The 142618-nt window shown below is 42.7% G+C and overlaps 1 protein-coding gene across 4 annotated transcripts; it reads left to right on the top strand.

Annotated features, from left to right (window-relative positions):
• Window positions 1-3720: 3720 nt before the first annotated feature.
• ZNF704 (zinc finger protein 704) lies at window positions 3721-96158 on the top strand. 4 transcript variants are annotated; one of them, XR_007375646.1, is made up of 10 exons: window positions 3721-3976; window positions 20699-20946; window positions 63877-63980; window positions 68309-68541; window positions 71371-71471; window positions 73310-73571; window positions 76510-76614; window positions 79850-79944; window positions 81655-83024; window positions 89321-94835. XR_007375646.1 is itself a non-coding variant. In XM_048938596.1 (9 exons), exons 1-9 carry the CDS (start codon window positions 3728-3730, stop codon window positions 81764-81766), a joined length of 1509 nt encoding a protein of 502 aa, XP_048794553.1. In that variant the 5' UTR covers window positions 3721-3727; the 3' UTR covers window positions 81767-96158. The 4 variants fall into 4 exon arrangements, 3 of the variants coding, with proteins under 3 accessions (XP_048794553.1, XP_048794554.1, XP_048794555.1); XM_048938596.1 differs by having other exon boundaries at window positions 81655-96158; XM_048938597.1 differs by lacking the exon at window positions 3721-3976 and adding an exon at window positions 4069-4153 and having other exon boundaries at window positions 81655-96158.
• Window positions 96159-142618: the final 46460 nt, after the last annotated feature.

Raw genomic sequence — 142618 nt, forward strand, 5'->3', positions numbered from 1 at the left:
GCAGAAGCTGAATAAAGCAAAATGTCAAATATTTTAGTAAATAATTATATAAGAAGAATACTTAGGTAAAAGGTGGACTCTATAATATGTACGTTAAAGGTATATATAAGAAAACTCCACCAGACTTTGATCAGTATAGATTACTTGTGTCGGTGCCAGGGAAAATCAGAATTTTCCTGTGGCTAGTGCATAGGGCTGCCCACTGGATTTACTGGAAGAAATTAAATGACTATTATTCAGTACAGCCTGAAAGCTGATGCTTGTAATTGACTTCTGCAGATAATTCTAGAATAACTTCTGGAGGAAAGATACCTGTTGATGGAACTGTTTTTCATGGCTTTCTGTGGTGAGATACTCACTACTTCCTTTGGAAATGTGAACCGATTGCTAAGATTTGACGCACAGAAGCATCCAAAACATTTCTTCTTCTGTTTTGGAAAGCTGTATACATGAAGAGAGTGTCAATGTGCACATTAACTTTTAATAAGCTAGGAAATCATTGACATGTAAACAGTTACTGCTACGGCCAGAGCCTGCAGTTCTGTCAGAGGCATATTATGCTGTAGTCCAGTCAGCAGATTACTGTTTAGTTAAGTGTTACCATATTATCCTGTGTATCACAAGGATTTTACTAGGTGGCAGGATGTGGCTATGGGCCAGAATTGTTCAGCAGTTCATCTCAAGTGCTAAGACTGAGTCTGAAGGGAAAAAATGTAATGGGCAATAGCGGATTATGGTTTGTGTTTGCCTCTTTCCTGTCTGTGAACGTAGCAGGGTAAAGATATTGCAGAGTCCCGTATCTAGGGCTCGCTGTCCTTTGAAAAACTTTCTTCAGAAGTTAACTCCTGTGGGAAGTGCTGAAAGGGCAATTCAGGTTCAGCTTCAGTTCTATTCATGCTGCAAGTCAGACAGACTGGAAGAAATTGAACATTTCAGTCATTTCTATCGTTTGTATCAAGTACTGTAAGAGAAGTTATTCTTACTACCGCTCCAACCTGGCCCGCCTGGGAAGTGCTAGAAGTCTTTTAACCGATCTGTTACAGAGTTGTCAACACTGGCTTCTTGTCTCATGTGCTAACCCAGCAGGAGTAAAAAGCATTAGCAGCTCAGCTGACTGATCAAAAGTCAGTGTTCTTTGAGCCCCTTCTTGGGATTGCCCTGCCTGTCTGCCCAGTGAACTCTGGACTTCCTTTTCCCTCCTAATCCCTAAAGTATTTTGCCTCCTCTTCCCCCACGGGGATTTGGTGACACTCTTCCCCTTTACCCTGCCAGTGTTTCCAGGGTTTGTCTGCATTCCTGCTGTGCCTTGAGAGAACTGCAGGACCATCGCCTATGGAGTCCTGAGAGGAGGAGGTGGTGTGCTGGACGATGGAGCAACCTCTGCACAAGGAGAAACACCACATCTGGCAGGCAGGCAGGCAGGCCTGGTCTTTGCTGTGCATCCCTAAGGACTTTTCTCTCTTCTGCCACTATGCTCCCAAAACAGAACCTGGTTAGTAACTGTAAAAACAACTGTTGCAGAACAAACAACTGAAAGGCTGATTGTTGGTTAACAATCCTTTGTGCTCATGCACTGAAACATCTCAGCGAGAGGCATCAGGTCAGCCGTGCCTTGGAAGTAAGCTGACCAGAGGTCTGAGTGCAAAGTGCACATACAGGCTGACTGTGAGGTTTCACTGAAGTTAACAGAGATGTTTGTGCAAGCCTAGCTATATAATCACCGCTTTTTACATGAGATTCTATGGGCTCTGTGCTATTAATTGGGGTGTTCCTGCTAGCACATGTCATCCAATTTTGAGATAATGCATTTGGTTTATCTATCATCTCTTATTTTTTATTCTGCTTTTGCTACAATTAAAAGATACAGACCTTGGAAAAACTCAGTGAAGTCTTTCAGGATCCACCCTAGTACATACCAGGTAGGAACAAGACCTTCAGTAACACAGTAATAGTTTAGATAACTGAATAGGCCACTGCAGAAGATCACAATTAGATTGTGGTGCTATTCAAATGATTTGAGGATCTTTGAAATACTTTGAATACTGTGAGGTGATGGAATGATTCTGTCTCTAGAGACCTATGCCTTTGAGGCGCAAGCATGAAGGCACTGAGAGTGCCATTTAAAATCATGGTGGAATCTACAATTTAAGGCAAACCTTAAGTGTTATTTTCATCGTATCTTCAACACAGAAATAAAGCTCTGAAGTGTTGGCCCTGTTTGTTTTTTTTTTTCTCCACAATTCTGTCCTTCCATCGTTACCCTCATAAAACCAGGGCAGACCCTCTCAACAGGTGCCACGTCTGCTGTGACAGCTGCAGCCACACGTGAAGCTTCAGGAGGACGAATTGCCACTGGGGCTGGTGGCAGCACACCACAGCTGTGTGCTGTTCTGCAGCAAGGTCGGCTGAGCCGGCACTGCGCAGCCAATAAGGTTGGAAAGCCCAGAAGTGTGGGAAAGCCCACGCTTTGCAACCTGTGGGGAAATGCTATGGGAGAACCAGGTACAGTAGGATTTGCCAGTGAATCTGTTACAGATCTTGTCCAGAAATATGTTGTCTCTGAAAACCTGGGAAAGAGGCTGTTTTGTGAAGCCAGGTGGAGAAAATTGAAACAACTTCCCTAGTTAGACAGGAAAAGCATTTTCATTATTTCTGTAAGAATGGTAACTGTATTATCTATAATTTCCTGCCTGCACTGTGTGTCGTATTCCAAAGTGAATAAAAATTATTGTGTTAATTTGTCACTGTCAAAAGTAGTCGTGGAGGCTGGGTTCCATGCTGGTACATTATTTGTGCATGTGGCACGTGAATGTTTCTGTACAGCAAAATGCATGTGGGGACGGGTACTAAACACAGCAAATGGAATTACTGTAATTTGCTTGTAAATGGGAGAGAATATGTATATGTAGATATATGTGGCTCAGAAATAGCAAGCAAATAAGACTCAAAACTTAGTCCAAGAAGAAATGGTGAGGAAAAGGATGAAACAATTCTAATCATAATTTAATAGGGTACGTCAGTAAGTGGTAGAGAAGCCTGTAGGAAACGTCAGTAGTTACTGCAATGTCACGAAACTCTCCGTTTTGAAACATTTCTTTCTAAAGTCTCTTTCGTGTCCCAAGGTTCAGTTCCTGCATTTCAGACGCGCGCGGGGAGAGGTGCGCTCCCGTCACCGCCGCCCAGGCCCGAGCCGCCCCAGCTCCGTCCCACACACCGAGGGCTGCCGCTCCCCCCAGCTGCGGGCGGTGCCGGGGCCGGGCCGGGCCGCAGCAGGTGGGCGGCGGGCGGCTGCGGCGCTACGCACGGGAACCCGCCCGCGGCTCCGGGCAGCGCGGCCCCGCGGACGGCGGGAATCCAGTCCGGGTTTTGGTGCCGGGGACCGGCGGCGGCGAGGAAGGGCCGGCGGGAGCGGAGCCCGCACCGCGCCCGACAGCCGGGCCGGCCGGGCAGGGCAGGGCAGGGCGGCGGGCGGGAGCAGGTGGGCGAGCTGCGGGGCGGCCGCGCCGGCTCCGGGCCCGCCTCGCCGCGCCCCGGGCCCCCATGGCCGCGGCGCGCCCGCCGCACACACCCACCGCCGCCCCCCGGTGAGCGCCGCCGCCGCCGCCGCCCCTTCGGCTCTGCGCTGCCGCTGCGCGCCCGCGGCGGGGCCGCCGCCCGCAGCCTGCGCTGAGCGGGCCGGGCCGGGCGGGGCACGATGCAGGCGCGGCGCCTGGCCAAGCGCTCCAGCATGGGCAGCCGGCGGCTGAGCGCGGGGCCGGCGGCCGCGCAGGCGGACGGGGCTCGGCTCCCCAAGCCCGAGAGCGCCTGGAGGCCGCCCCGGCGGGAGGGCTCGGCCGCCGCGGTGGAGGAGGAGGACGAAGACGAGGACGTGGTGGTGGAGGTGGAAGAAGAGGAGGAGGAGGAGGAAGGCGGCTTGGGGAGCCCACCACCGGCGCTGAGCGCCCACGGCAAGGGCCCCCTCCGGGCGAGCCTCAAGGTGCGTCCGGGCGGGCCGGGCCGGAGCGCGCGCTCCCCGCTGCCGGCGGGCGGGAGGGCGGTGGGAGGCGGCGGCGGCCGTGGGGCGGGCAGGGCCCGTGCCCCGGGGCGGGATGCGGCGGGAGCGGCCCCTCCGCCCGCGTCCGGCGCTCAACAAGTCCCGCACAAAGCGGCAGCGGTGCGTGGGCTCCCGGAGCGGGGCCGGAAGGGCGACGGGGTGCGGGCGTCCCTGGGAGGGAACGCGGCGGGAGGGCGGCGGCGGAGGGGGCTGAGCCCGGCCGTGTGCTGTGCTGCTCCCGGCGGAGGGTTGCCGCCGCGCGTGTGGGCTGCCCGGTGTGCGGCGCTGGGGGTCGGGGCCGGCTGGGACTTCGGGAGGGGGATAACGAAAAGTTAGGCGGGCCGGAGGGCAGCGCAGGCCCCATTCACAGCCGGTCCCGGTGTACGCGGTCGGGCTGTATGGGGAGCGCCCTGCTGAACGCCCTCACGCTGGGATCCCGCGGGCTTTGGTTCAGGTATTTTGTTAGGAGTGCTTTGCTGTTGGGGGGGTTTTCTCTTGAGATAACGCAGGTAGAACAGTTAGGTCCATGTGCAGGTCTGTAGAGGATTCACGTGGTAGGAATACAGGGAGGATCACAAATAATTGTGCTTGAGAGTTGAAGCTGTATCCATCTGAATTTTTGTTTTTTTTAAATTCTCTATAGAGTGTCTTACTTAGCAGAAGGGGAGGAGCGACAGAGTGGCTGTGCTGTATTATCCTGTGGTCTCCCCTATACCCCCAGGAGAAGCACAGCTAAGGAGAGAAGCGGCTGCCACACGGTCCTAGCAGGATTGGTACAGCCAGACACAGTGACTGCCCGGGTTCCATGAGCCAGTGCCACACAGTGATGGGTGTGATCCCGGCCTCTGGGCTGCTCAGTGCTGCGGAGCCCTCAGGGCTTCACTTGGTAGCCAGGCATGATGGCACGCATGCGGCGTGCTGCTGCTTACCAGGGCTCTTGGCTGCCATGGCACTGAGTGCTGGAGAGTGTTTGGGGAGGGCAGCTTGGGCTGGCTGCATGCATGGTTCCCTTTGCCAGTCCACAGCACACTGTTAGTATCTGTCTATCAGTATACATTAAGGCAGCTGATATTTGTCTCGCTTAATTCAGTCTGTATGTTCGTACAAGAGCGTTATACTTGTGTGTATTTACCTCCCTGGAAAGTTAATCCGCTTCATAGATGAGATTGCTGCTGTTGGTATACACAACAAACTCTGAGGTCCTTGGCAGTGCTGTGTGGCTCCCTAAGTTAGGTGTGCACTCACGGCTTTGGAAGAGTATTTCTACCTCTCCTGACCCACTTCATTTCTTCTTTCAGCACTTACACTTCTAAGTACTGTAAACTAAGAAAAATACAATAACAGGTAAAGAAATTAAGTTGTCTTTATTTCCACGCATTTCTTTAGGGGTTGATAGGATAGGCGTGCATAAAACTCAGGGTCTTGCAAGTAAGTTTGGAGTGACAGATTAAAACTGGGAGAAGCAGACCAGAAGTGAATGCAGGGAACTGATCATGGGACTGTGAGAGGGTAATGGCCTGGCACGACACACCCACAGTTAGACAGAGTTGGGTCCCTGGCAAATGGAGAGCTGGCATAGGGTGAGGGGTATCTGCCTCCTGAGTTGGCCTTCGGAGGTCAGCTTCTAAAGACTGATCTTGGATTTCTGCTGTCCTGGAAAGAGACAATAAATGAGAGAGAGGGAATAAGGGGAGGGAGAGATTGCTTCTTTATGTCAGCGTAGCCACAAGGGGAAGAGGCTGGGCACTGGAGAGGGCTCCCTTTTTTCTCCTTTCCTGTTTCCCTGCTGCTCCAGCATGATGCTGGGAGAGGTGTGAGCATGCTTTACCAGGCCAGCAGTGGCTGGCAGGAGGACAGCCCAGGAAACCTTCTGAGCCTGTAGGGCCGTGTCAAAATTGCCAAGATTGCTGATCCTGCCAGAACCAATTCATTCATGTGGGTCAGAAAACAAGCAAGACAAAGGTGCCGTCTGCACCAGCTCATCTTGTATGTGAAACTCTATGTAATCCACGTTTTGTGCCTTGGCTGCATCTAGATCTCCAGCCTTTTGAGATTAGATGAGAAAGAAAAGTCTTCTAACTTTGGAAGAAGTTAGTTGCCCCTTATTTACATGCTTTGTTTTATTTCATTGAATTCTCTCACCTTCTTTTCTCTACCATCTTTCTAAAGCCAGGTGTGAATTTATTGTCATCCTTTAAATCAAACATCCACATTTACTCTTTAAACAGATTATAGGCTCACCTCAGGCAGAACAAACCTACTTGTTGCTTGATTAGTCGAGTGCTATTTAATTTAGCTTTCCTGTGTGCATGCCGACGTATTTGAACTGGCAATTTACAAAAAGCAATTTGTCATTAGTGACTTCACTTTCTGGTGGAGAGGTCTCAAAAGCACTTTGGGGGCTTGCATGCTAACCTAAGAATGAACAGTTTTCTCTGTGACTAGTATTGGTAGTAACAATTGCTTCTGTAGAAATATCTGTGTAATACAGAACTCACATCGTGGCCTGGGAGCAGGCTCCTGCTATGCTGGGCTGCACAGGGCAAGCACAGTGCTGATCTGTTTGCTGCTGTGGGGTTGAAGAGAGAAAAAAATGGGTACTGATAGGCTGTGGAGGATAAGCAAATTAAGACAATACAGATTTATTAACACCAGCAGCTCCATTGTGTCTTTCTAAGTATAGACTTTGACTGAAAGCCTGGCTGGTGACTGGGTGGAAACTGCCCAGGTAGACTTGGCTTTTTCCTCTTTATTACAAATAGAAAAGCTTGTGTGTAGTATGGATTAGTGGAGGGATGAGAGTGGTGCAATTGTAAGGTGGTATTCTTTCTCCTCAATCTCCCATAATGAAGAATGAACGGGAGCAATTTGCTGGGAATTTTTGGTGTGGTTTGTTTTTTTGTTGTTTCTTGGACACTGACCAAGGGTAATCGCTTTGCCCTTAGAAGGAATTGTGTGAGCAAAGTGTAACTATGTGTGATGAATGAGGTGTGCTGGAGCCACTGGCAGCTCTAATCCATGTTTGTGGGACCATTCTCAGCCCCCAGTGAGGTTGGTTGGAGTGACCATGAGTTGCTGTCAGGGACACAGCGTTTACTGCTGGTGGATGTGTGCTGCTTGCTCTTTGTGTCTGCAAACTCAATACTGAAAAAGTGCTTTTTGTGATGTGGTCCTTAGTATGTGTAATGCATCCCATGAGAAGTATGGCCGCATAGACTTATGCCCTACCAGAGGGCCCTGGATGGACTGGATCAATGGGCCGGGATAAACTGTATGAGTTTCAGTATGGCCTAGAAGGTGGTCAAGAAGGCCAATGGCGTCCTGGCTTGTATCAGGAATGGTGTGGTGAGCAGGACTAGGGAAGTAATCCTGTGCCTATACTCACCTCTGGTGAGGCCTTACCTAGAGTACTGTGTTCAGTTTGGGGCACCTCAATATAGAAAGGACATTGAGGTGCTGGAGCAGATCCAAAGAAGGGCAACAAGGCTTGTGAAGGGCTTGGAGAACATGCCCTACGAGGAGAGAGTGAAGGAACTGGGGCTGTTTAGTCTGGGAAGAAGGAGACTGATGGGAAACCTTATTGCTCTCTTCCAATACCTGAAAGGTGCTTACAGCGAGAGGGGGTTGGTCTGTTCTCACTGGTGTCAGGTGGCAGGATGAGGGGAAATGGCCTGAAGTTGCTCCAGGGTAAGTTTAGGTTGGATATCAGGAAACACTTCTTTACAGAAGGGGTTGTTAAGCATTGGAATAGGCTCCCCTGGGAGGGGGCTGATCACCATCCCTGGATGTGTTTAAAAACCGTTTGGATGTGGTGCTCAGGGACATGATTTAGCAGAGGGTTGTTAGTGTTAGGGTAGTATGGTTAGGTTGCGGTCGGACTTGATCTTGAAGGTCTTTTCCAACCTGAGCAATTCTATGATTCTACCAGTTTCTGCACTGCTCAGCCCTCTGTAAGCATTGCTGTGGGTCGAGCATGGATGGTGTTTGTCACTTTTTTTCTGCAGTAAGAAAGTGCCCACTAGTTTTCTCTTCATTAACCTTGAGTATACATAATACTTTCAAGTGATTTATTGAATGACTTAACTAAAAATAGCAAGCAGCTTGACTATTCCTTGAGGTCAGCCAGAAGGAGACTGAGGACTAAAAGAGAAACTGTTATTAGCGTTTGTATTTATTTGTAAAGACTGAACAGGAAATAGAAAGTGAATAAAAAGAGTGTGAATAAAGAGTGTGTGTTGCGTTCTGTGGTGCTCAGCTTAGAGTTCCTGGTCTGGTGGTGACATCTAACTGCAGAGCGTTGCAGAGCAGAGCATATAAGCATTGAGCGGTGCCAGTGCTGATGAACAATCTGCAATTTGATCACTTTCACCTTTTGGGCACCTTGCCAGACTTTCTAGTCTGAAGTGGTGGCTGTGGTGACGTTTTCCTCATTGTATGAGAAAGTACATGTGTGGGTGGTATTTGTTGTTTGACAACAAAACTAACGAAGACAGGAAACTGAACAACTTCTGTTGCTCGAACTTGGGATAAAAATACACATCTTTTCATTGCTGTTTTTGCCAAAGATAAGAGTCAAACTTCCCTAAAACCCTGACTCCGATGAAGCTGATGGAAAAACCCCGCTAGTTTAAACAGACTTGGAATTGGAGCCCAATTACATAACCACGGGCGTGCATCCATTAGTCTCTCAAAACCTTTCTCCATCAGTCCCACTGATCTTTACGTACGGCTTCAATCTACCTGAGGCACTTACCATCACTGGACACGGAGTCGGAGCAGGTAAAACGCCTCAGTGATTGGATACTGAAGTGTGAAATTACACAGCTCATCGTTTTACCATCTTGAATGTATTTTTTAACGGAGTGGATAAAAGCTTAGTTGTACTTTAGATAGGCAGTGCAATTATGACAAGCAGTCATGAGATGGGCTGGTTACTTAGGAAATTTTCTGCTTCAGCAGATCAAGTGGTAAACGCCTGCATTATACTGACAGAAAGAACGTTGTATGGAAACCTTCAGTGAACTGGGCTTTTTGAATTTGGTGAGCTAAACATTTGAGCCAACTTGATCCTTTATACATACATGCCTACGCCTTTGAAATGGCCTGAACAGTCTTTGAATTGAAAATGTTTTTGAAAACCTATTTTATAACAAGTCTCTTCTTTATGTAATTGTGTCTAATGTAAGTGCTACCTACGGAAAGAAACAGAACCAACTGTTTTACAGCCCACTGTGGTGCAGTTGTTGCTCTGACAATCCAGGTGAGCAGTGGTGCCTCGCTAGCTCATGGTTCGCTGCTGCACAGGGCTCATCTGGCACGGAGCTGGAGGGGAAAAGTAGAACAGTAAATAATGGTGAAACTGAGGCTGCTAGGGATTTGCTTATGGATGTGTGGCCAGGTGTTGTAGACATCTGTCCTTCTTTTCTCAGGGCATGAGAGAAGTGGCTTCTTCTGCCCATTTTCTTCCCAATGCTTCCTTTGGGATGGGGCTCTGGGTTTTACCTACAGCTTGCCATGTCAAGCTGACCTGTTTCATCAGTACGAAAAAGGGTAAAGAATCCCTATTCCTTCTGGCCTTCCTTCTTCCAGCTCCCTGTGATGCACTGGACTCATTATAGAACTTGTTGCATGCTGCAGTGGGCTGCCGGAACTTGCCTGAACTGCTTGCCTAAAGCTGGCAACCAGTACAGCATCCTGATAGTGCGAGGGAAGAGGTGATAATGTCCCAGCTAGTATATGAAGGAGGAAAAAGAAAGGGAGGGAAGGAAGCAAGCCTTCCTCCTTTGGGGAACAGCATCAGTTTGGCTGGTTGATCTTTGCACAGAACTTCGGGATTCATTCTTCATGTTCTTAGTGAAGGCTCTTCTCCTATGAGGCATGTTCAGTCCATCCAGTTTGCCAGAGGATTTGTGTCTAGAGACACTGAGGAAGCAGAGGTCACTGCATGTTTTCACTTGTGTTATTCCTTTGCCTGCAGGGGTACAGAGATGAAACTCTGATACCACTTTGCTGTGTAGTCAGACCCAAAAATAAGCTTCTCTGCTGGCACCCCTCCTACTCTGAACAGGAAAACTGTTAATGTTTTTGTCTGGAGCCAAACATAGCTCTGGGAGAACATCTGAACTGGTGGCAACACTCCTTATGTGCTCATCTCCTCTGGAGGGCTGTGCTGTCCACGTCCTGACTTGAAACAAGTTAGGGAAAACAAGAATGTGTGTATAATGTAAATGTGTCCTCCAGGCTGTAAGCTCTGGGGATCAGCTCTGACCCTTGAAGCTTTTATCCTCAGTGTCTGATTTCATTCAGAAATTGGATACATCTGTGAACTACCATTGTCTGATTTCACCAAAACATCATCATTTAAAAAAAAGGCAGAGGTCCTTATTTTCCACTGTGATGCTTAGGCAAATGGATTACATTTTTGCACCCTTTTAAGAGATCTGTAATCTCAAGTCTCTTATTTCTGCTGGCTGCTCCCAAACTCGGGCAGTCGATTTTGGCCTTGGAAACCTCACACCTCTTTGTATCTGATCTGCAAGAGATCTTGAAAGTAAAGCTGATTTCTTTTTTCATTAGAGACACTGCTATACATCTTGGTCCACACAAAGAGCTTTCAGATGCAGACAGATCAGATGAGTGCTCTTACTTAGGAGCCAGTGAGGCGACATTTCCAACATCTTACTGTTGCATGTAGGAAGTTCTCTGTTGCCTCTCAGATGCCTGGATTTTGGGAGTTCTATTTGCTTAACCCTGAATGAGATTATAGGAGAAGTGGTGATGGTGTTTCTCCATCCTGCTTGCAATCACTGCCATTCTTACTGATATCAAACCAGGAGAAAATGGAAAGAAACAGACCTTCTTGTACATCTTCAGTAGTGTTCTTCAAGTTGTTGAAATCAAGAAGATAAAACATTAACATAGATTATTAATATGTCTTTCACTTACACTTACAAAATTTGTTGAGTGCAGAGCAGGTGGATATTTCTGCCCGTAACAGAGTCCATACACAAGGCTGTATTAAAGTAACCTAGAGCTGTAGTGTGCAGCGTCTTAATGTAAACAGAATCAAAATGAGGGTCAGCAAAGACAGCAGATACTTTTTCATTAGCTTCTGCTACCTTCCTTATATCTCCTACAGCAGAAGAAAATGGTAATTTCAGGGAAGATACATGTTCATAGGAAGACTGTAGAAAATACCCTGATGTGAGATTTCAAAGCTTCAGCCACTGCAGTATCAACACCTGATGTGATGGCAATCAATAATTGCAGCTCATGATTACAGTTAGCAATATAACAGAAGTAACAGCCAAAATTGCCTGTAGTTTAATGAATTTACCTGCTGCCTTGTGTTATCACACTTGTTTTTAACTGTTTTTTCAGGCTTTCCCAGAGCTGGGCAGACAGGCATGGGTGTGCTCTGCTCTCCTCCTTTTCTGCTCGGCTGCCCTCCCCTGTCCTCTTCCTGAAGCTCATAGTGTCTCGCAGGGACCTCCGACTTGCAGGGCCAGGCACGTATGCCACCTCGAGAAACGTGATAATTGTCTTAGTTAATTTTAAACCCTCCGTTTGGGAAACCAATAATTGGAAAAGCAATTATGGCTTCCCATTTTGGGCCAACCTGCTCCTTCTTAATTCGTGTCTGGTGGAAACCTGAGCGGTCAATGGTGGGCGTGTTTTGCAGAGTGTATCGTGAAGTAGCAGGGTTGCTGAATGAGAAGTGAACCTGTTTTGCAAATACAGTCCTCTGCTTTCCTCCTGCTTGAGGCCTTCCCTTTGTTCCTGTGATCAAGGAGGAAAAGGCTCCAATATCTCTGAATAATTTTTGTTTAGAACTGGATGTGGTGTATGGGAAGGGCCGTGGTTGTTTTCCATAGTATCTCCTATAATCTTATTGACATCCCTCTCTCCAAGTTTAATAGCACACTTCCTGCATCAGTTATTGCAGGATTTCAGATGTCACAAATTGATGCCTGTTCTGCATGGGACAGAACGGGTGCCTGGGTGAGTGCTAGATTTTAAATATGGTATGTGCTTGTAAGTGTGTACAAGTACATGTCTAAGCCCACGTGCAAGTGAAAATTTCTGGCATTCATCTGGATGTTTGCTGATGGACGAACATCTCAGATTGGGTTCTACACTTGCAGATGAATTAGGTTTAGCTAGATAACGTGTGTGTGTCTACTGTAACAGTGAAGTGATGGAAACTTCTTGGTGACTCCGGTTCTTGCTGCCTAGCACCATACTGTGCATCTGTACAGCAAATATTCAGATTCTATTTTTAATGTTTAGAAAATAAGTACTTTGGACACTTTCTATATTCAGACAAATGATGAAGATATGGACTTTGTTCTAGCTAGGTTGAAAACAAATACTACGATCACATTGATATATTGGAGAGAACAGGTACAGTGACCTTAAGATGCTACATCTTAGGTGTTAGAGAGCAGTGGTTTACAAATGCTTGGAGTGATTAGATTAACACGGTTTGTGTATAATGAGCAACCGCTGGTGAAGCAAGTAATTAAATGCAAAGTATGCTCCAAAATGTAATGATACATTGAAATTCAGGGCAGATTATTTCCAAGCATCATTACAAGAATGTCTTATCTCTTTGTATTCCTGTATGAATAGAGGTTTCTGGCTAAATGAAAATTCAGTCCGCACAACGTGTTCTTTCCTTGTGGTGAGAACGCAGTCTCAGAATGGCAAAAATGAGATCCTTCTTACATAAAGAATGCTGCTAAAATAACTCAAACAGCAAATACTGATGAAGTAGTAAGAATAAACTAAAACCTTTGTCCTCACAGGGATTCAATTTAAATATTTTTTGCTTGTATAATGTTATCTTGGTAATAAGTTCAGTGTTTCTCATTGCTGCTATTCTGTTTGCTGCCAACTCTGCTCCTGATTTCTTTCTTGTTCAGAAAAATGGATAGGCTTATTGTTGTCCCTAGAACATAGCCTGCTGCTCAGGCTGTGCTTGAAAATAGTCTTGCAGGTATTGATCTCTTATTTTAGATGAACGTGTATCATGTCAAATGTATTCATTTCATTGTTACTAATTGGCATGCATTTACACCTTCCATGTTAGGCTGAAATATATTGATTCCTTCTTTCTCTCCTCTGTTGAGCTGTGTATTTGTTCAGTTGTGAGTCAAAAATGGTAGAGCCTTGTATTAAAAAAAATCCTGTGACTTTGTTTTTTTCACCAGATGGCAGCTTTAGTGGCGGTCCATAACACGTAGCAAGGTTGTGTCTATTTCAGAATGTGGAAGAGGTGGCCACAAAGCTGGAATAGAAAAATAGCTTGTGAAATGCAACAGAGCTATGTGGCAGGTTGGTGGGCACTAAACCAACTTGTGGCTATCAGTGCTTTTCCTAGGAATCAGGAGAGGGCTTTCTGGTAGAATGACACCAACTGGTCTCATAGGCAATGAGATGGCGTTCCAAAATCCTCATCTTGAACCGTGCTTTCTTTAGAAGCTGTACAGTGTTACTGTTGTATGTAAACCAAGGATCTCAACATTAAGTTGAAATCATTTATGTGTTGACAATACAAACTTATCCAGAATTGGAGCAGTGAGCATTGATGTGTGGTGTTGATGTGATTGGTGGCTTTTTTTAAAAGAACTTCTCACCCATCTTTTCTGGAAAGCAGCCAGGGTGGCTTGCAAGGGATCTTTGTTTTGGAATGAAGTGGCACTGGGGCCAAGTCTGACTATGGTGGCCTGTAGCTGAAATACTGCAAGTGCAACTTTGAGCTGAGGGAGAAAAGGAAGTTTGTATGAAAATGATAATAGTGTCGAGAATCTTAAGTTATAGTGATGCTGATTTTTTTTGTATTTGAGCAGCTATTTTCCCAAAGCACATTTCCACTCGCTTTTTTTTTTATCCAGAGGTATCCTCATAAAATATTTCAAAATGTTTTTTTAGAGGCAATTTTATTTTGTTGTAATATGAACGATCTCATCTGTAGGGAAAAAAGTAAGTAAACACAAAGTGGCACAAATTGGCAATAGTGCGTGGCTATTTTATTTGCCCCAGCCTCTAGGATGCAAACTTTGCACAGAGGGATCTTGCTCAGGCGTCTTGGTCCTTGGGGAGTCCCGGCAGACCCAAGAGGACAAGTTGGTGTTAGCAGTTGTCTCCCAGAAGAGGAGAATGGCAGAAGGTCGGGCAAATGCAGTCACCTTCCACTGGCACAGATCAGTGCAGCTTCACTGTGGGTTGAATGCTGTGCCATTGGGATGAGCAATGCTGCGTGCTGAGCAGCTACTTTCTTTTTGTTCCGTCTCACTCAGTGATGCCCACCTTGTTGGCAGATTAGCCCCTGGTTTGTTTGTAGAATTGGCAGCAAAGTATGTGCCTTACGTGACTTGGCCATTCTGATTGTTTTTCTGTTGCTGTCAGCCTGTGCAGACCCTTGAGAGGCTATTAAAAATAAGATCTGTGCTCCTGGTATGCCCACCTGAATCAACAGGTATGGCACAAGAAAACAGGATCTGCAAGGACACGTGTGAGAGTCAGTTACAACCTTTACAGGGCCATTTCTGTACATTTGAGTCACATGCAGGTAAACTGTGATATTCTTGGGATACTAATACTTGTCAGCTTATAGAACAGACATCAAGGCCAGTCTGAATGGGGCTGTGAACAACCTGGTCAGAGGGAGGTGTCCCTATAGCAGGGAGTTGGAACTGGGTGATCTTAAAGGTCCCTTCCAACCCAGACCGTTCTATGATTCTATGGTCTTAATGCCTTTTAAATGTTAGTGACTTATTTGAAAATAACTATCTTCAGTTTTTGATCAGCAATACACCAGAAGCGAAGGAAGGTGCTAAAAAGCCCCTTGAGATTGTGCTCAGGATGTGAATTTGTAGTCTGTCAGATTTAAGGCTGTCAGTTTGATTCTAAGTATACCTCTTCTTATTCCTGTGCTTGCAGATCCCTTGGCTAGGTGGTTCAATACTCGAGCTGTTTGATCAACACATTTATTGCTATTCAGGGAAAAATCCGAGATCAAATTGAACTGAAATTGGAAAAGACTGAAGTTTGACTGCATTGTGGTCATCGTATCAGGGATATGGCTTTGGGCAGATTAATAATGGTCTGCAGATATGTTAAGGTATAAACTATTGAAAAAATTGTAATCTGCACGTCCCTTATAGTGAATAGAGAAAAAGTTATCTAAAACTCCTCAAAAATAGGACTGATATGGAGTGTGCTTGAATTTGGGCAGGACTTCCATTGCAGTGCATCAACTTGATCAAGGCACGTGAAATTCAGGACTGGCAACTCGGTGGTGACAAGGTACTACCAAACATAGGCTTCCATAGGCAGGCCAAGGTGACTTTTGAAAAAATAAAAAATGTAATGTGCTGATGGAAACACTAAAAATATTAACAGTGTGGTAATCATTTAAATGTAGGATTAAATTACTTGAGTTAAAGAATAATTTAGAAGAAATATAAGCTTGAAATAAGAACTTTAACCAAAATATGTGTCATGGTCTTGGCAACTTCAAAGCAGAAAGTAAAACTTTTTCTGCTTTTGGTTTAGGAAACGTTCTGGCTAGAAACCAAAGCAAAAAGTTCCTTTCAGTTTTCGTAAGATTACCAAACTCTGGCTGAAGCAGCACCTGCCTCTGGTTTGCCTGAGCATAGCTAGAGTACAGCGCCATTGCAGACCTTGGAGAAGGGGAATACTTCAGATTAATCAAGGGCAGAGACTTTGTAACCCTGTCATTGTCTCTGAAGAAGTTCCTGGAAATGTTCCTGCTGTTAGATGTTGAAAACTTGGAAGGAGTGTGTGAGAGGGCCAGCACTTCTTGAAAAGGAACAGAAAGAGTAGAATCGGGTTAGGGCCAACTGGGTGCAAGTACCAGATCTGAGCTCCAGGAAGGAGGACAGGTGACATTCAACTGTCATTTCGAAGTGTATCAAAAGTCTCATGTGCCCATAGTGGTAGGAGGGAAATTGTCAAAGGGAGGTGACAGTAACTGCCGATAGAAAACAAGGGTAGATTAAAATTTGCAGATCTTTTATAACTTGTATTTCTGTAACTGAACTTCCAAGCAATGTCAGTTGCCTGAGGGCAGGTTGCAAAGCACTTGGCTCAAAGCAAGCTGAAGGTTACGGATGGCTTGAAGGGAAAAATATGCAAAGAGTTGCATAGAAAAGCAATGACTGTAACATAAAGTGGTTTGAACGTGTGGTAATTAATTGTGTATGGAAAAAATTATGGAGGTATTTATCAGCAGTTGATACTGGAGGCAGTAAGGTGGCAAGTATTGAGGTATGTTGGCAAGAAAAAGCAAACCATTAGCTGGCACCATAATCATGTAGTTTAACCACTTCCTAGCTAATGAGAGAGAAATGCTAAGTATCAGAAGTATTATCTGTGAGACTGCCTGCTTGCATTAGACATTCCACTAAGTTTTTGCTGCAATGTATTGTAGCTTTACAGAACTGCCAAAAGCCTTGAAATGGTTAAAAGGCTTCTGGATTCATGGGGAAAAAAAGTTTCTGATAAGATAGAGCAGATAACTTATCTGGAAAAATACGTTAGAAATTGGTAATGCTATCTCACAGCTATGAATGATCATGAATTAGAACATGAAAAGTGGGGAGCCCCAATGGTTTATCAATGGATTTACCAAACAGTGAGAAACTTGATCAGTCAAATTACTGTGGCACATGATGCTCTCACAGTAACTTGCTCATATATATGGCTAGGTTGCCATAAAAAGGTCATGTACTCTTCCACAAAGGGCAGAAGTTTCAAGTGGAGCTGGCTCTTGTAGACGTGGATGAATTAAAGGAAAAAAAGCTGTCTGCAGAGCAGAGGAGAGTTACCAGACAGTAGCCACTGAATTCAAGTCCAGACTTGTTATCATCACCTGTTTTTAAAGAAGGAAAGATACCTTATTAGAAATCACGAGGGGGAAGTTTAGAAAGATGCTTTTTTTTTTTTTTTTTCCCAATTATCTGTTGAAAGCAGAAAGAATAAGCACTAGATGTGGTCTTCTGCCATTTCTGGCTATTTAACCAGTGGACCTGATCTGTTCATCTGCTGGTGGACCTTCTGCAACCTTCTGAACATTTGAATCTGTGGTCATTTTTCACTTTCACACACTTGGATGGATCTCGCTATTAATGATGACGTATTGAAATATGAAAAGCCAACCATTATTTGAATGTATTTGAGCTGAATATGAATATCATATCGTATCATAGAATAGCCTGAATTGAGAAGGACCACAATGATCATCTAGTTTCAACCCTCCTGCTATATGCGTAACAGTTTGGTATGTATGACAGTAAAAGTGATTCTGTTGTTAATGTTTTTGACTCTATTTGTCTAACCGTTAATTTAGTCATGTCTGCAACCTTTTGTGATCACTATGACTAAATTTAATGATGTGTGACAATATATTTGTTGAAAATGAATAAAATGTCATAGTCCCATTGAGAACAAATTATTTTCTTCTTTGGTAAAATGATGCATATTGTGTAGAAAAAAAACAACAACAAAAAACTAAAAACAAAGCAAAATAATCCTGTTGGATAGAGTGAATAGAGAAACTGAATGCCTTCTTTGCTTCAGTCTTCACTACCAAGGCCAGCCCACAGGAATCCCTGACTCAGGAGACCAGAGAGAAAGTCTGGAGAAAAGAAGGCTTTTCCTTGTTTGAGGAGGACTGGGTTAGATTGGTTTTGGCAAACGTAGCACCCACAAGTCAATGGACCCTTCTGGGATGCACCCACAAGTGCTGAGGGAGCTGCTGAACATCACTGCTTGGCCATTCCTGATAATCTTTGAAAAGTCATGGCGATCAGGAGGGATGATTGAGAAAGTAAGCAGATGTCACCTCAGTCTTCAAAAGGGCATGGAGGGCCTGGGAAACTGCAGGCCATTCAACCTCATCTCCATCCCTTGAAAAGTAGTGGAGCAACTCATCCTGGAGGCCATCTCTCAGCATGTGGAAGACAAGAAGGTTGCTAGAAGTAGTCAGCATGGATTCACGAAAGGGAAATCATGCTTAACCAACTGGATTAGCTTCTATGGGATGACTGGCTGAATGGATGAGGGGAGAGCAGTGGGTGTTGTCTGCCTGGACTTCAACAAGACTTTTAACACTGCTTCCCATCATATCATCAAACTCACTAAGTGGGAGCTGGATAAATGGACTGTGAAGTGGATTGAGAACTGACAGTGCCGTGTCTTAGAGGTTTGTGATAAGGGGCACGGTCTGTTTGGAGGTGTGCAGCTAGCAGTGTCAGTACTGAGTCCAGTATTGTTTAACTTGTGTATCTCTGACTTGGATGAAAGGATACAGGGCCCTTCTCAGGAAATTGGCTTATGATATAAAACCAGGAGGGGTAGCTGATATCCTGGAGTGCTCCACAGCCATTTGGGAGGGTGCTGTCAGGCTGGAGAGATGGGCAGAGAAGAACCTCTTGAAATTCAACGAAGGTCCTGCACCTGTGGAAGAATAATCTTAATGCAGTGGTACAAGCTGGGGGCTGACCTATGGGGAAGTAGCTTAGCAGAGAAGGACCAGGGGATCCTGGTGAAGTACAAGTTGAACGTGAGCCAGCATTGTGCACTATTGGCCAAGAAGGCCAACAGTGTCCTGAGTTGCCTTAGGAAGTGCACTGCCAGCAGGTAGAAGGTGATGATTCTTCCCTTCTCATCAGCCCTAATGAGGCATCACCTGGAGTAGTGTCCAGTCCTGGGCTTTCCAATGCAGAAGAGACTTCGAGTTCCTGGAGCATGTCCAGGGAAGGGCTACTAAAATGCTGGAGGGACATCTCACATGAGGAGAGCTGGACCTGTTCAGCCTGGAGGAGAGAGGACATGGGGGATCTCCACAATGTGTATAAGTATCTGAAGGGAGGTGTCAGGATAGGATCAAACTCTTCTCTGTGGTGCCCAAATGATACAGGACAAGAGGCAATGAGCACAAACTGAAACAGGAATTTCCATCTGAATTCAAGTAAAACCTTCATTTCTTTGAGGGTGACTGAGCATTGGGGTAGATTACTCAGATGAATTGAGGGGTCTCCTCCCCTGGAGATATTCAAAAGCTGCCTGGACACAATCCTGGGTAATGTGCTCTAGTGCCTTGCTTGAGCCAGAAGGTTGATCCAGTGACCTCCAGAGCTCACTTCCAACTTCAGCCATTCTGTGGTTCAAACTGGAATTGGAGAGTAGAGAAAGGAGGAGTCTGCCTTTGCCTTGGAAGATGATAAAACAGCAGAATTCAAATTTTTATACACGCCTTCATTTGGCTTTGCATAATCTCTAGGCTGGATATTGGAACCTAGGTGATCTCAGTCATTTTTTGTATTCAGTGCATCGCTTATTTCAGGTCGATCTCCATGAAAACAGAAGGTTACTCAGTATCTGAAAATCTTCAGACCCTCAGAAAAGACGTTTCTGTAAATCTAAGAACTTTTCCAAAAATACTCATTAGATCATAATTAGATATATATTGTTTATATGTCTTCTTTTAATTCTGTGATCACATGCTGATTGTTTTGTCTTCCAGGCAGATTTTCTTGGTAATGTGTCATCTGTTCGTGTGTGAAGTGTAAAATGACTAATTCTTTGTACTATTTACATTCACAAAGTAACAATTTCAGCTTTGTATTTGAAGCAAGTGCCAAAAGTCCTTCCATGGAAACACAAGAATGAGACACATTAAATCATTGGTCCCAAATATGACATATACTTTGCGTCATAACAAAACAAAATTACCTTGGCAAGACTCTTCCTTGTGAACTGTAAATAGGTTGCACCTTTTTATACCTGCCAAGATCTGAAAGCTATAAATAGATTTGTGGGGAGGAGATACATATATATTTTTATACGTAGGTATTAATTACATATACGTTTATTAATTTTTTGAACAGTGACAAGAAGGAGTAAGGTGGCAGAGTTTACATAGGAAAGGATTCCTGCTTATCTGTGCTGTTGGTATCTGATGGTAATGCATCCTGGATTTCACCACTGTAATATCCATAGTAATAGTAACAGGTGTCTAAAAATCCACTTTGCAAGTCTTGAAGACTTCTGGACACCATGCATGTGCTTTGGAAGTACATCTATACCAGCCAGGTTGTTCTGTCTTCTGGTGGCCATTTGGCTTCAGGGGAGGGGACTGCCACCCAGGTCTAGCCCTGGAACTTCTGGCAAGCTAGTGGTTGAAACTCCTGATGCTAAAAGCACGTAAATGGCTTCAGAAGCTCCTTTATTTCTTGGTTGCCTTTTAGAAAGACATCTGTGTAAATTCTGACATTTAATGGGATTGTAGGATGAGAGCAGTCAGAATTTCTTTTGAATAGTTACACAGCACAAATGTGTGCGCATTAAATATAAGTTGTGCATACTGTGGCTTACGGTGTTTCAAGTCCAATACCTTTTTTATTTAACATTAAGACTTTACTGGATTGCTTTGCCAAATGGCCAATAATTGCTTATTTTCCCGGGCTGTCTTTAACACTATGGAGAAATTAATAGCAGTTCCAGAATTTATGAATAGCAAAGAAATAGTATCCTCTGATTCAAAGAGCTAATTAAAATGTCTGTGGATATTGGGTCCTCACCACCACTTTTTAGAAAAATAAGAGAAAAAATCAATAACTACTCTTAATTTTGCAGGCAACCAGCATCAAGCGTGAAATGACCTTCCCTGCATTTCAACAGGAGGATGTAAAAACTGACATCAGTCAAAAACTGCCAGACCAACAGTTTCTCCTGTTCACCACGAAGGAGGAAGATCTAAAAACAGCAGAGACCAAAAAAACAAGCAGAGTTCATGAATATGAAAAGGAAAACACTCGTTCTGTTTGTCTTCTGGAACAGAAGCGCAAGGTTGTTTCTTCAAACATTGATGTGCCTCCAGCAAGGTAAGGGAAGTTAGTTTTGGTTTGGTTTTGTTGTTGATTGTTGGGGTTTTTTATGCTTTTCATGTGTATTTTTTTCTTCCCGGTGGGATATTGAAGGCAGCTTTGCCAAGCGTACTGTGAACTGTTAAAACTGGTATTTATGTTTAAGCAGCCCAAAGTTGATCTTGACTGTTCTACTTGAGAGATCTGCTGGAAAGTAGCAAACAGTAGAAGGAGCTGAGACTGCCAGAAATGTAGGACTTGCAGTGATTTTGCTATTATCACGTGCTGCAACTGAGATAAGCCCAGAAGAGGATGTACCTTAACAGGGGGAGATTGTTGACCCATCTTCAGCTTTGCCTGATAAATAATCTTCTAAATGTGACATAGGATCATACCTACAGCTACCTATTACTCACAGGAATGTGCAGTGACTTATTCTAGAAATTGAATTTGTAGTATCATATTTTCCTCCATCTGCTTACGTGGGGTTAAGCTGAGTCATGATGTGGTCTATGAAATGAATTAACAGAAAAAAAGTGGTGAGGAAAAGCCAGTGCAGGAAAATCAAATCTGTATGAATTGGGAATTTAGGGATTTTGTTGTTGCTTTTTTAATTCTTATTCCTTGGATTTCGTGTGGATACACATATATTATTGTGACTGCAGCGCTACACTTCTAATTATAAAATACTTACAGGGAAATATTTTGAGAAAAAATATTTGTTCTTTTATGTTTGTTATGCATTATCTATATAGCAGCAAGAAATTCAAGATTTATTTATATATATATATATATTTTTTTTCTGACATTTAGGTGGAATAATAGCAAGAGAAAAAGAAACAAAGAATTTTGTACTAGCCAGCAATTAAAGAGAAGGGGATAGAGAAACAACGTGTAGAACTTTGAACTTTTTGGGAAGGAATTCTCTTCTTGGAGAAAAGGAATGACTCCTCTAGGCAAGGGCTAGAAAAAGAAAAATATCCAGTAACTCTGAACAGATTCTCTTGAAACAGTGGTGAAAAACTGATACCAAATTGGGTGTTCTGTCTTGCAAGATAACAAGTGCATGAGAGTTTTTCCTGTTTGTGATTATATGTTGGCATCGGTTTATCTGCAAATACATTTTTTTAATATTCCTAGTAAATACACTTGCATATGATATACAGTGAAGTTTATTTTCTAGAATGTCACTTACTAAGTAGTCAAACTGTACGTTTTGTTGGTTTTTTGATTGCTTTCTAAAAACGAACGTAAAGCTGCATGTTTTGTCATGTCACCCAGAAGAGAAATCATCTTACTCTTCTGGCTCTCATGGATGACAATTGTGAAAACCACAAAGTTCACAACCACTTCAACAGAACTGTCAAAGGAACATGCTAGTCACATTTACTAGGCACATATCTAGTAAACAGCTATGCCTTAAATAGGACGCTTATTTTTTTTCACTCATAATCAGCCCTGTAATAATGACTGAGTGCCCACATATCTCAGAACAAACGTAATGATCAGAAGATTCAGGTCGAAAGGCACCATAGGAAGTGACCTGGTGCAGTGCCCTGCTCAAAGCATATGTTAGCACATCCATTTTAAAATTTGCGAAATAAAGGTTCGGGCTTTAGGAGATTTTTATTTGACTTGATTGAGATAATCCATCTCAAAGAGTCAAGCTCCTCTTTCCTGTAACTTTGAGATCGTCTTTCTTCTGAGGGATGAACATTTCTTCCCCAACAATGTGGAAAAGAGAATGAATAAGCATCTTTAATACCCCCTTAAAACTAATTATGGCACTAGTTGTGAGCACAGGATACTAGGATGATAAGAAGCATATTTGTTTGCAAAAGTGTCCTGTAAAATTGTTCATCGTTCCTGTATTTTGTTGTACGCACATCTGATCTTATGTACTTGAGAGAATTTTTTGCATGTTTTTGTATGTGCAAGTGAAGCTGCTGTATTAGGAGACTTAAGGAAGAAAGCAGGCAACAAATCTAGAATCTAAAGTCAGTAGTGATAAGTATCTTGGTCACTCCTGCTGCACGTTTGATTTTCCATTGGAATGGGAGATGGCTTTTTGTCCTGTTTGTCAACAACAAACAGGCAGTGTGCAAAAACCTTTGTTTGGAGATCTTACTAAATACTTGTTGTTGTAATGAGGGGAATGCCCAATCCTACTTTGGTAGGGACTGTTGAATCTGTAAAAGTCATGTTGTCTGGGGTACAAAAGAATGTAAGGCCAGGCATTTGACATTCTCCTAGCTCTTTACAATAATACGATGTTTACAAAAGTGTGGGAGAAGTCAGGAGGTGAATATAATCTTCAGTTTCATGTGGCTGTATACACCATCTTGAGAACACTTAACACTAGCTAAAACTTAGCTAGTGTTTTGAAGTGCTATGAAAATGCAGTTCGCTCTCTATTCTGTTCTAAAATCTTGATGGAGCTGAGGAGATTATCAGCTTTGCTGATAATGCCAAATTGAAGAGGAAGGTTGAACTTTACTAAAACCTGAGCAATATCAAAGTGGTTTAGAGACAAGTTTATCCAACTGCAAAATCTTCATTAGCAGGAACGTGTGAGTATCTTCATAAGAGCTGTGGAACAGTGTCTGCAAGAGGATTGGTAACATGGAAAGGTATCCTTCACTTTGACCACTTAATGAAACAAAGTCCATCCCATCTCATCTGTTCTTAAGGATACTAGAGAATGTGAATGAAAATCGTTGTGAGGCTCTGTATCCAAATATCCAAAAGCTCAAAAAATATTGCTGTGATAAATGCTGCTTCTCAGACTCGGCTGCAGTAGTGCTGCAGTGCTCTGATTATTGCTAACAGACAACAATCTTAGAAGCGTGTGAAAATATTTTATCGTGGTCTCTGGCATTTCAGGTGCTTCATTTTAAGGTGAGCTGAAATTACTGTAGATGGAAATACAGAGGGGAGACATTTGGGTCGCTATGTATGGAAAATGGGAATCCAGTGAAGAATGTGGACAGTAGAATTTTGGTTTTTGAGGACAGGTAGATCCATAATATTTAGCAGCCCAGCAGTAATGCAGTTTTCTGGAGGATGGAAGGTGTGGGTTCAGGCTCTTCTGTTGTGTTTGGAGCAGTGCCATGGACTCATCCAGGGAGGTGTCCTGAACATCGCATTCCTGGCATACTCAAAGTGCTGCATGGGGCAGATCTTTAAAGTAATAGTGTCAGGCTAAATTTACCAATATTTTATTACATACTGGAAAATTTTAATACTGAAATGCACATTAGCTTTTAAAGATGATTGTTTACATTTTCTGTTTCATCTTGCATTATACACGCAGACCTTTCTGCCTCTTTCTTCTGCTCTACTGGAAGTTTCTGCTAGATTAAAGTAGAAGATTTTAAAAAATAAAAGCTATTTTTTAAAATTTTGGAATACAAAAATGAGGTATGAACTTAAAAGCATGAAGTCTTTCCTTTTTCAGATCTCTTCATTCTGTCGTTGTACACAAATACTACACAAGGTGTATAGCACTAATTTTTCAAACTCAGATGAGTCCAGTAAAACTGTTAGCTTAGCAAATTAGCTGTTTAATATAAAGCAAGGAACTCAAATTTCCTTATCACTTTTCAAAGTTTAAATTTATCAGCAGTTTTAGTGCTTAGAGTACTGGTCTTGGAGAAGGCGGTCTGACAACTCCACTACAAACTGCAGTTATCTCCGGAGAATTGAGATTTTATCTACAGAGCAGAGGGAAATACAGTTTTGTTGACCTGCAGTTCAACTACAAGCGATCAAACATAGAACAGATCCCTGGGATCTGAGTAGTGAAAGGTCATTTTGTAATAAGAGTGGTGCCACACAGGGAATAATAGCGTTGCATTGTAGGCAGAAGGAAGCCCAGCTCTGCTGGTGTTCTGAGCAGCTGTATCTGCAGAGGTCAGCTGCAATCAAAGATGATGTCCCCAGCAGGCAGCAGTGTAGAAGTTAGCAGAGCCTTTTCACTCATTTGTATTTTCATCAGTTATGCACCAGAATCCACACTTAATCCCAAAGCAAGTCTGCAAGAAAGAGAAGCAGCCTGGACCGGTGGCAGCACAGCTGGGAGGAGTTGGGGCCTGGGCAGTGACTGCTGCTCAGTTCTGTAGAGGCTGCATGTGCTGCAGGGATTGACTAGAAGGTGAGCAGCACACAGCAAGGGGTAAAGTTTCCTACTTTCACGTGAAACATAAGGGTAAACATGTAGAAGTGGTGGTGGGGTTAAAACTCCATTTAAACAGATGTGATTTGACCAGCTGCATCTGGAAGCCCTTCATAACATCTCTGCATTTCCTGCAAAGGTAACATCAAAGCTTTTGACACTGTCTCCCGCGGTATTCTTCTGCAGAAGCTTGGCTTGGACAGGTACACTCTTGGCTGGGTAAGAAACTGGCTGGAAGGCTGGGCCCAGAGAGTGTGGTGAATGGAGTTAAATCCAGCTGGTGACCTGTCACGAGTGGTGTACCTCAGGGGTCGGTGCTGGGGCCTGTCCTCTTCAATATCTTTATTGATGACCTGGATGAGGGCATTGAGTGCACCCTCAGTAAGTTTGCAGATGACACCACGTTGGCTGGAAGTGTCGGTCTGCTGAGGGGTAGCGAGGCCCTACAGAGGGATCTGGACAGGCTGGAGAGCTGGGCTGAAACCAGTGGGATGAGGTTCAACAAGGCCAAATGCTGGGTCCTGCACTTTAGCCAGCAACAGCAGGCTTGGGGCAGAGTGGCTGGAAGACTGTGTAGAGGAAATGGACCTGGGGGGAATGGTTGATGCTCGGCTGAACGTGAGCCAGCAGTGTGCCCAGGTGGCCAAGAAGGCCAGTGGCATCCTGGTTTGTATCAGAAACAGTGTTGCCAGCAGGAGCAGGGCAGTGATTGTCCCCAAGTACTCAGCTCTGATGAGGCTGCACCTCCAGTACTGTGTCCAGTTTTGGGCCCCTCACTGCAAGAAAGACATTGGGGCCCTGGAGCGGGTTCAAAGAAGGGCGGCAAAGCTGGTGAGGGGTCTGGAACACAGGCCATATGAGGAGAGGCTGAAGGAGCTGGGAATATTCAGTCTGGAGAAGAGGAGGCTCAGGGGAGGCCTTACTGCTCTCTATAATTACCTGTAGTGAGCTGGGGGTCGGCCTCTTCTCTCGTGTAACTGGAGATAGAGCTGGAGGGAATGGCTTCAAAGTGTGCCAGGGGAGATTCAGGCTGGACATTAGGAATTACTACTTCTCTGAAAGAGTAAGGCACTGGAATGGGCTGCCCAGGGAGGTGGTGTAGTCACTGAGCCTGGAGGTGTTCAAAGAACGTTTGGACATTGTGTTGAGGGACATGGTTTAGTGAGAACTGTTGGTGATGGTTGGACTGGATGATCTTGTAGGTCTTTTCCAACCTTGGTGATTCTGTGATTCTGTCTTTTCTGGTGTGATGGAAGGGAGCAACTTGAAATGTCCAAAAGGGGTAGAGAATCAAGGAAGGAAATGAACAGGCATCACTCCTACCCTTCTGGAGGGTGGCAGTGTTTTAATAATTTTGTTAACTTCTTACTAAATGATCTCAAAAATATTATGAAATATGTATTATCCACTTGCCATATCCTTCACCCAATCCCTCCAGTACCATATCTCCTCTGAAATAAAAAAGGGAAGAAACCCGAATTTTCCAACTGCTGAATTTTCTCTACATTGTTTGTGCTCTTAATGGAAAAGCCAGAGCTAAACCTCAGTTGCGTAAGTACTTACGATAGTGAGAAAATAGCTATTGTGCAATAAAAACCTCTAGTTCCTTGGCCTTTCTTGTTCACTGTTAAGTAGTGCCATTTACAGTGACAATCATATGTGCTGGATCTTCCTATCTTGTGTTTCTTTTTTTTTTTTTTTTTTTTTAAGAGAGAGTTGCACTGTTGTTACAAAATAAATTTTTATTCATGTAGCTATACATTATCTGCTAATTAGTTCATAATTTATTGGAAAAATATGTGATAGAATTGAAATAAAGTAAATGAAATGTCTTTAGAATTTCTTTCCCTCATTGCCATTTTATGCACTTCTAAGAGAGGCATGGAAAACTACAGGAAAATAAATGGTAGCCGTGTTTTCTAGCCATCATTGTAAGGAAACAGCTTAGGCAGTGCTGTGTTTTTGTCCCAGATTGATTTTCTTGCCTGGTATCTCCAGGAACGTAGCTTTGGGCAACCTTCTGGTCAGGGGGTTTGCTGTTGATCCCTGCGGCCTGCTGGGCATGGCTGGTGATGCAGCATGCATTTCAGTGGGAACATCTGCATGTTTTCCTAGCCAAACCTCTCCAGGAGCCTGACTTTTGAGATCAAAAGCAGTATCTGCATAACTCTGATATCCTCAGGAGGAGGACTTTGTGATGTACTTGCAGGAGGAAGAGACCAGTGATCACATTGTGTGCTGTTTTGTTTGCCCAGAGATGTTTATTCAGATGCAGTCTTCACACTCTGTTTTAGAAAAGCCCAGCTTCACTGAGGAAGAGCTCCTTTTTTATTTGCTACGTAATGTTGGCAGAACAGATTGATCATGCAATTTCAGAGGGAGTCAACTATTTGTTGGCTGATGGTGCTTTTCAGGCAAATGGCTGAAAACAGAAGGCCAAGAAACCAGGCTGTGCTGCAAATTTATTGTAAGTTTCTGCAAACTTCCTTCCAGCTCAAAATCGCTTCATTTAGACATTTTTTGATTTTTTTTTCCAACCACCCTTTGGACTGAATGTTCTCATCTCTTTAAGTTCTATTTTCTGTGCATTCATCGTAGTTGGAAACTTTGAAACCCATTGTTTTTCATGTAATGAAAATTACACCCGAAGTAATTCCCATGTTTCAGAGCTTCTGTAATAATGTTGGTAGTTGGCAATACCATGTGTTTAAAATCAGCTTCTCCAAATATCCGCACCAGCTAATTATTGAAGTATTAAATTGTTGCTTTGTTTTGCTAGGCTTCTTTAGTTAAATCTGTGTGCAGCTTGATTGGATTTCACCCAAGCAGTCATTAGAGCTTGATTATGTTTAATATTGATGGTGTACTGCTTGTCATGGTCTGCTGCAAAAAAGATGTGCCTTCTAGGATCCCATTGTTAAGGGGGAAAAGATGTTTAGACAAAAAGCAGTCATGTTCTTCATGTGCTTCTTGCTGCTGCTTTCCAGTACTAGATTTTCTTTACCTTACTGTAGCACTGTATATGTATATTAAACTCTAGGGGCCTTTGAAAATGCACGTGTAACAGAATGTAGCAGAAGTTGAATTGAAAAATATAGATTAAATTGCAAGTAAAAACTCTGTAAGTGCTTACTACAGTTACAACAGAGCCAAACCGTAACTCCCAAAGTTACCTTACTCATTTAACTGAGATCTTCCAGATCCCTTGCCTCGGTGTTCATTGCCATGATAGATGAACCAGCTGCTTGTGATGCTGAAACAGTAAAGGGGAAAATGTCCATAGATGTATTTGTGACTGCATTTGAGCTGTGGAAATCTGACCTATCATGTGATGAGGCGTGTCAGGTCTCAGTGACGCTGAGGAGCAGAGGACATGATCAGGAGGACTATCCCATTCAAAGGGTGGCTGAACCTGGGGCGGCTGAGCTTGTTACCAATACTGTTGACAAACTCACGTGTCAAAATTCATAAGTCCTCGCTGCCATATGTCAGGGAGGATGGTTTGCTGAAAAAATTACTTACATGTATCATCCATTGCTGAAGAAGAGTTTGCTCTGTGTACATAATGTATCTATACTTTTCCCTTCCATTGGATATTTTTGTCAGTCCTGTTTTGTTGTGTTGTATTGCATGTATATCCATCCAACAGCTCCAGGATCTCCTGTACATGGCTTTATGACTATAATGATAATGGTTTCAGCTGGTAATGAAACTGGTTATGTGACTAGAGCAATTGACCTTCATGACCAATCTTAGATATATGCTAGCTAGCCTTTCTAGCAGAATTTATTCCTGCTAAAGTGTGAGTTTTAGAGGAGATTAAATTACTCTGAGATTTGTTTTTTTTCAGTAATGTCTAAATCACAGTGAATATTAATCTCATGAATAAATCAGACTGCTTTTTCTGTTCTTTACTAAAGATCTTCTGCATTGGGTAGTGAATTTTACACAACTTGGTATAATGCCAGGTATGTATATTTGTGGTATCTCAGCCTGTTTTGCTGTACTTGATCCTGTGAGAGCAGAATGTTATTTGCTACTGATCAAACAAGCAAGAAAGTGAAATAAAGCTACTTCTCAAGAATACATTCCTTTCTGCTTGGTGGGTTTTTCTGTAGCAACAAGTCATCCCATAGACTTCTTCGTTGTTCCTCTGTCTCTAAAATGTAATTGGTGCACCTTTTCTTCTGAAGGATGCAACAGTACTCTCATTAGGAGAGGAATTTAGCCATTTGGGATTTTGGCCAGTGTTATTATCCCTTTTATTTTGGTAAAAACTAAACACAGGTTGAATTGTTTGTGCAGTTAGTGATGGTCATGTTAAGCTTTCCCGCTGCCTGTTATTGGAGTTGGTATTATTTTAGGTGATCACTGTTTTCATAAGGAGACCAAAAAGATTTTGCTTGTGTCCTGATACATATATCCACACACGTTTACTATATGTGTATGTATATGCATATGTGTATTTCAGTCTCTCTAGAAAATTCTATTTTCAAAGAAATGAATAGTTGTCTCCATCCGTAGAAATGTCTTTAAAACCTTATTTCACTGGTATTCAAGACAAAGGGCTGAATTATTTCATCTGTGCGACCAAAAGTTGCCAATGGACAGTGATCTCATTATCAAGCAGATTTCAATGAATTCTTCTAATGTGACACATAGGAAAAATGTGTCCTTAATCTACAACGAGCACTGGGCACTGGTTCTTGAGGAGCTGCATTCAGCAGTCATTGCTGCTCTATCTGCTAGCTACCACTGTGAATGGACATCTTGTTCTCAGCTCTTCAGTTCCCTTAAAAAATGGAGTATAATTTCAAAACACTCTTAAACAGCAGGCAATATTCAGTAAGGGTAATTTCTTTGTGGTTTGTGTTAGCTGTGGAGCAAAAAAAATTCCTGTTGAAATGCCATCTGTGCTGAGAAAAAGAAAAAAGTCAATGGATATGTGGTTTTTAACTTGTCTATCTGTGAGACGTGCAAGAATGGGTTCCCGTGCATGTGGTTGTGTAGAAGCATATTTGTAGCTGCAATTTTATTTAAAAGCTATAAAGTTAAGGTATTCTGGCTTACATACAATGTTCAGTACTGTGTCATTCAGGAAGGACGTGGAGTTGCCTTTCTGAGAGAAGTTCTAACACTGATAATTATTTTTCAAATATTTTTAGAAAGTTTCTGTTCTGCTGGAGGAGTTCCTCCAGCCTCATCTCCATGATAACATTAATTTTACACATTAAAAAAATTAGGTAAAAAATGTGACCTTTCTATACTTACAGTAATGTGCTTTCATTATGTACAAGGCTTTTTTGGTACTTTGCTCATATTCCTGTGATTACTACTCTATTGTAAAGCTTATTTCACCCTACTGATTTTATTCTGTACATAAAGAGTATCTTTGGTTTGCATAGATGAAAGGTTATTTTTAAGGTGACTTTCATTAATTTCTGTGCCAAATATTTTTCTGATTCCTTTCATATAGAGATTTTATATGCATCTGGTACTTGTTTTACCTGCTACTAGTAGAGTTTTTGTGATAACAGGAGTGTGAAAGGCTGGAGCACTTAACCTAAGTACTGATATTTCAACATGATTAGGATATGTATGTATGTATATATGTATGTCCCCAATGGGGAGAGGCTGAGAGTTGGGGTTCTTAAGCCTGGAGAAGAGAGAAGGTACCCAAGGTACCTTATAGAGTTTACAGTATCTGAAGGGGTCCTACAGGAAAGCTTGGGAGGTACTTTTTATAAGGGCGTGTAGCAATAGGATGAGGGGAAATGGTTTTAAACTGGAGGAGGGTGGATTAGACTAGATATTAGGAATAAATTCTTTACTGTCAGGGTGGTGAGACCCTGGAACAGGCTGCTCGGTGAGGTTGTGGATGCTTCCTGCATGCAAGCATTCAAAGCCAGGCTGGACGGGGCTTTAAGCAACCTGGTCTGGAGGGAGGTGTCTCTGTCTATAGCAGGGGGTTGGAACTAGGTGATCTTAAAGGTCCCTTCCAACCCAAACCATTCTATGACTCGATGATTTTATTTGAAACAGAACCGCATCTTTCTGTGGTTTTAGCAGTCTGCTGAATATAAACTGAATACATCCAACTCATCCCTTTTACTCCTTGATAGTTTTGGAAAAATGTGAGAACAGTAGTGTTGTTAGATACACAAGATTCTGCATGAAGTACTTGTTATTTTGGTTAGTTGCTAGTCTTTCCAAGCAGTGTATTTGGCCTAGTGGTTGACCATGCACAGAATATAAATTGCAGGCATTCTGCACCATACTGTTGGTTCCATATGGAAAGCGCAGTGAATGCATACGTCTTGCAAGCTTGCAAGTCAGTGTCTTCGGTATTTTTAGCACATACCAGATGACCGTTCTACAGTTTTCCTGTGACAGTAAGAACTAGTTGCTGTTCCTCAAGTGCACAAGATAAGCTCATTAAGTAGTAAGTTCCATGATTTTGCAGCTGCCTTTCTTTTAAGTTCCGCTGTAGAAACTCTTGATGCTATGCTAAGCCTGCCACATCTATCAAGATGCTTTAGACCTGTTCAGTGAACAACGCAGGTACTATCTTTGGTAAGACAGCAGGAAGCTTTGGGTGAAACACAAGCTTATGTTTTGACTGATCCCAGTGAAAAGTACGTCCTATAGTCCTTTGCTGTTCGACCATGCAGTGGAAGTGGGTGAAATGAGTTGAGACATCTTGTTCAAAACATTCCCAAGCAAATGTATGTTTACACTTTCCATAGAACTGATGTTTAGAAAAACAACTCATTTTGGGATAAAACATTCACTGTTGGTGGCTGTGTGTGAAATTGTTTGTTTGATAATCACATCTTCAAAACAGCTCCCTAAGGAGCTGAAGTAAGAAGTATAGAATAACATTGCCAGAAAACAGTAGCAGTGTTTCTTTTTTTATTTACACATCATCATATGCTGGATGTCTGGCAGTTGCACTTGCTTCTATCAAGGAGCATAGCAGACATTCAGTTGTAGTTGGGCTCCTGACCTTTGTTATCCACCAGCAGCAGAGGTAGCGTCATTGTGGTTAGCTGAGCTGTTTCCAATATGATTTTATCTGGAACATTCAGAAAGAGCCATTTCCTTGAGCACTGGTAAACATCCAGCTGGTGGTGGTGGCCTGCTCGTAGTTCAAACCTCTGTCTCTTACACACCTCCTCTTCAGGGGCATTGGACTTGCTGTGTTTCTGCAGTGCTTTAGTGGGTCCGAGCAGCAGTCGTTTACTGTTTGTAGTGAAATAAAACCTGTGTTCAGGCGATGCTTTCCCATTAAAACAAAAGCACCTTGATTGCTTTTTAGACTTAATTTTGTATACAAAGGACATTCTTGTTGCCTGCTCAAAAATTTATGTTCCTTGCTTTGTCTGCCTGTTTTTTCTTCCTAATTTCATAGCATCATAAAATCACAGAGTGTCCTCAGTTGAAGGGACTAGCAAGGGTTATTGAGTCCATCTCTGGGCTCTATACAGGACTACTCAAAATCCCGACCCTATGTCTGAGAGCAATGTCCAAACGCTCCCTGAACTCCGGCACTCAGGCCGTGCCCACTGCCCTGTGCAGCCCGTTCCATGCCCACTGCCCCCCGGTGCAGACCCTGTCCCTGACCCCCACCCTCCCTCCCCTGACGCAGCTCCATGCCGTTCCCTCGGGCCCTGTCGCTGTCACACAGAGCAGAGCTCAGCGCTGCCCCTCCGCTCCCTGTGAGGAGCTGCAGCCGCCATCAGGCCTCCCCTCAGCTCCTCTGCTCTGCGCTGAGCGCACACAGGGACCTCAGCTGCTCCTCATACGCCTTTCCCTCTTGACTCGTCACCATCTTTGTAGTCGTCCTTTGGACAGTCTCTAATACTTCTATATCTTTATATTTTGGTACCCAAACCTGGACCCAGTGCAGGTGAGACCACACCAGTGCAGAGTAGTTTTGTTGTCTAGTGCTTTCAATAATAACAACAATGGTAAAAATCTAACCTATCCAACCCTTTAAGACATGGTATAAAAGCCTTGTGGTTACGCTTACTTGTGTTTTGTGGTTTGTATTTTGTGATGCTGTTAACAGAAATTGTAAGTATAACAAAGGAAGATATATTACTATCTCTTGCCAGTCCCTGGTGCAAATATATGCAGTATTTTTTTTCATTTTATTGTGTTTTAATCTGAGTAAGAAGATTGGAGAGGAAATCGATGTTGTATATTTAATACTGATCTTACAAAAATAAACCAGTTATGTAGTATACTTTTATCATTAACAGTAAAGCAGTACAGAAACAAGCTTTCAATTATGTTTCAAATTAAGACATAATGTGTGGCATTAATAAACATGGCTTGTATTGATCTTACAGATAGAAGATTTGAATTACATTATGCAGCAAATATTGTTAGTAATCCAAGTTGGTTTTTTTTTTTTTTCCTTGTTTCATTTTTTTGGCAACCTGTTGTGCAGACATCCAAACTGTTCTCAGTATTAATTAAGTTAGCTTGTCACTGTTATGGCAGAGGATCCGGAGAGGCAGCTTATGTACATTGCAGAGCTGCATTGACAAGTCAGGGAAGGATGTACCTGCTTTGATACATCCTGAAGAGGCAGCGGTTGTCCTGTTTGGTGTGGTGGTACTGCCCTGCACTGCTGGGGCTTCTTGCTATGTGAGAGGGAGTTGTGGTCATTTCTAGTCTCAGTGTGTCTATGGCATTCCCCTGTGGTGGAAGGGGCTGCTCAGGAGCAGCTGGGGAAGTACTGACTCCACTGGCTCTGCTGATGTGATTTGTTAGCATCCTTTGGTGCCACATGTGCTTTTTGAACCTCTGTTGGCTTTAGCGGTACTTGTATCGTGTGGTCCTAGGAGTATGCTTTTCTAATGTATTTGATATCAAGTAAACAAGAAATACAGAGAACAAAATCTTTAGTCAGACATCAAAACTGAAACCAATTCTTTCTTCAGTCCATCCTTACGTCAAGTTGCAAATATTGAGCTATTATGTTTCTGTTTCTTAAATTAAAGCTTGTCCAAGCTAAATCTGTCTCTTGATATCATGCTGACTTACTAAGTGTCTGGCCTAGAACTGCCCTCCTACTTTCAAAACCGCGTGTTGACTCACTGCCTTACAGCTTCCCACGTACCCATCTATCGCTACATGCTATGTTCCTCCCACTTGTTCTCCCCTTCCTGCCCCTGTTGTGGGTTTGCCTCTGCTCCAACCATCCTGTAAAAAACAAGTGAAGCTCCAAACCTCAGTTGCACTTCTAAAACCTTCCTTTCAGCTCCAGTGAGGAATATACATTTTTCTTCCTCTCTGTCTCTAGCATTGTTGAAAAGATGCAGTTCCAAATATTCTGAGATTACTCTCTGTATGCTTTTATGATATGTTACATAAGCAATGCTTAGGATAAATTATATTGTGCTGAACTAAGGAGAATTGCATTGTTAAAAGCTCTTAGTCTTATGTGATGCACTGAGTGTGCATGTGTGCATGGAAAATATCCAGATAACCTTTCTTGCCCTAATGCACTGGAAAGGAAGGCTGCAAAAAACTGTGAGATCGTGGAGGGAAAGAAGTAGCTGGGAGAAAAAGCAAGCCTGGCTAACTAAATATCTGCAACTAGTAATTATTTTTTGCTGCTATTTCTTTGAAATTGCCAGTATTTGTTATATAAACTGATTATGTTCAATCTTTGTTTCTGGAGGGAAAATTCACTTTTTTTAAGGTAGTGAGCAACAGATCTGGTGAACTAGGTTTTCTTAGCTCTATAACAGCATTTCATCATGCTGACGAAAACATGATGTTTTCATCAATGTACATGTGTCAGTGATCCATGTACATGCTAGCATATGTTTTTGTGAAATGCTTACTCACCAACAGGGTAGTTAAAACTTGGTGAGTAATGCTTGTGGTGAGACCCAGAACAAAGTAAGCACTGAGAGACAGATTGTTCCTGAGCTCTTTAAGTACTGCAGCATAAATAAAATATTTGTCTTCAAAGTCTGTGTTTCCAGTTCAAACTAATTAAATAAAGAAGAAAAGGTAAAGGAAAAAAAGAAGCCAACCACAAGCCAAAAAGCAAGTGAAGGGTAGAAAACAAAAAGCTTGGAGAGCAACCGTTAATAATAGCTGGCAAATTACCTCTGTTCTGAAGACGGTTTTGTCAATATGTATTGCTAATTTTAACAGTTTTTTCCTGTTTTTACTATACCTGAGCCCAAACCATGCATGGTTATCTCTAGACCATTATGAGAGTCCAAGTGCAGGAGGTCAGAGACCCTGTTTTGCTGGTTCTGCACAAATATAATAGAGTAAGTGGATACCTGATATGGCAATTGTATTTCAGAAAAGAGTAAGAAGAATTGGGAGGCAGAATGTGTCTTGATGGGAAAACAGGATGTACTGCCTTTACCTTATGGCCTTGCCTTGTTTACAGAATTGCTGTAGTTTTAATTTAAAAATATTTGAACAGATTTTAACAACCTTAAACTCATACCATGTTCTGTTTAAAAAATATGTTCAATACTTCTCCAAACTCTATCTTTCGGGAGATGCATGACTGCCTGTTTTCTTTCTGGTGTGTTGCCAGATTTCCAGTATCATCATCTGTGCCAAATAATTGCTCACTTATTATAGAAGAAGCTTAAATATTGTCTCAGAGATATGCTTAGGAGATACCAGTATGATAGATATTGGCATACTCTGATGTATAGCTCTGGAACAACAAAATCAAAGCAGGAAACTCCTCCACAGGTCATGTATGTGTTCCCTGGCCCGCTAAGAATTAATAAAGCTGAAAATAAAGGGCGATACCAGGAGTACGCCTTCTAACATGGACATCCCATCTCATGGGGACATGAATTCTGGCTTTCTGTCTGGGGCAAGGGGTGGGTGGAGGTCCCCCCGAGGAGCTGGCTGATGGGGTTCAGTGAGGAAGGGCCAAACCCCAGTTAGCAGATACTTGTGGTGGCACAGCCTGTGAGAACGTCACGAGCAGAAACTTGGGATGCCTGTGGCTTTGGTGTTATGTGTGAGGAATTTGAGGATCATGCCCTTTAAGCGTCAACTTGTGGCTTTATTTATTTGCTTTCTCTGTCTCTGCTCTCCGGTTTCAATATAGAAGGTAAAATAGTCCTCCCTGGTGAAGAAGATCACACAAACTCCACGGTTGGTCATGTTGAGTAACTCCATGTTATAAGAGTATATGATAAATAGGTGACACTGCTGGCATTGCCAAATGGGAATAGAAGTAATAGGTTCTGAAAACTGAATCCAGCATTTGTTTTCTGGGAAAGAGAGCGTAATATTTTCCACATTAGCACATTGTATGGGCTCAGGGTTGGACCTAACCCAATCTGTTGTAGTTCATGTGTGGCTGGGAGCCCAGAAATGCCAGCTCTGTTCACGAAGGATGGCACTAAAGCTAGTTTAGATAGAGAAGGCGCACCCGTTGTTCACTTGTAAAAGCCAAAGTCTCATCGGCACTGCCAGCTCCGCAATTTAAACTGAGCTGTCTCTTTTTGATAATGTGTTTATGTTGAGTGGTTGTGTTGTGTTGAGTTTAGAGGGAGGCAAGCCTCTTTTAGTTTTCACTCCGCTAATTTCTGTCTGTAACCAGAGATTGCTATCAGTGCTTAATGCGCTTCAGCTGCTTCTCCTGCCTCTGCCTCCTTCCCTGCATGCTCCCCAACACGCGCGGTCTCTGCGTGGCATGGTACTGTCAGAGCCCAGCAGGCACACTGAGGGTGCTCACTGCTCTGAACTCTGTGTTACAGAAGGTAGAAGGGAGATGCACAGCTTCATGCTCAAAAGGAAGAGGAAGTGTGGGACTGTTGGCAGCTGTCCATGCGTGCAGCTTTGCAGCTTTGAAACCTTGGTGGCTGCTCGCTGTTGCACTGGGGAGGTTTTGACAAACTCCAGATTGCAAAGTAGTGGTGATGAAGCATTAATTTTTTATAAGTAAATGACACATGTACATATATATACGTGTAAAGAATGTGAATTTGAAATGACTGAGGTTTGCATGCGTCTCAGAGGTTCTCTTTCCTTATCCCAAATGTACTTTGTTTTCTTTGGGAGTAATGTTCAGGTTAAATCTCTGTAAAAATGGAACAGTGTTTCCGCCTGAATATTTTGAGTACGTTGTTCAGCTGAAACTTCCGGCATCCAGAAGCTAGACACTTAAAGAATGGCCATTTTGCTGACCATATTTGATAAGAAATGTTTCCTGCATGCTTTCCCTTGTCCATGTGTGTGCGCTGTCATGAACTTAGGCGCTGCAGTGCTTGTGGTTTTTGTGCCAGGTGATTCAAATGAGAACCTTTTGCTTAACAACTGAACTTCTTTAGGCATTCCCAGGAGAAGAACAGGAAAAAATGAAGTATTACTCAGGTATTGATAGCTTCAAAAGTTCTCATGTCCACTGTGTCCAAGATAGCAACTCTCCTTTTAATATAAAACAGTAATGCTTAATGCAGTGTTTATATTCAGTGCTGCGTAGGTACTAACACATTTTAAAATAAGAGAGAACACTAAGCAAACCTGCTTTAAAGATGTGTAGAAAGGGATATAACAGGAGGAAGTAGCTGCATAGCATGGCAGGGACTCTCTGAAGGTTAGAAGTAGACTTTATAGCCCTCTCTCCCAGCAGCCAGTCTCATTTATTTTATACCCCTTTTATGGTTTCTTGTCTGTCAAAATCCCTCTTCAAAATTGATGTGAAAAATAGGGAAAAACCTCCAAAGAAACCAAAGCAAAATACATCCTATTCCATTTTGAAACATATTCCTTTCTTATCAAAAATGTTTCATTGCTGCCTTGTATTTCTAACGGATAAAGTAAGTTCTTGGCTTCTCTTACATGTTAAAATGTTTTTCATGTGCTCATACTTGGATTCTAACGATAGTAGAAGTAGGTGTTTTTAAAATGTCTTTTTTTTTTCTGTTGTTCCCCAACAGTAGGTGGTTAAGTTAAACCATCCAGGCTTTGTCTTTTGAATGTGTTGAGCCCAGAGTTGCACTTGTTTGGGACATTTCAAAGCAAGGCCCATGCGTGTCATGAGCCTGACAAGCTGGGAATTGCCCACTTTCTGGAGGTCCTGGGGTAAGTGAGCTGGCTAGATAGACACAAGGGTGATGTTAGCATTGGAAGTAAATTGTGACAGTCAGTCCTGGCACAAACAACAGCTTTAGGTTATTGCTGTTTTCTGATCAATCCTTGTTCAAGTAATGATGAGGTGCTAAAAATGTTAAGTTTTAATTGTAGTCTGAGGTTGAAGAACTGAGATTTGCATTTATATTTTTTTCAATCTTGTTTAAAGGAGATTTTGCAGGTTGATCTTCAAACAAAATGCTGTGTTTCACTGCAGAAAAGATGTAAAAGAAAAAAGAATAATCAGTCATTCTTTGTTGTAGCTTACTTACAAAGAGCTCAGTGTCTCTGATACCAACCCTTACTTTATCTACCCAAGTATAATCTCACTTTCCCAATATACAGAAGCAAATAAATGAAGGACTAATCGTTGACAACCCTGTCCATGGCAGGTGGGTTGAAACTAGACAGTCTTTAAATCCAGATTGTTTTATGATTCTGTGATGTTCAGACAAGATAGAACATATTCCGGAGCCTGTTGCTCCCCGTGGTGCAGACCATGGGGATATTCCGGGCAAGTCCTGCAGCAAGCCCTCTGTGAGCAGAGGTGCTCAGAGCACCCACACCACGGCAGGCACTCATCAGCCACAGCCTAATCTTTATTTAGTGTGACTCTACAAGCTAGGCATCCCACATGGAAATGCTTTAAGGACTCAAACCTTGATTAAGCGACCGCATGCTTCAGCGAAGGAAAATCTTTCATTTAATATCTGATGCAGTGATCTGAAACACTGCATTTGTGACCTTCTAGGCTGTTGTTTATATCTAGTAGCTAGAATTAATTGAAGTTCTGACTAAAGGAGCTCCCCAAAAGTAGTACTGCCTTATTTTATTGAAATAGGAAGAGCTGTATTTAACCGAAGTCAACCCCTCTTTTGCAGCAGTCATTAGGGACAGCAGTTAGCACTCTCTTCATTATGCTGGTGCAGTAGGATAAGTGTTTTTAGAAAAGTCTGTAACTTGGCTTTACATTAAGATGTTGTTTTTTGTTTGTTTTTTTTAAATAATGACAAGAGCTTTGGTGAATTAGTAATTTTCCCTGTTTAACCAGACCAGTGCAAGTCTTGTATTGGCTTTGTTTCTCGTTTTCTGCTAGCAAAATTTTATAATGCTTCACTAGCAAATAAAATAGAAAGTGCATGAGCAGAGAAGCTAAGTAGTGGGCGTGGAAGCATAATTTTGTATTCTTGTGTAACTTCTGAAGTCTGGGGTTAGCCTGAGGGCCCTTCTTTTCTGCCCACTAGCACTTAGGATCTCTGCTGGCATTTCCATGTCTGCTCTCCCTGCCCTTCTCCACTGCTGATTTTGCTCTTTGGGTGGCTGTTGCCTCCCCATCTCACCACTGGAATTTTCCCTTCCACTGGATAGCCTTGCTTCTCCTTGAAACCCTTTGCTCCTTTCCTCTCTTGCTTTACTGCAGCACTCTCTCATTTTCCAGTTTTCAGCTCTGTCTGAAGTATTTTAAAAAGTCTGTAACATTTCTTCTGACTATCTTAGCTCTGTAAATTATTGTGTATTCTCCACATACTTTCCTTGTGCCAAGCTCTTAGATTGTTTTCCGTAGTTAACACAACCTGCTTTGTTTCAAAGGTCTTCTGATCTTCCTCAAAGCTTCTGCCCAGTGTTACACCACGGGCAGACAACTTCTGTCCACTTTCCAGACATGGACCTTCTTCTGCAGCTGGTACAGAAATGCTGCTTCTTCCCATTGTACATTAAGGTCCCTGTGTTGAGAGGTTGTTGGCTCTGCTCCTGTGTTCTGCAGATAAGAGATGTAAATTAATACATACCATTAAGAAAAAAGCCACTCAATCTTGCATGCAATTATAGTGTTTCTATGAGTTTTTCTAAACCAATCTTTAAAAAGTTGTAAAGAATTTAAGTTTACTTTCTGCATAAATTGTAGTAGTATCATTACTACAGTAACATCTCTCTTACATTCCATGCAGAATTAATTATTTAAAAAAAAAACAACTATTAACAATAAATAATCAAAGTGAGCCTATCACTTTGCCTGGGAATCATTTTATGCATTTTTTTGAGAATGCAGAAATACAAGTCCTCTATGTGAGTAGAGTATTTTCATGCTGTAACTCTTCATTTACGTATTTTCTGCTCAGAGAGGCTGCCTGATCGCTGAAGACTCTGTATGCATATGGAAAGAAAGGTGGGGAAAAGCTTAGCTAATAAGTTATTTTTGTAAACTACAAATCTAAGTGGAGGTATTACAGATGCATTTTGTTAGCATCTTATGTGTCAAAGTAATAGCATAGGGAAATAAAGCAGTCTTTGCTTCATCTGAGCTTTCTCTTTCTGCTTAGCCTTTTTCCAAATTAATCTGAAGCATCCAGTTTTGGGGAGAGAGGTTCTGGCTTGGTAGCACAATGAGAAGAATAAGGAATAAGGGCCAAGTGTGTATTCTGTGCTGTGATAGAGTGAAGCCGCAGAATTGGGATCTGGGGGCTGATTGCCAAGAGTCTGATGTTAAAATGGGAGATTTCAAAGCAGTTCTTTACAGTACAAACTCTATTTACATGATCCAAAATCTGCACTTGGAGCAGAAGAGATGTTTTGGCTTGTTTTCCTCTGCTGCTTGTTTTCTGACATCTCAAGCGTAGCACCGTGCAAATGTTTACATAGTAGGAGACAGGATTCCTTGGAGGGGAAGGAGATTCAGGAGGGAGCTGACGTGTTTGCACCCATTGCTTCGCTGCCTTTCATTTTCTCTGATACCACCATCTCTGCCTCAGGCTACCAGCCAGTGTTCGGTGCTGTCAGGTGCAGCGGGAGCTTTGTGAAGGAGCGGTGCATCTCTCACCAGAGCACTTGCAATTTCCAGAGGCCATTTTTCAATGGACTGAGAGGGAATGAGGGTGATGTATTACTTCCGAATTACAATCTTCTTCAGTCTGCTGGGCTCCAAACAAAATACTTCCTTGCCTCCTACCTGCTTTCCTGCTGTCAGTCCCAGGGGAAGGCCTCTTCTCAGGGGATAAAGGTGCACCAGCTTCTGCTTCACTTGTCTCCAAGCCCCAAAGTCTGACTTTTTCCTCCAGCTTCTGCAGGAGTCTGGAGCTCTTTGCCACCTCCTCGTACCATCTGCCAACCTCCTTTCTCCTGCCAGGATTTCTGTGTGCTCTTCGGAACCCCTCAGACATGCAGAACTGCTGTCTGCGCAGCAGGGCCTGATGTTGCAGGCCACCTGTGCTGCCCTGTGGCATTGCACCTTGGCTGGAGGGTGTGATACTGAGCTCCTGAATGGATCTTCATGTCCGTGTCCTTAATGTGCCACTGCTGTCAAATTTACTGTTTCTGTGTCTTGTCTGTATTTGCTTTCATTTTGTATTTTTTCTGTTCACCTAAAGAGCTATAGAATCTCTCTCTGAGAGCCCTGTTTGAATTCGCCTTCCTGACATGAGCAGGAGCCCACTGTATGCTTCTTTCCTACACACTGTTAGCAGTCTGTATGAATCCCAGAAAATGAACTATGGCAAATCCATTAGTCTCTGGGGGCTGGTTTCTGTCACTCTTGGCAGTAGACAGAAACCTGTTCCCTTGACTTTGGCCAGGCTGCAAGGCAAGAGGTGATGCCACACATTCCAGCTACATTACTTAGCTTTGGGTATGTTATGTCAGGTTGTTTTTACAAAGGTTTTTAAAATCCCTTTGTGTCACGTCCTGTTGGTTTCACAGTAAAAGTACCTGCCCTTCGTAAGTAGGCAGGAAGGAATATGTCTCAAAAATGTAGAAATGGCAGAAAGTATAATTTTGCTATCTGTTTTATCCAGAATAAATGGTGAGAAAGTTTAAAACTTCTCTTAGAATTTATCTCTTTTGTGGAACACCCATTCTCATATAGAGGGCTTGTAAGATATGCCATTATTACAATACATATGTCTATCTGTGTGTGTGTGTAAATATATGTATATATACACACACAGAGGCATATGGTGCATATAGATAGATCTAATGCAGCTTTTACTCAGTAGAGGCTTATTTGCAAGACCAGTAAGACAGGATCCTGAGGGCTGGCTCCAGTTCTGTTCTGTGCAGCAGTACTGCCCGCACCTAGCAGTGGGATGTACTTTCTACTGCCATCAGAAACATAAACTTCTGCAGCAAAAGAACTGTATTTCATTGAAGAGCATGAAATAGACCTAAATAGGTTTGTTAATGAAAATGCTTGCTTGATTGCTGAAATTACTGAAGCTTGTTAGGGCCCTTATCTGGCCCTTTCTTTTTATGGATAACTAACAAGGCACCTTGAGTTTCTGCAGATTTGTATCAGAACTGTTCACTGAGCTCTTCATTCACATACATTACTTCCATCTGTGGTCTTAATAATTAGTTTGTCTGTTGAGTTATCCCATATTGATACTTTCTGACAGCATCTGGTGGCTTGCTGAAACTTAGGGAAATGACAAATTTCAGCAGCGTGGCTGAATGAACATCTTTTTTAAGCAAGTCTGTGCTAAGCACTTGTGAGCCCTGGTTTTGAGAGTGTATTCCCGAGAAAAAGGTCGTCAAATGCTGGATGAATATGAAGAAAAAGCATCAAGCAGTCCTTTGAAAAGTGCTTGTGGATTTTGTTCAGAGGCACGCATCTTAATACTCTCTTTTTCAGTATGTTTTGAACTAGTCTGATCCAAATGCAGTTTCGTTCTGTCCTAGATAGAAATATAAGTTCTGTTGTGTCTGTGTTGGAGCTGTGACAGCCTAACAGAACAAACACTGGATTTAGTGGCAGGTCCTTCCACTTCTTTCTTCTACCTAGAATAATCTGTATATAACGATTTCCATTGGCAAAAGCTATGTGAAAAAGCAGCAGAAAACCTGTGTAGGGAGGAGGAAAATGAGTGTGAGCACGTATGTGCGCACGCGGCTTTGCAAGCATGATGTCATCCTCATTTGCACTGCTAGGGGATGAGCTCATCGGGGAGGGGTCTTGCAGATTTACAGCTGTGCCAATTCATCTCTGTTTGGATTAACATTCTCCAAGCTCTCTCCTTGAACTAAACAACAAGCATTGCGTTATGAATTATTTAAAGACCTATGAGAGCTTCTACTAAATAAAAATGGAGTGGCGGTGAAAAACAAAAGAGTGAATTCTGTGTTTTGCTTTCATTATGTTGTTGGAAAATGGCAAGACTACCATTCCCAAGTGGATATGTGGGTTGTAGTGTACCCATTCCATATTTTTTTTCTTTCTCCAGTCCTGTTGCGTAGATTTTTGAGCTACTAGTTTTCAGCAGCAGTCTGAGTTGTGTTTTTGTGGATGGTGGATGATGTTGACCCAATAAACAGAGAGAGAGAGTTACCTATTGCTTGTCCAGGTACTGCGTAGCATTGTTAAGGCTGTATTATTGCACTGTATAGCTGAGCTTTCCAAGCATGGACTGCTAGAAAAACACCATACTCTCCTATTTCTATAAGCCATGCTTAGGCTCTTTTGTTTTTCTTTTCAGTTATCCATCAGAAAATATCTGAGAATGTTATAGCTTTGTTCTGCATTGTTTTTGGAATTTGACTGTGTGAAGTGTTAATTAGGATTTTCCATATACAAATATAGAAAGGAATTTAAAAGTTGTGCCTCTGATCTGAAGGAAGAACCAGTCTGACCTCGTGTGCAGGACTCACCCCATTTTGGAAGTGGGTCAGAGCAGCTGCTCAAGTCAGGTAAGTGACCTCTGAGCTGCTGCTGCTGCCATCCTTTGCCCCTTCCTAGCTTCAGCATAGGGGAGTGGGCACAGTGGTACATTTACCTTCAGTGAAATCATCAGGAATGCCTGAGTGACTTTTTTTTTTAAGATTAAGATACTAGATTGAGATCTGCAGTACAAATAGGGTAACAAACTGTGCCAGACATCCATAAAGTACTCTGAGACCTTGCTAAGAAGCAGAATGCAGTATAAATGTTATTCTGGATTTTCAGAGGCACCTCTTGTGTTTTTCTCCAGGCCGTCACTGATGGAGATGAGGGACTTTGTTTCAACAACCCCAATTGCTCTTATCTGTAAAAGCTTCATGGCTTTGTTCATTCCTGTTGTAAGATACTTGAGTTAATTCCTTTTGATGAGCACATCAGCAAGTAATACAAACAAGAGGAAATTAAAAAAAATTAAATAGAGATTGAGTTCGAGTTTCAATGCCTGGTTACTCCTGTATTAGCCCCTTCTTTCCGATTTTGACTGTGAGCAGAGCATGGCTGAATACCTGGACAGGGTTTTTCGGTCAACAGCCGGTACCTGTATAAAGATTGTTGGTGAAATGCAGGGGACTTCTTGTTCTGAAGAACTTCTGTGCACATCTAGGCACTCAAGTTAAAATTTAAGTTTTTGGCATGGAGACTTGGAGGGAGATTTAGTGCTGCTTTCGTGCTAGTTCTGATATGGATACAAACGTAGGTTTTAGAACTGCAACCAGAAAGCATTTCCAATTACAGTGGCTAAAAAGCACATGGAATCTACAGGCAGTGTGATTGCAAATGGCTTGCGGGAAAGTGAGGGTGTTCAGTGCTCTCAACTGCATCCTTTTTGTTCCCAGGAAACTGAATTAATTTAGCTGGAGGCAACATGTTAATACATTTAAAAAACAAAAGAAATACAGGCACGGGTGTTGAGAATTTGTTCCCAAACAGTTCTGAATATTGTTACTTTCTATTATTTGCTTTGTTTTGTTTTGAGATGGTTTTCACTACAGGTGTGGTGAAGATGAGGCTGAGCAGAGGGGATGAAGGCTAGGGCTGCAGGCATGAGGTGCAGCAGGTGCACGTGGGTGAAGAACTGTCCATCCTGTATCTCTCCAATCTGTTTATGCTTTCACTGGGTACCTGGGGAGATTATGAGGGGAAGAAGCTTAGTTCCTGAATCCCAGATCAGCTTAAGTGTGGGTTTAGTACAGTACATGAGCAACAGGGCTTGCTCCCCTACTGCTGGCAATGCAGGTGCCTTAGCATGGATTTCTGGGCACAGAAAGTACAACTTTTTACTCTACAGGAGTATCCTACCTCTTGGGATCCATGCTATTTGTTTTGGAGCTAACTTGGTGAACTGTATACTTCCACTGTGTTGTGCTGTGTTTTCACTTGTGCTCCTGGTGAGTTACTGAGTGTTTCAACAGCTTATATTTTGAAACCTGTTGTTGAGAAGTGTCCCATCGTGTACATTTTTATGCAGCCATTTTCAGCTCACAGTTTCCAGAATGATTTTAAAGGAAATGGGAACATTTTTCATGGTTTGGAAATGTAGGACATTTTATCCAATTAGCTATTGTTTAATCCTGCACTCCATGTCTGCAGATAAATAAATAGATAAATGCATCAAAGCACCTCACTCCCTTCAATAGGACTGAATCCACAATGCATGTGCTTTATAATCCTCTCATTAATGCCAAATAGGCATTTTCTGGGTGGATCCAAGTTCTGTTCTAGAGGGGAAAAAAAGAAAAAAAAAAAGTTTTGGTAAGATTGTTGGCAGGAATTTAATTTTACAGGACAAAGTCTTTCATATAGCAGAATAAAAAGTAAAATATCTGAAAAAAATACATTGTTTTCATTAATCCACCGTTTGATTTTTCCAGTCTGAGAACTTCTCAAAGCATATCATGAAGTGTAGTAGTGGTTGCCCTGCTTTTTGGTTGTATCCACAAGGCTGGGACTCAGCTAGTTGTGTATCCAACTACTGATTTTCTCACTTCTGGCTTAAAAAATACACAGGGAAAAAGGTCACTCTGGCTAAAGGAGCAAAATATTTGCAGAAACTTCTTGCTGAGTCCTTTGTGTTCTCAGCTGGGAATTTCTCCAGTGGAAATTTAATGGAAATTAAAGCAAGTAGCAACTCACCAGAGCTGTCAGCTGATTTCTGAGTACAGCAGGTATTTATTTTCTCTTTTCACCAATAGTCTTGTCACCGCTATAAGTGAATTTTAAAAAGTGTTACATAATGAATTGCTACGGCACATTAGCAAGCCGTGCTCAGCTTCTTAAAGTTATCTTGTCAAATTACATCTTAACAAAAAGATAGAGGAGACAATACAACTTCATAAAATATTTCTGGAGTGTAATAGAGAGGAAAAAAACCCAACATTTTGTCATGCGGACTTCTTATTTAGTAATGCAAAAGATTGCGAGCTACTAGAAATTTCAGCTGGTGAATTGTCCCAACAATATAACATGGAAAAATGCAGACTGTAAGTGTGATGAAATCCTTCAGTTTGTACATAGCACTTCGCTCTGTGCTATCTGACATAGCTTGAAGATGCACAGTTTCCATCTAATAAAAAAGCAGTGAAAATTACAACCTCTGCAGGACTGGGCTTGCCAGTTACTTAAGCATAATGAGTATTGTATTTCATTTGATTAATTAATGTGACTACACAAATGAAATAGAAAATGGATTTCAATCAATTTAACGGTTAATTTAGTTTTAACATACTACAGTTAAAGTTTGTGATTAAAAAAGTAAAAGCTCAGGGTGTTCATTTTTTACGAACTTCTGTTCACAGAAGTTGAAGTCCATCTACCTGGACTTGTGCAAAGCATCTGACACTGTCCTGCATGGCATCCTGGTCGCTAAATTAGAGAAAAGTGGATTTGATGGATTAACCACTCACTTGATAAGGAATTGGCTGGATGGTTGCACTCAGAGAGTTGTGTTCAGTGGCTCAGTGTCCAAGTGGAGACCAGTGGCAAGTGGTGTTCCTCAGGGATCGGTGTGGGGACCAGTGTTGTTTAACATCTTTGTGGGCAGTGTGGGCAGTGGGACACAAAGATGATCAGAGGGCTGGAGCACCTTCCCTTTGAGGACAGGCTGAGAGAGCTTGGGCTCTTAAACCTGGAGAAATGAAGGCTCCAAGGGGACTTTTAGCAGTACCTTAATGGGGCCTACAGGAAAGCTGGGGAGGGACTTTTTATAAAGTAGAGGCAGCACAAGGGGAACACATGACCTTAAACTTGAAGAGGGTAGATTTAGACTAGATATTAAGAAGAAATTCTTTACTGTGAAGATGATGAAACTCTGGAACAGGCTGTGGATGCCCCCTCCCAGGAGGTGTTCAAGGCCAGGCTGGATGGCGCTTTAGTCTAGTGGGAGGTGTCCCTGCTGATAGCAGGGGATTGGAACTAGGTGATCTGAAAGGTCCCTTCCAAGTCAAACCATTCTGTAATTCTGTGAAGCTGAGGTGAGGCTTAAAATGTACTTCAGTCAGGAAAAGATAAATACGGACACATTTTTTCCTTACAATTCAGTTTGTAACAGACCTCCACTGATGGATATTGTTAGACATAATCTCTTTCATAGTTATCTCTCTTGCAGTTTTGAAGGAAATGCTCCATTTTACAATTTACTTCTTACTAACTCCCAAACCTACCCATAACTGCTTAGAAACACTGGCTGTTGCCTTTTGCATTTTTTGTGGTGTTGGAGAACATGTTATGTGTGTTGTTGAAAGTGTTCCATGGTGTGTCTGGTAGCGTACTGAGTACAGCCCTTGCACAGTGGGTGATGCTCTCAGCTGTAAGCTACTTGGGAAAGTTATTGGGAAGGGAACTTTTAAAACATGGCGTGTTTCTCCAACCCTGGTGAATCCTCTGTGATTTATATTTTTGAAATAATGTTAGTTGGAAAAAAAAAAAAAATCAATGGAAAAAGCAGCTGCTTATTCTTGAGGAATAAAAATGAGATAAATGTCTGTTTTTGCTTACTTTCTGGTTACTGCATTTTCTGTGTACAAAATCTCATCTGTTCCACCACGGCAGTAATAGTTCAGTAAGATTGTGCCAGACATACTGGCTTCCTTGTATAGCTCAGATGCCCTCAAGGCTAAAATGTGAAATCAGTTTTACTTCTGTGCATCTCTGATTCAGGAGCCATGTGAGAGGCTGCTGATTGCATTGTGTGATTGCAACAACTGTTTTCTGTGTTTGTTTGTTTGTTGGTTATTTTTCCTACCATACTCTAGCGTGAGTGTTTTCTGAGAAATTCATCTTTCCAAGTTGTTACGTTGCACGCCCCGAATTACTGTCTTTTTCTGGTTGTTTTTTGAGAAATGTGACTGTTTTTTAAACACGCATCAACAAAATTTTGTTTTGCTTTAGATTTTCCTGAAATGTTTTGTAAAGATGCTGATTTTGGCAAGTCTTTCACCATTGAATGACTCAAGGACTCCTGTGTGCTCCTCTGAGGCTGGGTACCAGCTGAGCATCTTCTGCTGGAGCTGGCAGTGCACGGCCCGGCCCACCATACGTTGCATAGTGCCGCAGTTGTCTTCTCTCATATTGACTGACAAACATTTAAATGTGCCTCAAATCTGTTGCTTGGGAGTGAAGTATACTGGAGGAGGTGTGAATCACAGAAGTTGGCAAAAGTTTTTTCTCATGTTTTGGATATGTTTTGTTGTGTGTTTGTAGCTAGCACTATCCATTTGCAACTCGTTGTTGGAACAGGCTGCCCAGAGAGGGTGTAGATACCCCATCTCTAGAAGCATCCAGGGCCAGGTTGGATGGGATCCTGAACAGCCTGAGCTAGTGAATGGCAGCCCTACCCATGGCAGGGGCACTGTAGCTAGATTATGTTTAGGGTCTCCTACAGCCTGAGCCATCCAATGATTCTGTGATTCAAATTATCTTCCTTTGGCTGAGGTATGTGTGTTGTTGAGATGTGTGTCATATAGAAGTGATTAAACTGTGGACAAGCCTTGGCAGTTTATCCACAGACAGCTCCATCACCAGGCTCAGATACAGTGACCAACCCAGCACCCTTCAGCAGCACCATCCCAGTGATGGGCAGTCAGCATGAAGGACCAGCGAACCTGGGACAGAAGAGCTTTCTTGTCCTCCACACACAGGATCCTCAGAGTTACCTTAAGAGTAGGGAAAGCCTTCAGATGCCAGGCTGTGCGACCAGTGCTCACGCTGGGGACGTGCAGCTTCCAGCAGGTGGGCACTTTGTGTTATTTATGGTGGTGCAGCTCCTGCCATGGTTTGTGGCTGTGACGGAGCACCCCCTTGGTCTGTTATGCAGTGGGGAGAGCAGGCATATGATAAGAGTTGCTATTGGAAGCAGTCCTTGGTTTATTTTCAGTTCTTCAAAACATTACCTTTGCCACAAAGAAAGGGGGAAAAAAATCAGCCCCAAAGCTTGTGTTATTATTCTAACGGTTGGCTTGTAAAATGTTTGTGGAGGTTGGGACATGTATGCTTGTTTCAAAGTGATTTATCGTGCTAGTCATGTTGCAGTTTGTAGCTGTAGCTGAATACTTTTTGTGAGCAAATCCTGTTTATGGATCGTGTACAGACACAAACGAGTGACTTTCAGGCATTGTAAATTAATGACTCTCTATGATATTCCTTTAAATTGAAGGGCAAATACACATTTGATTCATGGTTACGTATTTAATATTAAATTAATGGATCAGAAATTCACCCATAAGGTTCCATGCAGGAGGCTGGCAGGCTGGATATGGAAAAAACAGCAGTAGTTGTGAATGGCAGAATGATGTTTTTCTGATTCCCTGTGCACGTGCACTTCTCTCTCGCCTCCCAGTTTACTCTAATGAAACATGTATTTTCAAAGCTCTGGTAGGACCTCCACCTGGTGGCAGATACTGCAGACTCTGCAGCAGGCTCTGCTCTGGCTTGCTTCACTGTTAGCAGCACCCCCAAAGCACACAAGGCCACTTTCCAAGCTTCTTCTCATGAATGCTGTTTTAACCTTTTTTATTTGTCTGTATTATAAGTCCCAAAGTTCTTGAAGTCCCAAGTCTGGGGCTGTGTTTTCCTTTCTTACTTACTGTGTGATGCCTGAAGCGTCCTGATTTTTTTTCAGTTTGGTTTCTTTGTCTGCTCCCTGTGGTCAGTGCTGTTCAGATCATGCAAACTGGGAAGTGAGATGTGGTCTACTTGTGAAGCTCCAGCTGCAGTCACTGAGGCTATATAAGAGCAGCATCCTTTCCTGTAGAAAGGGTTTGGGATAATTTACAAAATACTGGACAGCATCAGCACTGGGGTGGAAGAGTGCTGTGCTGTGTGGTCACAGTTTCCATCTGCAGGCTGTTCTCATCCTACTCTCGTGTCAGTCTTCTGCTCCCATAGTTGGCTCCCAGGGCTTGTTCCCAGGATGAGAACCCAGCTCCCAAGTTCCTGAGCCAACAGCTTTGGCACGAGCTGGAGGAAGAATTTCACAAGCCAGAGATGGCACAGCCTGAAGGGATCAACCTGCGCTTCCTCATTCGCAGCACGCTGCAAAGAAAGATGCTGGCCTACATTTGCTCATCTGCTCAGATCTGCTGTGTGAACAGCAAAGACCTGTTGTGTATGTGATGGAGAACAACCCCACTGCACAGGGAGCTGTGTACTGGGCACACCACTTCTTCCATGCCTCCAGAGTCAGGCAACTGAAGGGAAAAGGGGCTTCTTGAGTGGGAATCAGGATAGATGCTGTTCTCAGGAAGGGTTCCCTACATCCATCTCTTTTTTAATGGAAAGTTTTCTAAGGACTCTGCGCTTCAGTAAGGCAAAGAAAAGAAGGAGGCATCAGTGACCTGCAGAGCAGTGCTTGGGAAGGAAGAGAAGCAAGATTCTCAGAGTATGAGAAGGTGTTGTGGAGAGAGGGACAAAATACAGCTGAGCTGTATTGAAAAGCCAATGGATGAGGGTAGAAAGCAGGCTGTGGTCAGGCTTTGCCGGCAGTCCTGCTGGGGACTTACAGCTGCATTGAAGTTTTCTATTCTGTACTGAGGTACAGAGGAGAAGGAATAAACTCAGCTGTCTTAACTTTTCTGAAAATAAAAAAAAAAAAAAAAGAAATCAAATTATGGAAATTCCAAAGATAGATTATTCCTTATATAATGCTAAATTGCTGAAGCACACTTATGCTCTGCAGAGATATTGTGTAGCTGCAGAGCTGCAGGTCACACAAAATGCAGATAACACAGCTGCAGGATAGTGATGTAATCTGTCTCTGGAAATAATCAGGTTTGTGTCTTATTAAAACTTGCTGTCAGGTGAACATCATTTCCAGATAGTTATGCGTGGGGAAATAACTCATTCTCCGTTAGGGTCATATCTCCTTTGCCCTGAATAGCTCCCAGGACAGGGGGGAGGAGGAGGTTGAGTTTGTGCAAGTGCTGCAGGGAGCATGAGATCAAAGTAGAGGATAACCTCGACTGAGAGCTTTTCACTCCTCTTCATCTATTTATGACAATATTTATTAATGGTTTTACTTACTTTAATCTTTCTGAATTGTTGTTAAATTGCAGCAGAATTTTTGGTGGGTGTACGAGTCAGGTGTTACAGGGGAAGTCCAACGTGCAGGTAAAAGGGGACCTTTGGAAGACTGGAGCAGGGCATCACAAATCAGAAGGACAGATGTCAGGAGGAGCTAAAGAGGAAACAATGTTTGAAATTATGGAGTGTCTGCCTAGCAGCAGGCAAAGCAGTATGTTGCACATTCACAGATCCTTTCTGTTTTCCAAGCCTACATTTCAAGTGGATATGGAGTTTGATCTTAACTGTTAACATTTCTCCTCTCAGTCTTCTCTGTGTTCTGGAGAAGGAGGTAGCGTTCACCATGTTGTGGATGAGAAGAATTACTTAAACACTTCTAGGGAAAAGTTTAAATGTCAATGCCTATATGGTTTTAAATACTCCCATTCTTTTTCATAGGGCTTTGAATGCTCAGCCACTTGTAGGTTTGTTATGTGAAGAAGTAATGCCAATGCTAACAGTCTGATAATAGAAAAAAAGATGAAAAATGATGAAAAATGTCTAACAGAGGCAAAGAACACATTTCTCTATATGGATACAGGAAGACAAATTCTGTAATGGAATATGTGGTATTTAAAAGTAGAAATAAGGATTAATAGTATCAACTGTAACTTGGACATTTCAGAGCTCCATATTAAATATGACATCGGTAAATGATGACAACGTGTGGCTGTAATTTTGTGTAGAACACAGCTTCTGTAGAGCAGTACAGAGGGATATATGAAGATGGTGTTAACACCATGTGTTAACATCACAGCTAAATCTCTGTTATGATTTCTTTAGGTGAAGGTTACTGTTGTTCATTTAACTCTCAGTATCAGGAGTAACTTTATGAACTTGAGACTGGGTAGCATGAGCATAATATCAGACTCACAGCAAATGGCTGGCAACTTTACATCATGGTTATTGTTACTTTTGCTATTTGTTACAGCAGCATTTTTCCAGACAAAAGCAAACAAGCAAAAGACAACAACAACAACAAAAACCAACTTACTCTGGTATGTAATTTAAACATCTACAGGAATAAATTTGATATTGCTCACTTTGTAGAACAGTGTTATGACTTCATATATGTGTTAACAAGGGAAATGTTTTCACCTAACAAAAAGAACTGGAGAACAAGGCAGACCTGGTACTAGGCAAGGGCTGGATGTTGTATCCTTAATTTGTTTTTGATATCTGTAGGTCACAGTTCAGTCAATTTCCCATAATGGGGGAAAAAAAAAAGAATGAATTTAGGATGAGAATGCAAAAGGTGAATGTAGAGTTAAACCAAATTTGTTCTTCTGATACTGTATGTCAGTTCCATTGTTTTAAATGGAAGGCATTCAAATAATTAAAAAATAAAGCACAGTGAAGGTTCAGTGTTAAAAGGACCTCGGAGAATCATTTTGATCAGGAGTGCTCATAAATCTTGCTGATATCTCTTCAGTTTTGTGCGTTCGTGGTTGTTTATCAGGTAAAAAAAATTAATTGCATCCATTTTTGTTTCCATAACATCTCTACACATCTTAAAGTTGTCTCTTCCTTCAAAATACACGTATTGGTTGTGGTCATCTTTTCTTATAATGATGTCTTATCATACATATTCAGAAAGAATGTCAAAGCAGAAATTTGCAGATTGGATTTGCCCGGATCTGCCACTGTCCTGGTGGGATCATGGATGGTAATCACTGCTGCCAGCTTTTTTGAGTTCGCTGTCACTTGGAAGCTGTGTTTTCGGAATTGCCAGTTGCAGATTATTGAAGATAAACTCTTCCCCTGTTCTCAAACAGTGTGTTATCCACCCACCTGCTTCACTGTGCAACCTCTGATTTTTGATCATTTGATATAATGGTGTTGTGGTGGTGTCGATTACAGGGGTAGATTCCAGCATCAGGTCCAGTTCGCTCTTTTTGACATGTGTCCATAGGATGTTTTGAAAGCACAACCCTGGGTTGTGATTTTTGACTACGAGGGGCATTTAACAAATAGCCCTAACAAGAACATCATTTCTAGAAGTGAGATGGAGGAAGGACAGATGTGGGAAATACAGATGGATGCCACTCTAAGAAAAAAAAAAAAAAGGGAACCAGGGGCAGTGTGAAACAGAAACAGAATCACAGAACAGTAGGGGTTGGAAGGGACCCAGGACCACATCTAGGCTGCTTTTGGAGATCTCCAAGGCAGAGACTCCACACTAGGTAACTTGAGCCAGTGCTCCATCACCCTCTCAGTAAAGCAGTGCTTCCTCATGTTCGTATGAGGCCTCCTTTGTTGCAGGTTGTGCCCATTGCCTCTTGTTCTGGCATGAGGTACCACTGAAAAGAGTTTGGCTCCATCCTCTTTGTGCCCTCCCTTCAAGTGTTTATACAGGCAGATGAAATCTCCCCTGAGCTTCCTCTTTTCCAGGATGAACAGTTCCAAATTATAGCCAAGCTTTAATGAGTCAAAAATTAGCCAACTCCAACAGATTGGAAAGGCAGTTGTAAACCAAGAAGAACAAGACAGGTGTCCCCCATCTCCTTGAATGCCTGTCAGATTTTAGTTGTTCTGTAATGCCTGTTTTCATACCCACAATTTTAAAAATATCTTTAGTTATTATCAGTGCAGTAAAGAAAAAATATTTTAAGTTGTGGGATATGAGAAGGCTGATCTCAAGTCCACTGATCTCAGCTGTGGTGAGAAGATGACCATGTGTGAGTTTGTGCTATGGAACAAAGTAAGTTGTTAAGTGAGGTCTTTGAAAGGGTCGACCTATTGCTTTAAAGACAAGAGGAAAGATTGGCTAAATACATGTCGGCGTATAAAAGAAGAGATGTTTGTGTGCTGTTTGTTTCCTGAGAGACTGAAAACCACGTGCCCTTGTTGAGACACATTGTGTTGGCCGGACCTGACGATATGATGTTAATACTTCATCAGTTCACAGTGTGAAGTTTGATTTGCGAGTGCATTTTAAGCAAACAACTGGAACCTCTCATCTGTTGTAAATATGAGGCTTAATGGTAAAGTACATGTGACCTGGAATGAGATTATACACTGGGAAGGAATTACGGAGTGTGGAGTACATGCAGCATGATTTTACTTACTGCAGAATGTATTTTTAATATGGGGAGGTTTTTGGTTTTTTTAATACCTATTTCAGTCTGTAATCTAGCATTCTTTTTCCTAACTCATAAGGACCTAATTCTTCTTTAGCTTTTGTGCACATCATTAACTAGACAGAAAATTAGCTTCCCTCTCTCCTGACACATCATGATATAGAATCAATGAACGTGGTTGAACTCCTTGTGCTCAGCAGTAGAGCATATCCTGATCTGTGGCTTGATGAACATTGGCATGAAGGAAAACTGAAGTTGCTCTGTACGCCTACCTCAAAAAGAGAATGTATTGGAGGAAATTAAGTAACAATGAGCAAAAGTTGCACTTGCAGCTTCTGCTCTCCCTGTCTGGTAATGGGAAAACAATATAAATCAGAAAAGTAACCAAACCAAACCTGACAAAAGGTAATATTCATCTAGTAACGTGACTAGATTGCAGGGCTCCTTGACATGGGATATGAATGAAGCCCGGGCAGGAGGGCAGCTTGCAGAGGAGGAAGATAATGCAGAAAAGAAGCATCCAGATCTATAGCTGAATGCAAATGCATTGGAAGATATGGAGTATTTTGTTTGTGGTTTTTGAATCTGTTAACAGATTGTAAGGAAAGTTATGATTCCTGGAATGGTTATCACAGTAAGATCTCTCTTGCAGCTTCCTTTGAATCAGTCAGTGCTGGCTGCAGAGTACTGAACCAAATGGCCCCAAATATAAATGTGGAGTTATGTATGCCTGGTATTTGCATCTTGTACCTTCCTGGCCTTCCTGAAAAATATGAGGAAGAGCTCTTATCTCAGTAATGGGCTGTTCTAGATAAAGAAGTTTCTGCTTTTAATTTTTATGGAAACGTTCCTGGCAGCCTCTGAAAAGGGAGAAAAAAGTTCAATATTATCTACTAATTCCAACTTATTTTACTGTAAGTAACTGATGAAAGAAATAGCAGTGGAGTTATAGTGCTTGTTACAAATGACTGAGCTATCACTGTGAGTCCAGCCGTAGACAGGGAAGCACTCCTGTCCTTGCAGAAGGTGTGGGTAAGACCATACCAGGAACACTTGGAACAGCTCTGTTCATGGAGAATGCACTCTTATCAACGGGGAGCACAATTGGTCCAAGGACATATCAGTGAAAGGAAGGCAGAAATGGAGAGGACAAGATGAGCTAGCTTTATGCCTGTCTTGTTCTATAACTGGTTGCTAATGGATTGAGAAGGACAAAACTCAACCAGTTCTGAGGTGTGTCTCTGGATTGCTTCTGTAGCAAGGATGGTCCTGGAAGCTTTATGGTGCTGTGACTTGTTGACTTATGGCTTAGAAACTACAGTTTAATGTTGAAGTATATTGCCAGGAAGCAGAGGGACATCCCAGATGTATTTCTGTCTCTGCTCTTCAGATCTTGTTCAGTGCACTGGCAGCAGTGGCTTCTTTCCAATTCTGTTTACTTTCAGATGAAAAAAAAAAAAAAAAAAAAAAAAGAATCACATGGATCATAAAAATGACTAAACACGTAAATATTAACCGTGAAGAGTAACTGACTCTTACCCCATGAAACTGATTGGATTTGGGGAGCTAAGTGCTCACCATCCTGTTCATTTTAGTCATTGGTGAGCAGAAATGAGGATAAATGGACTGGAGACTTGCAGGCTTTGTAAAGTCTTTTGTAAACATATATTATTTTAGAAAAGATATATGTTGGTGCATGAAGGTAGTTAAATAGTTCTTTAAGGTTGACTAAGAGCAACTTTTTGTAGATAAATTGTGCTAAGCAAGTAGCTGGTATGTTTGCTCCATATAGATGTGCTGGGGCTGTATATTGGCATTGATAGCACAAAACATTTTGGGAATGTTACAATTAAATTCATTTAAAATGAGAATCATGCTGCTGACTATTGATAGGGGGTAAAGAAAGATGAACAAGATGTTTCTGGTGTGGTGTTTTGCATTTGCCTTTGAGAAAGGCAAAATTCCCACAGCAGGAGCCTCAGGGGTGCTGTAGGCCGTGGTCCAGCAGCTCTTCCCACAGAGTGCATCATTACTCAGAAGTGCAAAATTTACTATCCTGTAAGCAGTACCATTGAAATGATCCCATTTATGAAAGTGGATATGCCTTTGAACAAGCTTGAACAGCAGCAATAAGCAAAGGCAGAGAAGGGATGAACATGAATAGATTGGATATCTGGAATAACTGGTCTGTTGCTTCAAGGCACTATTAAGAAGTGATTTGTAGAGGCTGATTTACTTACTGCACCAGCAAGTGGCCTTTTAACATAGAGGTGATGGAACAGAAAATCTTCCCAGAAAATCTTCAAGGATTGTGGATGACTGGAAGGGAAAACAGTTCTCTGCAGGATTCTATTATTCCTTTCTGAATTTAATTTTTGCTTTGCACTCATCGCCTATGAAGTGATTGCTGTTTATTTGATTACTCTGTTTTGAAGTGGCCAATTTCTGCGTCATATTCCTACTTCAACTTCTGTTGTTGCCCACAGGGCTCTTCGGCAAGATGAGTTTTCCTGTTAAATCAGGGTTGCTTGAAAAGAAAAATTATTCATTGGATCAACATTTTCAATATATAAAATTGTGCCAACTACAGTTTATCTTCCATTGTTGAATTTGGCTTTCTTAATACTCTACATAAATAGAATTAAATTGTTAAAATTGTCAACCTTACCAACAGTCAGTAATTACAAGGAAACTCAAGGGAAATACTCAAAAGGAATGAAGACCAGAAAGCTAGATGTGGAGTTGAAATGTCTCTACACCAGTGTACGCAGCTTGGGAAACAATCAGGAAGAGCTGGAAGCCACTGTGCTACTAGAAAACCATGCCATTATTGCCATCACTGAAACCTGGTGGGATGATTCCCATTACTAGGGTATGGTTTTCGATGGCTGCAAGCTGTTCAGAATGGACAGGAAAGGAAGGAGTAGGGGGTGAGGGAGCTTTGCCCTGTACATTGGGAAAAAGTAGAATGTGAAGAGCTATTGAAAGGGTGGCCACAAGCAAGTCAAAAGCCTATGGGTATTAGAGACAAAGGGGACTGTTGACCTGTCAGCCCCACCTCTGTGCTGGGATCGTGGAGCAGATCCTCCTGGAAGCTGTGCTAAGGCACATGGAAGAGAAGGAGGTGACACCAGAGAGCCAGCATGGCTTCACAAGGGCAAGTCACGCCTGACCAACATTGTTGCTATTAATGATGGCGTAACTGTGTCAGTGGACAAGGGGAGAGCCACTGATGCCATCTGTCTGGACTTCAGTAAGGCCTTTGACATGGTTCCCCACATCATCTTTCTCTCTAGATTGGAAAGATGTGGATTTGATGGGTGGACTGTTTGATGGATGAGGAATTGATTGCAAGGTAGTACCCAGAGACAGATGGTCAATGTATCAGTGTCCAGATGGAGATCTGTGATGAGTGATGTCCTTCAGGGGTCAGTACTGAGACTGATGCTCTTTAATATATTCAGCAGTGATATTGACAGGGGCATTGAGTGTACCCTCAGCAAGTTTGTAGGTGACACCAAGTTGTGTGGTACCGTCAATATGCTCAAGGGATGGAATCCCATTCAGAGAGACCTAGACAGGTACAAGCAGTGGGTTTTTAGTGAAGTTTAGTGATGCCAAATGCAAGATCTTGCACCTTGGTCATGGCAACTCCCACTACCAGTACAAGCTGAGGAATAAAAGGATTGAGTGCAGCCCTGACACGAGGCTGCTGGTGGGTGGGAAACTGGACATGAGCCAGCAATTTGCCTTCACAGGCCAGAAAGCCAACTGTATCCTGGGCTGCATCAAAAGAAGGATGGCCAACAGGGCAAGGGGCAACTCTGCTCTGATGGGGCTTCAGCTGGAGTACTGCGTCCAGATGTGGAGTCCTCAGTACAGGAGAGATGTGGACCTGTTGGAATGCAGCCAGAGGATGGCCACAAAAATGATCAAAAGGATGGAACACATCCCCACATAAGGACAGACTGAGAGAGCTGGGGCTGTTCAGCCTGGAGAGGAGAAGGCTCTGGGGAGACCTGGGAGCTGCCTTTCAGTATCTAAAGGAGGGATATAAGAAAGAAGAGGGCAGACTCTTTGGCAGGGTCTGTTGTGACAGGGCAAGGGAAAATAGTTTCAAACCAGAGGAGAGGAGATTCAGATTGGATATAAGGAAAAACTTTTTTACAGTGAGGTTGGTGAGGCACTTGAACAGGTTGCCCTGTGGTGAGAAGTGGTGGATGCCCCGTCCCTGGTGACATTCAAGGTCAGGCTGAATGGAGCTCTGAGCAACCTGATTGAGCTATAGGTGTCTCTGTTCATTGCAGGAGAGCTGGACCAGAAGGTCTTTAAAGACCTCTTACAACTCAAACAATTTCTATGATTCTACAATTCTGTAATTACAGTAGTGTTCCACTGCCCACTCCATCACACTGATGCTCCACATGGTGTAGATCAGATGAGGAGACCTAGAGTTCAGTCCTGCTCCCATCTGAACGCGTTGCAAACTTCAGCTAACTTCAGAAGTCAGAGGAGGCTCTTAGGAGGCAGTGATAAAAAGGACTTGTATTAGAGATATTTTCCCCCTGCTACAAGGAGGGGTATATCAGCTGCTCATGGAATTGAGAGCTCATGGTTGCACGGTTATCTACATCTCTGAAATGGTTGTTGAAAGTGATAGGTTGTTTTCTGTTAAGTTTTAGCTCCGTTAAGGATAGCTAGAAAGGATAACTAGAAAAATATCTGAGTTTAGAGTCATTTGTTTCTTTTTTCTTTTTTCTTTTTTCTTTTTTTTTTCAGAGCCATAGGGAAAGTGATTGCATTGTCTGATGTGAGGAAACATGAAAGACTTCAGGAAACGCTCTGTTACCAATCTCTTTCCCTGCAGTTCTCCTGTTAAACAGATTTTCTGTTCCAAAATGCTGAAAATCACTTTGCGAAAAATGCCTCCCATATGGTACAACTGATTTGCAGGCACTTTATTGTCATTAAACCATTATGGTCCAGATAGAAAGTCAGTATCTGCTCTACTGATAACTCAATAAAATCTGCTCAGCCTCTAACAGACCAGCCAGGCTTCCAAGGATGCTTTGAATAATTGAATCCCAGGGTCTATCAGATCAGCCTGAGGGAGGTGGAGTGCTTTGAGGTGGCCTTTGATGCCTTTTTCTTTTCTCCTTGAGAATTTCAAGTATGCTTTTCAGAAGAAAATTTCCTGTATCTGTGTAATAAGGACTTGGATCATAATTAGTTTCTAGTAGCTGTTAGCATCCTAAACAATTGCTTGTGTATAAGCAGAACAGCCAAGAAAGACACAGAAATAGGAACTAGCCTGCAAATATTGCAAAGTTAGTGTGAAGAAGGATAATTGCATGTGTGGCCAATACAAGCATAAGCAGAGGTTCCTAGCTTCTAATTAGTGTGTCATATTACTGTGTTTGTGCTTCAGATATCAAACAGTGGTTCCCTTTTCAGACGTGTAAATAGTAACTCTCCCTTATGTTTGAAGAAGTATCATTGTAGCACTGTAGTTATTTAATACAATCTCTGAAAATATTTCTGTTTTGCTTCATTTTTTACCACTGAGTGCTCGGGACCTCTGACTGTTCCTGTGAATCATTCTTTGGATAATAATCTCCCTTTTTTATAAAGCAGGTTAATTTTTAGTTTTCATAATCAACAAAACAATCAGAAACATCAGCAGCTAGCAAAATCAGTTTATTTATTTATCTGTACTGTCAGAAGTTTGAGTTCATCAAGGGTAACCAAGTATTATTGTAAATACAAGCTATTGCAAGGGTTAATAGTATTTTCAGCACAGTGTGGTAGATCTCTAGCTGTTTCAGATATGTGAAGCTGCAGCCACATGCGTTGTTTCTCTTGCTGCTTCCTTGTTAGCATATTGCCTTTGTCATTAATGATGAAGAAACTTAAATTTGTTTTGATTGTACTCAAATGTAATGTAGGATTTTCCCTCCTTTCAGAACTTCTGCTGTTCCTAGTACGCTGATTACAACAATTTGTTATATGATGAACTATATTTTTGCACTGCAAAAGGCTTTTTAACAACTTGTTTATCTGTCAGTATTGATACAGCGCTCAGCGTGACCACCTCAATGTCATGTACTTATAATCAGGTGGTGCAAGTAATAATTAAAGGTGGCTCTGTGTATGAACATTTAGAAGAGCAACTATGGGAGGGAGAGAGCAGTTCCAATATACTGAACTATTTTTCTGATTGTGACAGGTACTCATGCATATTCATACAGTATTTCACCAACAGAAGTGGTGACCCACTCCTGTCAGCTGGGTTTTGGATGGAGAGCAGTGTCCAGCTAATGGCATAGTAGCATTCAGTAGTAGAGTTCAGTCCCATGAGGAATCGTGGATCCTTGGGAGAGTCAGCTGTGGGATGTGACAGTGGGATGCTGGATGTTGTATCAGCCTCCTGATTGTCTGGCTGATGGCTGCCTTCAGGGGCATTTTGAGAGGACCAATCAAAAAAACACAAAAGCAAAAGGGAGTACCTCCCTCAGAGGCTCAAGTGGATCAGCTCAGCATTAAAACCCAAATGAGGGCTTGCAAGGGACTGCAGATGCTGCATGGAGTTGTGGTAGTGCTGCAGGAGGTTCTGCCAGAAGTCTCATCCGGAGCTGACCCTGGCCATCAGTGAGAGGCAGGTGGTTTGGGACACTTGCCTGGCTCTGGGCTTGCCCTCTTCTGTTCATCTTTTGGATCTTAAGTTCACATTGCTCTGAGAAAGATGGAGTTTCTTAAACGACTTTCAAAAAAGTGGTGGATTCATCAGCAAGACAGACTGAAGGTGTTAATGGGCAAAGATAGCATCTAAATTTAAGTTGAGCTTGTTTATTAAAGAAAAGGACTATTTTAAGATGATTTTACAACTGATTTAGGTTTCATTGTACTTAATAGTCGTTTAAGCAATGCCAGAGATTATAACTTCAGTCTGCAGAAATTCACATTAGCTATAGTGGAATAAATGGTTTGTGAACAATCATTTTGTAATGGAGCAGTTCTCCTTCCAGCTGAGAACACTGTTGAACAGCTGTGTGCAGATTCAGCTTTCCAGCACAGAAAGCTGGAAAAGAGTGGGGCAGTCTCAAGATTTCGACTCAGTGTGATGCTGACTGAATGCAGATGGCTTAAGTGGTTCCTGTCTTCAGTTCTGTGCTTTGCATGTGTCTTGAAGGCTGCTGCTATTCCTCCAGCAGTGCTGGCTGAATGACGCATGCAATGTCTGTTTATGTTTATTAGCCAAACTGTAGAAGTGTGTTTGGGAGCGGATTCACATCAGGCACCACTTGTAGCTGCTGCAGTTGTTGTGGCTGGGAAGTAAGAGTGCATCATTGCTGGGCTGCTGAGAGCATCTGAAGAGCAGGAAGTAGTGAAAATGGCTGGAATTCAAAATGGGTTGTAGGTAGTGAGGTTGTATTTACTTGGGCTTTCCATATTGGAATGTTACATTCATCAGGTAAAAGAAAAGCATTCCTGTAACTGCAAGGGCATTCAGAAATGGAGGGAGGTCTCATGGCTATTCCTGGCCTTTGCTTACATGTGAAAATGTTCATCTCGTGCACAGATGCACTTGCTTACAATTTGGGGCATCACTGACACCTGGCCAGAGCAAAGGGTGGATTTTGAAAGCAACAGTGTGAGTCACCGAGAGAAGACAAATGCAGTAACACAGAAGAACCAGAAAAAGTTAAATGTATAGAATATGTGGAGTAACTTTGTGTTTGGGATTAGCTCTGGGTCTGGAGACTCTGAAATACTGACACCACTGGCAATACTTGCAGCAAGTGCTGTTGTGTGATTTTGCAATTCTGCAGAGGCCCGGAGAGAAGCACATTAATCCTGTTGCCACACACAGGGCAGTCTTGTTGGAAATCAGTGTCACTAGGGGTTGGCTTTCCCAGCATGTCTTCCTCATCTATTACAGAAGTGCAGTATCTCCATGTCATCTCTGAGGAAAAGTCTGCTGGGTGCAGAGGAATTCAGCATTCTAAGTGACACTGCAGGCAAGAGGAAGTGAAGGGTGGTGGGTTCAGGTGTTCGTTGGTCACAGAAGGCATCTGGAACCTTTTCTTGTATTTGATGATGGCTGCTGTGGTCTTTGCAAAAACATTGGCGGAATGAAAGGGGGGATTTCTGTGGCTGTAACAAGAATGGAGTAGGATCAATCCTCAGCATCCAGTTCCAGGCACTGGTGTGTTAGGAAAGACAGTCATGAAGAGCTATGTTCTCTGGCATGGAAGGGTTCGTGGACATCCACAGGGTTCCATGCATCATCCAGAAAGCAGCTGGGCACTGTTTTGTGGAGCAGGTTGAGATTTACTCAGTGGGATATCAGGAGGTTTGGATCATAGCATGATTTCCTGTAAATGAGCCCTTTGCTTGATTTGAGATTGCTGCACACAGGTCGGTGGATGAAGTCAGCATCTGAAGTGTCAGACAGCTCTGTGTGCCATCTCAGCGTACCCCAGCTGGAAGCAAGTGGGAACAGTGGGTGGGGTTCCTGAAAGGGGACTGCAGCCCCGTCCTGCTCCTTTGGGTGACCAAGCTGCCTGGATTCCCCTGTCCTAAGGCAGTGGGGAGCCAAAGTCTGCAGAACCTGCTGGTTTGGCAGTTTGGTTTGGATGCGTTGACATGGGCTGTCTGCATCGGTTTTCTGCCGATGTAATAAGCTGAATTTGTTCAGGTGCTGAGGCTGCTGGCCAGGCAAGGACCACCCTTTGCAGCATCACTTCTGCAGTCACTGTTAGCTCATGGCTGGTGGTGTTTGAATAGGTGCTGTAATACCAAAGGCCAGTGCAGGTGGAGAGAGCATGGGTTGCGTGTGTGGGTTTGAAATAATTAATGGTCTGATTAGGAAAAATTTAGGATTAGAGAAAGTATTGGAGAGCTAAGAGTATTAGAATGGAGCAACAAAATAAAAACATCATCCCTCCACTCTGGTTCCTGAGGAGAGCAGCGCATGCTTTTAGCATGTGAATAGCTGCAGTTCTGAGAAAAGGGAACAGAGTCAAACTAATGGAGGATCACAGTAATCCTGACAACTTTTTCTGAAGACATATTCTCTTCTCTACTGCTTTTTCCATTAATAGTGAGCTGGTATGCATAAAGTAGGTGCTTAATGTGTTCAGGTTGATGGAGGAGGAAATCTTGCAGTATCTTGCTTGCTTTGGTCGCTGTGCTTTGCTGTCCTAGGGTTTGGTTTGGTGTTCAATGGCCAGAATGCTAACAATTGAAATAGTTGCTGATGTGCCTCCTGCCTTCCCTTTGCTGTCTTCTAGAAAATCTCCGGAAGAATTGGACATGGATAAAGTGACAGCAGCCATGGTACTGACCAGTTTATCCACCAGCCCTTTGGTTCGCAGCCCTCCCATCCGGCCCAACGGTAAGCCTTGTTGTGCTGAAAAACCCACACCTGGGAATGGAGGACAGCTGGTGCAAGGGGGCAGGGAGCTGAAAGGAGAAGAGTGGCTCTGCTTGCTGGCATAACGGTCTGCTAGCAGCATTGGGAGCTGGTTGGCAGGAGTTGCAGTGCAGTGGAGGAGAAGGCAAGAGAGGCTGGAAAGTAGTAATGCTGGGATAGCACCAAGATGCAGGCCATGGGTAAAGGATGGGCAGAAAGGAGAAGGAAGTGTTTCCTTCCCAGTGAGCTGCTCCGTGAGGTGGGAAGTGCCCTCTGACCAGGGAGGACAGGAGGGGGAACAGGTGCCATGGAGCCTTCTGTCCTCACTGAGGCTCTGCCTGTCTGAACAGTGTGTCTGCAGTTGCTCATACACAGTACACGTACCAGCAGTTGCTCCTGCCCATACAGCACTGAGATGGGCTGTTCCTCAGCTCTGTGATGAGCTGAGCAGTCTGTGGGCTGCAGCCCTTGTCTGACATCTGTGTGGTACCGGCTTGCAATGGCAGGGCTCTGCTTAAGGCTGGGGTCTGCAGTTCCTGCCCAGTTTATCTGTGCTCTCTACAGCTCTGGGGCCTGCTGTCAGATCCATAACCCCTTACAACGCTGCTTAATTCATGGTGTAACACGAGGTACCCAGATAAAAACACACAAGAAGTACGTGATCATAGTAGAAAGGCTAAGGAATTGTGATTAATCTATGAAAGCTTGGCTGGAGGTACAAGAGGTGGTTAAAACTGATACATTTTAAGGACTAATCTTAAATGAGGACCCCTCATTAGGATGTATCAGCATTGTTTGTATGACACTGGCTTTTCTTATTCACTTGCAGCTTTTAAAATAGATGCTGACTGTACTCCTGTTGTAAATGAGTGCTAAGAGGAATACTTACAGATTGCAGTTAATAGGAATGTACTCTTTGCAGGTCTCACTGTTACCGGGGATGACCCTCTGAAAAGCATTATGCTTAGCAGACTTTGTAAGGGCAGGTAGTGACAGGATGAGGGGAAATGTCTTCAACTGGAAGAGGAGAGATTTAGACTAGATATTCAGAGGGCATTCTTTACTGTGACTGTAGTGACATGCTGGAACAGGTTGCCCAGTGAGCTTATGGATGCTCCCAGCCTGGAAGCATTCAAGGCCAGGCTGATGGGGCTGTGAGCAGCCTGGTCTGAAGGGAGGTGTCCCTGGCTATAGCAGGCGGTTGGAACTAGGTGATCTTAGGGGTCTCTTCCAACTTCAACCATCCCATGATTCTGAGATTCTATGATTAAGTGTAATCTTTGAGGAATGCCCCAGTTTTAAAGGAATTTATATGAGCATTATGGGTTGTTTGTTTTTTTCTCATTTCTTTGCAGAAAATGTAAGCTTTGTCCATTTAGCTCAGTAGCTGGAAGTGTAGCTGTGAGAAGCCATGGATGCCATCTGTGTTGTGGCATGCACCTTCCAGGTGTTTAAAACCAGCACTGTTTATTGTTAGCACTGCTGTGATGAGCCCTGAGGAGGCTCTGACGGTGGCAGCCCTGTGGGATCAGAGCAGCTGGGGCACACTGGGGTCCCGTTAGCAACCCTGTCATGATCTGGTGCTGCTTGTGGGGCAGAGTGGTGTCAGTCACCTCCGGCAGGCCGAGCAGGTGGCAGCTCCCAAAGTGCACGTTAGCTGGCATGGCTTGGTTGGGAAGATCTCCCAAAGAAGCCTCTTTGAATTACTAAGAACTAAATGGTAGCTGATAGATGCATTTGATACTTCTTTATGCAGGCGGAGTGCTTGATTTGATATTCTTCACATAGACTGTTTGCATCTTGCCTGAAATCTGGGAAGACAAGCCTGAAAAAGCGATACAGATATTTTCAGTAGTCAGACAAGATTTTGAAGCTGTTGTTGAGCACGTTCTCCCTGAATATCTTAATATTTCCCAAGTGGAAGCTTACTAAAGATTTCAATAAAAATGCAAAGATTGGATAATTTAAAACTCACTTGGTATGGCAAGGCTGGGCTCTGCTCTTAGCAGTATGAGGTACAAACCTAGTAATGATGAATTCCTTGTACATCCTTTCCCCTCACAAAAGAGGCAATAAGCAGCAGTAGTTACAGGAGCATTTCTTTTAAAATAAATTCTTTAGAATTTTGCCTGGAAGTAAAACAAAATAATGATATTGGCATTAATGTGAAAATCCAATCTTTGCTGGAATTACTGGGTGTGATTGCCCACATAAATTGGATCAGAGTTTGGCCCTTGTTTCTGTGCAGCTGAGTAATGCTTGGTCTGGTTCTCTTTCACGCAACTCCAGCAATGTGAAAAGAGCACCAAAGTAAGAGTAAGTTGCATTTATTTATATATTGATCTCCTTTACATTGGCAGATTTGTTGGTATTAACGAGAACCAGTGTTTGTTTTCTTTTTTTCCTGTTGTCAGCCTTATTCACATTTCACACACTACTTTCAAGGCGTTCTCTTGATCTAAATCTCTTTCTCAGTAAGGTGAGGAGGAGCTAGAAACACTGAGAATACAAAGTACCACTGTAAATGTGTCAGAAAGTAGTAGTTGAGAGAGTGCTGTTTCCTTTGTTTATTTGAACAAATGGAAATTTTAAACTATGCAAAGTTCACAAGTTGATACCAGATGTATTTCTTGGCTTTGGCCAGCAGCTCAAGTACAGATACTTACAAGAAGCAAAGCCTACCTCGATTACAGTCATGTGAAAACTCAGAAGTCTGTAGCTGTGAGTCAAAACATTACCTTTTCATATGGTAACATTAGCTACAGGAAACGTATATGTCCTTTTGCAAACAGGATTTATTTTTTCAGGAAAAGTGGGGTTTGTGATCAGTGCCCTCTGTCAGTAAGTGCATGGATTTGGCTACTGACTGTGCAAGGAGGTATTCTTACATGTGTGCTTACGTGATGAAGCACCAAATTCAGCTTTATGAGCAGCTGATGTTAATGATTAAAGGTTTCATCCAAAACCAACTGAACCAGGCGTAACAGTCATTCGTTTAAGTGAGATTGGGGTAAGGCTTTGGTAGCAGTTGGCAGATGTTATTTTTTCTTGCTGATGTCATTAGTTAAATTTAACTGTAAGAAATTGGAAAGGAATGAAGGAGTGACTTCTGCAGAACTCTTAAAAGCAGGCAGAAACTTGAAAAGACTCCGTCTTGCACTTAGAATGAATAATGTTTCTTCAACAGCTAAGATCTTACAGCGTTGCCAGCTCTGAAGTTGGGTATTGCACAATGCTCAGACACCTGTGGTGCCACTGGGTAAACTCCTGATGCCTGAGTTCTGGGGAAAGCTCATCAAACCATCAATGCACACGTGCACATAGATGCTTCCTGAAGCTTCCTGTGGTGTCTGGCATTGCACTGCTGGATGTGCTCAGTCCACACATTTGCTGGTGGCCCCAGCGTTTCTCTCCTGCCAGAGGCCCTTTAGGGGCTAAGAAGAGTAACATGCCAGCATTTAGCTCCTGAGGACCTCAGCACATGAAATACAGCTCAAATCATGCCTCGGACTGCAAAGGCAGTGCTTTACTCCCACCTGCCACGTCGTGGAGTGACCCATGGGCTTGGGGGTCTCTTACAACCTAATGCCAAGGTAGCTGCTGCAGTGAGGGAGGGCTACCTGCAGCAGATAGGTGAAAAAGCAATCCAAAAACACAAAAGCCACATGTGAAACCCCACGCCTGTATTAAAAAAGGCAAATCCTTCTAAGGACATGTACCACCTCCATTACACTGGAGTCAAAAGAGATGGAGGTGCGCACACTGGCAGATAATAAGAAGGCAGTGAGAGTGCAGTTATGGTCTCCTGTGGTGTTTCAGTAGTTGGATGATGATTCTGTTTTCACAGATGCAGTTGGTGTCCTGGGGCTCACAACTTGTGTCCTCCTCCTGGGGTCTCTCTCCTCTTTGTGGTGCAGTGGTTTGGAGCTTGCCCTTACGTCCCACTGCAGTTGTGTGTTCGTGGTTAATAGTTGGGAATGTATTTGAATGTTTTTCCTTGATTGTGCATGCAGTATCTGAGTGCTTGTTGCTGTTTACACTCTAAAGCAGGTTATTTGCCCAGAATTTGTTTAAAAACAAAAATGCTTTTTTTTTCTAAACTACAAAATCAAGTGTGGAATCTGGATGTTGACAAATGTCATCTGCGTGCTGTGGGATAGATGTAATTGTCCTCTCTGCGTCCAAGGCTTTCACTTTTCTTTATTTCTTTATCCAGTTAATTGCTACCATTGTATTTAAGCATTAGATAAAAGAACTCCTTAGCCCTAAGGTGATACTGTTGTAATGACAGCTTTTGTTGTTCTTGACAGAATCCCTAAACGGATCTTGGAAAGAAGGAGGATTTGTGCCTTCTAGTACCAGCAGCAGTGGATACTGGAGCTGGAATGCTCCCAGTGACCAGTCCAACCCATCCACCCCATCTCCACCTCTGTCAGCTGACAGCTTTAAAGCTTTTCGAACACCTTCCCAGCCAGATGATGGCATTGATGAAGCTGAAACAAGCAACCTTCTCTTTGATGAACCCATCCCTAGGAAGAGGAAGGTTAGCCTCCTGTTAAATTCCATGCCCATAGGCAAATACAGTGTCAGTAGACTTACTGTGCTGTGAGAAAGGAACACCTCACCTAGAGAGAGCTCTGTATGCATGCATTCCCTCCTTGGCATTCAGTGAACATAGGTACTGAGCCTAGTCACTGTGCCTAGCTCAGCCTAGTCACCTGCTGCACGTGCCATCAGCACCACATATTTGCTAGCAGATGGTGAGGTTCTGCTGATCCTCCTGCTCAGCAAACAGTGATTTCCAGAATGCATTGCTTCTGGCCAATCGAGGGATTCTTCCCCAATTTGGCAGATTCTTTGTGTGAAGGATGCAACAGGTAGCCTTTACGTGTCATCACAAAGGCTGCGCGTGGCCTTGATATTTCTTGTTCCATGGAAGTGCTGTTTGTCTGACAGTGTGTCAAATACCTTAATACTGCGATGCTTTCACTGCACAAACATATGGGGTGAAAAAAGGAGAGGGAGATCAAACCTGATGGCTTTTGATACAGCATTAGCAGTGGCCAAATTCATCCTTGGTAGGAGTGTGCAAAAGCAGACTAAATAGAACACCAAAAAACCAAAAAGGCACCTTTATGCTAGCAAGCAGGCTGCTCTTGGAGAGAAAAAGAAAACAAAGACATGGCACTGGTCCAGGTTCTCTTCCCTCCCAACACAACAGGGCAGGTTTTGCATAGCAAGATGGGAAAGGACTTTATGCAAGGAGGAGAAAAAGAATCTATTCTTCCATAGTGACACTGGTTCTGACTCAGTGTGGGGCAGTTAATTGCTTCACCACCAGCAGGAGGAAGTTCTAATGATTGTTTAAACGTGTTCAGATTTATCTTGTTGCTCCAGAAGTTGCTTATTTGCTGACCAACGCTGTTCTGCCCTTGTTTGTGGGAGAGGGGTGGTTAAATGTTTTTGCTTTTTTCTGAAAGGGAAAGAAAATATTTTGGAGGACACACTTATTAAAATAAATCAGAAGTTGGAGCTGGTTGTTAAACTAAAGCAGGCAGTTTTGGATTGTGTGAGACAGGAGGAGTAGGAATGCAGAAGCGCTGCTTTGCCTTTTACTTGTCAATTGAAGTGATGCTTATTATCATCACTGCTATTGTTGGGCCATGATTAGACAGATGGTTTTACAGCTGCCATCTTTATTGTTATGTAAGTTGCCTGTGAGTATTTCTATTTATGTACTCACCACAGATACATTCCACTGTCTCTTCATGTTCTCATGGATTTTGCTCTGAATGGCAAATGTTTAACTTTGATAAATAATAACATTACCTGCCAAACTTTGTTACAGTTTAACTGCATTTCCTGCGCTTTTTTTTTTAATTCTGATCCCAGCATGGTACTTTATCTGAGTACATCTTCACACGTTTAGAAACTGAAATGAAAATGTTTGGGTTAATTCTTATTTAGGGCTTCAAAATCAAAAGGAATAAGTGTGGAAATAGCGATTGATAACCTTACTTCGACTCATGAAAGTTTTTCCCATTGCGTGTTTCAAAATGTCACATTAGCAACCACATTCCAGTAAGAATCACAAAATCATAGAATGGTTTAGGTTGGAAGGGACCATCCAGTTCCAATCCTGTGCCTTGGGCAGAGCTGCCACCCACCAGCTCAGGCTGCCCAGGACCCCATCCAGCCTGACCTCACACGCCTCCAACGATGGAACATCCACAGCTCTGGGCAGCTGTGCCAGTACATCACCACCTTCTGAATAAACAATTTCCTCCTAACATCTCACCTGAATTTTCCTTCTTTTGGTTTAAAGCCTTTACTTGCTTAAAAGTTCCCATTAAGGTAGTAGTCCCCATAATTCCCCACCAGATCTTCTATCCGTTATTTTCTTAAATAGAAGTTAAAGTCTGATGATGCAGTTGGACTCGTCAGAAATGGAAGCACGGTTTATGTCCTGTATTTCTGCCCTGCGATATTTCATTTGGTTATACTAAAATCTGCACATTCCCAGCATGGACAGTGAAGCTAAAAATGCAGTAGAGATAGATTGTTTTTGCCATCTAATCAGAGAGAGGTATTGAACCGCTCTGTGTTCATAAAGATGCGCCTGGTGTTGGGGATGCCATAGGGGAGCTCCTGTGAGGTACGTGGGAAGAGTAGTCTTCATGCTGTCATGTGGCTGGTGGAGATTTGTTGTTTCTTAAGCTGATTACTGCAATCAGCTTTTGCTTTGACAGGCCAGCAGCTGAGATTTTTTTGAAGTCCTACTCTGTTATCTTTATAGGAAACACTGAAATTTATCATGTACTCCAGTGCAATTCCAGATGATCCAAAGTGAACCAATCACGAGGCTGATTTCTGTTGAAGACACAAAGGAAGCATGTGCTCGTCTCTAAGGATATGCTTGTTTTTTCAATTGAATGTTATCTGGACATAATTACTTAATCCTACGTGTAGCTTTGGAAATAATGCATTCTGTAGTATTAGAGAAAATGATTTTGGGGAAGCCCAAATTATTTAGGCATTAACATTCAAAATTAGAAATGTGTAAAATTGGTTTCATTTGAGGGACTTGAAACTGGAATGGGCAAATTAACAACAAGCCGTGCCAGAGAGCAGGGAGAGAGGTAAAGCTTGGGCACAGGCCACTCCTTTCTCTGCACTTTGTAGAACACAGTGGGATTGTGCTGTTAGCTGAGACAATGGCAGTATGAGAAATGGGGAGTTAGAGGCTGTAGGCATTCAGCGATTGATTTGGCTTACAGATAAGACTGTTTTATAAGTCTGTGCTTGTTTTGGGTTGCTTTCTCCTTCTTCTGTCCTCCTTGTGACTAAGAATACATTGCTCTCTTTGTTTCAGAACTCAATGAAGGTGATGTTCAAATGCCTGTGGAAAAACTGTGGAAAGGTACTGAGCACAGCTGCAGGGATTCAGAAACACATACGGACCATCCACCTCGGGTAAGAGACCGCTGCCTTCAGAAATCAAAGGGATTTGTGCTTTGCCTGGGAGATGACTGAATTATCCCTGCCTTTTCTAAGATCCTAAGGTTTCTGGAGTAGTTGAGGAGCAGTGTGTAGAGGTGAACAGAAACTTCTTCCAAAAGCAAAGCTCTTTTCCAAGCTTTAGTGAACTTTGCTAGAAGGTCGCAAGAAGCTGTGATCACACTGTGCTTCCCCCAGTGGCAGCACAGCTCAGAAACATTGGATGGAGAATTGTTTCCAGTAATGCCTGCTCCCTGCTTGTCATGTCCAGTCTGCAGCTGGGTGAAAGATGGCAGGTTTCATGGTGCTGCATGAGTACTTTCCAGTTTCGTTTCACATTGAATTGCATTCTGAGTCAAAGCAATTAAGAAAACTGAAAATGAAACCATACTGCTAATTCCATGTGTGTTTATTTGGACTAGAAGCAAAAGCTAATGAATCTTGTATGACATGAGGTTTTTTGAGAGCTTTAGTTTTCGACTGAAATCTCCTGTGCAATTCACTGAGTGACCTAGCTGTTTAATATATTAATTACATGGAGACCCAGTGCTACCTCACAGCATTAGTGAGCAGGCAGTCTGGGAGACAGTCTGGACATCATGGCAATGGAAGGGGGAAGGGTGTCCAGGTGTTGCCTTACATGCATATGTAATGGAATCTTTTTTCTCATTTCCCTTCTTTGTGGTCCTCACCTGAGGGTTATGTGGATGTATGTGTTGTGTAAGTCTGTGTTACCCAGTGCTTATAAATTAAAAGTGACTGCGAGTTGTAGTCTGGCATGGAGCTCTGGGGGGTTGTGCAACAGTGCTAGTAACTGGTGTTGGGCTCAAGTTCTGAAGACTGAAGCTGTCAGAAAAAATCTCTTTCAAAATGCTGTTATCTTCTTTTTGCTTCGTCCTTTGTATTGCTGGGACATCTTTTGAATGGCATGGGGCAGGGAGAAGTAAACAGCAGAGCTTCCCATATGGAAGATTCAGGACAAAAAAAATCGTGTATGAGCTGTGAGGTTGAACTTTAACAACGTGAGTGTTGGGAATGTGCTAAAATAGTGGTTTGTTTGGGAGCTCCTGATAATGTGTAGACTGTCAGGAATAATTGCTTGTGACTGGGCTGCTTCATGCCCAGCATTTGTTGTCTAGCACACAGCAGGTGGGGCCAGGGGATGCAGGGACACGCAAGCCTCTTGCAACTCCTCCCTCGGTAAGTCTGCATCTGAAGGTTAGGACCAGACAGTCCAGCACGGGCAAGCCAGCCCTTAAGTGTCCCTTCTGTGCCACGTTGGAGTGAGTCGCATGGTGAGACTGTTACCAAGTAGCTTATTCTATTAGGCCAAGGAAAGTTACAGAAAACCATGTCCAAAACGATATTTGACTTAAGAAACTAGTGATAAGATAATAACTTATTTCCTGTTAGGTTAGCAGGGTTTATCTTGCCCATGCTTGTTACCTTTAAATGCCCTTTTGTGGCTGCTTTGTCATTTATGAAGTTAAAGTGCTTTGAGATTCTTGTAAACTTCAATAGTCAGCAATGGGAAGCAAGTACTGCTTGATATTTATGCTGAGGCATAGAAGTTAAACATCAAGTCCAAGGTGAACGAATTAGAAGAAATAAAGTTTAAATTTCTGCTTCTTTTCCCTTCAGACTGGATAATTTTCTTTTCCTCCCTAGAGTCAGATCTCTGATAAGGTAGGAAGAGTTAAAACTGGAAATACTAATTAATTGACAGCATGAATATATTTGCTTATGCATCTAGAACTTAGAATACAGCTTAAGGCTCTTGCTTTCATTTAATCAGTTCCTTTTTCTTGATACAGACGCGTAGGAGAATCTGACTACAGTGACGGAGAGGAGGATTTTTACTACACAGAAATCAGGCTCAACACGGACTCAGTAGCTGATGGCCTAAGCAGCCTTTCACCAGTCTCTCCATCTTTAGCATCTCCTCCTTCCTTTCCCACCCAAGACGCAATCCGTCCTGAAACTTCCTGTGCCAAAACTGAGACTAAATTGATGACACCTCTGAGCCGCTCAGCTCCTACCAACCTCTACCTCGTACACACGGACCATGCTTACCAGGTAATGCTGCTGAGGGTGAGCTCCACTCACTGCACTGACTTCATTAATGTAGAAGAAGATGTCTGAATACTGTGTTTAGGTTTTGAAAAGCCAAGCTTAGTTTTAGTGAGTCAGAGAGTTTCATAGAGCAAGAACAGTTAATGGGGCTTGTCTCATTTAAACCATATGTCCACTTCTGGGTTAGTTCTTTCTGCTCTCACCACAGCCAGTGGACTTTTGGGTACAATCTTCCAGTTGTTTGTAGAGTCATTGAATTGCTCAGGTTGGAAAAGATCTTCAAGATATCAAGTCCAACTGCAACCTAACCATACTACCCTCACTCTGACAACCCTCTGCTAAATCATGTCCCTGAGCAGTACAGGTGCATGCTTCACATTGAGAAGAGTTGCTCTATGTATTCCACTGCCTACTCAGTTATTTCTCCAATGACCATAAGAAACGCCTAAGGTGACGTGTTCTCGTGTGATCTCCTGCATTGTAAACAATCTCTATCAGTCAGCTAAATCCCTCCCAGAGTGTTAGCTCTGCTAATACTGAATGTCTGGAAGCAAGTACCCAAAACATGCTAGGAACAATTCCTTTCCTCTGCTGTATGCAGCATGAGATGTCAGTTTGCGTATGTGAAGTAGAGCAGGAAAAATGAAAAGAACGTATGTGATACCCTCCCACTCTTCGAGATAATTCTTTACAAATGGGAAAACTCTAGTCGTATCCAAGGTGCTGTTCAAAAAGCTTCCAGCTAAGTTCAGACAGAAGGCATTAATTGGGAAAGTGCACTAAAATTTGGTATGTTTTGGTCTGGATGCCATATGAGAAAATACGAATTGAGACTTTGAAGTGGTGTGGTCCATGACCTGCATATGCACTGGAGAACTGAACTCTTAAATTTGTCAGGCGCAGTAACTCTTGTATACAGCATGGTGCAGATAAAACCCTTTTGTTGTTTGTCTGGAACAGCATAGTTTGATCTCCCACGCACTTTGGAAAGCATGAGTGGAAGTCTGGGACCTCAGGTGGGAGCTGCATCAGGTAGTGCAGCAGCCTGGGCACTGATGAAGCCAGCTAAGAGAAGGACTTCCTTCTCAGGGCTTAAGCCCTGCCTCTCCCATAGTGAGGTACCAGATCCTGGCTGCTCGCTTCGTCTGGGATTTGTAGTTGCCATGTTCTTTCCTGCTGTATGTAGACTCACTCAATCCTCCTTTATATAGCAGAGAAAGGATATGCCAGCCCTTTCCATTTTTTTTTCCAGCCTTTGAATAACACATTTGATTAAGGAAATTCTGTTTGAAATGTTTCAACTGCTTGAATTGGATTGGGACTGATGTATTCCATGGTATCATACTGCATGTGCCTGAACCCTACAAGTGCCTCCTTGTCACGTTGCTCCATTTTGAGTACTTCATTTTATCAGTGAGGAATGACCCTGTGCATACTGCATAAGGCATTCTCTTGAACTGAGGTCCCTGTTCCAGTTCCCGTTCAGGTTTTCTTTGCCAAAGAAGCAGCTTATGTGGAGCAGATCAGTGGGATGCAGTGTCTGAGTCCTCCAGCCCAACCAGGGGAGACACCCCACCACGTGGAGTTACTGTATTTTTCCTGTTGCCTTTCAGTGAGGTTTTTCTCTTTCACTGAACTCAGCAGACATGTGCTTCCTCGAGGAGTTGATGTGTCTGTATTTAACCTCTTGGAACTGCAGCCTCAGCAGCATTGGGAGCATAGCTGCAATAGATGGAATCATTCAGTGGCCTTGGTTTCTTTTGCTTGGAGAGATTCCAGAGAATTGCTTCAGCAATTTGCTCCAAAGAATATTTTTAATGGGAACAATCAGATGGCAGTTTGTCATCGCTCCTCTTCAGAGTGGTTCAGGGAAGCAGTTAGGTGACTCCAGCAGCCTCAAACACAGTCTCTACTTAGATAAATGCTTCGTGTTGCTGTGAGATTCAGGTGACTGAAAGACAGAAAGAAAGCTCATTTTTAAGAGCAAATTCTTTATAAATTATAATCAAGAAGTCTTTTATTTTGGGGGGGGATGAAAGCTTGAATCTCAGGAGTCAAGGGAAGCCTGTGTTGATAATTGTCGCACTCCTGCCAGAGTAAAAGTGAGGTAATGTGAGGTTACAAATTTCCTGACTCTGTCAAGTGAACAGGGATGCAAAATGATGGAGGAAAGGAATTCCAGGGGGCACAAAGCCAAGTGAGAAAAACTGAGGGAAGACATAAGATGAAAAATACCAAACAATCCTAAGCTGAGCTCGTTGAGGATTGCAAGCCGGGTATTACTGGGTGTTACAACCAGATGGAGGGAAGGTGAGAGTTCTTTGTACTGAAAGCGACCTTCAGATATTTGCTTTAGCTTCGGCTGTCGTTGAATCCCAAGCTTCTTGTTTTTAATAAGAGCAGCTGTTCTAATTGGGATGAAACATTCGTCTGACGAATGAAAAATGGCCAACCCTTCCTGTTAATGCTGTTGTCTGAAAGTCCTCTCCATCCAATCTTCAGTTACTTTAACCTGCTGTCACCAGTTTATATACTTGCTTGTTTATCACTGTGGGTAGGTTAATCATTTGTACTATTTTTTTTGCTGCCAACTGGCATTGTTAAAACAGGATTGTTTTTTTAATATGGTACTTGAGTTCATGTTTTTTCTACCAGACCCAGGTTTTAAAGGTTTTGCATGGATTCTTGTGAGAGCTATCATCTTCTTCCAAACAGGGTTTTAACAAGAGCAGTATATAAACATGTTCCTTCCTTACTGGCTTATCTGTGATTATCCTTCTCAGCAACAGGGTAAAATGCTTGTCACTGTCAGCACTGTGAAGGTTTTTTCCACCTCTGAAGCTCTCCTGCAGATTTACAGTTGTAAGGAGTAAAAGATCCCTTGACGTGCTTTGGAAAATGAATGGTTCTTTTACTGGAATAATATTTTCTTTTCAAACAGGCCACTCCTCCAGTGAACATTCCAGGGTCAACTAAATTCACTCCCAATGGCAGTAGCTTTAGCATCTCTTGGCAGTCGCCTCCAGTTACCTTCACCGGCATCCCAGTAAGTGAATGACAAGAAAAAAGAAAAAAAAAAAGAAGGGAAAAAAAAATATTGAAGAACTTTTTGTGTGTTTTCAGAGTATCTCATAGCAGCAGTGATTTTGGCAGAACAGGTACAGAAAAGAAATAAGTCAAGTTATGCCCCAGTTTGCTTGTGTGACTGACTGTAGCCCTCTTGCCAATCTCTTAAATGCAGTACAGTGTTTTTTCTCTGTTTTTTTGTTTTGTTTTTTTTTTTGCCTTGGTGACCACAAGCAGGGAACAGGATTGATAGTATGTTTTTTAAAGTACTTGTTTTTGAAAGAATTTTCGGGGAGGTGCAGAACCCGTCACTGCGTGCTGCTTTTTCTGCCACTAAGAGATTGCTTATGAGGCTGCAGATAAAACTAACAAGGCCGTGGTTATGTTAACAGGGTAATTGGAACCAAGCAGCAGGGCTGTTATCTAAATGAACTCTGAAGATGAAGTATAGTTGAAAGGCAGCAGAAAGAAAGAAATAAAGTATGAAGTCTGACCCCAGTAGGCTACAGGGATGTAGCCTCCACTGACAGCAGAAAGTTCAGTAATTTTGCACAAAACAATGCATGTAATACATAAAGTATTTTTAATATTACTTTTAATATTAATACGTGGTGCAGCGTGACAACGTTTTAATGAAGTATTGGATGCAGAGTCAGCTCTGGCCCTTTCTTCACATAGGTGGATAATGTACGAGGCCATATTTTCTTACAGAACTGCAGAAATTGGTTGTTTGCTGAAACATAGGTTTCCAGTAGTCCTAAACGTGAAGCAGTATAGGTGTGGATACTGCAGGGGGAGGTAAAAACCTTAATGAAAGCTTCAGAGGGATTAGGTGTCTAGTGCCTCGCATGGTGAGTGCTAAGAACAAATGTAATCGCTGCCTTCAGTACAGGAAGATCTTTTATCTAACAAGGAGAAATAAAAATATATCAGATTTATTCTGATTTTTATTAGAAAGCATTTTTTATTATAAATTAAGATTCCCTAATCATGAACTCACTTCATATGATAGTGTTTCATTTTAATATTGTGCCTTCTGAATTTTTACAATGTATTGCATAACACACGTTGCTCATTTAAAGATCCATATAGCTTTTTGTCCTACCACCAGTGAATATTAGACATGGTGATAACAGATGCTATTTCCCTCCCTTTTCTTCACCAAGTGAACCTCCAAAGCTTCTTAACGTCAACCTTTGGCAAATGTTGGAGATTTTCTCAGACTGTGGTATCCTGCAGGTCTGATAAAAAACGAAAGTGGCTGAATCAATTACGCTGTGCTCTGCCAATGAATATTTATTAAGTTCTATCAAGGAACAACTCGCAGTGAAAGACATCATGCTGTCAGCAATTTGAACAAGAGCGCCTCGACAGAGCGTGCTATCTGTGAAGTTCCTCGAGTATTTGATTTCACAACAATGGGGTTGATACACAGCAATTACAAAACTGGCTCCTTCTGCGGAGTAGCAGAAACTGGTGCCAGTAGTGTTGGGAATCTAAAAGTGCAATTATCCACACTGTAAATCACACACATAAGCCGACGGGATTATACGTGTGTGTTGAGTTTGCTTGCTCAAGCAACAACGTTGAACCCTAGCTTTAGAGCTGACTCTTCTCAAGGGAATTCAAGAGATGCCAAATCGCTTTCACAGAATTGCGTGAAGATAGCAGTGATGTAGGTACGATTCAGAAATAATCCCAGTACAAAAACCTCGGGAAGCGTTGATGATAGCAGAATAATAAAGCACTCTGGGAACCATATGAACTGATTTTTATGTGTCTGCTACGTAGGTCGCAGTAATGCCTCCTATTTATTTCCAGGGAAACTCCAACAGATACAGAGAGCACCATGACACTGTTTGATAGAGCACGTTCTCAGCTAGAAAGGCATTTCTTTTGGAGCAGCCCTTGTAATATTTATAGGGCTGCCAGCCAAAAACAACCAACCAGTCCAACCTTTTAAGTTCATGCACACTTTTATATTCTGTCAGCAGTGAGATCATTTAAGAATGAAAGCCTGGCCTGTAGTGGGAAGTGATGTGTGGTAAGAGCAGATGTAAATACAAAGTGATGCTAAATAACTGCATATGAAATGAAAGTTGCATTTCGCTTGTGTTTTTTTAAGTAAATGACATATTGCCTTACAAAAGCAGGGCTGTGTTAATTCTCACCCTTGCAATGAGTGCAACTCCTTTTGGAAAGCGGTACTCATATAGTGGAGCTTCTCTGCCTCACACAAGGCTTACATACAACCAGCCTGTGACAGAGCCAGTGGAATACATGCTCTGAGCACTGTGCATGCCTTTCTGTATGTATTTGGCCCCTGAGGTTAGGTGCATGTCCACAGCAAGCAAGGGAACTTAAGAGGGTAATTCCAAGCCATTACTTTCTGTCTTACCCATAATAGTTACAGGCAATTTAGCTTTGGGCTACCTTTTTGGCTGGTGACAAACCACTGAGAAGTAAAAAATGGGGATGGATTTACAAAAGTATGTAGGCTACAAATTCTTTCGTGTTACCAGCAGTGTGGGGATAGGATGAGTGTATTGTGCATGCCAAGAGGGCTGTTGAACCAAGGTTTACAGTGCATAGTAAAGGACTTAATTCAGTGCAGCTTGTTAGCAGCCATGATCAGTAGGACTGTCTTGCACTCCCACTGAAACCTGGGGGGCTGCACTGTAACTGGCCTGCAGCAAACTCCCTTCTCCCAAGCTGTCCCTGCACAAGAGTCACAGGTTAGAGCAATGTAAAAAATCCCTTCATCTCACAAGAGATTATTAGTATTCATCTGAACACAGGCTGAGGTCTGTTTTTGTAATTATTTGAAACTGGAGAGTTTTAATAAGAGCCTTTCAGAGTCTTAAAAAGCATGAATGCATGCATTTGCTGTATTCCCCCAAACCTTAAGTGATGCTGCCCTGTACTCTGGCTTACTCTGCTTGGGTGACTAGACAGGGAAAAGCAACATGGAGCTGATATCATGTACATATTTACACCTCCAGCTTCTTCAGACCTTTGAATTATTTGTGTTTGTGTGCTGTTTACTGACCTCTCCTTGGTGTCTCAGCCACTGTGTATCACAAATTACTTTTTCTGGAAGCGGTTCTATCTGTGACAAACAGCAGCAGTTTGATTACCATAGATTTAAAGGTGTGTTTCTATTGCATTCATGTCTGCATGCAGTTCATAGGTGACCTTTTTGTCTGTATTGACAGGTCTCACCAACTCACAATCGTCCTGCCGGGAGTGGAGAGCAGAAGCAGTCCCACACAGTTCTTTCATCACCACCCAGAGTAGCGTTTGGATTGAGGTATGGGACCATTGGCTCCTGCTGACAGACCAGTAGCTTCAGACTCTGGGGGGTGTTTAGTAAACAAGATGTTGGTGGCCACAGAAAAAGAAGAACTACAGCACCAAGTGTGGTTGCAGTTGTCAGGCAGCTTCTTACTGGGACATTTCGGGATAACGTATCCATGCTTTTCATTAGCACCAAAAGTAAAGTTCAGGGGAAAAATGAGTTGTCGAGGAATGAAAAGGGCACAGACTGTGAAGGAGAACTGCAGGCCTTACGCCAGGTAGATCTGGAGTTCAGATGCACATCTAAACTCCCCTGTAAAGCAGTGGGATGCAGATCCACAGTTCCGGTTGAAGCATCTTGAACTTCGTTGCTTTTTTCTCTGAAATGCTGTTGCATAAAAAAAAATCAAACTGCAATGCTGTATTTCTTCTAGTAAAGAAACTCTTCGTTTCTCACAGTCCTAAAAGGTGACTGAACCCTAAAAAGACAACAGAGCACTAGGAAGATTTTATGCTTTTCAGTTTCAGTGTGACTCTTGGATCATCACAAGTGCTATAAATGGAACTTGGGATGTTCCCAATTCATGGACTGTGCTTATTGTCAGTAATAAAAAAACTCATAACTATGCAAGAGAATAATCACAAGGCAGCTCCTGTGTGCCATGCAGTATCTCATGCAGGTATTAAACAGTTGTGTCTGTACACTCATTTGACTTAAGGACTGTAGGTCTGGCAGCGCTGCTGTCATGAGCATTGGGTCACTCCTTGTAGCATTGCTCCTCAGGTTTGCTGTGTGTTGAGTAGTATTTTAACATTTATCTTAATCATTTTCTGCAATTCTCTTGTGAGCTTTAAGTATGGTGGTAGGATGGAATACATGACAATCACAGTGGCTTTAAAAGCAGGTACTGCCTGCCTTGCTGGTTTCAGGGAGGAAAAGAGCACACGTGAACACAGAATCACAGAATGGCCCAGGTTGGGAGGGACCTCAAGGATTGTGAATCTCCAACCCCCCTGCCACAGGCAGGGCCACCAACCTCCACATTTAATAGTAGACCAGGGCCCCATCCAATCTGGCCTTGAACTCCTCCAGGGACGGGGCATCCACAACCCCTCAGGGCTGCCTGTTCCAGCACCTCACCACTCTCATAGTAGAGAACATGTTGCAGCTGAGGGCTGAAACTTGTTGTTAATTGCCTGGATGTTGTTCAGTCTGTGAGCTCAGCAAACCACGCAGGAAGGATGTACAAACTTAGGAGCTGGCAGCTCTTCCTCTCTTTTGCATAGCTGCTGCATGCCTACAGCCAAGGTCTGCTGCTGTGCACTGGGCAATGTATTTGTAGCACAGTGCTACAGCAGAGAGCACTCGTGTGCAATGTGAGCCTGGCTGTGCTGTGGGATAGCTGTGGTTGTCCATTACACCTTGGCACTGTGTGTGGCTAAAGTAACACGAATGTAGACCAAGCTGAGCCTGGCTGAAGTAAGGGCCGTGCACCAGCCTTGGAAGAGGGGAGCAGGCTCAGCAGCTGCTGCAAAGGCTTCAGCCTTGCCGTGCATCTGCTTGCTTCATCGCTCTTGGTCAGCTCACAGATGCACTGCAGTCTCTTAGAAAGTGAGGCGTGCTCAGCCATCTGCACGCTGCTGAACTCACTGTCCTGACCTGGGGAGGTGAGGCCAGGCTGCAAAACCATAGTGTTAACGAGCTTCCCTTTCTGTCTGACAGGAAGCCAAGAGGGGAGGGGAAGAAGTGTCGGAAGGTCTATGGGATGGAGAACAGAGATATGTGGTGCACTGCCTGCCGGTGGAAGAAGGCCTGCCAGAGGTTCATCGACTGAAGAGCAAAGTTATGCAGAGGATTTAGGGATGGGGAAGGACAACGACAGGACCAGATTGCTACACCTGCACTGTATCACTTCCCGTTTCCCTCCAGTGATGTGGTGTTGGGATTTTTGTTTTATTATTTTTTGATTTGTTGGTTGTTTTGGTTTTTTTTTTAACAAAGAGAGCTTTGTATTTCCAAGTGAAGCACTTGTAGCCAAGGAGAAGCACTAATTAAAACCTGTGTGGAGCAATAGAGCAAAAAAAAGTAAAAATAAAAAGCAAAACCAAGAACACACAACAAAATTCTGTCTTACGAAGTATTGACACCGGAGCAGCTATCAGTGTTTTTCTGTGTTGGTTTTTAAAAAAAAAAAGGAAAAGTGAATTCCTTGCTAACTCTCTGAACTATTTGCTCCTTTGGGTTGTTTTTAACCATTGCAGTCTCTTTGCTGCCAACATCTGTATTTGCTAAACTGGACATTTTTTCTTTTCCTGAAACGAAGATCTCTTTTTGAAAGCTTTCTAATAAACACTTCAGAGTCATATAAGCTACAGTTTACTCAACAAAAGCTGTAACTAAGACTGGAGACTGCTAAATAATTCTCCTGATACGAATGATCACGATGATATTATATTTTTGGAAAGGGGCTGTGGGAAGGAGTTGGGATTTTTGTTTGTTTCTTTCTAGGAGAAAAGAAAAGGCGGAATTTTCCTGAAGGACAAACTGCTCCTGGAAGGCTTTTAAACCATACACAGACCAGCAGAGTGGAAAGGAGTAACTCATGTACCAAACTGGATTTCGAGCCTTTGGAGGAAGAGAAGCAGCAATGGACAGTCACCAGCACATCCGTCACTGCCAAAGTGGAGGGAAGAAATGCAATGACGGTTGATGGAAATCCGTAAGAATACAATGGGGGTCCGCTGGCTTTTCTTACTGCTCTTCCTGTTCATAGGGAGGAGCAGCAGCTGGACCAGCACACGCGTTGCTGCGGTAGGCCTGTAAAGAGCTGGGAGATGCACTAGCATTCCATGTAGTACCTGTTCAGGGACACGATCCAGTTCTGCCCTTGCTTCCTTTTCTCGTATTTGAGAGATGGTGAAGATAATGGTTTGCTCAGCTTTGGTTTTTTTTTCTACATATTAAAGTTGCTAAAATTTATTTTGCGCCAAAAAAAAACAAAAAAAAAAAAAAAAAAAAGGTAAAGAAAATACTACAAAGTCATCTCAGAAAAAGAAGTACAACAGCAAAGGAGCAACATATGTATGGTAAAGGTTCGTTTCTTAGCTCGTTTTGATAAACGAAGTAATGGGTTTCTATACTTGCAGATGTTGGAAAGATTGGATACTTCCATGTCTCTGTCCATTAGGAAGTACACCTGAGTGTGGGAAGCTGTGTTCTGTCTCAACTTACATGGAATTGCCATTAACTGACCATTATTTCATGCAGAAATAAAATAAGGATTTGCTATGATATGAATGTATACCAGTAAATGACACTTGTCTGTTAAACAAAGCAAGACACCTTAAGGGGGAAAAAGAAAAGCGAAACTTTGCTTCTTATGGAGGCGTAGAGGCCCAACATTTCTGGTTTTCTTTTCTTCATACCATTTGAAATTAGACCAGATTCTTTTGTTGTTAATTATTTAATCTGCCTTCTCCTCTCTGAGATAAGGGACTCTTGATTATCCTGACAGCTTTCTAAAATCTGGTCCAGAGTTGACTTGATAGCTTTATTGAGCATGCTCTGCTGCTTATGCCTGTGTGAAAGCACAGAACAACAGTGCAGGCATTGAGAACGTGCACTAGGAATTGAGGAAAGCAGTACTGAGAGGTGAAGGATATAATAGAAGCTACTGGAGGATGTCATCTGGGTTCTTTTTAAACAAGTTAATTGGGCAATCAGATGCATAATTTGAGTGTGCTATTTCTGCAGTTGTTTACAAATTGTGTAATTTACATGCACAAGCAGCAAGATATGCTTGCATGCACGCAATTTCTTGCTTATTTGCCTATTGTGTTCTGTAAGTCATTTAAGAAAACAACAGGAGGGAGGCTCAAAAACATAGATTGAAATATATGCACGTATGTATGTGTGTATCTATGTATATGCACACATACATGTATGTATATGTAAAATCTGGACTCAGAAGGGAGGAGAAAGATTGGGTATCCATAGCCACTGTTCTAACATTGGTTTTTTCCCAGCAAAATGTGGGTTTTCTCTGCATGTTGTGTTGTTTTGGTTTTCTTAGTAAAACACCTCTGGGAATTCATAGCTCCAAATTTCATCTTTGAACACTTTGTGCATTTCTGTAGTAAGGCTTACTAGACCTGGGTCTTTCAGAGATGCTTCTGCTAATTTGCCCCTATTTTTACAAGCACTGCTAGACTGATTATAAGACATCTCATAATTCATTTGACTATCGTAAGACCTTCAGTATTTGCTTATATATTTGTTCTTCCCCTCCTTTTGTGTTTTGCCTGTTTGCTTTGGAGAATTTTGTAAAAATAATGTATTAGAATGTATGTTATTTTCTTAATGTCATGGCATGATGAGAACCTTTCCTGAGGGCACTTTATGAATTATTGTAGTAAGATTATTCTTAATAGATTTCTGCACAGAAGATGGGTGGTGTTGTCAGCACAGATGGCTCTCTGGTACACATTTCATACAGATTACGTATAGGCACAAGAGCTGCGAGTCATCAGGTGTGATAGAGAAGTTTTGTTAAGCTGAGACTAGGAAATGCTTCAGCCACCATAAATTCTGCCAGGACAGAGTTAAACAATCTGTATTTTCACACCATTGGCAATCAGCAGAGTTTTTATTGAATGAGTTTGGTATCTTTAGGCTGTGGCATTTCTGGTGCTGCATCTCGCTTGTGGCCTAGGGTGGCACAGCCTTCGTCTGCCTGAGGCCATCCCCCAGTGCTTCAGATCTCAAGTTCAGGTTGATGCCTGTCCTGGCATTACCAGGCACCATGCTTTGTGTCCAAGTTCTGCACAGTTCCTTTTAGAAAGAGTAAAATCCTTTGTTCCCCAGGGAGGAACTGGCTTGAAAGGCAGCTCGAACCTTGGCTCATTTCTCATCATTGGTACCCACCATTTTCTGTAATTTCTGTGTTTGTAGTTTTATAGGCCTTCATCTCTGACCTTCCAGAGAAGTCAGGAGGAGTGGCCAGAGTTTGTAATGCGGTGTTTGTGTGCTGTGGGTGCTTGGGTGTGTGTGTACTTATGGCAAGAGCTGGGAGCTCTCCCTGAGGTGTAAGGATGGAAGGATCTGTGTTAGCAGCGTAGCTAAATACTGCTGTTGGTGCTGCTTGGAGAAACTGCCCGTGTCAGTGTCCCAGTGGCTATCAGCAGCATAGCTCCCACATTTTTTCTTCAGCTCTCTTGCTTGCACAAAGCTACATCCCGTGTCATAGAATCATAGAATGGCCTGGGTTGAAAAGAACCACAATGATCATCCAGTTTCAATGCCTTGCTGTCTGCAAGGTCGCCAACCAGCAGACCAGGCTGCCCAGAGCCACATCCAGCCTGGCCTTGAGTGCCTCCAGGGATTTTTTTTTCTCCGAGCTGAACAAGCCCAGTTCCCTCAGTCTTTCTTCACAGGAGAGATAAATGATCCTATTTATTCCATCCCTAAACAACAACAACAAAAAAAATCTGGAAAAGAGGTATTCTAAGAAATGCAGTTTGAAAATGTGATTGTGTTCCACCTGCTTCTCTATGAAACAGCAGCTACTGGACGTTACAAACTCCAGTCATCATCTTCATAACATTTGTTTCCATCCTGATGTGCCTGATTCTCTAGTGCCTTGCACAAGTGTAAGGGGTTACACAAGATGCAAAGTGAGCAAAAACTCTTCCACAAAGCAACGTGCAGCTTTGCACTTGCCTGTGATCGATACTGGTCAAGGCATGAGCTGGACCTACAGGGCCTGTGTGATTCAGCAGGGCAGAAGGCCAGTCCCTCGAGTTGCTTTGCCCACGTCAGTAGCCTGCTGTGATCATTAGCTGTCTGACAATGCGTGGATTCCTCACACCATTCTGTCACCTGCATCACTCTCTTCGTTCCTTCTCCCCTTCAGCAGGATAACAGACAGGCAGACAGCAGAAGGCAAAGCCTTCTCAGAAAGTTCTTAGAGGACGTGCATTTAAGAGCGGATTCCAGCTCTGTCTTGTCTCAGACGTGGATTTCCTTGCCCCAGAACACTGGTTTTCATTTATCCCCACCCGCAGGACAGGCTGTGGTTTCCTGTCAGTGCTATGGGCTGGAAGCAGCTGGAGCCACCCAGCCCAGGATGCAGGGCAGTCAGTCATGGCTGTTAGCGTGGCAATGCAATGTGATTCCTTCCATCCTTCCTCTGTAAATTTGTTGAAAAATCACCTCAGAACACGGACATGAAATGCAAAGATTGCTGGCTGTATGTAGAGATCCAGCAGGTTGCTAGAGAGGCTTGTTCCTGCTCAAATTGAAGTCTTCTGTAGGGGCGTGCTCTCCTTTTCTTAAAAGCATTTGAATCAGGATATGTTTGTGAAGTCTCACCTTTATCTTCTGTTTCCACATTATTGCATCTTCCCTTAGGTGATGGCACCGGAGTTGAGACCTGCACCAAGCAGTGGGTTCAACCTGTGCCTGACAGGGGTTAGCAGGCGGGTGGTTGGGGGCTGCTGGAAAGCAGCAATGTGAGATTTTGGGCTGCTGTACGCACATGACAGCTTTATGACACCCTTAGCAAAATAATTGGTAGCGCATTAGCAAAAACCCGAGAACAAGGTCTGCTTCTGATGGCACCAAGCAACATTAAATCCTTGTTGCTCCTATTCTTGTTTGTATTAGCAGCAAGAATTCATTTGAAATGTAAGGGAATGATGAATTCATTGACAAGCCACTGTTCTGCTTTTATAATACATCACTCCAAGAATATTTTTCCTTCATTGTTAATGGGAGATACCTAAAATGCCGTGAGATAAATGAATTAAGCAATGCCAATACTACTTCAGCTTCTAAATTACTTCGGACAGTACACAGTATTCCACTGTCACAGTAGGGTTTCGAGATGAAATCCAAATTCTTGATGTGCGTCCTTGTAAGACATGGTCTCTGATGTGCTTACGTGTTCATTTTTAACATCTTTGCCAATGGGAAAGGCCATGATTTCTAACTTGCATTTAAATCCAGTCCTGTTCAAAAATTTATGTTTGACCTCAGAGTCTTTATGCTGCCACGTTATACCCTGCGGCCATTCGCATACAGTGCGTAACGTGCAGGTAAACAGAACTTACTGAACTGTTTGTACACAATGCCTTGGGAACGCTAGCAGAAAAAGAGATGGTTAACACAGATTTCCTCAGGGACCACAGGAAGGCTGCAAAGGCAGGATGTAGCTTTATTTGAGCGGTAGATGGGTGAGAATTTGATTATTTCTTTTTTGTATTCTAGGCAGATTTAAAGAGCAATATGTCGCTACTTGAATCATTAAACTTGGAAGAAAGCACTAATTGGTGAACGTGATCTCACTTAACACTATCGCTTATGAAGCTCTAAATACAAAACAGACATTTTAGCTGTTAGAAAAATGTAGGAAATGAGCTTGAACCGTAATCTAAATATAGTACAAACCTATACATTTGTATAAATATTTTAGAACATGCTGTAAATATAAAGGGTTCTTGTTTATATGATTGCTTGATTGAAGCGTACTTTGTTTATAATTGAACTACTTCCTACCAATTTATTTCAACAAGCAAAAAAAAAAAGAACATGCTAACATTAAACCCCACAGGGTTTTTTGCATTGCAGTAGGAATGTGAGAAAAAAGAAACGTTGTAACTGTATATTTTACCATATGAAAGCATTTCTGAGATAGGTAAGAGGTGTCTATTATTTGCCATCAAGTGGCAGGGAACTTACCTGAGCACATCAGGAAGAAGTGTGTGAGCTGCATGAAGGTGTTGTGTACAGTGCCACCCACCTGAATTGTGGTGCACACAGCACTCCTGGAGGCACAGGGCTCTGAGGACATCAGGAAATAAGGAAGTTCACCTAAAACACGAGGATATTGTGCTTTTAAGACACAAATGATGTTGTCCCTGTGTAATTTTCTAGTGCTAAAGATCATCAGTACTTTTACTGCAATGGAAATTGCAGCCTTATTAGTAAGGTGCAATACTTACGAAGGGCTAAACTGTGGAAACAAGTGGTGTGTGGATACATCACTGCCAAATGTGCACTCCTGTAAAACTAGTTTCTTTAGCACTGGGATGTAAGTACCTCTCTGAAATTATCATGTTGGTATGATTTTGTAACCATTGATTGTAAGTTATGAAACAGAGTTTGGGATTTCAGAAGAACCAAAAGGAAGAGGGGAAGCTGTAAATGACATAGAATAGTGGTACGTTGTCTTACTTGGCAGAAGTAGCTGTGACACCTTTACAAAGCTGTACACATTCTGGATTACTGAAAAAAAAATAATACCCTTGGTTACAAAAATAGTTTAACCTGAATGCAATTTGGAAATTGCAGTAATGTCAAGAAAATACCTTCTTCTGAGTAAATTTTGCTTCATTTCTTGCCTATTATTATCAGGCTTTATTTGCTCACAATCAGTGCTCTGATTGTGAAGATATTCCCCTACTAGCAATACATGGCTTGAAATCATGTTCATTTGAAAGTACCTTTTGAAATGGAGAGATTTCTTCCTTTACTACCCCGTATAATAATGATTTGTGCTGTCTTGAGTAGAGAGTCCATCAAGCAAATAGATTTGTACAAAAAGATTACTTTGTAGTTCTGTTATGGAAAGAATGGGAATGACCAAATGGAAGGGCTGCTCACCTCGTTCCAGGAGAATATCTTCTCTCCATCCGCACTGTGAGGTCCACAGAATACAGGGTGCCCAGTGTGGTGCATCCTGGGCTTTTGCTGTACACTAAAGACATACTGCTGTTTTTCCATTGCTTACTGCTTTTGTCATCTTCTCAGAATCCATCTTTTAGTGAAAGATTGGAACAGTTCCATCTGCTGAACAGGAGGGGTTTGTTCTTTTCTTCTGACTTCCTCCAGTAAGGGGCCAGAGGACAAGCTGAGATAGAGACATCAGCAACAGACTTGAGCCTGGAGGGAAGACGTGAAACAAAATTGCTCAGAGAAAGAAAGTAGAAGGAATCTTGTGTGTTGGCTGTTTCTACATATGACTGATGCCTGTGGCTCCAGAATAAGGTCGCACAGAGGAAACCTTGTAGCACAATCCTCATTCAGATGCTGAAGCACTTTTTCCTCCCTCGTCATGCAAACAGTTCAGCAGGAATTACTTCTAATTAGTCTGAGGAGGAGAGGAAGAGCAGAAGGTGTTGTTGTAAGGAGGGCACCTTGTGAAGCCTGCGTGAACCCTGCCTGTAGCCAGGGTCCTGCACTGCATCTCTCATCCAGCATGAGTCCAAAGCAGTCAGTTACAGATGTCTCTTTTGATTTCATTTACAAGTCTGGTAAGACATCTTGTTGCACAATAAGAGCAAAATGCACTGTAAGGAACTGAGCTTGATGCATTCTGTTTTTTTCTCAGGAGAGCTCTGTGGATAACTTCAATGACCAGGACTGCTCCTGTGGGTGGCAGCTCTAGAGAAGAGGCAGTGGATTTTCCTCCATGCGATTGTTCCCACTGGCACTGGGACTTACAGACCTGTGTGTCTCCCCTTCTGAGTGCTGGAAATGAGAAATGTGCAATCAGGCTTTGTGAGAGGGGTAGATGTGTACCTAGAGATGTGCTCACTGCTGCTAGGCCTTGGTGGCCTTTCCAGTGATACCAGAGTGACTGTAGGTTGGATGTGTCATTTCGGGGTGGATTTAAGAGCTGCTTAGCACGTGGTGTTCAGTGTGCCATGCATCCCACTACTGCCAGGCGTGGGAAGGAGGTTTCTCAGAGCAGGATCTAAGATGGCTGTCAGCTGTGGCCAGTCACGTAACCTGGGCCACCCGATGGGAAGTCACCCCGTGCTCTGTAGAGAAATTAATGTTCTTCTTTTCAGAGAGTGAAATGGGACTGCCCTGGTTTTGCCTAGCACTGCCATTTCCTGCCTCAGCTGTGGGCTCAGTAGGGGCCTGGACACCAAACCCCTACAGCTGCACTGGCACCTGCTCACTCAGAGCTCCTGCAGTACTATTAAAACAGCATTGATTTTGATATGAAAATGATTTTGAAGGGAAAGAAACAGGAGTTACATCAATAATCCTATATCCCATGAGCCATAATGTTAAGCGTGGCATGATTTTGCTAAGCAGATACTGGAGGACTAATGAACATGAAGAGCAACCTGTGGGGACCTCAGTCCTGCCCTGACCACAGGTACACCCTGGAGCCAAGCTGATGTTATTTGGGTTAAATGGGGAAGTGCTCTCTTTCTCTCTGTAGATCTCTGGGCCACAGAGAAGCAGGATACGTTTCTTGTCCTGGTAGTGGAACTTTCCTAAATAGAAAGACCCATCTCTTCTTGCAGATTTTTGGTCTCTGGAGTACAGTGTCAGTAGGACGGTGGTGGGGAGTGCTGGGGCCTGGTGGGGAAGGGTTCATGATGTACTTGGAGAAGGAGAAAATCAATTGCACTATGATTATTTACACTGTGTGAAAAAAAAGCAATTATACTTCCTAGTCATCTGCTATTTATATTTTATATTTTAGAAGTATTTCTAGCTATAAGTCTGTAGAAAAGCAAGAGCCCAGTTACCCGGTGTTAATGAATACAGAACTTCTCATACACGCTGCTTGCATAAGACAACAGTATCCATGCATCCTTCTGTCTCTTTTCAGTCATGAAAGGGAAGTACCTGCCTGCATATACTGGTTTTCCTTTGAGTCCTGTCAAATATTGTTTTAGAGAGTATAAAGTAAATTGAAGTTCCTTTTCTGCTTTATTTTTAGAATCAGAGCATCTTCTCTTACAGTGTAAATTTACTTTTGTGGAGCTCTAATGTGCTCTGCATTGCACTTTATATATTTGTCACTTGTTGGGCCATTTATTTTTGATATACAAAACAATAAAATTTTTGTTACTCTAGTTTTACCTAGAAAATAACCATGAAACTAAGATGTTTTTATAAAAATGCAAGTTCCATAAAATGTAGCAAATGAACTATTTAGATTGGAAATGTTTTTAATGATAGCGCTGAGAAATATTATAGCCTCTGAAATGATTTACTATTTAGGAAATTCAATATATTTATGGATAAAATGAGTATCATAATATGAGTATCCACTGGAGTATCAGTCAATGGAGTATGAATTAAACAGGAGACAAAGCTGGAGCCGTTGGATTTGCTCATATAAAAGACTTGTATTAGTTCAACTGAGATGAGCCTGAGATGGCCCTTGGCTCTGCAGGGCTGCACTCATGCCAGTATGACTGACTACCATAAGAAGCCAAGATGCTGTTTCTGCTTGTTTTTTTCTGGCTTTATCCCCTCCAGCTTGGGGAACCAGCGTCCTAAAGACAATCTTCTTGTTCCTAAGTGCACTAATGAAGAACTCGTCTTCCCCAGAATTTTGTTGTCAAGCATGGGACCCTGACACTGTCCACATGTAGGTTAATATGAGTGCCAGTTTCACTGCTTTAAATGGAAACCAATTTCTCTGCCGCTGCACAGAATCTCTTGAAATTTTGTGGAGTATGCTGAAAGAAAAAGACATTTGCACTTTGTCCAAACTGCGTTTGCTCCAAATCACAGCTGGTACTGTGTGTTCCTGCGGCACCCATCCTGCTGTGATGCCCCCTCCTTCACGTGGTGAAGCACTCTCCCTAGCTGTACACACAGGTTCTCTGTGGAGAGATGGAAATCCCCGTGAAAGCTCCTTGTCAGCCATGCAGCAGAGTCCCTATCCCTCTTCAGAGCCTTCAGACGCTCTGCTTTCTCATTTCTGCACCCATAGGTGCCAGCAGAAGTGAATGGCTCAACCTCACAGTGTGAAGACAGTCCCAGCTTGAGTTGCGAATGCATCACCTTGCCGTTGTTTCACACAGCCTCACCTTCACCTACAAAAGATAAGCAGGGCCAAGGGACTCTGACGGATGGTGGTTCTTCAGGCAGCGCACACAGCTCTGCTGCCCAGCTGCTTTCTGCATTCTTGGATGTGCTTGAAGGAAAGTTGAAAAGAGAGGAGACTTTTGCAAGTAGCTGATACTGGCAATCTCATTTGATCCTGCCAGTCTGAGGCAGTGGCACAGATGTAGGTTCTTCCACTGCTGGCTGCTTGTACATGGCTAAACATCAGCCAGCACACACTGTTTCTTAAGCTGAAACCCCTCTCAGAACAGGAAAATGCCACCATGAAGACCTTTGTTATCTCCCTCCCTGCCTTCTTGTTGCACTGGCAGCAGGAGAAAAGTGCAGAAATCATAGGAATCTGGCCATAACTCATCCAAATGCCTTTGCACTGCCACAGGCATTAGATGAAAAACTCGGGGCATCCAAAATTTCTCTAGGAATTTTGCTGTTACTTTCTTGGGGAAAAAAAGGATTTAAAGTCTTTGGGTCCACATCTGAGTTGATTTTGCATGCTGAATCAAGAGCACTTCCAACAAGCTTCAGATACGTAGGCAGTTATCCGTAGTACAAGTGATGCTACTCAGACGTTTTGATTCTTTTTCTTAAAACATTTGTGCAATTAGCAATGTGCATATTAGCATCTTTAAATCTATGAAGAAAATAACTTTAAATATTTTTTAAAAGCATGTGCTTTCACTTGAAACGTGAAAGAAGACTACTGAAAGAATGTAGTTTGCTAAGCACTGGCTCCTGAGTTTGTTAATGCACTAAACTGGCATTCAACAGAGTAACTTCTTCTAAGTAATAATTTCTTCTCGAATTATTTGAATAATTCAGGAGATGAACAGTTTGTTTTTGGTCGCTGGGTTTTAGAAAGAAGAAATCTCGTCCTGCTGCACTTTTAAAATTCAGTATTTGTATGGGAAAAAAAATCTTGTTGCTTTTCCATTTCCAACTGAATGATCGGCTCAAATAAGGATCTAAATCATCTCGTAACGTTTTTCTAAAGTAAAAACTAAGAACATGAAAAACCGTGAACGTGAGGAATGGTGCACAAAGTCGTTAACTATGTTCAGAATTCTGATTGGTGAAAGTCTTTGTTAAAATTACATTGTGTTGCACATCACCCTGATACAGGGAGAAAACAATTTTTCTTCTGAAAGAAAGAAAGAAGAGGGAAAAGGACAAATGGAAAACAAGATTAAATGACATCAGTTAAACCCAGGTTTCCTGCTTGTTTTTAGGTCAATCCCTCCCATTCTATCACTGTTGTGGGATGCTCAGGACAACAGACATTCCTCACGGGAAGCAGCTCGGCTCCAAAGTGGGAAATCAAAGCTGTGAGCAAATTTGTAGAGTTTTCAAACTATTAGCTATTGCCAAAAAAAAGCATCAAAGCACTACTTGCTACTGAACGGGAATTTTGGTGTTTCAAAGGAATCACTTTTTAATCCAGATCATTGCTGTATTTACAAACAGATTTCTGTCGGTCTACTTGCTTGTCTCTTAGGGCTATGTATGTCCACACCTCAGAGCAGGGCACACTAATACTCAGATGGCCACAACCGAACTGGAATCTCTCGCAATTCCCAGTTACGTTACACATTTTTTGAAGAAACAGCAATCTTTGACTGAAAAACTACTGAAAACCATCTCAAAATAAGGCAACAAGAAAAAGAAACAGCTTTATTTGGGAAACACCACTGAGTTCCCATCAATCCATAAGATGCGTGCTTAGTTGCCCTCCTGTAGCTTTGTCAGATCGCATTTCTGTTGAAGGCAGGCGGTGATTAAACTACATAGCAAAGAGACTTCCTTTGATCTATGTAAATGAATGTATATGTATAAACTATGCATTTTCATCCAGCTGCAAACTGTATCTCTAAGCAGTTAAATCTAGCCTTTTCCTCAATGTTAGCAACTCCCAAACTCCAGGAAAAGAAGGTGCTCCTCATCTTTTTTAGCATATAATTCTCTCCTGTCTTGCTTCTGTGCTTTACAAAGGCAAGATGTGTCAGGGGAGAGCTGTGAGGCCCAAGGAGCACCAAGCAGGGCCATGGCTGAAGCTGGAACCTGTGACCGAGACCAGGCTGGGCCCAGCATGGTTGAGCAGAGGGCTGTGGCTGCTGCTCCAGCTCCAGCACGTCTTCCACAGTCGGGCAGCGGAGCGGGATCAGCAGCTGCTGCCTCACACAGGGTCAGTGGGAGTCTGCAGCAGTGCTGGAAGAAGCTATGCCTAGGAGGAGGCCACTGCAGACTGGGTTTACAGCCCTCGCTGTCCCCCTGTGAGAGCTTTTCTGGCCACCACAGCCCCAGGTCTGTCCTTACCTGTCCATGTCACACAGCACCCAGGAGCCTCCTCTGACTGCAGGTGTATGGCAGCGCTTGCAGTGGGCAGTTCTTCACTGTGAGCACTGCTGTGGCTTCAGGAGAGGAAGGGTCAGGCCCTGGTCTGAGTGTATCCCTGCTAGAAGGAATTAGGAGAAGTTGAAAACGGAGTCTTGTTCCTAATAAAATGAAGGAAAAAGGTGCTGCATGCAATGTTATTACTTCCATTTCAGGTTGTTGCTGTAATAGTCATCAGCCCGGTCTGGTCAGTGAATTAAGTGTGTTTCTTATGGCTTATCTTGCAGGAAGAAAGACCAAAAAATAAAATAAATAAATAAAAAATAAAATCCTTCTCTCATATGCAACCTATTCAAGTATTTGATACTAGTATGGCAGCAGTGGTATTTTTATCTATCCAGAGATGTGCATTCATTTAGGTTATGCTCGATTGAGAAATATTTTTGCAGTACGTATTTGTATTTGATGGGCTGCGGCCCTTCATTTTATATTCTTTACAAGAATTAGCACGGAAATGATGCTTCCCCATTTATTGAGCTACCTGACCATCCCAGCTGTCTGCATACGAAGTATTTCCAGAACTTTGGAGGATTTGGGATTTTGGTTTGGTTTAAACACTGTCCTTCTTTAAAAAAACAAAACAAAACAAAAAATAATAAAAAAAAAAATTAAAAAAAAAAAAAAAAAAAAAAGCAGTGCTCAATAGAAAAGCATATTCCTTACCAGGGCTCCTGCAACGTGATGCAGAGAACCCAGTGACACGATGCAAATGCTTGAGGCCAGGTCTCCGCGGGTTCTCAGCAGCCACAGCTCCCATGGCTGCAGCACGTCCACCAGCAGAGGAGCTGCCCCCAGGAGGGGCACGTGGAGCTGCGGGGTGCTCAGCGTGCTGCGGGGGCTCTGTGGAGCTGGCACATCCTCCTGCCAGGACGTGGCCTGTAACAGCAACAGAAGGACACTGCTGCATCTCTCTGCAACCCGGGATGTCCTGCAGGTCTGCTGCGGCTCCAGCTGCAGTCCCTCAGCTCAGAACTCTGAGCGCAGCACTCGGGCTTTGGCATCACTTATGATCACAAAGGTAACTTTTTAAATGAGAAAGAGCTTCCAACTCTGGCACTAATGGAAATACTGAATACTTTTAACATATATATATATACATAATATATATATTTGGAAAGTATTTGAAAAGAAAAAAAAAAAGTGTGGTTTTTTTTTATACAACTTTTAGCCAAATAGAAGCATTCTGATTATTACTTCTGTGGACAGCTGTCCACCTGTAAATAAGTTCCTATGTTCAGGTACCTGAACTTGGAGAAAAAAATAATAAAGACTGTTCAGTGGCTATGCGCTTTGCTAGCTCTTGCTTCCTTTGTACATAAGAGGTAACTGTTTAAATGTTGGGTGGGGTTCTTTTTTAATTTAACTGCTGTTCCTCTAAAGAAAGAAGAAGAAAAAAAATCTTTTGACTTTGTTTTCTCTTTTCTGAGTCAATACAAAGATTTTGTAACTTTTTACTGCAGAAATGGATAAATCCGTGGTGCTATGTGAATCTGAGAGTCAAACTGGCCATAGCAGACACACAAGTTAGGTTGCACTTTTCCTGTGGCACACGATGTATTTTCTCAGAATGGACTTTCAAAGGACCATCAGATGTTTACATTTCTTCTTGTTGCCCCAAATCGTTTTGGATATAGAAATAACCTCCAAAAATAGAGAAAGACGCGATGCGTTACCGATGTGATGAATCCTTACACCTAGGTATCTACAACAGTTTGTACAAATACCATTTTAGAGATAGTTGAAATATTGGGCTTTCATACTTTGTAATGCTTGGATGTGACAATAAATATGCTGTTGCTATCTATCTAGTCTAACCTCATTGTAGGCCTGTAATTTCCTGTTTATGGTTATGTCATGAATTGCACTGGCTTGACTTCAGCCAAATACTGACTGTTCAGCTGAAATATTCCGACTGTTATGATGTCCACAGAACATTAATTAAATGCACTTGTAACCGACTACTGAGGAGTATGTCAAGTTATTCATGTAATAAAACCCATATGTATGACTTTTGCAACTTGTTTATGCGACTTCAGTTCTTTTACAGCCACAAACACCAGCACATCAACCAAGGGCCAATTTAAGTCCATGGCAGCCTTCATGTGGACTTCATTACAAACAAGACTGTCCCCCCTCCCTTGGATCAGAAGGCAGATAATACACCAGAGCATGATCTGAGACAGACAAGATAGGAACAGGGACTTCAAGTTTTACACTTGGGCCCACTGATTGTTTAGTTCAGCCTTCAGCAGGTAATTAATTACTCCTTGCCACTTCTGGGCTTATGCTACAGAACTGGTCCTCCTGATGTACATTACATTACAAGCACTTTTTCCTGCCCTGCCCTTGCCTAGCAGTGGGGGCGCTTCCCTGTGTACACCAAGAAACATTCCTGACAGCCTAAGCTTCAGGATAAGCCTTCTTCCTCATGGCAAACCTAACGAAGCTAACAGCTTCCAACTTGCAAGTTGGAGACCATCCCCCAAAAAAGGCAAAAATTTACACTGTTTCTGTCCAAACTCTCAACTTTCCTACTAGCTTTGTTAGGTCATATTTAAATTTTCCTAATGCATTCCTACCCTCTTCTGCAAAGCCAACTGCAATATAAATAGCAGAGCTATTAAATTTAATGAGTGGTTTAATCACTCTTCGGTTCATATTTTTCTCCCTTCGGGCAACACCTCACCGCACACGCGGAGAAGCCGTCGTCCATCTCTAGTAAGGAAGACCTCTGAGCTCACCTGTTCTCCAAGGCAGTGAGAACAGCTCAGTGAAGTGCCTCCATCCTGCTGCCCACCGCTGCCAGTCAGGTTAGTCTGAACGGCCCCTCCTGAGCTGCTGGGAGAGCTGCTCCTTGGGAGCTTCTGCTGGAGCAGTCCATCAGCTTCGGAGATGCCTCCTGCCAAGCAGGTACCCAGAGCTGTCCAACCTGCACCATGGCAGACCCGTGACTTGGCGATTCCACAGCCAGCTCCTCTAGAAATAAAAAGGATTCTGAAGTCATAATTAGCAAGGAAGCGTTTAGTGCTATTTCAGATTAAATCCCACTAATTAAATGCCACTCTAAGAGATAATAATCTCTGCTGCCATTGATGTTTCTCAAGACAGGCACGCTGACCACCACAGCTAGCTTCATGCAAATGACATGCTTTGTAATTCTGTACAAAGCAGTGTAATTCTGTACAAAGCAGAAGAATTAAAGAAAAGCTATTTCAGTTTAGTGTAAGCTTGAATCCCTTCACTCCCCACAGGCTGTGGCCCTTTTTGAGCTAATTCCAGACAGCTTTAATAAATAAGTGACTACCTCACCTGCATTTGGTTTAGAAATATTTTATATCTTCACATACTTTAGAAAGTGTTGAGCCAGAACAATCCTCTCTCTGCACGCATTAATAGCTTTCTCTGAATTCATTTCTTTTATCTAAAATAATTCCCTAAATTCAAATTTGGGTTTCAAATACTCTTGGCTGCAGGAAAACAGGTTTTCTTGAAATATTCTGTGCATTTTATATTTCAAATACTGTCATCATCTTTTTCTACACCAGTGCCTTTGAGACCTGTTCTCCAAATGTAGTGTTACAGAATCATTATGTTATGGTCTTGCTTCTTGTGTGAGATCCCAGTAGGAACTTGTTGCACTGAAAAAAACATTTCAGCAGTGAAAGTGCTGCTTCAGGAATAGTAGTATTTGGTTCCCCTTAAATGAAGGCATTATTTTCTATTTTACATGCTTAAGCTGTCAGCTTTTCTCTTCTCCTCCCTCCCACTCTCTTACAGTGCCAAGAAAAATATTTCAGTTATAAATTTGGCCTTATTAGTTTGAAGTCTGAGCTGTGAGAGATCATGTTTTTGCAGTAGAAAACTTCTTGCACTGAGCTATAGGCCTTTACTAAACTCCCTTACAAAATGGCTGCAGGGGTTGTTTTTCACTAAGAGCTGTTGAGGCAGAGCCTAGTACAGGGTTGAGTGAGAATGCCAAGTATTTTGTTTTTCAGAACGTTCTGACCAGGTGGGTAGATATCAGTAGCAGCTGAGGCAGATAGGTAGGGTAGGGAGAGCCTCGTATACCTTGTCCTCCTGTCCTCCTTGATGAATAGGGAACCACAGGTGAGCTTATTGTCCTCCTGTTCCCCTTTGAAAAATGAAAAACAGGTGGGTGATAGATCTTGTATGGAAGCATACCTTAGCAACTACTTCGGGTAGGTTGTGAGCTTGAGATGCTCGGCCAAGGAGTGCCAGAAGAGATGTGACACACGTTGGAGAGAGGATACGTAACAGAATGGACTTCGCTGACACGGTGTGCAATTCCACCCTCGCCACAAGGGTGCGTGCATCCATTACTGCAGTAATGAATAAACTTTGCTGCTCCACAAAGATCACTGCCTGACTGGAAATTGCTGATCTTTCAGCGTTTCTCACATAAACTACACTTATTCTTTTAGCTAATAGAAGTAAACACTACATTCAGTGTTTTGTTCTAAATTTAGCTTTGGAATGGAGAAAGAAAGAATCTGCACTTTCTTGTCTTACAACTTCCAGATGTTACCACCATGAACAGATAAAGCCTATTTTTTCTCCCTCACAATCACTGGGGAAGGAGTTTTCAAACACATCAGTTTTAAGGCAAGGCAAATGTCTGAGCTTTGCCCTGTAGCCACCCACTCTGAAGCAAGACTTATTTATTTGTGAAGCTGTCAAACAAAAGGACACCAATCAATCAAACAAATAAAGAACAACAGGAAAGCCAACCTTACGGACAGGGCAGGGAAAAAGGTAGGATGAATCACTACCAAGGTTTGGGTTAAACTACCAAGCTTGTTATTAATGAAGCTACAGCATAGCTTGAGGTGTCTAAATCTGACTGCAAGTCACTGATCCACCAAACTGAACTTGGTTTAGAAACCAATTTCCCCAAATTCCTTTCAGAAATGAAAACATGTAGAAAAAGGAAAAATAACTACAAACCAATCCTTTTTATCAGAGATGAGATTAAAGATAAGAGCAGGCCAAGGCTGCTGCTGAACGCCGCCGAATGCCTGCCAGTCTCACCGCCGTAGGTGGGAACCGCACGTTCCGCGCCCGTCAGAACTTGAGGCCCGATCACCGCAGCTGCAAACTTGTATAGTGCTGACCTCCTGTGGCCTGCAGTGAAGCTGCAGTTGGCAAAAGGCAGCGGCACGCCGAGCCTGGTGGGATAGCGGCTGGTGGGGAGCCCTGAGAGTGCGGGGAGCACAACCCCGAGAGCCTCCCCCGGCCCTTTTCATTTTCGTGTTTAACTCCGCAGAATGCAAAATCCTAATGGGAATTACAGAATGGTTAAGTTTGGAAAAGATCTCTAGGATCATCTAGTCCAACCGTCAACCCATCCCCACCACATCATTAAAACATATCCCTCGGTGCCTCGTATCCACATTGCTTGTACATCTCCAGGAATGATGACTCCACCACCCCCCTGGATAGCCCCTTTCAGTGCATTACCACTCTTTCTGTGAATAATTTTTCCTTAATATCCAACCCAACCTCCCATAGTGCAACTTAAAGCCACTATCCCTCATCCTATCACTGTGACCTGGGAGAAGAGGCCAACTCCCACCATCTTTCAAGGAGCTGTAGAGAGCACTAGAGGCTTCCCTGAGCCTCCTGTTCTTCAGGCTGAACAACCCCAGTTCCCTCAGCTGGCCCAATAAGCCTTGTACTCCAGACCCTTCACAGCTTCATTGCCTTTCTCTGGACACACTCCAGGGCCCCAGTGTCTTTTTTGTAGTGAGGGGCCCAAAACTGGACACAGTACTTGAGGTGCAGCCTCCCCACTGTCGATCACCTCCCTGGTTCTGCTAGCTGTGCTGCTATTGCTGATTCAAGCCAGGATGCCGCTGGACTTTCGTGTCCATCTGGGCACACTAACTGGCTCAGCATCTCACACATTATTAAACATGACCAGTCTACCAGGCAGTTCTTAAACTTGGGGAAGGATTTGGCAAAATTCCGCACAAAAAAACAGCAGCAACTGCAGCTGCAGCAGCAGCAATCTCCTCCCAGATTATTGCAGAGACATACCTGTGTCTTTTTGTCACTAGTACTGAGCTACCTGGTTCTGTGCAAGGCAGAAGAGAGTCCCTCTCTCTGTGGTTAAGTGCACCTGACTGACTGATAGGTGAACGTGCACGCCTCGTGCCTTGATGTTCCTCTCCTCATTGCCCCATTTCCCCCACTTGCTGTAACACAACCATCACAGTGAGCCACGTACACAGAGCATCTTCACTACTCTGCCTCCAACCATTCACCCGTATCACCCAAACCATTTCACTCACCTTACTTAGACTCCAGAGGACCAGAAAGTTGGTCAACAAGTGAAATCCCAGCTATTGTTATTGAAGTTCCTCAGTAGTGAGCCCATTTCAGGTCACAGTGCAGCTGCTACAAGCTTCACCAGGAGTGAGCTGTCAAAGCCCCAGAGCCACGAGGAGCAGAACGGGGTTCACTGCAGTCTTAACCCAGCCCTAACCTCTGCTGCAGCAGGCACAATGTCATGTTGGGACTCTGACTTGCTCCTCTATCCCTGCCTCCTGCCCTATCAATGCACCTGGCTCTGCCCCACAGCTGGTACAGGACCTCCCCTACCCACGAAGCAGCAAGACTCTCACCAACATTACCCATACAAGCAATGGTGTTTGGAATCCCACTACAGAAGCCAAATTCCCTCCTGCAGCCTTGCTTTTATTGGAGTCAGGAAGAGCGCTGCCTGCATGGCCATCCTTCCAGAGCACCCTCAGAAATGGGAGCACACCAGAGATGTCTTCATCTGCCTACAGAGCTGGAACTGCAAACACAAACATGGGAGTCATTCGAGCTAAGCCTAAAATCTCACCCCAGAAGGAGCAGAGAGCAAGCCACCCCCAGATATCGCTGCCAGACAAGCAGAATGCTTTTTAGCCCTTTGCAGGACATCAACAAAGCTTTTAGCCTATTAGAGCAGAAACAGGCTCTTCTTTTCACCTCTCCTTGTTTTTCTCCTGTTCTGCTCCTTGCAGGCTTCTTACTCTGCTGTGTTTTGGTACCACTGCCATTATTTCCCTTCAAGCTGGAGGTATGCAGTCAGTAAAGTGGTGACTCACATAACCATGCCAAGCCTGAGCTTTTAGCTGGGGCAGAGTAGGCTCTTTGCAGTGCTCACGTGCTGGCATTTCTGTTAGAAGACTCAAATGATGTCCTCTGCATAAAGGGCAGGGTTCCTTCCTTCTGTTCACAGACCTCTTGACCTGGGAAAGCAAAGAGGATACAGAGTAAGGAATGGAGGGAGAAAAGGAAATGGTTTTTACTTCCTTGGCTTTGGTAAAAATCAGAACTTTCCAAAAATACTCTGAAAATCCCACTCCTGGGCTCTATTCCCAGGCTACTTCTTTCTTGGGTTTTCTTTCTTCTAAAGGTTTATGTTCTCACCCAGCACGGTGGGCAGAAGTTCTGGTATTTCAATCTGAACATACGCTGTGTGCCTTGTTATGAGGGGTTCATTTTCAGAGCTCCGCCCCCATCAGCTCTGATGCTTTCCAAGACAAAAAGTGCAATCTCTGAGTGAAGACGTTTCATATTTAAGGTCAGCCCTCAACAAAGATGCATCCTGCACAGCACTGCTACAAGCCGTGTGCAGGGAGGTAAACCTGCTGTTGAGTCAAGGCAGAGGAACTAGGAAGTTATCAGAGGAAAGTTAGATGAAAGTGGAAGGGAAATGAAGTAAGCAGGTGATAAAATAATTCTGTTATAGAGGGAGAAAGCCAGAAGGATCAAAGGATCTCTTTTATTTGCATTTTATCCTCATTTCTGTTCCTTGCAGTTTCCTACCTCTGCTGTATATTATTATCACCTCTACTATAAAACTTTCCGGTTGCTTGCAATTATCCCCCCTTTAATCTTACACTAGGCTCTTCCCCTTTGATCCAGTGCAGCACCATATGACTGATTGTGTGACTGGTGCATATGTATGTAAAGACATTTATTTTTTCCTGCTATTTGCCCCCTTCTGTCTCCAGCTTAAGTCTGTGAAGTCTAGGCAAAGTTTCATGTCTTTCTCAAACCCCTTTCCGATTATCACTTTTAGGGTAGGCACAGCTCCCAGTAAAAATATTAGAAATGGAGAGTTCCACCTAACATCACCACTTGGTTTTTAAATAGAAGTTATAATTATAACTTTATACAATAAAAGAACATGAACTATAGAGAGAAAGAACTTACCAGGCCCCTCACTACAAATTGATGGAAAATGTCTTCTTTACCTTCTCTGCAGAAGCTGAGTTCCCATCAAACAGCTTCAATAAGCATTCCAACAGCTCAGGAACAGAAGAGCCACGAAAAGGAGTAAGGAGAGCACTCCAACTAAAACTCTCATCATGGCCTCCACAAATCTTCCACAGGGCAACAAATCTTCCAGAAGAAAGCAAGCTTTTGTTTTCCTTAAGCACTAAGAACGACCACCTTTGTGTCCTCCACAGCATCAGTTCCACTTCAGATTCCCTAAATACTCTATCTGCTGGCCCCTTGACAACCTCCAGCTAACAGTGTGGAGCTACTGCTTTTAAAAAGGAGGTGAACCCTGCTTCCTCATCCACAGTTACAGAATCACACCTGTCCCTAGTACTGCCCTCCTTTCTGTCGCTCTTCTTGTAAAGATAAGAGTTGTTCAAGATTCATAAAGAGAAACGGGTGATTTCATTTTATCTTCCTTAGTGTCAGTTGATGGAAAATGTCTTCTTTACCTTCTCTGCAGAAGCTGAGTTCCCGTCAAACAGCTACAATTAGCATTCCAACAGCTCAGGAACAAAAGAGCCGCGAGGAGTAAGCACAACCTTATCAATAACAATACCAATAACAACTGAACAAAGGGTCAAATGAACAAATGCATTTAGATTTCTTGCTTTATGCTTTGGCATAGGATTCATTGTTTCCCTGGGGTTAAAAGGGACCACTGTTGTTTCTTGTTAATGTTCTGCATCTAAGTAAATCCACTCATAGTAAGGCAAGTTGCAGCATCTCATTTTCTGATATTCGTAGATCACACTATGATCTGAAAACGTCTTTCCACTGCTAACCTTCACAGACAGCGTTGCAGCAACAAGGGATTTACATACGTTATTGATTCAAAACAGTGACCCCAACATCCTTCTGCCTGGCGTCGGTCACAAGTCCTGTTCTCTGCACACAGCCATGCCTCTGATGAAGTAGCACTGCTTCCTTCTCTTCTTAAAACCTCAAACAATGACAAGTTTACTGGTGCCCCCACACTCTGCCCTGGTGATCAGTTTATCTTATCTCCCCAGAAATGTATCCAATCTATGTATCGCTGGAGGGTCTCACATCAATAGCAAGAAACCAGCTTGCTCTGCAGAACTGAGGAGCTCTGTGCTACAACACCTTTTGCAGCTGTGAGCCTCACCACCCACTCATCAGGCTGCCTTTTTCAACCATCTCTTTAGCAAGGCACATTACTCAGGTTCCTGAAATAATCACCCTGAGGCGTTATTTTCCATTTTTGTGGTCCTCCTTTGAACTTAAGCCAGCCTGTGCCTTCCCAAAACATTACAACCTTGGTAATAAATATATCTGATAAGAGTTCCTGGAGTATTACCATCAGCGAGCCGGCAAATGGCCACAAGTGTTGGAGAACATAACGTGAAGGAAATACAGAACAGACTGTGGAGGTGCTTTAAGGGCAGCTGGCCCTGTGGGCAGCACAGCTGGGCACAGCTGACACAACCTGACTCATGGGGCTGGGTGCCCACCTCAGAGACCTCTAAGGGAGGAAGGGAGGGAGGGGCAGGTTTTGGTGATTCAAGTCTCCTACAGTCTACGTGAAGGAACAAAGTAGTGGAGTTCCATTTTTGCTTAATTTGGGGTATTGGTGTTCCTTCTTCCTAAGTTGTAGGAGAGAAATACTCATTTTGTATGAGTTAGCATTAAATTTACAGTGGTACTGCCCATCTTAGTAGATGGTGAGAAGTGTAATGCTAGCTCACAGCATCAACAAGTCGTTGTGAATGGGTTGTGGATGGGTTTACAGGGCTGTAACTAGAATGCATAGAGGTAATTACCCTGAGATAATATCTATGCAAGTATATTTTTAAGTGCTGTGGTGATCTGTCTGACCCTCACAAAGGGAGACATGCAGTGGGTAATTTCTGACGCCGCTCCCATGAGGTCTGGTGTGAGCAACACAAAGCAGAAGGGCTCTCACAGGCTGCCCCAGCAGCTCAGGTTGCCCGGGCTGTCACAGCCTCACAGCAGCCTCCTACTGCCAGGAGCCCGGAGCTGTGGTGTGCAAGGAAATCCCTCCGGCTTGATCTCTTAGGATAAACTCTGGGAACTCTGATTCCCTGACTGCGGCATACTCTATCCTAAAGGGAGAGAAGGGAGCCATGAGACAGACTGAGCTCTGTCTGGCGTTTTGATGTTTTCTCTTCTGATCTTAAGGTGTGATCTGGAGCCTGTGTGGTGTGTGTTTCATCAGGAATCGAATTTCAGGAACAGATGCAGGGGCTTCTTCATAGCCTAGAGACTCGAGGCTGTGTGCAGTTTGTTCACATTCTTTTTTTTTTCTCAGACACCCACTGCATATATGTAATCTAGAATTTCAGGCACACAAAAATACTGTTTTTTCACCATCTTGTTGATGAAATGTATCTTAACCGCTCAGAAAACTGCATGGCTCTGCTGGGAAGTGAATGGCACACTGCATGAAGGGGATATAAGCAAGCAGGGTGCAATTATCCAAAGTGCAAGCTGACAAGAGGATAAGGTCGTGCTACCTCTCAATTACTCCAGGTTACTTCTTAGGGTAAGTGAGAGTGTGCTGGCACCTACAATCCCTAAACTGCAAAAGGAGATTCTGCAGTGTGTGTTGTTCACCCAAAGACTTCCAAAGCTGTGTCAGCATGCAGCTATGAAGAAGGGGGAGAAGGATGCATGTGTACTTCAGAGGAAACGCTTGGTTACCACAGCTCTTCATCCAGACAGATGGGAAGAGTTATTAGATTCTCACTGCAGAGGTCAGAACTGCAGGCGTCACTGGGAAATTCAGTGCAGCTGTCTGAAGGCATGGACAAAGACAGTAATATTAAAGGAGAGGTACCTCTCACTGGGGTGTAGTCAGCAGTTAGAGAAAAATACAGAGTTTGTACATAGTGAAAGCAGCAATATTGAGGATTTTTGTTTCAATTCCTAACCCTAACACTTCCCTGCCATATGGTCTATTTCAAACCAGACTGGCCTCTTGGAACTTCTGAATGTGGTCCATCAACTTCGTCTCCTCTTCTGAGACTTCAGTTTTATTCTGAGTGCAGAACTTGTGGCTCTGCTGATTTCCTTCTTGCACAACTGAACAGTTCTTCTGCTTGTAAGGCAGATAGCAAGAACTTGCTTGGTGGAGGTGAAGGCCAAGTTGGAAGTGACACTTCTGTCAAGGAAAATTATGGTAAGGATTTGTCCAGTTTAGTATAGTCCTGTTTAGTAAACATTTGATTACTTTTTTTCCTGATCAAAACTTGGAAGAGTTGGGTCTGAGTAGCCATAATCTACATTAAGGTCCTCCATATAGGCTAATTGTCAAATATATTGAGCTTTACAGTTGCTTCAAAATTTAGAGCAAAACTCTTTTTATAGGAAAACAGAACTATAAAGAATTTCATTTCTCTAGGAAAAAAAAAAGAAAGCGCGTAAGATTTAATTAGTGAATCAATCATCTTAATTTAAACATGGTTTGCTGGAACACATTGAAAGAAACTAGGATGGGCTTGGTAGTAACCTGTGTATGCCTAAGCCTCCCTCCTGGCTGGGAGCTCTGCCTTTGTAGGAAGACCTCCTGGATGCAGAGGTTGCACCTTGCACAGATGAGAAATGTGGCACTGACATTTTATATCGAGTTGTTTCTGATCTGAAAACAGGCATCTTTGATCTGTTCCTGTTAAAACACAACTCAATTTGGTGAATAAAATCTACATGAAAAGCAAAGCATGCTGTTAGGGGGAATAACTAACCCTAAGTGATCATCCAAGCTAACAGAAGTTGGATTATACGCCCAAGGCACCTATCTTGCTTGTTGAGCTGAGTTACTGAGAATGCTTTCATTCAATTATTTGTGCCATCAGTATGAGTGTAATTCACATCTCTGTGCAATTCCCTGCTTGCTTTAAGCTTGCTTTAGGAAGGAACAACAGGAACACCCTCTTGCAGATCCTGCTTTTTGAAAGGCTGGTGCTTGTTGGTCTGCTGTAAAGATAAACTTCAGAGTCCTTTTAGTGCTTTCAATAGCTGGAGCTTTTAACACAAAATGAGATAGGAAACTGAAGAATGGGTTAGTGGGGACAGCAGCCACAGGAAAAGAATAGACAAAATATGAGATAGTCTGTGCTTATATGCAATGAGCTGTGCTTAGATGCAAGGGAGATATTTTATCTCAAGCTGGCAATGATTTTTGCCTCTTTGATCTGCCAGTGTACAGCTGAAGGAAACGTAACAAGAGAGGCTTCAAAACCGGAGGCATTTGAATGCAGTATTTTCTGAAGTAGCTCAAAGTTATCTGAGACATAGATTCAGATGGTCCCTAGCAGGGAAGGAAAAAGGGCTAGCTAGCAGTGGACAGCTAATGAACATTTTGTGTTGAGTAAAAGAAAGGAGTAGAGGAACTGAAATCAATGAGGATATTGGTAAATATCAGTAAGGATGAATGTGGGCAAAGCCTTGAATGTTAGGATCCCAGTGGAAAAAAAAAATGGGAAAATGAAACGGTCAGTTTAAACTGCAACATAAACTACCAAGTGAGAAACCAGAAGTTCTTAAAGATTTGCTGACAAACTATATAAAGACATGTCACAAAATGTAGCACCATAAAACAGACACAGAAATGTAGCCATGCTCTACAGCCATCAGCTACGCTGCTGTACTCAATAGTTTGTCTAAACTGTGTTTATGTCCTGTCCGCTTCTGCTCTCCTTGCACGTCCCAGGAGTTCACAAAAGCAGCTGGACACATTCAGCCCACCAGTCCTCATGTGGCATGGGAGAGGTTTCTAGTCTCTAAGATGTGCATTCTCCACAGGGCTGGTGGTTTGAGTACGTAAAGATAAAGGAGTGCTTTGTCTAGGACAAAAGATACCGAGTCAGGCCCAAAAGGCAAGGAGCGTGCAAATATAAAAGATAAATGAAGGACAACTTCTATCACTTTGTTTCCTTCCAGTGACTAATACACCAATTTCAGCACATAAAATACAAGCTGTGGCAAGTACCTCAGGAACTGAGAAAAAAAGGGGAAACAAGGGTGTTTTCTTTTAGAAGTGGTTTTCATGTGAAATTCCAAAGTTGAAGTGCATTTTTAGCTACTTACTAGTCTTCCAGTTGCTATATAAAAATCCACTTAAATGTTCCGTAATATTTCATTTAAGATCAAATACAGATTTTATGCAGAATTCATACTTAATAACTGGAACTGCGTACGGAAATTCTACCACTTGTCTGCATTCCATAGTTCATAAAATCATAGAATCATTGAATGGCCTGGGTTGAAAAGGACCACAATGATCATCCAGTTTCACCTCCCCTGCTATGTGCAGGGTCACCAACCACCAGACCAGGCTGCCCAGAGCCACATCCAGCCTGGCCTTGAATGCCTCCAGGGATGGGGATCCACAACCTCCTTGGGCAACCTGTTCCAGTGTGTCACCACCCTCTGTATGGAGAACTTCATCTAATATCTAATCTACACCCCCCCTGCCTCAGTTTAAAACCATTTCCCCTTGAGGAATGGTTGCGAGGAAATACTGAAGTAAAAAGGGCATACACAATTTTGTGGCCTTGCATAGGTCAGAAAGTTCTGACATTTACAGCACACACAGTCTTTCACTCAAGAGATATGCAAAAGCAGTGACAGCTGATTGCAGAAGCACTGGGATTTAGTTGGGTCAAGCCAGGATGCACTTCCTGTAAGATAAAGAATAGGATCATCAAACATTTCAGAAGCAGCTTGTGCTTCTCCAAACCGATAAGGAACATATAGAGCAATTTACAAACAAGTCGTTCAAACCGCTCAGTGAAGGACACCGTTCTCACCACAGCGCTGTGCAGCTATGGGGGCTGGGAGCACACACTGCAAACGCTACTGGTTGAAGGTGTGCTTTCTCAAAGCCACTTAGCTCTTCTCTTCCTCGTGACCCCACAATGTCTGTACTTCTAATTACTGCATTTAAACACCACTGAAAACTGAATACCTAAATCCCAGAGGCACTACTGGAAATTTCAAACTCGAAGAACAAATTGAGTACATGAATTCAGTGCACCGGCAGAACAAGCATGGGTGAGCACATCCTGATTCCACACACATCCCACCTCATGCTGGAAATAGCTCTCTTTGTATATCACATGCAGACAGTCTTCTCTTTAACCTGCTCTCCTACAAATGTTTTAGAGCACAAAACTACTGTTCTGATAAAGCTTCAGGTCAGCAAGTTACTCCATTGAAAGTCTTTGTGACTTAGGCTCCCCAGCAAGAGAGGAGCAAAACCTGAGGGACTTCAAAGCAGAGCTGCTTTAGAAGTGAGGACTTGTGTTTGATGTCAGGTTTTTGAGGAAGGCAGTTTTAAGGTACACATAGGTCCCCTTGTTCTGTTTCCAAGATAATTGGACTTCACTTTCCTCAGGTGTGGCAACCTGTGAATCAGACAAATGAAAAGTGGCTGTAATTAACTGCACAGGCAGCTTTCTTGCCAGAACAAACATCATCCATACTTAACCACAATCTTTACCCTGCAAATCTCCCAGTAATTACTTTTAGTCTTAACTGATGTGCTAACTCAGGATGAAGTACTGCCTGGCATCTCCCTGATGCTCCTCTCAGGTTGCTTAATAAAAGGACAGTAGTAGGTAAGGCCTCTATTTTCTTCTGGTCATTTTTCCATCCCAATTTCTACTCGTATTATCCCAAATCCACAGCCTTTGGCACTGCTCCTATTAAATGCCTGTGATAAGTGGAAACTGCACATAACCTAAAAAGATGACAACAGACATTATTTAAGGAGAACTCAGAATGTCAGGGGTTTGGGGAAGGAGGGGAAGGAAAGCTGGAATATGCTTTGTTTTTTACAGCTGCTGTAACTCCAAATTTAGTGTTCACGTAGCTGAAGTGGCATGCTGATGGAGACAGGTTCCTGACATCCTCATGCTCCTTCAAACTGATTTTGGTCCTCACAGACAAACCCTAGCAGGCTTAGCAGTAGTGTCTGTGGTGGTAACGCATTCCGCTGACAAGATGTTCACTGTCAAAGGTTACAGGCTTCTTGGGGGAGAAGAAAACACAAATTGTATCCCCCTACTTTCTCCCTTCCACCCTTTCCTTTGTCGTTCATATTTCAGATCTTAGGTGTACATTCTTCTGACTGAAGAAAGACTGCTTAGATACATATGTTGCAAATGAAACGTAAGGCAGGTCTGTGCTATGTAACTTAAATCACTACTCATTCTATAAGGAAGGCAGGCATGCAGGCCCATGTACCCTACACGTTCCACTGACAAGACATTCTCCAAATAGAGTCTGTGCAGGACGAGGGCCATTACACGGGAAGCTGCAGGAGAGAAAACTACTTTATGAAGCTGAGATTTATGGCACTGCTTCGTACTAGTTATCTGATTAGCAAAATAGGTCTACCTTTAACATCAACGTGGTAAACTTACGGTCCTTAAACTTCATGAAGAGGTCTACAGTGTAATCCAAGATCTCCTATTACTGGTCCTGTTTCATCTTACCGTTTGCTCCCCTACCTTCCATTTGAAAATGAGGAAATATCTTCTTTATAACTCAATTCCAGTTATGTTTGTATTAGTAACATGAACACGTTCAGTGCCCATCCAGTGCACACCCTCTGCTGTCAGCTTGTGTCCAGGCAGCAGCGTTCTCCTCATTTCCTAACACTGCTGCCCACTGGAAATAGCACTGCCTGGCACTGCGTGGGCAATGCTGCCTGCATGCACCGAGGCCATCCCAGAAAGCGTGCTAATAACAGTCACATACCAGCGAAAACTCGTGCCCTAACACTGGTGTGTTCAGCTCCTTATTTTTGCATCGTAGTGTGGGGGCAGGAAGGGATGTACTCTTCATATTTTCTTATTCAATGAAACAAATTTCTATTTGATTTCCTAGAGTACTGATTTAACAGAAAAAAAAGGTGCAGCAAAAAAGCAGAGCGTGGAGTGCTGAGGGATGTGATGAACAAGTCCTTCCAAAAATACGGAATACCACAATGTGTATTTTAGGAGTTTTTATAACATGATTTTAGGAACAACTAAAGAAACCCCAAAGCAACCACGCCTGGCAGTCTAACTCTTATTTACTGGGAAATGTAAAATAAATTCTGGGGGCAATGTTACGTCCTTAAAGAGTTGCTGTCAAATTAAAACGATCTAAAACACACATGCATTTCAAACCTATTTGTCTCTCCGTGTTATATGTCACAGAGACTGCAAAACAGATGCTATTAGCAATGTTTTTTCCCTTTGCCTGGTGTACTGGCAATCTTCATGGCTATTTTAGTGGATCTTCCACACAGCAACAGGAAGGAGAAAACATTTTTGAAAGTGTGATTGTAAAACCACAAAATACAGCTTGGGAACATGGCCACTTGTCCCTGAAGCTGCCCTCATTTCAAACCAAAAGTAACACGACAAACATGCACTATGCTCTCTAGATCCCCCACCTTTAACAGTCACCATTTCCTCAGTTAGAGACACCATTGAAGTTCTTTAAAAAACACGGGAGCAGGTTTTTTAGAGCAGTCACCAAATAAAGAGGCTATATCATTCTCTATATTCAGAGCCAGAATCCTTAAAACTCTGTTTTCTATTTTTATTTTTCACTAAAACAAAAGGGACAAAGGAAACCTGTGCCCTTCTAACTTCTGGCAGACTGATCTCTCATGGGGTAAGCCATCCTATCGCAGGACCCAGATGCTCTGTTCTTTCTTTGCATCTCAACAAATCAATAACACACCCCTAAGCCCGCCTTTCCCCGGGGAAACGCTGGCTGCCTCACTGCCCCCACGCAGCTGACTGAGGATGCACAACTCTCAGCTCACGTGCTGCTCTAAGGGGAGGAAATGACTGCAACAGCCCCTGTCCAGCTCAGCAGGGGGAAGGTGTAGGCTGGACTGGACTGTCCCAGCTGCAGGCAGAATGCAGTAGGCCCCTACCAGCTCATCCTGGCTCCTTGGGCACTGGGACAACTGGCAGGACCCTCCTAGGATTTACAGGAAGGGAGAGATGGGGGTGCAGCTGTCCTGACCAGATCTGACCATGCTGAGGCTGAAAGAGGCATTTTGGAATGAACAGAATATCTAAAAGGAAATCAGTATTTTAGTCAAATGCTGAGTTAAGAGTTGTGTCCTTCACTTAGCAAAGACACAGTCTTTAATTACATGTGATTTTTGTTTGTTTGTTTGTTTGTTTTGTTTTGTTTTTTGCTTTGTTTTGTTTTCCTGTAGAATTTTTGCATCATTTGATGAGCAGAATGGCAACCACTTCGTTCACTCCTGGTCAGTAACTTGATTTCTCCTGCATTCTGCCTATGTTTTTGTGTTCTTACATGCTGAACATTACCCTAACCCTGCTCTGCACAGAAAATTATTCATGGCTGTTGCTTGGGGGCTCAGATGGCAAAGTAACTCACCAACATTAATGAAGACGTTACAGCGAGGGACAACCACTTATGCTCCCATTACTACTCTAGCAAAGAGGGACCTGGAGTGTAGTCAATGGAAATTTTCCTCCCATGACAAAAGCAGTTGATGAAGTTCTTCCTCTCAGCCCACATCTCAGCTAGCCAGTCCCACTCATTGCACAGCTCACTACTTCCATAGTAGCACTGAAGCAATCACTTATTAGATTGGCTTGTAAATCATCCACACTGAGGTGCCACAGGCAGTTGCATTACTGCATTCAGGGACCTGACAACAACCTCGAAGAGACAAGGAACAACTTATGGGCATCTGTGGCATAAGGAAACCGAATCAAGCTTTGGTGTCGCAGAAATATTCCTCTAACCAAATATTAAGGCTTCCTTTCTACTGAGACCTCCCCCATATCAGTCACAATATGTATTCCAGTATCTACAAAAGTAAAACAGGAGCTGGCTGGATAACTCCCTCCTTCATTGCCCAGCTGTGATTCCTCCCCTGAGTACCATCCACCTTCCACACTGAGGAAGGGAGGCATCCTGCAGAAAACCACAATCGTGCCATTGAAACCTACAGCATGACAGATATGCAGAAGGATGGTAAATTAAGGACAAGTTCTGCAGCATAATTTTGCAGGTGGTATTAAAAGGAGAGAGAGGACATGCATTCCATCATCTGAAATCCTATATATGTTACCTCACGACCATTAGCAAGGTTGCTGGACACTTTCACTTCCTGTAACACCATTTGAGTTGGGGGGTAAGCCTCTGTCAGTGGCAATCTATCACCTTTTACACAGATGAGTGGAGAAACAGCAAGTCAAGGGTGCACCTCCATGTTTCCAGCCCAGTCGATCTATCAATAGGGGGCACCCCTTCCTCCCCTCCTGGTAGCTATGCGTTTCTCCTTCTGTCTTTGTGCAGGCGCTGGCACTCCTCTCAAAATCCCCCCTTTCAACTTGCTGTGTTTCCACCTCTTTGCCTTGCTCAGGAACCCAGTTTTATGCTCCTGCTTTACCGTCTGTCTCCCCACCTCCTTCCTCACAGTCTTTCCTGCTACTGAAGGAAAAGACTCGCAGCAGCACCATCTGCCCACATCAGATCCCATCTGATCTCTCTTTCCCAACTGCCAGGAGCCACAGCTGTCCCTCCAGCCTCGGTTCTCAGCCGCCTCACCACCTCCTCCAGTCTCGCCAGCTCCCCATTGCCTTTGTCAGCCCCATTCTCCAAGCTCAGCACTTTACCCAGCTGCATGTAAAATTCCACCCCTTTGAGCCAGGAAAACTCCCCGCTCTGCTCTCCTGGGTTATTAGAAATAAATAAATATATGCCATCGGTGACCTAAATTCGGGTTATTATTTTCTTCCCCAAAACAGGACCGCATGGCGTGAAGGAAACCCCACGCAACGGCATTTTAAGATGACTTCTCTCGGGTTTCTCTCAAGCCCCTCAGCGGGAAGGGCGGGGGGTGGAACTGAACGGGATCGCTTTTCCACAGCGGCACAGACCGCTATGTCGGCTCCGCGCCCTCCTTCCCGCTGCTGGGCGGGAATGGTGGGGAGCGGGGGGGAGGGAGGGGGTGGCGGGAACGTCAGCCCGGGCCGTCACTGCCTGCAGGGCCTCTTCGAGGAGCCTCAGGGGGAAGTGTGCGGGAAATGGGGAGCTTTTCTCCCTCAAAGGATCCTTTGTCACCCCAAGGGGAAGATCTGTGGCTGGTTTGTGCACACGGCAGGCTCCTGATGGCAGCAGGGCCTGAAGGATACGCTCATCTCTGCCCAGACTCCCAGTATTTACCCTGCCGTGATGCTACGTGCCCATGCCTTAGCCACGTTTGGCATGCAAGTTTGCAGGATAGCAAACATTTTTTCTTAGCACTTTTTTTCTTTTTCTTTTCTTTTTTTTTTTAGTATTCCTCTCCAAACTGTTCAAAGTTTTACTAAAATATGTGATTTTCATCGAGAACAACAATATCTCATAGAAAGTCCTGCTGCTGAGCAGCTGTAAAAGGGAGGATGACCTTGTAGTTCAGTAGTTCTGAAGCAAACATCGTTATTCAACCACGTCTATATATTTTTAGACATAAACAACATTTTGAATCAGTCACAAGACCACAGGCTTTTAGCAAAACTGTGCTCATTTAGCTTGCAATTGTAATGCTGAAATCCTCCATAAAAACGGGGAACGAAATATACTTATGCTGAAACACCAGGGGTGCTGAGGTTGTGTATGATATCATTTAACTTAGAAAACAGAGACAGTTAAGTATAGGCATCAACAGCGTCTTGCTAGCATAACTGCACATATGTCATTTCTAATTTCAGGAAACTTCAAGAAATCTCTAGCTTCCAAAATAATTCACTCCTCCGACTTGGCACCCAGTTTCGACTGAGTAGCGCGGAAGAGTAACACATCCTACATGCTCTTTGTAAACTGTTCAAAAATGAGCTTCAGGAATCCTGGGATGGGCAACAGTCTGCCACAGCCAAACTGTGTACACACATATTGCCTTGTGCTGGACTCCACTCGGCTGTGTGATCATATGAACTGGTTTGGTATTTTGCGTACTGTAGTGATGCTAAAAACTCTCACCTAAATTAAGTAGTTTCTGAAAGTTGCTTTGCAAGCACGTGTGAAGATTGGAAGCCCTGTAATGTATGGGCTATGAGTTGTATTATTACGCAGCTCGAGAACTGTGTTCAGTTTGGGCCCCTCACCACAAGAAAGACATCGGGGCAATGGAGCTTGTCCAGAGAAGGGCAGTGAAGGGGTTTGGAGCGCAGGCCTTATGAGGAGTGGCTGAGGGAGCTGGGATTGTTCCATCTAGACAAGAGGAGGCTCAGGGGAGACCCTACTGCTCTCTATAACTGCCTGAAGGGAGGTTGCAGTGAGCTGTGTGTTGATCTCTCGTGTAGCTAGTGATAGGACTAGAGGGAATGGCCTCAAGCTGTGCTAGGGGAAATTCAGCTTGGATGTTAGGAAATACTACTTCTCTAAAAGAGTGGTCAGGCACTGGAATGGGCTGCCTGGGGAGGTGGTGGAGTCACTGACCCTGGAGGTGTCCAGGGAACGCTTAGATGTTGTGTTGAGGAACATGGTGTAGTGAGAACTGTTGGCAGTTGGTGGATGGTTGGACTGGATGATCTTGTAGGTGTTTTCCAACCTTGGTGATTCTGTGATTCTATGGTTTTGTTATTTATATCATACCCTTCTATGTTAAGCACTTGGGACTCCATGTGCTTAAGGAACTTACTGATGCATTCCAATGCTAGGATTTTGCAAAGCAGCAGAGGAAAGAAAAAGGCATACTGCCTTCTTAGAGGAAGGCAGCATGTTGTATTGGGCTCATGGAAGAAGTGTTTTTATTTAAGCACATCAATGGTGGAAGACATAATAGGAAGGGACAGTAGGTGGGTTTCAGATGATGGAAGTTTAAAAGTTGCCAGTGATAGCTTTAAAACAGCTCAGCTCTTAATTGCTCTGATACCTTATGGCATCCACAGATTTGAAACAGAGATCTGTTCCCTTCTGAAATGCCTGGCAGCAGAAAACTGAACAAAAATTTCTCTGAAATACCTATAGGAAATGCTAAGGAGAGAGCCCCAATTTAACCCCAAGGGACTCAGATTTTAAAGGCAGTTTGGTACCTTTAAATACAAGTTACACATATAAGTATTTGAGACTTTGAGGAAGAAGTCTCCTTAAATGATTCACAGCCATGAATCCTCTCCTGGATTTGGAGCTTGTTTTTTCTTTTAGAAACTGAACGGGATATAATTTTCTATTATGACAATTAGGCTGTTATGGTGGGGACTCTTAATAGCCTCCAGGAAACAAGGGACGGAAATGTAGGTTGGATAGGAAATATTATAATTGTTGATCTCCTGGGGGAAAGAAAACACTACTTTTGGTCAGCAGTGAGGTTTCCCTATTATAAGAAAAACAAGAAAGGAGAGAAAGGCATAAATTATCATGCAGCAGAGCAAAATCTCAAAATTCTCACATCTTTTGTTTTGATGGATATCACTTGTGTCACTGCTTAAGCTTCCTATATTCTATACGATCTCATTCATAAAGAGCCTTGAAACTTCACTCAGGATAATTCACATTACATGCAGGAACCCTGTAGTATTTTGAATTAATTCCTTGAAACATTTGTACACATTCCTTGTTTTGGGCCTCCGGCATTTACTGCATTCCACACATGAATCTTAAGGGCTTGAAAAGGATTCATAGTATATACATCTTCTGAGTGATACATTATTAGAAACGTTCATATTTCTGCTTCTATATAATGATCAGCTTTTAATAAATGGTCTCCCTTTGTCTATGTCTCTCTTCTGTCCCCACTGCCTATGTTATAAAACTAAAGCTCTTCTCTTTAGGAATCTTGAAATTCATTGTTTTTGCTTTATGTACAAGGTACATAAATAAGAGATAAATTTAAAGTTCATTTCATCAGAGTTCATTTTTTGTACAGTGTGAGAAATGCATTGCAGTAGAAGTGTTTCTCTGATTTAACATACAGTAGAAACTTTTCTTTCAGTCTCCCTGAAGCATATACAACCTGAGCATTACAATTCTGCAATGATACATGAAATACCAGATAGAAATAAAATGTAGAAATGTTTGTTTCTTTGTAATCAGCAGTGGAGTGAAGTTCTGGAAAACAGATTTCATTTTTGGTATTTCAATTTTTAATAACTTGGAGCAAACAAAACAAGCCACTAAATAATGATATTTTGGAATAATTCACTGCTTTTCTTTTTTCCAGATTAAAAAAAAAATGTTGTTAAGAGGGAACCTGAGACACACAGCTCATTCTTGCTGAGCTTCCTGTGGAACATCTCCTCCCAGTGAGCTGAGGCACTCACCTCCCCACCCGTTCTCTTAATTTCTGTCTGACTTGAAATCTGTTGCACCCTTACACATCCATCTAGCCCAGAGCTTTGTGTTGTTTTCACATCATGCACAAGTGAATGGCATAATGGGCCCAAACAATTGCTAAGAATCACATCAAGGCCAGGTTACTGCAGCTGAGGGATCATGAAGGATCACCATAGAACTGTTTTATCCTGAGAGCTGTATAGGACAGTCATAAACATGCCCACACAGTAGCTGCTGTGACTGTTATTTGCTACAGGGTCTGCAGGAATGAGTTAGAAGAATTCAAGTGCTGCTAAACCAGATTCAGCTCCTGATGTGTGCTTATCCCTTAGAATCCAAACAGAAAAAGAGGTGCCAAGGTGTATTAAGTCACTTCTACATCCCTTCCCCCATTTTGCCTTTGAAAGGTGATACGGCTCTGGATTTCGTGCTTCACTATCCAAGTTTGCAAATGTGGTATAAATCTAAAGGGTTTTCATGGCAGGAAGTGGTAGGTGGAGACATCCTAAGAGCTGGAGCAAGGCTAAGACACAGCTGCCAGGGAAACTCTGGTGGGTGGGAGAAGGAGGAGACAGTCATATGCCTGGCAAGAGAGAGTCTTCCTGGGGATGAGTGCAGCTGAGAGAGAGAGTGACAGAATGCAACTGAACAGAAGTGGCTGAAAGCAGGATTTGTCCAGCGCTCCATTTTTTGAGGCTGGAATGCAGTGCTTTCCCCTGTGTCATAAAAAAGTGAAACAGGAGAATGATGAGCGTTCTCATTTACTCCTCCACACCTTTCCCCTATCTCCAAGTAGAAGAGGAATCTTTCTGGAATGAATTATTTCCTCACAACCAAAACAACCTGAAAACAAGTGAAAACTTCTCCCAGTCTTGACTATGCTGTTGTTACCAGCAGAAGTCCAAAAGTCCAAGGAACTCCAGTGTCTGCTGGAGTAGAAAACTGTTGTTCTGAACCGAGATCTAGCCCTCAGATTAGAATTGAAAAGTGGGCATAGATGATGTACATGGCAATTCCAGCTTTGTTTCTCTCCTTAGGGTCTAACACTTATTTTTTAGGCCAGGTCTGGGGACTATCACTGAGAGGCCTGCTGGCACCATCTGGAGACATTCCAGCTAGAAGCCACTGCTGTCTGCAAAGGTATAGGGTGTGGGATGGCCAGAGAACACGCCTCTGCTGAATGTGATACTCACCAGCTTCTTGGGTTAGAGAGGGAAAATCACTAATAATTAGGCCCTGATTTTATTAGGAGATCTTGCAGCATTAATGGAGAGGTCTGCCTGTGGGCTAAAACAGCTCTTAGAACGTTGGAAGTAAGAACTTGATATGAAGCAGTAGTATAGGGGGAAAATTAGAATTCCAGACAGGAACTGTAGACGTAGACATAAATACCATTGTCAGTTCTGTCCAGGAGATCACAAGCTTGTTCTGTAAGTAACGTGGAGGTGGCTTTGCTGGCACAGCAAGGCGAGGGCTTGTCAGCTACTGGCTCATAGGCTTTTGTTTTAATCCATGCAAGTGTAGCAATCTTTGACCTTGATTGTACCAGGTTCCTGAAGCCTGCTACTCAGTAGAGGGCCAGCAGAACAAAAGCAGACTAGACAGTTGGTAATACCCCTTTTTCCCTTCCTCAATGAGATATGGACTGCTGTGTTTGGTCCCTTTTTTGGCGGAGCAGTAAACAAAATATTTGTCATATGAACTCATTTTCTATGGACCTCAGATAGTTTGTATTTAAAAAATGCTTTCCATTTTGTCTTGATAGACAGGCTCTTCCAAATCAATTGGGGCAGAGTATATTGAAAAGCTAGACAAACAAGTCTGCCTACTTTAACTTAAGACATCATCTCTATGTCCTTTTGCAAAATCAAAACTGAAAGCATAGGAACTTCAGAATACTGAAGCACATATGTTCATGTAGGAAAATATACTTCATTCTTTTCTAGGGGAAAAATGATTCACTTGACTTACAGTAGAAAAAGGGGGTGATTTCCTTTGTTTAAGACCCAGCAGAGAATTCCTTATTTGGAAACCGTGTGCAGTTCTCTGTGTTTGGGAGAATCTGTATGTTGTTTCCTGAGGGTGTGATCCTAACTGTGAGAACAGGCTGACTTTCAAGGACTTTCTTCTCACTAGGAAAGCATTCTGACAAACTGCCTCAGCTGCTTCTTTATTCATATGAACGTTTATCTTTCGTTTGGATATTGAAGTTAGTTATCTTTTTGGTGACTATAGATTGAATGGTCATCTTGTTACTATGCCATCTCTGAATCCTAACCTCAAGGTTAGAACAAGCTAAATAAGTTTTAGTCTTTTAACTGAAAAAAAACAGGAGTCTTGCCTAGGAATATAAAGGACATTAATTGATGAGAAAATGTGCAGCTGGCATAAATTAAAAGTCTCCTTGTGCAAGTCTATATTTACGATAACTCCAAGAGTGTTTTGCATTTGTTCACAAAAGTGACAGCATAGGTATTTGTAGAAAGGAGGTTTAATGCATGGCAAAAAACTGGAAAATGTCCAAATGACTGGGAAAAGTCCTTGGGATTATTTATGTTTTGAGTTGATACTTAGCCAAACTTTGCAGGATAGAACAAGGCAAAATGGTTTCAAATGGGTGTTAGGACAAGAAGAATCAGTTTCAAACTAAAAGAGGGGAGATGTAGGTTGGATGTAAGGAAAAATCCTTTTACAGCAAGGGTGGTGAGGCTCTGGAACAAGTTGCCAGAGATATGGTGGAAGTCCTGTCCAGAGGCATTCAAGGTCCAGGCTCTGAGCAGCCTGATTTAGCTGTTGATGTCCCCATTCATTGCAGGGGAGGTGGACTAGATGAACTCTAAGTCCCTTCCAATTCTAAAGATTCTACAATTCTGAAGTACAACTGATCTGATAGAGTGTTGAAGCACACAGGTCAGATAGCTACTCTGCATTATAATGGCGGTAGTAACATTACAGCACCATCTCTTGGTAGCCTTGTTTTCAAAGCTTGGCTGTAAAACATGCCCAGGGAAACACCTCTTCATTATTCATATTTGTTGTTTAGCTTGAATTGCATTGAATATTTGTTATTGGTTGAGCATCAGAATTTCTCCTTATGTACTGTGAGATTCCTTGGAAGAGATGTACATGCCCAGTGGCCAAATGGGCAGATCAGTGTAAGTGCAGAAGGAGGACATGCAGATGAGTGGACTAATGCAGTATTTCTCTTACTACAGTCATGGTTGGAAGTCCCCTCCCAGACTGAAAGAGCTGGTGAAACAGAGGAAGAAAAGTTACAGGTCTTCATTTCTTCATTCCATTGTGGAACCACTTCATCGGGGGGGGGGGGGGGGGGGGGGGGAAGAAAAAAAAAAAAGAAGTTATAGGTTTAATGCTTCATTTCCACATTCTAGATGTGGTCAGCAGCTGCATCATAGAAGGACAGTATATGGAAGCCACACACTGGCTGTGCTATTCTGCATCGGGGTGAGATTCTCCTAGCAAAATAAAGATTCATTCTTGAAACAGCCAGGGACCACGCTGTACTGTCTGTTCCCATGAGGACTGAAGAGGAAATTAGTCATCTGCCAAGGAGCCGTAGGAAGGAAGATGATAAACTCAAGGAAAAAGAGTCACGTGCCTTTTTTTTGTCTTCACTTCTAAACTGGAGCATGCTCTTGACAAAAGTAATGCAGCAGCCAGGAGTTCTGAATGCAGGAGGGACAGAAGGTGCCTATTATATGTGACTGTTGATCTTACTTCCCTCCTTTCTAATGGAGTATTACGTCTTTGTTTTTATGTCTGCACATCAGATCAGGTGAACTAGAGAGTGTATCTGTATAGTGCTACAGAGAAACGTGAAAAATTAGCTACACCTAGCATTGTCTGGAGCCCTTGCTACAGACCCACCCCATAATTTGGCAGCCAAGCAGAGTAGGGCTGTACCCACCCTTGCTAGGGGCACAGTTTCACCATTATAGCTCTGTAGATAAGATATATATTTATTTCCTAGATTATTCCTAACGATAGCAAGAAAATCTCTGAAACTTCACAGGAGCTAAGAGATGCTTAGACTGCTGCTTACACTAGGGCAAGGCCCTTCATTACCGGCTCTTCCATTGTTTCATGCCTTCCCCCAGATTTGGCCCTTTCAATCACTTCTGTATTGTTTGTTGGTTTTCGAATGACAGCTTCGTCGGTTTTATTTTCCTTCTGAAGAAATTGTGTTTATGAATTAAGTGCAAAAATCTCAGTGTAAGTCAGTCTCACGATTCCCATGAGATCGTAGTTTTGGCAGTATTGGTGACTTTGGAAGAGATCAGAGACTCTCAAGTCTTTAATATATTAACTGCTAATTAGATACTGCTGCAATTAAATCTAAATGAAGATCTGCTGTCTAAGCTATTTAGCTCCATCAAGACAGTTTAGCCACCAAACAAACCTGCTTTGGTGTTAGACCCAAACAACCACATCACAGAGATTCAAGAATGCTTCTAGGATCATCGCTTCAGCTTTACATCTGAAAAATAAATCTGAATGTGCACTATTCATCATGTTCTGATGAAATCAGCATGAACCTGAGCAGGCAGCACTTCTCATAGACCAAGAGCTGAATATTTGCTTTCCAGATTTAACAGCACTTCAGACAAAAGTCATTTTTTAAGCAGATAGTTATAATCTGAAGCCAGAAACATGAGATGACGATTAAGGCTGGCTGGAGCACAAGAACAAACATTCTGTCATAATGCTGCTGAAGCACTCCAGAAATAGCCTCCACTCAGATATTTTCAGAGCACATATTTGTGTGTGCTGGTCTGCTACTAATTTGGCCAAAGTTAGCAGTGCTAATTATCTGTCAATTTGGGATGGTAATTTTGACAACTGCTGAACAGTTTCTTCTTCAGCGTCCTTGTGATCATCTTCAATGATCTAATCCAATGTATTGTCTTGAAACTGAACTGCTTCAAGCCAACACTAACTCCATAAATAAATTCAAAGCAATAACATGACGTTTCCTGACAAGTGGTGGCAAAGTTTGCTTTTACAGTTGCTGTCAGAATTAAAGCTCCAGGAAATGAACACGTGTACTGTTATCAGCTGTCAAACTTTTCTCTTTAGTCTCGCACCATGTTTTCTTCCCCTCCCCCATAAAGACTTGTTGAAGTTAAGATTCTGCAAGAATTCCACCTCTTACTTTCTTTGCTGTTATTAGCTCTCATCTTTATGAGGTGATTCTCAGGGCTTATCTCATGACAGTTCTCAAAAAAAAGTGATTGTAACCCATAAAACACTGGAATGCAGAAATAAAAGTCAGTGCTTGAAATTTTCTTAGCTTCTGATGCAGAGAACCTGACTTTTATGACTGTTCACTCTAGCTGGGACTGCACATGACTGCACAGGCACTAAGATGGCAGAGAAGCCAAAGTGGGAAGGAAGATTTCTAGCAAGTTTCACAGTTTTCGGTGTTTCTATTCCTCTGTGTGCATTTTTAATAACAGGCGTCACTAATTCTTAGTTTAAAATAAAGTGGTTAAAGTTGGAAAAACACGTTCCCAAGAATTCCACAGGTCTGTTTGGCATTTCTAGTCACTTATCTCACAAGCACTCACCTGTGACAGACCACTGTGACTACTAATTTATGTCCCCAGCCTGTTTTACATTAGCTTGTCCTTTTCTGACTCCAATAACAATTGTTTATTTAGCTTGTGGCAGATGTGCCAAGCTTGAGGATTAACAAAATAGAAGTTCCCCCTCCACACATCCTCAGTCAGGTGTCCTGCGCTAAGGTCATTTATTCTGAGCAGTGTTGTTAGGTTCTTTTATTTGCTTTCTGGTTTCTGAACTTGAGGGTGGACCTGACTCACATTTTCCAAGTACTTTGTAAGCTGTAGAGCCTATGGTTTCTGTTCTGTTCTATTGCAAGCCCTTGATTCTCTAACTCAAACACTGAGAAGAAATATCAAGAATGAAATGAGCTGCGACAGAAAGCACAGAAGCTAGCACCTTCCCATTGCTCATTACTTAAACAAGACTGAGAGTCCAGAAGTGGTATGTGGTATTCTGTTTGCTGCACATTAGAGCAGCAGCTACCCATTTATTTGCTGTATCAAAACATTGAATTCTAGCCAGCAGTAAGAAAATTTTGGTTAGTATACGATTCCAGTTATCACGTGAACTTTGGCAAAAACAAGCCTGTACTGCTCTATGATGAAGCCAACAATTCTTAAACAGTAATTTATAAGGAGAGCTGGCCAAAATGGCCAACCAAAAATCACTGCTCATGCAGAAAATGCCTTGTAGGAGATGAAGGTAGCTGTCCAATCCTAAATATTTACTGCTCCCTCTTGTATTAGATCCCTGAGGTGTGACTCTGCAGCTCGCTGACACTTGGCCTTTTCCTGCCCCAAGAAGTTTGTTCTCCAGCAGCTGGCCTCTGATGCTCTGTGTCCTCCTCCCCAACCAGTTTGACCAGGCAGTACAATCGCCTCCACTCTCTAGCCTGACTGACCTCATTTATTCAGTAACTGTTACAGTTACTGCCCTTGCAGTTCTGGCTCCAAAGCTATTATTCTGTGAAGAATTCGAGAGTGAAAACTTTGATCCAAGTGCACACAGTGAATTTCCACTCCCTCAGATAAAATAGCCTTGTAGGATTAATTCCCTCCCTTTTCTTGAGGTACAAAGGGGAAAAATATATTGCAACCTTTAGGAAAATTGCTGGAGACGGTAGCGATTTTCCCTCAGTTTGATCCCAAATATGCTTATATTTCAAATGTGACGTCATGTGCTTGCTCATAGTGGTTTCAATGCTTAGAGTGCTCTACCACGGTTTGAGGAAGAGCTCAGTTTTTACCTCCTAACTCCATTTTGACGTGCTGGCTGTCTGAAGCATTAGCCCAATTTTTATACAGTGTCAGGCGCTGCAACTCTGAAGAAGAAGGCAGCATTCCAAACCGAGTGAAAGGAGTTGTGCTGCTGGCATAACTAGTGCAGAAAGAAATTGCAGAAATCTTAGTTACATGCAGCTCTTAGACTACAGCACCACTAGGAACATATTGTTTTAAGGCACCTGATATACATCAAAACAGTAGGCACTGAACTCAAAGACATAAACTATCAGAAAAACGTCATAAGAGAACCTTTGGAGATGTCATTGTCGTTGCTGAAGCAGTTATTTTTTTCAATTTGCTACAGTGATCTAATTCTATATCGTTTCAAGTATCATTTAAGCTCTTCTTAAGTATAAAGCCACATTAAAAATATAACAACCCTATATGATCTGGTCTGCACTTAATGTAGAATCATCTAAGCTAGAAAAGGCCTTCAAGATAATCATCAGGTCCACCCACTAAGCTGTCAGTGCTCTGTGCACACATCTTCCAGGAATAAGGATTCCACCACTTCCCAGCATTACCCTGTGGTTTGGAGCCATACCATTAGCCACATGAGCCCATTTGGCATTTCAAGCAGAAACACCATTCCCTAGAGAAAAGGATGGAAGGTAAAGGTGTACAAATCTTGAAAGTAAGCTGTGTCTCTGTCTATATGCAGAAACATAAAACAGAGAACCACAACACTGAGCAAAAAGCACAAAAATACCTAAAACTAGGTCAGTACGGCCAACCTTTTTGACCTTCCCAGCCACAGCACAAAAATCTTCATACAAATCATTAGCTACAAGCAACATACCTGTAATGGAAATGCTAAGTCACAGCATGAAACAGTGATTGAGCACCTAGCTAGGAAAGCAGGGCCTACCCAGGGAAGCTCAGCTGCATGCAATGCACCTAAGTGACCAGAAGGGGTGGAGTCAGGATCCTCCCCTTCCTAGACTTCATTTTTAAGGGTTGGCAGTGGAGGTAAGGGTAGCTTATTAGAGATCTCTGCCTTCTAAGAGTGAGTGGGGTTTTCTTTCCCCTTTTGTTTCTTCATCTACAGCTGTTGTACTTAAGCTTATCCTCACTATAGCCTAGGACTTTGCTACTCTGCTCTTTCTGCTGTGCTTTCTGTCACACTGCAGTGTTACAGTACAGTATTTAACTGTGCAATCAGCAGTGAGGGAGCACTAGAAGTGGCTAACTAGGGAAGAAGAGATGGTGCTGTGGAGTCCCATAACTTCCTTGCAGGAAAAGCCTGGCTGGAGATGCAGGTGGGTTCCCAAGCAGTTCTGTGATGTTGCTCTAACCAGTGTGGCTGGCTCACTCCTTCCTGCAGGTTGTCCAGCAACCTGGATGCCAGCCTGGACCTGATCTATGTATGTTGGAAATATTTGAATTACCACTGGGTTGAGTGGACTGAGGCAGATAAAACATGTTACCAATAGCATTTTCCTCTGCTGCTTTTTTCCTTTTTCAGGGTAAAACTTCAGTCTCTGATTTTCCATCTTTCTGAAAGAATGTAAACCAGAACACGTTAACCACTAATGGTTTGGCAGAAGCATTTTGTTGCAGAGGAGCTGCCAGTTTTAACATCATATGTCACATTTATAAGTGTTAGAAAATCCACAGAGATTCAGATATCCTCCAGGAAAGTATCAGTAAGTTAAATTGCTCATAGGTTAAGAAGTTCTAGCACACTGCAATGCTGACTGTTATATTTTAGTGCTGAAAATACTTAAGAAGTCTGAATAAACAAATAGCAAAAGTAGAGGCAGATGAGTGAAATTGGAAATTATTAATATTCTGAAGTACAGCAACACAGTGCATTAAGTGGTTTAATGTCTGTCAGTGTAAACAGATGAAGAATTAGCTGTGAAAAGAATAAGGTTTTATTGCTTCTGTTTCCAAAGAAATCAAAAATTTAGATGCCTGTGATAACATAAAGGGCAAGACAAGATGCCTCATGCAAATCTTACTCCTCCCTTTTATTCTCCTTCCTTTTAGTGCTAAAAGGGTTTACCCATGTGGTAAACCCTTTGTATGTATAGTGAGATGTTTACAGTGACTGCTTGTTTAAGAAGCTAAAATCTTATTAGCTGGGTCATGATATCTGTGCCTGCCTCAGAGCCACTGCAATGAAACTGAATGAGACTAAAGCATAACTTAGGATCCCTTCATTAATATTTCAAGAGCATCCTGTGATATTTGTGAATAAGTTTTATTTACTTCTACCTGGTTTTCGGACTGAGCAAGTCTCCTTTCAGTGCCTTTTATTCATTGAATAGGTAACAAAAGCAGTGTGTAGTGTAAGCAAAGACTTCAACACATGCATGTTCTCCAAAGAATCCAGAGCATGATGCATAGCTACTAGGTCTGTATGTGCTTCACTCTTCTGGTGAACACAGGCATGCCCAGTGATGTTGTCAACTGCCCCTTTCTTTGAAATGTAGGTCTGTGCTCTAGTGGAGACTTAATGCACCATCAGACTGCCTCTGGGGCGTCTTAGTGGATTTAGCAGTTGTTTTATTCTTGTGTCTCCAGAAGTTACTTGTCACCTGTATGGGAGCTGCTGAATCGCGGCCTGAACCTCTGTTTGACCACCTGAAGTGAGGAATAAGTCAGCCCTGGGAGCACAGATGAAGGCAATTCACCTGTGCTATTGGAAGGGGTGGAGCCTGGCTCCACCTCTCCTAGACCCCACTTAAAAGCTGACTACCAGTGGGGAAGGATCTCTTTTGGAGATCGCTTGTCTTGGAGTCTTCTCAATGAGCTCAGGATGAGGTTAAGCTTTCCATCCATTCTTCTTTGGTGTGATAACCTGTTTAGCCTAACTTTCCTGTATATTTCTTAACAACATCTGTATATTCATCAATTATACATCACCTCTTAATAGAACAATCAGGATAGAATAAATTGTATCTTTTAATTTCTGAATTCTCTTGCCCACAATACTATTACTTCCTGAATTTGTTCGCATGCCATTTTGTCAAAAGGCAGTTATCTTTTATACAGCTTAAGCTTTCTTCCAAAGCAAACTCTTAGCTCATCAGTAGAATGGATATTGTTCTTTGAGACAGGGACATGATCATTAGGAGACAATAGTGGCGAATGCAAATGTTATGCTATTTTAAACTTGCCATCCTGTTCTGTTTAAATCAGAACATAACTTACAAAATTGAAACAGCAGTACAGAAGAATTTTCTGGTGCAAATAATGACACCAGCCCTATTTCAAGAAGTCTACATAAGGAGCTCCAGTAGGTAAACCTATTTTTTTGTGTGTGAGTGTGTGCATGTTTAATGCATGCATAACACTAGGAAGATTGAGCCCTTTCACCAGGTGGTGATGCAGCCCTTTGTTACTGCTGATACATCTTTATCTCTGTGACTAATCACGTAGGAAGAAACACCAGCACTTCAGATACCGACATTCAAGATGATGTTGTGATTTATAGTGCTTTAGCTAAAACTTACAGAGGGAAGTACCCTAGTAGCTTTCAAACTTCTTTGCTCCAATAATGCGTGCATTGTTAAATGCTAAAAGAAAGACTTCACTTTTTCTTTCTTGTTTTTACAAGCACTTGGCAGGTCATAAATAAAGCAGGAGAAAAATGAAGTAAAATTGTGCCAGCCCCCAAAGCACCTTAAGGTTCATTTAATTGTCAGGACTTTCCCGGTGAAGAGAAATTGCTTGTATAAAGCAAGATGTAAATCACTTGACATGGGCAGCGTTCAGTTTCCCAATCTATCTTGTCCATTTTCTTTTATTCTACTGTATATCTCTCTCTCTATCTCTCTATATATAATGTTAGCAGCTGCGTACTGGTTAAGTCCAGATTACCTTAGTAATGAATACATCCTTAGATATCCCATATTTCTTCCAGTTGCAGGGAGTGAAATGCATTGTAACTGTAGATATAGTTGATAACTCAACACTTCTAATAAAAATATTTGTGAAACATACCTAATGAGGTTCAGTTGCACTTGGGTCAGGGCAATCCCAGGTGTTTATACAAACTGGGGGAAGATCTCTGTGAGAGCAGCCCTGTGGAGAAGGACATGGAGATCCTAGTAGATGAAAAGATGAACATGAGCCAGCAGTGTGTACTTGCAGTACAGAAGGCCAACTGTGTTCTGGGCTGCATTTAAAAAAGGGGTGGCCAGCAGGGAGAGGGAGGTGATTGTCCCCCTCTACTCAGTCTTGCGAGGCCCCATCTGCAGTACTGCGTCCAGGCCTGGGGCCCCAGCACAAGAAGGATGTGGAGCTCTGGGAGTGGGTCCAGAGCAGGACCACTAAGATGATCGGAGGGCTGGAGCACCTCTCCTGTGAAGGAACATTGAAGGAGCTGGGCTTGTTTAGCTTGGAGAAGTGAAGTCTCTAGGGAGATCTCATTGTGACCTTCCAGTACTTGAAGGGAGCATATAAACAAGAGGGAGAATGACTGTTTATGAGGGTGGATTGTGATAGGACAAGGGGGAATAGTTTTAAACTGAGACAGGGGAGGTTTAGGTTAGATATTAGGAGGAATTTTTTTCACACAGAGGGTGGTGACACACTGGAACAGGTTGCCCAAGGAGGTTGTGGATGCCCCATCCCTGGAGGCATTCAAGGCCAGGCTGGATGTGGCTCTGGGCAGCCTGGTCTGCTGGTTGGGACCCTGCACATAGCAGGGGGTTGAAACTGGGTGATCATTGTGGTTCTTTTCAGCCCAGGCCATTCTATGGTACTGGAGTTCAAAGTTGGGCTAACTTATGTATTTTGTGAGAGGGCCTTACAGATTCAGTACAAACTGTTAAGCATTAGTAGTTTCTCTGGGAGGAGGGGAAAAAAAATAACAGCCTAAGCTTGAGGAACTTTTCATGACCGATGATCTTGCCGTTTCTTCATCTGTGATTGTTGTGTTTGTTTGGTTTTTTTTTGCCCGCTTCAGTTTTATACTTCAGTTTTATATATTTCCTTTCTTTAGTTTGTCCAGATTAAGGGAAATATGCAAAAGACATTTGCAAGAGCCCATTATATTTCTGTTTATTTGATATTTAGACCTTCAAGATCATCAGTTCCAACCATCATTTGATCTACTGAATCTTGTCAGTAAAGCACGTCACTTAGAGTTCTGTCTGCACATCAGTACCTCCACTGCTGAACTGAGTAGCCTATTCTTCTCCCTAGTATTTGTTATTGACACTGCCTCACTGCAGTATCCTTTCAGGTAGGCATAGAGAGTGGTGAGGCCACCCCTCAGCCTCTTCTTCATCAGATGAAACAGTCCCAGTATCTTCAGTTGCTCCTCTTAGGTCTTGTTTTCTAGTCCCTTCACCTACTATATTGCTTTTCTCTGAATGTATTCTAGAAACAAAATACTCATCTTGCTGTGAGGGGCCCGAGACCAAACACAGTACTCAAGGTGTGATCTCACCAGAGCTGAGTCCTGCAGCTCACACTATTTCTGGTACAGGTCAGGAGGCTGTTGACCACCTTCTTGACCACCTAGGCACACTGCTGGCTTACAGTCAACCAGCTGTCAACCAGCACTCCCAGATCTTTTCCTGCTGGGCAGCTTTCCAGCCACTTTTCCTGAAGCCTGTACTGCTATGTGTGGTTGTTACTATACTGGTGCAGTACCCAGCACTTAGCTTTGTTGAATGCCATGCAACTAGATGTGGCCAAAATGATCCAGCCTATCCATATCCAAATGCAGAGCCTTTCTACCCTCAATAAGATAAAGAGTTCTGTCTACCTTGGTATCATATACAAACCTTCTGGGGGTGCTCTTGATCCCCTCACCCAGATCCCCCTCACTAATTAAAGAAAGTGAAACAGAACTGTCCTCAAGACTGAACTCTGAGGTGACCAGCCACCAACTGGGTTGACATCCACTCTTTGAGCCTGTCCACCTAGCTAGTTCACACATTAAGTGTACATCCTTCCAAGCCATGAACAGCTAGTTTATCTAGGAGAATGCCATGGAAAACAGCATCAGACATTACTAAAATCCAGGTAAACAACATTCACAGCCTTTTTGTCATCTACTGAGGAGGTCATTTTGAGAGAGTTGGACTTGTTTAGCTTGGAGAAGTGAAGGCTCGGAAGAGACCTCATTGCAGCCTTCAAGCACATGAGAGGAGCTTACAAGGAGGAGGAAGAGCAGTTTTTTACACAATCTTACAGTGATGGGACAAGGAGGGATATCTTTTTTGTGGTGAATCTGTTGGTGGATCCTCATTCATCATCAGCTCCTCCATGTCTGAGAAATCTTTGAGAGATCTTTGAGATACCTTTGCATTGTGTACAATATCTTGTGTAAGATCCAAAAGAAGAACCATGTGACAGGACGTAATGTCTGCAAATATCTATTTCACCCATGAAGCCCTGGGATATACCTTCTGTCAATGGAACAGAAATGAAACTTAGAAAAAAATCTGAATCCCAATATGCAACAGCTTTAGTTCCAAGTCTAAAGTTTCTACATACAAAACCTAAAATGTTTGCACAGTTTTTGGCAAAGTCTGGGTCTACTTTAATAGGTTTTAAGTGCCTTCCTGCCTTTGGAAGATTGGAACTGTAGAAACAGCTTCAATTTGAAAAGGAATTAACAGCAAAAAATTGCATGCATTTGTAAAGCTGTAGTTTTTTAAGGCTATGCTATTATGGAGCACAGTTCCTAGATAAATGTATGAGACTGTGCGTGTGTGAGCTTCTTTATTAAGCATTTTATGAGCAGAAATGACAGACTTGACAATAAATTAATGGCTAAATATAATTTTATAGCTACATGTATTTTTATAGCTTCCTGAAAGTGAAGGTTTGTACAGACTTGCTTTAATTACATAATTATAAAACAATTCATAATGGCAGAAAGCTATCAGCTGACATTATCTGTGCATGTCAGCATCCGTTTGTTTTGCTGAGCTTTTTCTTAACTCATGAGTCCCTCTAATTATTATACTCCGCAGGTCTATCAAAGGTGAATACAGATTCTCACATGATAGATATTCTGATATGTTCTGCATATTATGGTGTTAAGAATGTAATTATAAGAAGCAAGCACTTCTAAGGAAATTCTTATCTAAAGAATTGGATTCCAATCTGAGGATTTCTTTGTCAGATTTAACATTGCCCAACTTTTTTTGACTCCGTTTGCCATGGCTGACTCATACATTTCCTACTTCAAAGTTGCCATACCGCTTTGTTTTTTGAAATGAAGAATAAAGAATAAACAGATTCTCTTTGGCTCTAATTGCTAACAGAAACCTAAAGTTCTCTGGATTGCTGGAGATGATTGTCACTGTTGTTTCCATGCATCCCTCTGTACCTCACAAATCCCATTTCCCTCAACAGAGAACCAGAGGAAGCATCATAATTCACAACGTTATTTTTCTAGGCTGTTTTCACAGCAAACTCTGCTCTTTTGCCTCTTAGCCTCAACTTTTCTGCCTCTTGGACATCTAGAAATTGAAGGACACATAAAATGGAATTTGTTACACGATCACTTAAAAACTTTTACTCCAGATTTACTCAAACTTAGCTGTCTACCTATTTAAACTGTCAACAGAGCCTATGGAGTGATTCAGTTTACCCTAAAAGAAGCCCTCATTAACTTGTAGGCTAGAAGGAATTCAGCAAACAATTGGAAGTCCAGACTTCCAATGCAGTCAGGGTAATGACTGGCTGTGTACTGTCTCTGATGCCCTTCCAATACTAGAAGGGAGCAGATAAAAAGGAAGGGGAATGACTGTTTACGAAGGTGAATAGTGATAGGACAAGGGGAATGGTTTTAAACTGAGATGGGGGGGTTTAGGTTAGATATGAAGAGGAAGTTTTTCACGCAGAAGTCTGGTGGTTGGTGACCCTGCACCATAGCAGGGGGTTGAAACTAGATGATCATTGTGGTCCTTTTCAACCCAGGCCATTCTATGATAATGGACAGCTTCCTTGGACACAGATACTTGCATTTGATTTCTTGACATCAAACCAAACTCCAGCCTACAGTGTTAATTTAGTCTTTAAAGCTCAAAAAAAGCACCCAAACCCTAAAAATAAAATTAAAAAAACCCACATAGGACTGACAAATACCACCTAGGATCTATGAATCACCCACAGCCTTCCTTAACAACAGTTGAAGGTCAGGATTCTCAGAAACATCTGAAACTGCAATAGCCGTGCTGGGGAGCTGAACTGAGCACTAGCTCCACTTGGAACGGGTTTATTTTATAATTAAAAAAAGTGTCTCCTGGGTTAAGCTTATCTTGTTGTACAGTAGTCAAGAGGAACAGATGAGATGAACATAGACAGGGTGAGATGAGTCTCTGGTGCTGCCACAAATCCAGCACATGCCTTTGTTTAAGAGGAAAAGCACGCCTGAGCTAAGGCTAGAGATTATGAATGTTTCATATACGTCACTGTAAGTTAAGGCTAAGAGCTATATTCCCCAATTCTGATGAAAGTTTACTGTTTTAGTTTTAGTAGAGCATGTAATTCAGTTTTTCTTCCTTTAATTACAAATGCTGCCTGTATACATTTACTTTGTTCATTTTACCTCAGTTTATTGGTTGTTAAGAAGGCTGGTCTCTTTCTAGAAGCAAGCTTTGATGTCTCTTCTAAGATGATCAGAGGGCTGAAACACCTCTCCTATGAAAAAAGGTTGAGGCAACTGGGCTTGTTTAGCTTGGAGAAGAGAAGGCTCCAGGGAGACCTCATTGTGGCCTTGAAGGAGTGTATAAACAGGAGTGTGAATGGCTGTTTATGAGGGCAGATAGTGATAGGCCAAGGGGGAATAGTTTTTAACTGAAGACAGGGGAGGTTTAGGTTAGATATTAGATGAAATTTTTCACACAGAGGGTGGTGACACACTGGAACAGGTTGCCCAAGGAGGCTGTGGATGCTCCATCCCCAGAGGCATTCAAGGCCAGGCTGGATGTGGCTCTGGGCAGCCTGGTCTGGTGGTTGGTGACCCTGCACATAGCAACTTGGTGACCACTGTGGTCCTTTTCAACCCAGACCATTCTGTGATTCCATGATTCTGACTGCACAACTCAGGGAAACAATGAATTTGTACTTCTCATTTCCCCTTTAGCAGTAGCAGTCATCAGAAACAGGTAACAACATACAGCAAGAACTTGGGAAGAGAGATGGCCATGCAAAGGCTGTAGGTATGGGAAATCAAACCCCATGAGAATGCCTGCAAACTCTGCCATGTGTTTAAACATTTTCCTGCAGGTAACACCTACCAGGCGCTGGCACAACAGCATTCTGTTCATCAGAGGAGAGGATCAGCTTTCTCTTCATGCGTGTGTCTAAGTAAGGTAATTACACACAGAGAGGTGAAACTGTTTGAGAATAGTTTATCACAAGACAAAACGTTAGAAGGAGCTCAAAATTAGGCTGGGTAGTGTAAGAGTACGGCCCTGCCCAGAGTCGTGCTCTCCAACAGTGACCAAAGGCAGCTGCATGCATAGGAGTGGGGGAGCAACACAGTAGGCACAGCACATCCCTGAAATCAAACAGCACCTCCAGGGCTGGAGAATGGGAGACAGCGCTGAATGTGAGGAACACTGTGATGCAACAATGCAGCTAGCTTGAAAATCAATACTGATATTTGGCAGAAAGTAGGTGAAAGGTAAATGGCCTCTCTTGAAATTTTGTCAAGGTCTTTTATAAAAAATGTTTATAAAAAAAAAAAAAAAGCACAAAGAATTGGGTCTTGCTGTTACTTTGTTTCAATGATTCCATGCAAATTCCTGCAAATCAAATCAAATGCACTTGCATCACTTCTTGACAAGGATCTAACACAAACACCTTCTGAGGAGAAACTTGAAAGGGAGTAAGAGTGGGACATCAGGAAGATATTTCATCTCTTGAAAGAATGAATTGTTCAATTAAAGCTCAGTCCTAAAAGTGACATAAATTGATGATTAACGTTCTTTAACAGATTCTAATTTAACTGCAAATACTTGACTTTTTACTCCTCTCCCTCTCGTTTTCCAAAATGCTATTCAATGCATGAATTTCACAGACAATAATCATTCTTTGTGCCAAACTAAAGAACACATATTAGAATCATAGAATCACAGAATGGCCTGAGTAGAAAAGGATCACAATGATCATCCAGTTCCAACCCCCTGCTATGTGCAGGGTCACCAATCACCAGACCAGGTGCCCAGAGCCACATCCAGCCTGGCCTTGAATGCCTCTGGGGATGGGGCATCCACAACCTCCTTGGGCAACCTGTTCCAATGCTTCACCACCCTCTTTATGAAGAACTTCCTCCTAATATCTAACCTAAATCTCCCCTGTCTTCAGTTTAAAACCATTCCCCCTTGTCCTATCATTAAAAATGTACGCAGCAGGTATCTGGATGACTGGTTATTTTACACAAACGCAAGCTGCAGGAAAGTTGCTACTACTGGAAGAAGTTACAAGGCTGAAGGCAGTGGAGAGTTCCATTGACGACATCTCACAAAGAAAAAGAACATGATAGACCCAGCAAGGACTGCACGAAACCACTGCCATCCCTTGGAAAATGAAGTCATGTAATCTTTTCTCCAGAATTGAATTCCTAACCTAGATTGTTATCAGTTGGACACAGGATGCTCAATCTGAAGTCTTCCAGTCAGCTTAACTAGAAAGCAGAGCAATGGCTTTCTCTGCATTCTTAGACTGTGGAGTTGCTCTGAAAGTAATGCCTCCTATTTGTTTCCACGGAAAATATAACAGATACAAAGAGCACGATAACACTGTTTGATAGAGCAAATTCTCAGCTACTTACCACTATTTTTCAACAGTCACCATCATGAGTTATGTGTTCTTGGCAGAGATGAACAAGAGCCTGCATGCTGAATTCATAAAAATCTGCACCAGTGGAGGTGTCCCACTGCTTCACAGCTGCTATGACATCAGAAGATGCACAGGAGAATGTTTCTGAATGAGCTTTGCAGAATATAAATTGCTGGGTGAAAATTTAACAACATACCAAATGCTTTTGTTTGTCCTAGGATACAACTATGCATCTCCCAGAGCAGAAAGGAAAGTGTCTTGGCTTGAGAAATGGTGCTTTTATGTCCTTTCCCTCAGGAGAAGCCGATGGATGTGCAGCCTCTATTTGCTCTTCCACAGCCTGCAGAACCAGCAGCCAGAAGGCAGCTCAGAGCCCTTTCCTAAAGCATTCTCTTTCAGTATAAGTGATTTAATTATGTGAGGAACTGGGCATGGATTATTTTTTATAGAAAAGGAAATGATTTTTGTTATTCTGAAAATAGCTGCCTAAGTACAGTAAGTTCTATACAGCTACAGCTTGGAATAAAAGGAGACTCATCCTTTCCACAACATACGTGCCAGTTCTCTCATTTATTTCTTTTAAATCACCATGACAAGCTCAAATTTTACCTCACTGAGATTTAACGACAGTAGCAAACTGATAAAGCTTAGGAGTAAAGTAGCTTATTAACATTGGCAGCTTAGCAGGCAAACATCATAAAAAGGATTTAAATCAGAAATGTAATCCGTGACCCTTGCTCTTTAGCTGATAACAGCAGAAGATATGAGGCACCAATAAACCTACAATATCAGTCACCAGTGACAAGAAGGAATAGTGGTACAAGCGTGACAAGCGTCTGCAAATCTGCCATCCATATCAGCTATCTCATGTGATCTCTATTAAAAGATAAAGCTTGGTATCAAATGTGATAGAGGCTGAGCGCACGCCATCTCTTGTGACACAGGACTTGCTGAATAACTGAAGTCTCAACACTATCATACTTTTCCTAATGTTACTTAAAGAAGGGTGCAAGTTAAGCAACAGGAACCCTCTTGCCAGAGAGAGGTACAGCGGCTGATATGCACGCATGTGTCCCTCAGGGGGAACATCAGGAGAAAATGATGCTCTGCAGAAGATGAGTGCTGCTTAGGAAGATGCACGATGGCCAAGACTTCCCTGTTGCAGGGCTGTCCTTTGCACCTCAGTGCCTGAGCTTCAGAGGTTGATTTATTCTACTTCACCTGCCCTGAAGATCTGCTGTACTTCTTGAGATACAGCCACATGTTTTACTCAGAGTGGTGCCTAAAGACACGCTGTTTGGCATGCAACCATCTGAGACACATGTCCAGGAGCTTTTATTTTAGCATCTGAAAAGCAATGGTTTGGTTAATTTTTCCCTTCTTTTTACCAAAATCATATACAGCACAGGCTTCACATGCAGGGTGTCCTTCAAACTGGATTTTCAAAGCAGAAGCAGGCGTGGTGGTGTTTTTCATGTTGTTGTTTCAAATTCAGAATTTAAATCAGGCAATCTGAAGACAATATTCGCCCTTCACATTGCAACAACAGGTTGCAGATAAAGCTACAAGGTGCTAACAAAGCTCTCCAGCACTGTTAGGAGAGATGGGTATAAAAAGCTCAGACTTCTCTGAGCACCCCAGCACAAAAGTTCAAATTCCCACAGGGCTGACTCAGCTCTTGCACCTTTGGAAGCTGCACACATCCAATCCCATGCAGTTTTACTGGGAAAGGAATTCCTCCAGGCAGGGGTGCTCCTCCCTGCTGTGTGAAGGCTGGGATTCCCTCTCCTGTTGTATTTTCATTGCTTCCTGCTCACCACAGAGCTGACTGGCCGGCTCCATCAGGACCAGCCATCACCTAGGCACACAACGCTCTAAGAGCTCAACACCAACTTACATAAAAATGACTTTCAGAAGTTTACTGTTAGCTCAATATAGCTCCATTGCAAGTTACATAAAACCTCAACCTCATTTTAAGACACTTCCCTTACAATATTTTAGAAAAGTTGCTCAAGAAACCCAACATCAAACCCAAAACTAAAAGGCACAGCTTGCTTACAGGTTATTTATTAAGAGCTCCAGCACGTCAGCTCTCTATAAGATTCACAACATTTGCAGACCATTTTCAGTGAGAGTTGTCCAGTGTCCACAACACTCCAAACATTCACTGTAACCATCTGACTTTCAGTAGATATGGGAAAAGCAAATAACTCAGCAACAGGAAAAAAGCAAGGCAGCATCAAGGGGGGAAAAAAAAAAAAAGCAAAACCCTGGAGCCTAGTAGGAGATACTTGTTTTAAGAATGGCAAAATCCCTTCCATTGTTTCTTTCTAGCTCATACTAATTAAATCAATGATTTCTGCAACTGTCAGCTCACTTCAAGCCTCACAGACAGCTCTCCCCAACTCCATGAGGGATTTGTCCTGTGGAACTCCTTTCTAGAGCATTCATCTCTCCAGCAAAGGAAGAACGTGGGATCTGCATGGGCTTTATTGCCAGCTCACAGAACTTGAAAAATTAATAATAATAATAATAATAATAAAAAAATAATTTGGACTTGTTTTGCTCTTAACTGTGAATAGAAATAGAACTATTTGGTGCAAGATAAAGAGGTATGAGTGATTTTTAGAGAGCAGTTGTTTGAGATTTTAGCCTGTGATGAGAAATGAGTCACCATCCATCACAATGATGAGACTCTAAAGTTAAACCATTTGATGTGGCAATTTAAAACCACACGTAGTTTTAGATTCTTTTCTAAGCATACATCAAAGAGAAGGAACCTCCAATAATGCTCATTAGATGCCACGTATTTACGCAGGTACTCCAACGCTTCAGTTCTTAAGAAATGTTTCTCCCAGTACTTGAGAGTGCTAGAAGGAAGACAGAGACACTGACAGAACCGCATTCAAGTGCAGAGGCGAAAACTTCCCTTGGCCTGCCTGGCTGGCTATAGCAAAACAGGTAACAGGGCTTCTAAAAAGCACTGTCAAATGCTGCAATCAGACTGTCACATTCCAGTAGCTCATATTATTCAAGCAGCACAAACAGTGACAACTACGGGAAAGCAGCACTGAAACAAAGGCCTATTTACTTACATGGTGCACAAGCACCAAAACCCACTGTATCAACTCTGACCGGGGGTCTCCTTACACTGCCACGCACGCTCCGAAATGAATGCTTCAGAGGAACCTGCAGAGCACTGCAGGGAAGAAGCCTACTTTCAGCATGAAGCTCTGCCACTCCTACCAGCTAACCACCTCTTCCCCAGCATACAGCGGGCACCACATCTCTTTCCACATCTTCCTGAAAGGAAAAAACAGCATTTTAGGAAGAACCTAGGGCAGAATAACACATTTTGACAGGAAAAAAGCGATTCCCAGCTGTTTCGGCAACATTATGCCTTCATATCCTTCTGTTTCTGCAGTGTCAATAGATGATATAGAACTGTGAATTGTGGCAGAGGAATGAAGGTAAAAAGGACCTTGAGATTACAACTGCAGGAGATTTGAAAAAGAGTTGAGTTAAATACAGTAGGAGTAACTTCCGCCAACTTACCCTAATTAGTGGAGTATATCCAGTGCAGTTTATAAATTCCTTGACACATCACAACCTCTGTAAGATTTTAAAGCAAATGTCTACCTAAATTCCAATTAATCACAGATTAAAGGTAAACCTTTCCACCTCCTTTTCCAATTACTGGGATTTCTGGGCAAGAAGATGACAGCCACTGCCTGCACAGCCATATTAATACTATATCTTACGACCTTGGCAGTCCAATTTCTGAAGTGGCTGCTGAGAATAACTTGCAGAAATGTGGTATGACAACATTAAAAAAAATCACATGCAGGTCACTCATCAAATGAGTGTTCCATACAAAAATAATTACTTAAATTAAAAGAACCTTCCAATTAAACCAGAACTTTAAAAAAACAAAAAACTTTGAGTTTCAGCAATGAGAAACACAAGAAAAACATGAAAAACGTACCAGGTGGGGCTTCTTTCATGACAGTTCTTCACTGATAACTGTCAGATCTACAGCCAGAAAAAGGAGCTCAAGGTTTGTTTGAATGCACTGGAACTGTGGGACACAGTATGTAAGGAGAACGTAGCACACACTGCTGGCTAACAAGTCTTTCACACTGGAAGCATTTCAGGGTACGAGGAATGAGATTTGATTATTGTTTCTTATGAAGTTGCCTGGCTCTAACAGATGACTGAGATGACAAAATGCTCCTTCCATCCAAATATGTGAGCAATGTATTTTCCATTTTACTCTATGCGTAGGAACACAGTGCTGTCTGAAGTAATCACTGAAGGAAGTTTTCTGTCATATAGATAGATATAGTCTGTCATATAGACAGTATAGTTTTTTCATATAGGAAAAACAAATGTAGCTCCAATATTTGCGCTTCAGCCTTCCTTTGGAAGCCACAGATTGAGAACTTGATAGTTGTGACATTCAGTACCAATACAAATCTTACAAGACACCTACAGCTACATCAGGTGCTCAGAGCCCCGTTCAGCCTGACCTTGAATGCCACCAGGGATGGGGCATCCACCACCTCTCTGAGCAACGTGCTCCAGTGCTTCACCATGGTAAAAATAAATTCCTCCTTATATTCAATCTAAATCTCTCCTCTTAGTTTGAAACCACTTTCCCTTGTCCTGTCTCTGCTAACCATCCATTCTTACAGTCGCCCTTTAGACACTGACAGGCCACTCTCAGGTCACCTCACAGCTTTCTCTTCTGTATGCTGAACAGCCCCAGCTCTCTCAGCCTGTCCTCATAGAAGAGTATTTCATCCCTTGGGTCATTTTTGTGGCCCTCCTCTGGATGCATTCTAGCAGGTCCACATCACTCCCGTACCAAAAGTTCCACATCTGGACACAGTTCTCCAGGTCTCACCTCCCTCGCGCTGCTGGCTGCTCTTCTGATGCAGCCAGGCACATGGTTGGCTCTCTGGGCTGCCAGGGCACACTGCTGGGTCACGTTCAGCCCATTTCACCCAAAACTGAGTTTCCATGACCTTCCTACAAACTTTGCAGTCCATTTTCTACCACTTCTGCTGTCCTCATATTCATTTCTATCCAATTGAATTTGCTGAGTTTTCACCTATTTCTTTTTCACTATGCTCCTTTCTAACTACAAGCGCAAAATTAATGCTGTTAAATCTGAAGTTCTTGAGTGTAAGAGTTCATACTCTGGCAAAACATAATAGTTTACATAAATTTAACAAGAAAGCATCACATAATATTACACAGCAGACTCATCTATCCAGGACACAGAACTTAGCATTTTCTCTGCAGGGCAAACAAGACCTTGAAGTTCTCAAGCCCTCCAAAGTACTGACAAAGGGCTGATGGCTTTCTGAACAACTGAGGGAACCCACTTGTGCATAACCTAAGAAAAGCAACAGCCATTTAGACAGAAGCCTGAAGTTCAAACACATCCAGCATTAACCACCCCAGCAGCCGTCGAGAAACCCAGGTGAAAGCATTTCTTTGAAGCACCTGAGGTTGGTGTGGCTGGAGAGAAGGAACAGAACACCACGGCAAGGGGTTTAGGCACACCGCACGATCACTTCTGAAGGGATCCAGTCTTTTCAGCAGCCATCCATTCAGTCAGCTCAAGATTGAGCTGAAGTTTGCCTAAGATCTCGTTTTAGGTACATACAGCTTTTAGAATGCTTGGAGATATCAGTTATCTTAACACAATCTGCCTTATTAGGAGGGAAGCTTAAATTCTAACACAGAGTTTATAAGTTATATGCAGGAAATTGTACATAATCACTTATCCACCCTAAGAAGTCTCTCTGCATCTACTTGCAGAGGGTGAGGAGGCAGAGCACAAGAAACCAGATGGAATTAAATGGTTACGCTTCAAATTTATTTGCAGTACGGTAAGTTAAAGACTGAGGAACAAATTATTGGAATTCCTGGAACTGTTTATGTATCAATGTGTGAGAAATGATTTATGTCCATGTTCTGGAGCAGCCAATCCAAAACAATTCAGGTAAGCAAAACAAGTCTATCTTAATCTTAATGTTTGTTCAAATTGCAGCAATGTGAAATACAAAGTACTTACAAAATCAGAAAATGAAATTGGCTGAAGTCATAGAAGCCTCCTAATGTATTCTTTACCTTTTTTTAACATAAAAATCCTTTTAAAAAACAGTGTATTATATATATATATTATCTTCAACACCAACAAGTGTCCAGCTCACCACCTCTCCTGCCCCTGGATTTCAAGCATGTATTTTCTTCATTTAAAAAGGGCATATTTTGTTATAAACTTGATAAAAAACTGTATGAAAACCAACTTTTCTCAGCATTGAACCTTTACCATCGTGTTCAGTGAAACACACTGTGCTACTAAGACACATGAAAGACAGATCTCAGTTCTAAAGAGTACACATTTATAGAAGGAGAGAACGGACAACAGATTACACCCACAGCACAGAAGGATGCTACAACTGCAGCATACAGTAAAATACCTCCACAAAAGCTTCTCAGTGCTATTAGTCTGGAAATGACCAACAAAACCAAAACTGGGATTCTTGCATAGCATCTTCATCAAAAGGCTGTCATCAAATTGTGCTACAGAGAAATACAGTGAAATGTTTGAAACATTTGAGTGATAAGCAGAACTGTAACAACTCAAAACCAAACTGTTTTCTTATCGCACTGTTTCCAAAGTTTTTCTCCTTTTTCACCTTCTTTTGGCAGGGGGAGTGGGGGTGTTGATTATGTTTTCATTTCCCTTATTAGTTGCCAAGCCTATTTAACAACAACAAAATAAAAAGGATAAGCCAATAAGGTACGTAAGGTCTTATGAAAACACCTTTGCATCCATACAGAGTCAGCAGGCTGCAAAAATATTACATATGAAATACTTGCATCACCAGCCAGCCAAAACCTTAAAGGAACCTATTACAAGCCTTACCAGCGTACAGCTAAGCAAAGAAAGCATCTTCTGCTCAGCAGAACGACTGCAGTGAACCAATAGAAACCTATCAGATGCCACAGCCTCAGACGTCACTTGATGATGCTCTTCTGCTCAGAAGGAAGGGGGGCAAGTAATAAATAACTGACAACTGTGCATCTGCAGAAATACATGTGCCTGCAGAGTAACTGCATCCTTATTAGGATCCCCAGTTTTTAACTCTTACTTCTTCAGTTGCATTACTGTGCTTACAACCACACATCATCCTCTCTGGCTGAAAAACTACTTTCACTTCAGAAAGTTATTTGACTGGATGACCCATTGGTTAATGTAAATACGTACGTTTTCTATGCCACTGAAAATAATCCATTTTGCCTGAAAGCTGCACCTGACATTACAACTGAAAAATACGTGCCAGCTAATTCCACTTAGGCACAAAACACATTACTGCCTTCTTGCCGTTACACCTCCCCTGACAGAGACTTTTAATCAAAGTGAATTTACTTAGCGATTCCATTTGGTCTGACACCCTAATTTCCTGCAAGAAAGTGCTCTGTGCATTTGTTTCTAGAAGGCCATCACCACTGCTTCAAGTGACCAAAGCAAGGCAACCCACGCTCCACAACATGTCTGCCAACAGACAGCCATGGAGGGGGGAGAACTCATCTGTCCATCTCAAATGCACACTGCCCTTTTCAGAACACTGTCCTTGCACATTGCCCCATATAAGCAACTCTCAGTTCAGAAGGTATCAGGTGTCAAAAGAGAATGGGGCTGGGCTCTTTGGTGGCACCCAGTGACAGGACAAGGGGCAATGGGCACAAATTGGAACACAGAAAGTTCCATGTGAATGAGAGGAAAATCTTCTTTCCTGTGAGGGTGACAGAGCACTGGAGCAGGCTGCCCAGAGAGGCTGTAGAGTTTCCTCTGGAGGTATTCAAGACCCGCTTGAATGTTTTCCTGCATGACCTGCAGTAAGGCTCCTGCTTCAGCAGGGGCACCATCTCCAGAGGTCCCTTTCAAACCCTCTGTTTTGGTATTTTATCAGAAAATAAAATATGTTACTGGATATCAAATTAGAACATCTAGAAGGATAAGGGAGACAGTCTAAGGACGGTGTTTAGGTTTTTTTTAATCCTCTATGATATCTATTACAGCAGAGTGCCAGCATATAAGAGGAAGATGGTTTCCAGTGCAAATTTGTTCCCACCTTTTACACTGGTAAAGGAATTTGAGTAGTCCCTTTTATGGTAATTGTTAG

Source organism: Lagopus muta, chromosome 3 (assembly GCF_023343835.1).
Source record: "Lagopus muta isolate bLagMut1 chromosome 3, bLagMut1 primary, whole genome shotgun sequence".
In the NCBI taxonomy this organism is placed as follows: Eukaryota; Metazoa; Chordata; class Aves; order Galliformes; family Phasianidae; genus Lagopus; species Lagopus muta.

Excerpts from the sequence above, each read along its gene's own strand:
- ZNF704 (XM_048938596.1), top strand. The coding sequence starts at position 3,728 with ATGGGCAGCCGGCGGCTGAGCGCGGGGCCGGCGGCCGCGCAGGCGGAC. Across the intron at positions 3,977-20,698 it reads CCCTCCGGGCGAGCCTCAAG|GCAACCAGCATCAAGCGTGA; the intron begins GTGCGTCCGGGC and ends TTAATTTTGCAG. Across the intron at positions 20,947-63,876 it reads ATTGATGTGCCTCCAGCAAG|AAAATCTCCGGAAGAATTGG; the intron begins GTAAGGGAAGTT and ends GCTGTCTTCTAG.